General features: G+C 47.8%; 1 protein-coding gene across 4 annotated transcripts; it reads left to right on the top strand.

The window, feature by feature from the left end:
• Nucleotides 1–35,956: 35,956 nt before the first annotated feature.
• IRF2 (interferon regulatory factor 2) lies at nt 35,957–105,814 on the top strand. 4 transcript variants are annotated; one of them, XM_081131024.1, is made up of 9 exons: nt 35,957–36,289; nt 70,868–70,963; nt 77,122–77,221; nt 78,202–78,378; nt 78,662–78,708; nt 86,013–86,130; nt 97,066–97,230; nt 102,971–103,017; nt 104,511–105,814. In XM_081131024.1, exons 2-9 carry the CDS (start codon nt 70,877–70,879, stop codon nt 104,817–104,819), a joined length of 1,050 nt encoding a protein of 349 aa, XP_080987150.1. In that variant the 5' UTR covers nt 35,957–36,289; nt 70,868–70,876; the 3' UTR covers nt 104,820–105,814. The 4 variants fall into 4 exon arrangements, with proteins under 4 accessions (XP_080987150.1, XP_080987152.1, XP_080987153.1 ...); XM_081131027.1 differs by lacking the exon at nt 35,957–36,289 and adding an exon at nt 36,616–36,850; XM_081131025.1 differs by lacking the exon at nt 35,957–36,289 and adding an exon at nt 55,587–55,644.
• The last annotated feature ends 1,005 nt before the right edge of the window (nt 105,815–106,819 follow it).

Raw genomic sequence — 106,819 nt, 5'->3', positions numbered from 1 at the left:
TTCTTGGTCTTTATTTTGTTCGCAGGCACTTAGTGGGAAATGAGAAGACTCTAGTGGAGTCCGCAAGTCGGATATTTTCTGCCAGAAACCCACGCCCACGCCCCCGAGTGGTTGTCCTTGGTTACAGTGCGGCGCTTTGCTTTGGGTGGGCCGGGGTCCCTGCGGCCTGATCTCGGCTCCTAATCGTCAACGCGCTCTGAAGACGGGGAGGGGGTGGGGGGGGTGTATGAGGGGACAGGAGAGGCCGCCCCCCGCCGCCTGGCTGAGACCCTCGGTGTGTGTAATACGACGCCCTTAGGGTGGGCACCTCCCGGGGGCTGCAGCCCTCAGCCAGGGCCCAGAAAGCAGACTCCCCGGTTCAGGACTGAGGGGGACCTGGGGGCGCAATGGGCTGAAGAGTGCGTGGCGGGTGGGAGGTGGAGCAGTTAGAGGGCACCCTGAATTCCTTTTTCAAAAGATGTCCTGTTTATTGAGGAGGAACAAGGCACGGTGCCTTGAGACCTAACTCTATTTTTTTTTTTTTTTTAACTCTTTAATCTTAGACGGCTTCATTTACCTCCTTGAGTCTTAGTTTCCGCATCTGTAAAATGAGGCTGATTTTTACCTTTTCTCCCCACAAGACAGTTTTTGTGAGGGCAATTCATAATAAAGTAGTGAACATAGTTTTTTAAAAAAATTTATCTTTATTGTTGAAAGTGTTACACATGTCCCCCTTTTTCCCTGGCGTTGACCCCCTCCACCCTGCCCCCGCCCCCGCCCCCTAGCCCAGGCCTTCCCCCGAGCTATTTTCTATGTCCATGTGTGACGCATATAGGCGTATAAGTTCTTTGGTTAATCTCTGCCCCCGCCGCCCCCTCTGAAATTCGTCACTCTGTTGCATGTTTCCATGTCTCTGGACCTATTATTGTTCTTAAACTCCAAAGTCACCTGAGAGTGAGTGGGTGACGATAGCACCGTATTGTGGCAGGTGTCATGAAAGGCCAGGGCAGCTCGGCCTGCCAGCTACCAGAAGAGGTGAACTGATGGCCGCGGGGGTCAAGGCTGGGAATTCAAGCAAGTGAACAGGGGAAGGGCCTGAGAATCTGGCCCCATTCATTTGCTTCCTGTTGATACATGAGGGGACATGTGCACTCAGCTGACGAAGTTCTGCTCGCCAGGATTCTTGTTTTCTCCTGAGGTTGTTGCTTTGGACAACAAGAAAGGTTAGATTAAAAAAAACAACAACTTTATAAATACCCTGACTCAACCTTACCATAATTATTCCCACACACAACCAACAGGCATTTTTTAAAAATCCAGAGGAATATTCACTCACATTGAACCTTATACATGTCTTCTTGCTTGTATATAGGTACAAACAGAATTTCTAGTTTTGGCGCCCTTTGATAAAACAATTTTTCTGATATGTGGGGCAGGTGTTTATCAGAAAAATACTAATTTTTATAAAGGTAGTATGGACCTGGTCATTATATCATGTCATGTTTGATTTTAACTTCTTGTGAGGAAACATTAAGAGTCACGAAGCAAAATACGTTTCATGTAGAAGAAAGACGAAGGCCGAGTGTTTGAGGTTTTTTTTTTAGCCTTCCTGCTTCCTGTAGTATCCGACTACTGCTAGTTGTCCTGTTCCATGTTTATTTAAGGTGTGGGCAGATTGTGAAAAAATAGACCCTTGGCTGCAGCATTCTGAGCTCTGTTTTTGCTCCTTGATTTCTGCTTCGTTCTGTTGTTATGAGAAGTAAGTGGGGGAGAGAGTCATGTTTAAAAATGGTAGGTTCTTTTAGCAGTTCTTTTTTGTTTTTTGACCCAGGGCCATTTATTCACCTAGGGAGGAGTGTGGAATTTGGAGTAGCATTTTTCCGTGTCATCCAGTTTAGGATGGCTGGACTTTGGTGGGGAACAGTAGTCACCTCGACCTTCCTTTAAGATTACAGGATAATTTCTTATCTAAATATTAGGGTTATAAACAGTTCACTGTTCTGTGCTCTGTTTACCAAGTGTAAAAAATACTGATTTAATCAGAATTACTCTTTGCTTTCCTATGTATTTTGTTTTAGACAAGTTCATAATAGAGAAAACAGTACTTTCAAATGTATTATTTTCAAATTAAGGGTAATTGATGTCAGTTTAATTCAGTGTCAAATTGAGACTAATCGATGACCTGTCCAAAGTAGTAGTGTATCTTGATAAATCCTTTGCTAATAGAATAGCCTAAGATAAAATTGAATAAGACTCCACACGTAACTTCGTTTTGTTTTGTGGTGGGATAGCCAAATCTGTATCCTTTCTGATAATTAAAGCATCTGTCAGAGATGGAAGACTCAGCCTCTGTTATTAACCTTGTTTTATAGCCTCAGACGTTTTGTTACTGGACAGGGCCCAGCCAGGAGTGGGTCTCCCTCAGGCCCATCTGTAGTGTGTGGGTTCTTGACTTCATGCAGGAAAGATTGCATAAGATGAGTCCAGGTGACTTTGAGAGTGCATTTATTAAAGCTGGGGACAGTGAAACAAAGGAAGGACTTAGGGTAGAAGAAGCAACAGGAGAGAGCCTAGGCAGGGGCTGCTTTGGCTCCCTAGAAACGTTATAGGGAAGAAGTGAGCCAAGGTGGGACTACTGTTAGCTCACTGGAAAGTCAGAGAAAAAGGAGGCTTTAGAGACAGGATCAGGGGGTTAGCCTGGGACGAGCTGCTGCTGTCTGCTGCTCCCCTGGTTGCAAGTCTCGTGGGAACCTTAGAGTTTAGGAGGAAGTAAAAAGTTCATGCCCTGGAAGGAGCATGGGCGTGCTCTAGACTGAGTCCACAGTGGTGTTTTTTCTCTTGCGGGCTTTATCTTCTGTGGGGGAGAATCTTAGGGGAGTGTTTCGCAGAATATTCATCAGCTTTCCAGGTGCATTTTTAATATGCTGATGCATCAGAATGAATGTATAGGGGAGTTTGGGATTACTTTTTGATCTGCTTTACTGTTTTACTTTTATCTTGGGTCTGTCTGGCTCTAATCAGTATTTTGTTATTTATTCTCCTGACTTCATCCATCCTTGGGTGTAACTGGCACAAATGGCATTAACTGGGTCTCTGTTATTTATTTTCCCAACTGGGAAAGAACCTAAAATAATCTAAACAACTTTTTTTTTTAACCCTCACCTGAGGATATTTTTTCCATTGCTTTTCAGAGAGAGTGGAGGGGAGAAAAAGAGAGAGAGAAACATCGATGTGAGAGAGACACATCGATTAGTTGCCTCCCACACAAGTACATTGAACCTGAGACCCTTCAGTCTGAGGGCCGATGCTCTAACCACTGAGCAAAACCTAAACAGCTTTTAAAAGAAGAATGAAGTTGAAGGCCCAATTCTACCCAACTTTAAGATTTTTTGTAATAAAGGTACAGTAATCAGGACAGTATAATGTTGTTATAGAGATAGACAAATATATCAATGGAAGGGAATGGAGAGACCAGACGTATCTCCACATACATATAAACAATTGATTTTCAACAAAGGTGCAAAGGGAATTCTGTGGAGAAAAGATTATCTTTTCAGTCAATGGTGCTGGAGCATTATGTATCTCTGTGCCAGACAAGGCAGAACAAAACAAAGCTAAAACCCAACACAATACACAATATACAGAAGTTAACTCAAACGGGTTATAGATTTAAATATCAAACTTAAGATTGTGAAACTTTAAGAAGAAAATATCTGAGAAAGCATTTGTGACATTGAGTTTGGCAAAGATTTCTTAGCTATAACACCAAAAGCACTATGCATTTAAAATATCAATAAATTGGATTTATCAAACTAAAAACTTATTTATTTAGAATTAGCCTCAATTAAGCAGGTTGCCTTGAAAATAATATAGTCTATATTACATGACAGTTTTTCAAATGTGGGAATGAGCATACAGATGAAAGAGCAGGAAAAGCATCTGTCATTCTCATCATAGCAAATAATGTCACTGGGCATTTGTTTGTATTTTCTAACTGTCAGTCTCCTCTCCTACCCATCCTCACCCCAGAATATAAATTCTGTGACAGCAAGGGCTTTCTTTTGGTTTACTGTGCCCGACAATAACATACACTCAATTCTTGTTGATCAGGTAAATTATACTCCTCAAATCTCATCCAGGTTTAACAAGCCAGTTTCCTTAACAAGAAAATGTTCTCAACAGTTGATGCCTCAAATGGATGCCAATAGCACCTACTTGCTTAAGAGTAAATTCATCTGAATGAATGCTTACAACAAGAACTCCACCATGTTGTTCCCCCAGTGATCTCAGGATGTATTACATGCCTTGTCAAGTAAATGCCAACACGCAGGGCACCTCATGTAGTCCTGGTAAGAAAAAAATATGCCAACTTTTTGGGAAAGGAGGAGGGCTGACAAACTATGTAATTACAATAAATTGTTCAGTGACATTATTTCATTCACTTGCTTACACTCTAATCACGTCCAAGTTTTCACCTGTTTGGTAAGCTCCAAAAGGCCCTGGAGCGCTTCTGGTAGGAACCTTCTGGGGTTGCCTTCCTGTCCTGGCCGTGGGTCTCCAGTGGTACGCCATGTAGTGCGGCTGCGGCGTGGTCAGCAAGCCGCGATCGTGAAACTGACCTCCTACAACCGTGGTGCGTCTGCTGGACTGTGAGAGTTCCTCACTGCTGGGCCTGGTATCTCTGCCAGTCACGACGAAGGCATCTTGCTGCAGATCCACCTCAGCTTTCTTGCTGATGTCCAGCAACACTCTGTGCACATCTTGTTCCTTGGCATTTCCCAAACAGGTAGCATCTTCCTCCCAGGAAGGTGCCAGCATTTCACCCAAAGGATCAACCAACTTGACACCATTGCTTTCCTCAGGATTGTACGATGCTGTTATCATGACTCCTATTGCAGATTTTGTCTGTTTTGACCTCAGAACAGGTAATAATCCCATGCGAAACATGACATGATCAAGATGTTCTGCTTTCATTCAAAATCCAGCAGTCCCATACTGAAAAATGAGTCCACTGGGCGTGGCATGTAATGCTGAGTGTTTTGCAATAGCATCTAAATCCATGCCTCTGCCAGAAGACTCGCCCTCACCTGCACTGAGCTGAGAGGCTGCCTCGCGGCAGTGCCTAGTACCAGCCAAACTAAAAACTTTTGTTCTTTGAAAGACACTATTAAGGAAATACTGGGGGGAAAATATTTGTAAATCATGTCTGATGAAGGATTTGTATCTGGGATGTAAAAATTGTCAACAACAACAAAACCTTAAAAAATGGGCAAAAGATTTGAACAGCTGCTTTACCAAAAAAGGTTCGTGGATGGCACATGAAAAGATGATCACCTTCATTAGTGAGTAGGAAAATGCAAATTAAAACCACAATGAAAAACCACAACTATTGGAATGGTAAAAATATAAAGTCTGATTATATATCAAGTGTTAATTAGGATGTGGAAGAGCTGGAACTTCCATACGCTGCCAGTGGGAATGTAAAGTCATACAAACACCCTGGAAAACAGCTTTGCAGTTTCTTAACATTTTAAATGTACACCTGCCGCATGATCCAGCCATTCCATTCTAGTTATCTATCCAGGATAAATAAAAGCATATGTTTATACAAAAGACTTGTACATGAATGTGCATAGCAGCTTTATTGTGATTGTCCCAGACTGGAAATAACCCAGTGTCCATCAACAGGTGAATGGATAAACAAACTATGGTATGAATAATACTCAGCAATAAAAAGGAACGAACTATTCACGCATGCTGCAACGCGCCTGAGCCTCGGAATTATGCTGTGTGAAAGAAGCCAGACCCAAAAGAAAGAGAGTGCATATTTGATGATTTCATTTATAAAAATTCTGGAAAATGCAAATGCGTATATGAAAGTAAATTGGCGGTTGCCGGGGTAGGAGGGAGGACTTCCAAAGGGCATGAGGCAACTTTGGAGCATGGTGGAGGGTGTGTTCATTATTGAATGTGGTATGGTTGTGATGGTTTCATGGGTGTGTGCATACACTCGTGCGTATGAAATATATGCAGCTTACTGGATCAATTACTGCTCAATAAACTTTTAAAATTAAAAAAGCAGCAAGAATAATATACATATTCCCATCCCTCAGCTTTAATAATTTTTAGCATTCTGCCATTCTTTCCAGGAGCTTTGCCATAAAGGGGAGCAAAGAAAGGGGCCATACCTAGAAGGGGATATGAGATCAAGAGAGGATTTTTGTTTTTTATTAAGGTGGGATATGCCACAGCATGTTTATATGCTGATGAGGGGAGAGGACATTTAAATGGGTGCAGAAAGTAAGAGGAGCTGAGAGAGGCCTTGAGTGGGCAGCCAAGGCTGGGCTGGTAACCTGTGTGCAGGGTGGGCTGGCCTGGATAGCTCGTGCGCAGCAGGAGGGGAGACAGGACAGGGATGGGCTTGCTTAGTAAGCACAGGGCTCTGTTGGTGTGCCCGCAGCACCCGCAATGGCAGCAAGGAGAGTGCCGTGGTTAGGAGGCCTTTGTATGATCAATCAGAGGTGTCGCTCGCTCCGCAGTACTTGGTTTTCTTGGATGAAGCTTCCGGCTAGGACACCAATGAGTATCTTGTGCAGATTCCTAGGTCTCTCCAGCTGGGAAAGGAGAATGCCCGCGACTCCAACTCTCCTCTGAAGCGATGCTCACTTAGTCAGAGCTGGAGTAATCAGTTGATGGAGATGACAGAAAGTCCTCTCGCCTATGTAATCAGTGTAAAATTGTATTGCCATTCAAGGTTTTTAGTGTGAGTGGTATTTCCATAAGCAAAAACCTCTGTCCCCTGTCCCCAGCCCCCTTTCAGAACTTAGTACCATCACTCCTGCCACCATTACTTATACAGCAAAAAATAGCAGTAGTTACCATTTATTGAGTGGTAACCACTCCATCTTCACAACAGTCCAGTGAGGTAGATGGTACAATTAATTCCTGTTAATAGCTGTGGAAAAACGAGCCTTACAAAGGTTAGGTTACTGCCCAAGGTCACATTTCAGAAGTATCAGAGCCAGAATTAAAATCCAAGTCCATGTGATTCGAAACAACACGGACAAAAGAAAAAGCTTTATGTTAAGTGAAGTAACCAGATACCAAAGGTTATAAACTATGTTATTCCATTTACAGTACATTCTTTAAAAGGCAAACTAGAGAGAAAAGTCAGGATGTTATTTGCCAAGCCTGGGAACCACAGGAGGGTAATGACTGTAAAAGGTTAAGAAGAACTTTTTGGGGTGATAGAAATGTTCTGTGTCTTGATCGTGGTGGTTACAGAACCATATATGTTTGTCCAAACTCATCAAACTGTGCTTAAAAGGGGTAAATTTTATTTTTTATACATTATACCTCTATACACTTGACTTTAAAAAATACAATAAAGGTAAAAAAGGAACTGGGAAAAAGAGTGATGGCAGAAGATCATGAAGAGACAGAAGAAGGAATGGGGCTTAAACTAGGGCAGTGACTGCTATTTTAGAGGCACAGGGCTTAAGAACCCTTGCCTTTGGAATCAGATAGACTTGAGCTTGAATGTTGGCTTTGCTGTATACTAGTTGTGTGATCTTAGGCAAGTTATTTAACTTCTGTAGTCCTGTTTGTTCATCTGTAAAATGGGGTGATAATAATAGTACCCATTTGTGAATGCCTAGTACCACGTCTACAGAAGAGATCACTACTGTGTTGTTTGAGTTGGTAGTAAGAGAGTGGAAGGAGACAAGGATGATTCATAGGTTTGGATTTGGGTGATAGACTACCACCATCTGGCATATAGATTTGTATTTGACATACAGGTTTTAAACATTGTGAGATTGAAGAGCTGCTCTGCCAGACACCTTGGTGAGCCTGCCACTGAGAGTTGCAGACAGACATCCAGGGCTCAGTTTATAGTGAAAAGCTGTAGCCCATATTGGTCTAACTTTTAAAGCAAAGAAATAAAATCACAACATAGAGGATGGGGTTCTATTTTTAGTTTAGGCTCATGTTGAATATATATATCTCTCTGGGGTTCCCACTGATAGTCTAGCAGTTAATTTTATTGGGCTGATATCCAAGGCAACTGTTGTTGTAACTCCCTGTGTCTGAAACATGGTAGGCACTCAACACATATTTGTCGAATGAATCTGTTGAATAATTTCCCCTTTGCAAAGTATCAGAGGCTTCTGGAGTCCCTGGACTCTGACTGGATATAGGTGGACTTGGGATGTAAACTCGGGAATGGCTGCTTAACTGAAGACTTCTTTACATTCATGGTCTCTGGTGATAAGATGGGAGGAGTTGGTGCTACTTACTACTTGGTTTCCGTGACTTTGCACCAAACTGGTGGTTTCCTTTTGTCCTTTCTTCCAAACCATTTCTCTTCAGTCCAGCTGCAGTCCTCCCTGTGTGTTCATTGCATGTTTTATTGGACTGACAGTTGGAACCATGCAGGAGGGACCTGAACCTTCTCTGAAAATTGTTTTTCTGACTTTCCTTTTGTGACTTTGGCAACAGGTCCTGGGAGTGTCCTAGGGAGAATAAGCCTGAGCATCACTGCTTTATGGTGGAAAACCATTGTAGCTCATCTTGACCAGCTCAATCCAGTTTGGGCACCAAAGTCTTGTGTCCCTAATCGTGCAGGAGCCTGTGAATTCAATTAGAATCTGGAGTGACTTCCTGACAACCACCAGTCGGGATGACTGCATTCCCTTAATTCAATTGGGCAGGATGGCACATGTCCTAAAACTCACTGTTGTCTCTCATTAGCAGCTATTACTTACCACCCAGAGTCCAAGGAAACAAGTTTTCAGTCTGTGCTCATTTTCTTCTGTGGACCCTCGACTCTCACCGTGTGTTTTCTCAGCAGACTGTGCATGGAGCAGGTTGGGTCTGAATGTCATGGTTATTGAGCAAATTTGAAAATAAGTGGGTTTGTAGGAGTCAGAGTGAGAAGAGTAGCTGGTCTGGTGAGAGGAGGGGGAAGTTAACGGACTGCAGGAGGGATGAGTCATAGCTGCTCTGAGCTTCAGAAACAGCTCAGCCTGGCCAGCTGTGGGCACTTGCCTTGCCAGGTTAGCGTGTTAGCGAGTGAGTGATCTACGCCCCCAACCAGGGAGGGACAGGAATGAGCTGGGAAGTCCTGAATAGGAAACTCCATACTTAAAAAAACTGTATCTTCGTACCTCGGTTCCACTTGGGGATAGTCTTTGAGGACTAGTCATCCATCTGAGCTCACAGGAGCAACTTGAGGGAGGAACTGCCAAGACATCAGGGGCTGGAATACACAGAATCTCACCTTTTTTAGTAGAGTTAAGCTGAAGGATCTGCTGATAATGCATATTCAAAACTAGGACATCGCTAATGCTTCATCACTTTTCTCAATTCTGACAGACAAAGTTCTTATTTTTTAAAATTTTAAATATGTCTTTATTGATTTCAGAGAGAGGAAGGGAGAGGGAGAGAGAGAGAGAGAACCATCAATGATGAGAGTCATTGATTGGCTGCCTCCTGCACGCCCCCTACTGGGGATCGAGCCCACAACCCGGGCATGTGCCCTGATTGGGAATCGAACCACCATCGCCTGGATCATAGGTCGGTGCTCAACCGCTGAGCCATGCCGGCCGGGCTGACAAACAGAAAGTATGCACATACATTTACTTATAACACCCTTAAATGTGCTGGCGGAAAAAGTTTGCAATAAAAAGAAGCTGAAAAAGAGAGGCATAGCAATGTGGTTAGGTTCCATTTTTACCACCGTAAGACTGGTGATCTCACTGGAAAGAGGCTCAGAGATGTCAGACATGTGTAGAGAAGAAAAGGTCAGTAGTTCCAGGCTGGATCAACCATTCAGCATGTCCAGGTTGAACAACATCCTTAAGCAGGAGTTGTCTGGAGAGACTCTTGGATCTGGTAGACCCCAGGAGGATGCTGTGGCCCTTGACTTTGGTGAGGCTATGAGGTTAGGCACAAAAGTGGGGAGCAGGTGGAGGAATGTTTCCTTTTCCTCTCCATTGCCCTCCTTCTTGGCTGTGTCGTCTTAGTGTACATTACAAGGACGCTCGATTGTCACTCCCTTCATGGCTCACGACTCTACTGTAAAAGGCCCTTCAGCCAGGCTGGTGTGGCTCAATAGTTGAACATCAGTCAACCCACTGCAGCAAGAAGTCACCAGTTGGATTCCCGGTCAGGGCACATGACTGGGTTTTGGGCTCGATCCCCAGTAGGGGGCATGCAGGAGGCAGCCAATTGATGTTTCTCTCTCATTGATATTTCTATCTCTCTCTCCTTCTACCTTCCTCTCTCTCTCAAAATCAATAAAAACATTTGGGAAAAAAAAGGCCCTTCAGCTCTTGGGCAAATGTAATCAGATGAGGACACTCTACAGATGCCCATGGGTGTCCCTCCTGGAGTGGCTAAACCTCACAGCCACGTATTTTTAGAATTTTAAGGAAAAACTTGAACGCAGACTGGTGGAGTTTTGCAAAGGAAATCCCCCCTAAAGTTAAAATGTTATTAAAATTGTGGGGCGCACTAATTAATTCACTCAGCTGACATTGTCTTTCCACTGTGTGCACCGCTTATTAGTTAGGCATTCACTTCTTCTAGATGTAAACTGTGGGGACTAAAAGAAATTAGTCCCTCCTTCTCAGTTCTTCTGTCCAGGCTAGTAGTCAAATTAACAGATTAACAGGAGAAAATAAAATTCTAATACATGCATGTGGGGAATTCACATATGTAAGCGTGTTCCAAAGAGAGTGAGACAACAGTGGGTGCCGGCGTTCTGGAGGGGCAGGAAAGGGCAGCGGGGGCAGGGAGCGGTGTGAGATTTCAGAAGTGAGGCTGGGTGCTTTACAGGTGGCTGACAAGAGGGAACTCACTGGCGGGCAAATTCTTGCCAGGTAACTGAGAAACCATAGGACGGGGACTGGCTAAGAGGCCCCTGCCCGAAGCCACCTATTTACGGCATTGATTCAAATCAGGCCAAGGTGGCTTCCTAAGATCTTCCCAAAGCAGGTTTCTCTGTCTGAATCTCCTGGGCAGGAGAGGGGGCGGTTCAGAGGCTCTTTCTGAGTCTTATTTCTTAATAAACAGCTTAAAACCAATATCCCAAAGGCAGCTTCGCAGAGGCACAACTTTGGTTCCCTTCCTGACCGTTAAATAGCAGCCCTGACAAATCCACAGACTCTTCTCATTTCGCCTGGGGGGGGGGGCATGAGGGCTTTGCACGCCCCCTGCAAGCAGATGTTTCCTTTTTCAGAAAGAGGGCCGCAGGCTGCCCGAGGCAGAGCTTGGTCATCTCAGAACAGCTCTTTCTTTCTTTCTTTCTTTCTTTCTTTCTTTCTTTCTTTCTTTCTTTCTTTCTTTCTTTCTTTCTTTCTTTCTTTCTTTCTTTCTTTCTTTCTTTCTTTCTTTCTTTCTCTTTCTTTCTTTCTTTCTTCTCTCTCTCTCTCTCTCTCTCTCTCCCTCCCTCCCTCCCTCCCTCCCTCCCTCCCTCCCTCCCTCCCTCCCTCTCTTTCTCTCTTTCTCTCTTTCTTTCTTTCTTTTGTTACACTGCTAACTTGCACACATTCAAAACTGACTGTGGCCCGGCTGGAGCCTCATCGAGTGCACTGAAGGGTTGCCGGGTTGATCCCAGGTCAGGGCACGTATGTGGGTTGTGGGTTCGATCTCCAGTCGGGTTGTGTATGGAAGGCAGCCAATGCTTCACTCTCACATCGATGTTTCTCTCTCTCTCTCTCCCTTTCCCCCTCTCTCTAAAATCGATAAGCATGTCCTTGGGTAAGGATTTAAAAAGAAAAAAAAATAAACTGACTCTGTAGGTCTGGAGCTTAATTGGAGAAATATTTTAAATTCTGCTGATAGGTGGCCCTTCACCGATTCCTGGAAGTGGAAAATATTTGCTTTGGTTGAAGCAGCTCCAGGGACAACGCACAACACTCAACCTCTCCCACCGAGTGGTCAAACAGCTGCAGGTTATTACAGGAGCTGGAGAACATTCTGTATTTAAAGTGAAATCTCCACACCTCCCAGCAACTGCAGAAGCGTCTCTGGCTCCCATGAACAAGGGCCTTTGAAATGCTCCAGCCCAGGACCAATGTCTCTGCTGCAGGCAGAGGGCACAGCACTGCCTGCATCCCTCAGCCACTCCCTGGGAAATCTCCAATTGCGTTTACTGAGTCGGGTCTCCATTTTCTCTCCTCCGAGCAAGCAAGACAAACCATAACTATTAATGAAGATACTCATTAAATAAAGTAATATATATCTAGAATATCCCCGCTGAACCTTCCCCATTGTAGCATCTAAATGAATGGAAGAATAAAAAGCCATAAGAATCCCAGATAGGGCTTTAATCCTGAAGCATAGAGAGACCAAAGTCATTATATCCCCAAGGCACCGAGGGCACTTTTCTCTTGCCCAGCAAAAACATCATCCTGGCCCCTGAGAATCCGATACCTGACATTGCTTCCGATTTAATTAGATGCAAGAAAGGAACAAAAGACAGATTTCAATATAAGAATGTGAATGCCTAACCATTTTCTGTCGCAGAGTCCCTGCATGTTTTTCTTTCATTCCTGCAGCTTGCCAAGCCTTTCACTGTACTCTTACCTACATTATCTTGTTTGAATTTCACAGCCATCTTGTGAAGGAAACAGGTGACAGAAGTGATTCTCGCCACTGTGCAGGTGAGGACACTGAGGCGCCAAGAGGTCTCATGGCGGAGAACCAGCGGTAAAGCTCGGCTCCGGCACCAAGAGTGAGGGTTTAGCCTTTGCTACTGTCCAGGGGGAATTGAGGCGGTCTGTGGGTACAGCTATACCTGTGTGTGGGTGTCATGGTATCAGTATGGGGGTGGGGAAGGTAGCCAAAAGGTTTAGAAACAAGGAAAAGAAATGGAAAAATGGATTAGCGGGTGAGAATAACTTGAGAGTTATGCTAAAGTGTGGCTCAGCGCAGCGAAATCAGCCCCGTGTGCAAGAGGATGGATGTATTAAATGAGCAACTATAATACGGTGCCAAATGTCAGGATTTCTCAAAATGTGGTCCAGGAGAAGTCTTTGGTTGGCACCCAAACTAGTCACTGGGTGTTGCTATTAGCAGATACTGTGGTCAGCAGGTGGGGTACACTAAGACACTCACAGCTTTGGGATAAAGTTAACCCCTGGGAGTAAGGAGATGCAGCAAAAGATAACGCATAAAGCCAGACTAAAGAGCAGTCGGTAAGTCACTGACTAAGGAGCTGGAGAGGCCCTGAACTAATCGGTGCGTTATATCAGGACATCTGGATGAACTTATCTGAGACTGAACTTAAGTGTTGTTCATCTGGAGAAACAGCAACCACTTTCTCTAGGGGAGAATGGCAGTTAATAGGAGGGGGTGGCTAGACAGCAGGGATTCGGCAGAGAGGTGGGGGAGGGATGTGAGTGACAGTCACCGAAATCCCCTATTGTGGGCCAGGGTGCTTTCTCAGGTGTCTCGGGTCCTGGGATCCCTGTGCTCTGACTTCATGCTCATTGGGCAGCCTCCGAGGGACCTGTTACCTGGAAGGGCCTGCTGAGGATGGAGTAAATAGTCTTTGGAAAGACCGATTCCCCCTTATCAAGCAATACACTGGCATTCTGGTTTCTAGTTCAGGTCTCTGGGGACAGCTGGTATGTGTGCTCCCTTGACGCCACTGATTATGGGGTTTCTGGGTCATCAAAGCAGAGCCCTGATCTTAAATGTGAGGAGCATGCCAAGGCCCTCTGCCCAGTTTGACTGTCCCGTATGGTGGACAGCCAGTCTCCTTGGACCATAGCTCTGCTGATCTCCTTTGGTGACAGTGGACACAGTGCTTTTTTCTTTTATTTAAGTGAATAATTTACGTGTAGCAGTAGTCTGGCTCAAGAGCAAGAGGAGCCCCATACCGGGATTGGAAAGAATAGGGGTTCTCATCTTGGTGTTACCACCAGCCACACCTTTGATATTTCAAGCTATTTAACCCCAGCCTGGATTTCTTCATCCATACAGTGACGGGATTTCTTTGGGGGATCTTTGTAATTTGCCCACGGCCATTTAACTGATTGGGGCAAATGCCCTTTACCCCATGCCACTTCCCCTACCTTACTCTACTTTTCCTTATGTAAACTTGGGAGTAAAGCCAAGGAAAAAGCCAGGCAGGAACGGCATTGCCCTTTGTCATCTTGTTTGGGAGTCACATGGTATCATTTCTGCTGTAGCCTTGTTGAGGTAGTCACAAAGGTCTACCCAGGTTCAAGGGGAAGAGACAAAGACTCCCCCTCTTGATGGAAGATGACAAAATCACATTGTTAAAAGAGCACGTGGGACAGGAGATACTGTTATGGCCACCTTGGGGCTAAGAGTCAGTTACAGTCTACCCTCTGCCGCAGTGACTCACACCCCCTCCCCAAGGATGCACAGCACGCTCATCCTCTCCCCAAGACCTCCAAGTCTCAGTGCCTTATGGCATTAGGACAGTTCAGGAGGGAACAAACACAGGATTTTCCTCATGACTCTCTCCGTCCTGCTGGGGCTCCCACCCCTATTCCTTTGATTATAAAGAGCAGGTTTCTCTTGGGTCTTTGCGCAACTTCAGGAGTTCTGAGTTTCAAGTTGTCCTGAGTCTATGTTAACAGATGTGGAAGGAAAAATACCCAAGACACTCTCCTACCATCTTATCGATCTTTCTTAAAGTGTTTGATTTTCCTCCCCAACCGACTTTCCTGTTATTTCCTTCCAGAGTCCTCATGAGTCACAGTGTGGATTCTGAACAGTGTTTTTAGATGTAAACAGTGGGAGAGAGACCGTGGAATCTGCTTACTCCATCTTTGCTGGAACCAGACCCAGGGGCCATTTCTTACTTTGCTGGCCATCTGAGAATGAGAAACCACTATATTTTTAATCTCTGCAGGCCCTGTCACCTTTATAGTTAACTGCTTGCTCTTCAGCTTATCTTTACACTCTCTCGTTTTATTGCAGGCAGCTGGATGAGGCCAGGTGGCACTTACATTGTGCCTGGAAGTGTCCTGAGCTAGATCACACAGTTCATTAGTCCATTTTCTGTTTTCCAAGTTACTATGGGTGTCAATGTTGCTAAACTTCCCACCACTACATAAAAGTGTCTCCTTTCTCCCAGATTCCAGTAATATTTTCCTCATATTTACGTAAGCCTCCAGGGACAGACATTCAAAGCCAGTCCCAGAGCCAGTGCACATGGTCAGGTTTTTATTACAGCAGCACCTGCTCTGCTTCCAAAATCTGCATCAGTGAGAGTGTGATCAGAGGAGCAGAACCATCTCCAGAGAAACAAGGAATTTATAGTGGGGATTAGAGCAAACATGATTATGGGAGCTGGGTAAGGGGCCTGTGCAACCTGTTGTCCCTGTGTCAAGACTCGGGTCTGTCGTCAGCAGGACGGGCTGGCTTCAGGAGGGGGCGGTATATGTGAAGAGGAGACGTGAGGAGAGCGAACACCAACTGGAACCTGTGCGGATGAGGTGGGACCCGTGAACTGGAACCCGCGTGTCCCACCTTGGTCTCTCATCCCTGGTGTCCCCCCTTCCAAGATGAAGGCAGCCTGCAGAAGAGCTGGGCAGTTCATCATGGAGTTACAGACCTAACCCGGGTCCAGAGAAGCTGAAGAAGCCGCTGGAGGAACCGTCGGCAGAGCTGCTGCCCCACGTCAGTGAGAGGAGCCAGCAGGCTCACGTGCACCGGCCTCTGACTGCAAACACGGCTGCGGCCCCACCTCTGCCTTCCAGACACTGCTCAGGTTCTCTGGGACACATCGTTCCGGCAAAGCCACCACAGTCCCAGAGGCCCTGGCCAGGCATTGGGAGCACAGCCTGAGGGTGCACAGTGGTTGTCTGTCTGCAACGGCAGAGACTGGCCGCTTAAGGATTTGTGTGAATCTAGTGCAGAGAACTCACACAGAGGCAGGGAAAGCGAGTGCTTATAAATCAGTGACAGTAGGTAACTAACAAATACAAATGAAGACATGTCCAGAGTAAATTTTAACAAAACGGCATTGAAATGATTATTAACGCTGCCCAAAGTGGTCATTAAGATATTAGTAGGTTTTCTAGGGTTGCCATCATGAGTACCACAGTCCAGGCGGCTTAATCAGCAGACATTCATTTCCTCACAGTTCTGGAGGCTGGGAGTCTGAGACCTTGGGTGTTGGCAGAGTTGGTTTCTTCTGAGCCCTCTCTCCTTGGCTTGCAAGTGGATGCTTTCTTGCTGTGTTCAAATGGTCATCTCTCTGTGCTTGCACAGGTTTGGCATTTCTGTCTGTGTCCCAACTCCTATAAAGAAATTAGTCATTGGATTGGAGCCCATCCTTGAGACTCCAGGGTAACGTAATTAGCTCTTAAAGGTCCTGTTAGGACTTTAACAAAAGAATCTGGAGGGGGCGCAATTCAGCACATAGCATTTTCTGTGGCACAATATTTTCTTCTTGGAAATTTTCGAACTACAACTGTATACGGAAGATTAGGCCCGGCCCAGTGGCTCAGTTGGTTGGAGTGTCGCTCTGATATGCCAAGGTTGTGAGTTTGATCCCTGGTCAGGGTACTACTAGCATTGACCAATGATGCATACATAAGTGGAACAACAAATCTCTCTCTCTCTCTCTAAAAATCAATCAAAAACTTAAAAGAAAGATTACCCAAAGCCTTGAAAAATAGTCAGTATTCATCTTCCACACACCCACTGTTTTATACATTACTGATAATCCTAGATTGTCATCTCTTAGACACCTGATGCTACTATTGAGCTATAGCGTGGTGACTCTCTGCCGCTGGTGGTGGTCAGGAAGGAAAGATGGACGTGATGTGGAGGGGAGCGAGTACAGTCCGGAACCGGGCCTGCCTCTCATCGGAACTGGTGTCAGTCTCACCACCTCCAAGCCTTGAGCTTTGAAGGTTCCTGGTGCGTTGCTTTAGAGATCTGTGCTGAGAGAATTGGGTTGGAAGGTGAGCTAGAGGGTTGGCCCTTGCCGCATGGAGTTGCCCCTTCCCTCTGTGCTGGGGGCCTGGAGTCTCCTTGCTCACCTGTGGCTACTGGCCATGGCGAGTGGCCTCTCATCTGTCCCAAACTCTGCTCCCCTCTTCGCTCTCTAGTTCTTTGCAGGGGGGGAAAGAGCAGAGCTGTGGATGCCACTGGGGCGTGATAGGCAGCAGGCCAGGATCCATCCAGGACGGTGTGGGCAGGTGCAAGTGGGTGGGGGTGGATGGTAGGGTCACTGGCCTCACATAGTCAGCTAGTTCTGCGGCGGCAGCGGGAGGAAGAGTCCCCGCCACACCCTGGCTCCAGCTATCCCACCCCGCCATTTATGTACCCTACCTGCTCGGGCCTCTCCTGGCTCATGGCCTACATTCTGCTTCTGACTCCTACCTTTCCAACCCAGCGCTCATGTCCGCTGTCCTAGCTCAAGGTATGGCTTCCCTAGGGTTCTTTCCCTGGGCTCTGGGATCCATTCTGGTGGCTCTGGCCTTGCGGGAATCTTCTGAGTCAGACCCTACATTCCCACCCGCTCTTCAGACAAGGGAAGAGTCTCCTTGCTACCTTGGCTCCTGCGGAAGCAGATGGTCTGTCTATTCTTGTAGAGCTCCTATCACGAGTCATCTCCAGGTACCCAGATGGGATTTGTCCGCTCCGGTATCTGTAATGGCACCTGGTATCTTGACAGCCTGGTGAAGATGGCGTTATTTTAACACAGTAACTGGCCCAGCACGTTAGAATAGTGACAACGGGGCACAGCGCATGATGCTTTACCTCCACCATCTCTACTTCTCACAACAACCCTGAGACAGAGCCTATACTCCCCACTATGGGGAGAGAACTGGCTCCCAGAGAGCAACTTCACATAGTAGGACGTGAACGTGTCAGAGCAGGGACTTGGGCCCACGTCTCTGGACTCCAGGGCCACACGGGCCTTCACAGAGATACGGGTCTCTATGAAAACCGGCCTCACCCCAGCATTATCGTCATTCTCTACAGATTTACTGCATTTTCCTCAAATCCCAGGTCGGAAGTTGGCTCAGAGGCCTCTGTCGGGATGCTCCCCTGGGTACCCGGTGCACTCAGTTACACTAAAACAACTCCCAGGAGAGCCTCATTCGCTGAGTTGCTCTGAGTGACACATTATCTAAATTAAAACTGCCACGTAAATGCAAGAGGAGGTATTACTGCCCTTCTCTCCCGGGTGGCCTTGACCTGTGACCTCTCCCTTTGGCATCTCTGCCTCAGACAGGTCGCCCCCTGCACCTCACAGAGCGTGTTTGCATTCTAAGCCAACACCCCTTAAAATCTTACGTGTATGTTTTCTTTATATATTTTAAGAACAAAATAATACATTTAAGAACGTACCAATGTAAGTCTTAGTCTTGAAACACGTGCAGCACTGTGGGGCTGGCACGGGGTTTATCAGCAGAACTGGCATTCTTGTTCCGTGGGTTGAGAAAGGGCACGTGAGATCCTTTGTTTGCTTAAGACGCAGCTGGCAAAGCAGCTCCGCAAACCAGGATTCCTCCCGGTCCTTGGGAATCTCTGGGAGGACCAGGCAAGTTGGTGTTTTACGGAAGAGGGACCTGGGCAGAGTGGGCGAATGACGTGGCTGCTTGACACAAGAACGGAGGCCTTCGGAGCGAAGACCTGTGCACTTTGTGCCACGTACTAAATTGATTTTCCTTTTATCGAGACGGCTGCTGCCTCCTCCTGGCTCGTGTGCTGTGACGAAAGGAAACCTCATCTTCATGTGGTTCCCGTCCACGGATCACGCCGAGAATTCCGGGCTGTGCCCAGCGCTCTGCTGGCTGTGCGGGGGCAGAGATGTGGCCGGAGTGACCGCGAGGAGTCCCCAAGCCGCCTCTGTTCCCGCGAGGCCGAGCCATGCAACACGCTGGCTGGTCCTCCAGCTCCCTAGTCTCCTGGTGCAGCAGGTGAGGGACATCTGTCCATGCCAGCTGCGGAAGGAGCCACCAGGGCAGCGGAGTGCAGGGCCGGCCCGGCCTCCAGAAAGCTCCTCATTTCCTCCCGGCTGCCAGAGAGGACAGAAGGGTCTCAACCCCACCCTCCCATCCAGGACCGGAGGCTGAGCTCGTAGGTACTGCATCCAGTCTGATAGCATATGACCTTCTGCCGTCCTTGTCCAGGTTAAGTGAGACCTTATGCGAGCAAACCAGCCATGCAAAGGGCTGGAGAACATTCCAGGAAGAGGGAACAGGAAGCAGAAAGCCCGCGGAGAGAATGGAGAGGGTGAGTGTTAGAGGCAGAAAGGAGACCGGGGTGACTAACGCGGGCTCCGGCAAACTTCTGCAGGGGGCCAGCCAGTAAATGTTTGAACTTTTATGGGCCATTGGGCCTTGGTTGCAGCTAGTCAGCTATCGTAGCACAAAAGCCACCCTGAACAATTCACACGCGAATGAATGTGGCTGTGTTCCAGTACAATTTTATTTATGGACACTGACATTTGAATTGCATATCATTTTCACATGTCACAAAATATTGCTCTTCCTTTGATTCTTTCCATCTGTTTAAAAATGTAAAAACCATTCTTAGCTCAGGGGCTGTGCAAAAACAGTTGGCTGGGTTTTGCCTGGGGGCTGTAATTTGCTGACCCCTGGGCCAAAGCATAGCGAGTGAGTGGGAAAGACAGTAGTCCCAAATGCAATGACAGAGAGTTAGGTAGGCGGCCAGACCATGTGCAGAGGTGTCGTAGGCCATTGAAGGGAGTGCGGATTTTATTCTAGTCGCTATGGGGGATGCTTGAAGGGCCTTAGGCAGGAAAGTGACACAATATGTTTTAACACTATTGCCTCCGAGCCCAGAATGCACTGCCAGGAAACAAAAGTAGAAGCAGATACGTTAGAAGAAGGAGCCTGCTCCTGCAGACCAGGCAGAGGTGATAAAATCCTAAAATGGGAATTAGATCCTCAGCCTCAAAAGGAGTAACCTCGGGGTGATAAGGTGTCTAAGCGCCCGGCAGAGTGCCAGGTACGTAGTATGTTCTCAGTAAATGTTAGCTCTGTATGCTTTTCTTCCTTCTTTCGTGGTAAAAGGCTGGGCATATTGGTTTGGTTCAAATGTCTCACCGCTCTCAGAAAACTGGGTCATTTTGCTAAAAATAGGTCAGATAATGTCATGAAAAGCAAGCAGACATATCCTGACGTTTTGTTAATGACCCTGTGATAGGATGTGTACGTATATTCAAATTTTTATTGAACCACATGAAATAGCTAAATTTTTTTCTACTGTATAAGGTTTATCAAGGTTACTGGCCTTATTATTGCTCTGAAAACACATTTAGTTTTAAGCTATTCAGTTTTTCTCATTTAAAAGTATTAATATATCAAAAAGGGTTGGAAAAATTATCGTTGGGCAAAGAGAGAAAAAACAAAATTACCTGATCCCTGTGCCGGAATTAACAAACAAAACACTAGTCTTTATGTGCCATTCCATTTTCCCCAATCTCTTGATCTCTCCGGGCATTGACTAGGAATAAAAATGTGAGAAACACCAAAATCAAGAACTTGCCTGATATTGGAAAATCATCTACTTGGAAAGGGGGATAAATTACCAAGGGTCCCCTGTGGGACCACACAGGACCATGAAGTTGAGGAGAGGTTATGATTAAAATCAAACCAACGGAGAATCTGGGCACTAAATGAAATAATGTAGTTATAGGGACAAAGATTTTACACCTATTTGATCTTGTGTACTTGGAAAGGTAGAGGTGGTTAGCCAGGAGTTATTAATATTATATATACAGCATGAGCATAACTGTGCGTGTAGTTCTTGCCTCTGGAGGCTCTGAGGGAGGGTCCTTCCTTGCCTCTTCTGGCTCTGGTGGCTCCAGCGTTCCTTGACTTAAGGCACCATCACCGCCGTCTCTGCTGCTGTCTTCACGTTGCCTTCTCCTCTGTGGGCGCATCTTCTCCTCTCTGTCTCTTGTAAGGACATTTGTCTTTGCATTTAGGGCCCACCAGGACAATCCAGAATATCATTTCCAGACCCTTAACTTAATTATGTAAGCAAAGACCCAATCTAGGTTCCGGGTGTTTGGATATAGAGATATCTTGGGGAGGGGGGGAATCATTCAACCCACTACAGCAGTGAACTCTGTCCTTCTCAAAAGGTTACCTGAGGGAACTGGCAGCATAATTTGCCTACATACATCCTGTAACTTGATACACTGCTCTCGGGTTATTTCCTCATTGTTTCCAGTATGCAAATCTTACCTCCTTAACTAAGTTCTAGTTTTGTGTTTAGTACAGGGCTTTTAAAATTGAATTTACCAACCTGATTATCAACTAGTCTGATGTTTTTCTTATGGTCAGGCTGAATGTCTTAGTGTTTTATTGCTGCAGTAGCAAATTACGACAAATTTAGTGGCAGGCACAACACAAATGTACAAATGTATTACTTACAACTCTGTAGGTAGAAGCCCGACATGAGTCTGACTGGGCCAGAATCAAGGTATCAGCAGGGCTGTGTCTCCCTCTGGAAGCACTGGGGAGATTCGCTTTCCTTGCCTTTTCCAGCTGCTACAGTTCCTTGCCTGGTGGTCACTTCCTCCATCTACAAACCCGGCAACTCCCTGTCCTCTCTCTCTCTCTCCTTCTGTCGTCAAATCTCTCTCTCTCTCTGACCGTAGAGCCAGTGAAGGCTCTCCTCTTAAGAACTCATGTGATTAGGTTGGATCTACCCAGATAATCCAGAATAATTTCCCCATCTCAAAGTCTGTGTCCTTAATCTCGTCTGCAGAATCCCTTTTGCCATAAGGTAATAGATTCACAGGTTCTCAAGTTTAGAAAGTAGACAGTTTGGGGACCATTATTCTGCCTATCACATTGGAGTTGCGGGTTTTGGGGAGGAAGACCGCAGAGGTAAAGTGTCATTCTCATCACATCATATCAAGGGTCCATGCTGTCAACATGATTCATCACTGCTGATGGTAACTTTGACCACCTGTCTGAGGTCATGCTTGTCAGGTTTCTCCACTGTAAAGTTACCTTCCCTCCTATTTCCATACTGTGCTCTTTGGAATGAAGACACTATGTGCACCCCACACTTAATTGGGAACAGTTATGTTCCACCTCCTTGAGGGAGGAATGCCTACATAAAATTATTTAAATTCTTCTCTATGGGTTGTCTTTCTCTCTTTATTATCATTGATTTATATCAGTGTGGACTCATAGATATCTATACTTTGAGTTATAACCTAATACTTGTTTACTTTTTTGTTCAAATTGTTTCAGCACAGGCCTTTTGGCTCCCGTGTCCCTGTGACATACCTCCTTCATTTTGTTTTTTGAGGACTTCCTTACTTTCTGGCACCAGGCTCATCTTGTATATTCCCCACCCCAGCCCCAGGCTCCATCAGTTCTCCAAGGAACCCTGGTTTCTTTTACTGGAGAGGAGATTTAGGAATCAAGATCTGGGTCTAGGTTCATCTAGTAAAACGTTCCTTTCAGATGTTGTGCTTTTTATCTTAGAAATTTTATTTGGTTCTTTTCAATATCTTCCATTTATTTCCTCATTACTGCAAGTGCAGTAGGAAAACTGCCTCCAACAGGAAGCATACATAGTCATAGGCTCATGTCACTTGTCGCTCTTTTCTCAAGGATCAGGGTCTGTGCTGCCTATTGCTCAGTGCCTGAGAACAGTTGTTTCCTATGCTTTGTGCAGTGTTCTAGGTGTTTACTGCAGGAGGTCAAGTCCGGTCCTTGCTACTCTTTCATGGCCAGACTGTCCTTCTAGCTCTTAGCGGTGATGATAGTCTTGATATAGGTCTTCATACCTTTATTCACAGGTGCTAGACCTTGGGGTGCTTTTTAAATCTGGAACATCATGTTCCTTAAAATTTTCCGAGGAATTTTCTTACGTCTTTACTAATTTCCTGTCTACTGTTATCTCAGTTCTCATTTCCTAGAATTTCTATTAGATATTGGATCTTTTGGATTGAGGATCCATTTTTCTTATTTTTTTCTATTGTCCATTTTAAAAATTATACTTTATGTGAGATTTATTTGTTTATCTTCCAATTATTCTATAAAACTAACAAAAAAATCTGTCGTATTTTTAATTTCTAGGAGCCTTTTCTTGTTCTCTAATTGTTTCTTTTTTATCATTTTGTTTTTATTTTATAAATACAATCAATATCTTCTCTCGCATCTTTAATGATATTAAAGTTTCTTTTGAAGGTTTCTTTTTGGCATCATCTTTGTTTCCTCTGAGGTTTTTTGTGTGTGTGGGTGTGTGGGTGTTTTTTTTTAAATATATCTTTATTGATTTCAGAGAGAGGAAGGGAGAGGGAGAAAGAGAAACATCAATGATGAGAGTCATTGATCGGCTGCCTCCTGCACGCCCCCGACTGGGGATCGAGCCCCCAACCCGGGCATGTGCCCTGACCGGGAGTTGAACCTTGATCTCCTGGATCCAAGGTCAATGCTCAATGGCTGAGCCATGCCAGCTGGGCACACCTCTTTTTAAAAATTTATTATTATTATATTTTTTTAAATCCTCAGCCAAGGATATTTTTCCAGTTGCTTTTTCAGAGAGAGTGGAGGGTGGGGGAGAGAGAGAGAGAAACAGAGAAACATTGATGTGAGAGAGACACAACCTGCAACTGAGGTATGTGCCCGTGGCTGAAGGGTCACTCCAGGGACCCTTCAGTCTGGGGGCTGACGCTCTAACCACTGAGCAACCAAGCCAGGGCTCCTCTGAGTTCTTTATTTTTTGTTTTCATCGTGGTTGTTAGAGCATCTCTTAACACCTCTGGTGTTTACTCTTAAGAGTTAAGGCACCAAAGCGCTGACCCGACTGGAAGCTCTATGTCCGTGTTTTGGGCTTACGCGCGTGGTTTTCCCTGAGACAGACTGGGGAACCAGTTGGTGTTTTCACTGAGGCCTTCAAGTATCACTGTTTGCAAGTATTTTCACTGGGGTAGCGCCCTCCTATCTCCTCTCTGGCAAATTTATTCCGGATATTGGTGATTCCGGGTATTGGGATGGAGATCTCACTGTGCAGCACTCAGACTCCCTCAACACTCCCGCTTTGGGAGGAACTCTGCCTCTGCCCACCTTAGCATGGGGGAGAAGAGAGGTCAACAGACTGCTTGGCACCTGGGTGGGGTGGAGAACTGGAGGCTATAGTTTCTCCATAGATAGACTTTTAATTTAATCCTGCTGCCTCCTGCCCAGTTTTTTCTGTCCCTGTGCCCATTTTGGGTTCTGTACGGAGAATTTGCTTGCTTCTCATAGATATCCCTCCAACTCCCTTTGCAGGCCCTAAAGCTTGACCTTCCTTTTCTCTGCTCAGCCTTTTGTACCCCTCTTTTGAAATTCTGTCTCCAGATATGGTGTGTGCAGACATCTACTGATTTCCTAATGATGTATATGCATTTCACTACCTGTTCTCTTTAATGTTTCTTGGTGAATTTTGAGAGAAGGTAGTTGGGTGGGTATGTCTTTACTCTGCTTTTCTGAAAACAAAGTCTCACTTTAAAAAAAAAGTTTTTATTGACTTTAGAGCAAGAGGAAGGGAGAGGGAGAGAGAGAAAAACATGAATGGGAGAGAGAAGCACTAATCAGTTGCCTCCTGAACGCACCCCAAATGCACCCCAATTGGGGACTGAACCCACATCTGGGCATGTGCCCTGACAGGAAATTGAACTGGTAGCCTTTCTGTGCACAGGATGAGCCACACCAGCCAGGGCTCTCTCACATTTTTATAGCAGAAAACATGATTCACCATATTATGAATTCTTATGATCCCTTTTTTAAATTTAATTAAAGCCTAAATTTGGAGATAAAGCAAATTTTAATCTACTTTGGGCTTCATAGTGGCTAACCGGAAGAAATAAACTGTATAGCAAAAGGGTTGAAGGCACACACCACCGAACACCTGGATACAATACGAGTTTAGTGCACAGGTGTTCTGCCTACATGGCCACAAGTTAAACATCTGGACATGAGATATTTTCTTCTGTAGTTCTCACCAGATGTTTTACATCGGAACAGACATAGCCACGTAATTAAAGTAACTTGTGAGTGGAATGCTGAGTTCACCAATAAACTTGAGGCCACTCTCCTGTGCATCCTGAATGTGACCATACATAGGTGCTCGGCCATCACGATCTCAGCTGGTCCTCTGAGGCGTCCCCTCAGAGGGTCCGAGGAAGTCACACCTGCAGGCACTGATCTGGCCACTCGAACTGCCCTCCCTCTCTTCTCAGGAATCAGTTCAAGTATCACAGGGAAAAAGTTTTCAGTCTGTAGTTTTAGAGGCTGAAGAGCTGCCTTAGGATCTTATTAAATGCACATATTTCTTCCACATGTTGGATCTACAAGTCTCTCTCCCCCAACCCCCACCTCCAATTTTTAATTGAAAAAACTTTTCCTAATACAACCAATATATTTAATTTACGATTCGACAAACTCTCTTTGGCTTAAACACAGAACTGACTTGGACTAAAGGACCAGATGAGTTTGTTAGATGGGTGTTCTCTGTGGGATGAGAGGACCTTTGAAAGTCTTAAAGCCTCTGACAAGGCTTTTGAAAGCTGGCTGTTACACACACACACACACCCTTTTTTTTTTTTAATCCTTACCCAAGGATATTTTTCCCATTGCTTTTCGGGGGGGAGAGAGAAAGAGAGAGAGAGAGAGAGGGAAACATTGATGTGAAAGAGACACATCCAATGGTTGCCTCCTGCACACGTCGGACCTGGGCTGGGGATTGAGCCTGCAACTGAGGTACATGCCCTTGGCCGGAGTTGAACCCTGGACACTAGAGGCCACGGGCCAACGCTCAAACTATTGAGCCAAACTGGCTAGGGCCAGGAATCTATTTTTAATTACTCTTTATTTTTAACCTGTTTGTTAAGGTAGAGCTCCAGTCCCACCACCTCGGGGGAGTCTGCTGAGCCCCTTCCTTTGGTTGGCCTTGCTGCGCTTCATTGTTTTCTACCTGGAATTGTTTTCTTCGGGGCTTGACTCATGAAAGCCTCATGGTGATATAATGGACATCTATTTCCTGCTAAATACTTCTTCAGAAGAGGTACAAAGAAAACCACTAAGACACGCAGGTGTCCCGAGGCCACTGGGCCGGTGGCAGGGACGTACCCGTCGCGCTGAGCAGGAACACGCACAGCGCTGTGGTAAGTGTACTCCGTGGGCCGGGCTCCACGGCTGCCTTCCTGTGAGCGCGTCCCGCCGGCCTGGAAGGAAGCCGCGCCGGTTCTTTAAGATGATGCAGATTTTATCAGTGAGGAGCAGAGAACTCTTAATGAGAGCAGGGCTCACGCTGGCCTGAGAGCAAGGTCCTTTCTTCTCAGTTGTACGCTGTAGGGAACTCTCCCTTACCACCCAGGAGGCCGAGGTAACACAGGAAGGGCTGAGTGGGCCCTCCGCGGGCGGAATAGGATCTGAAATGCCTGCCCGCTTAAAAATGCCTACATCGTGGGCCCACTGGGCGGCTTTGGGCTAAAGCACTCTTGCAAGAAGGCCCCTAAAGTGACATAAACATGGTGGATAGTCAAGGAAAATCTAGTTATAATTAATTATCCAGGGCAAGTCACATATACACACACACTAACAAAATAGAAAGCAGGTGTCATGTGCTTTTACTCTCTTTAATATGCTCTATATTTCCAAATTTTCATTTTGTTTTAAAATGATCATTTTTCCTTGATACAAAGATAAAGAAATTAGTAAACCCCCTGTCCTCAAGGTGACCAACATTAGCAGCTTTGTATATACACCTGTATCCTTTTAATTCAAACTTTTTTGGGGGAGGGGGGTGGTCACCGTGTCTTTGCAAAAAGGAGACCATAATATGAGCATTTCTTGCACCTTGACTTTCATTCTTTATAATACATCCCAATCCCCTCTCCAGATCAACAGATATTCTTAATTTGCTCTTTTTTATTGGTGCATAACATCCCATAGAATGGATCAACCACAGTTTATTCAATCGTTCAGTTCTGAAAGACATTCAAGTTCTTTCCGATTTCATCACTACAAGTAAGTCTCTATTGCTCTACTATCCAACTACATTATTTATAGTAGAAAATATCATTTAAAATATGGAAAAGGGAGATAATTAGTAGAAAATAAATAGGTGCTGAATGATCAGATAAATGTATTAACATGTTACCTGGGAGTGGGGCCACGTACTATTTGTCTTACAATAATCATCTTTTCATTGTGGGCCTCTCTCCCACTGTAGACGGCAAATGCCTTGAAATCAGGAACCAGGCCTCTTTCCTGTCTCCTCCAAACTGCTGAGCACAGCCCCGCAGAGGGCGAGCATGCCAGGCCCCCACCACCCACATGCTCTCATAGTTTCTTTCAAAAGCAGCTGTTTAGATTTCAGAATGAAATTTCCCCATGTGTACAGTGTTGTAAAATGGTGTATTCCCAGGCCACCCCACAGACTCTTACTTTAACCCATAATGAATGTAAAGTCTATACTTACACTGCTTTAGCTTCTTGCTACTTCTGTGGTAAAGAATGTTCTGAATTCCAAATGAGCATCTGCACGCAGAGAGCCCTCCGCTACTGTGCGTGTGTGTGAGAGAGAGAAAGACCCATTTTTCCTTCATCGCCCTCAAATGAGAAGTTTTCTCTCCCCTTCTGCTAATCTGGTTGTATGGGGAAATTAAGTAATCAAAATAGGAAATGTGATGACTAAATATGAAAGTGCCAGAAGGAAGAAAGGCGAAAAGAACAAATTTGACATAAACGTTTATTATTTTTCTTAGAGTTCTCATTCATGTTTGAGATCTAAGAATTTGAATTTATTGCTAAGAGCATAGCAACTAAAATTTGCATATAAGTGAAATGAAAATTTACAATTAGAAAAGATCCATTAGTTGTTATAGATTTCTCTTAATTCTTAATCTTTTTCAAATGGCCTATTTAAAACATGATGTGAATCAAAGCAAAAGGTTATTTAAATATTAATAATGATCATGGGATGTATCAGTTATTAATACTGATTGATGTTGACACAGGTTAATTTATAAATATCTTCTTATCTTTTCCTTTGGAGAGTCAATATTTGAACTGCTAAGCTTAAAAACAGAAATGCATTTTAAAAATAAATATAGGAGAAACTATATAGCATTTGTAGGAAAAATTATCTTCTATGTAATTTAAAAAGACATTTAAAAATTCTTAAAAGACTGTGGTATAAGCTATAAGATGTATTAATTATTACTGTACTTTCTTTTTTGAAGTACTATGGAAGAAACTAGCTAAAACTTACAAGTAATTTATATAAAAATCATAAGCATTTCAAGAAATAATTTTCTGAAATTACCTATAAAATATTATTTAAAATTTTACATGAATAAAACTAAAATCTATTCTTAAAAATGTTAACTTTTCAATAGGAAAACATCATCCATAGTTCCATCACTCAAACACATGCACTATTAATGTGTTGATGTAGTTCCTTTTGGTTTTAATTATATGAACATCTTTGGGGTGCTCATACTATAAATACAAAATTTTTTCTTTTACTTCAATGTAGTATAAACATTTCCTACTATCATACTTATCTTAAGTTCATCATAAGCAAAAACACCAACAAGGAAAAATATATACGTGGTAAAATACTTATAAGTATTTTGAAAGATAACAGATTTAGGGATAATGTTCCTCTAATTTTTCAACGAGGGAAAAAGATTTGTCCAAAAAGTGTTATAGAAGCATTGCCATCACCCATGGACGCTGTGAAACGAGGTCATAATTCTCTTGGTTCTGCGTCACTGAAAAGCTGGGAAGTTCTCATTACGATAGGAAATAAAGCCGGGCTGGTGTGGCTCAGCGGTTGAGCGTCGCCCCATGAACCAGGAGGTGACAGTTTGACTCCCGGTCGGGGCACGCGCTGGGGCTGGGGCTCGACCCCCAGCAGGGACTGCGCAGGAGGCAGCCCAGCTGTGTGTCTCTCTCATTGATGTTTCTCTCTCTCTCCCTTCCTCTCTCTGAAATCAATAAAAACATATTTGAAAAAAAGATAGGAAATAAAAGTGAGGATAAATGGAGACAGTCTGAGCAACTCCCGTGCTGATGAACCTTAATGCTGGCCCCTTACCGGGGCTGGCGCGGCCGTGTCCAGGCTCTCGCAGCCTCTGTTGCTTGCTGCCCATGTTCCGTCGTCTCCTTCAGTCTTAGTTTTTCATTCGTGGTTGGTCATGTTTTCTTTCTTATCTGCAATTATTGGAAAATGAAGTAAAACTAATAGCCAGTTTTCATGGCCTTGATCTTTTTTTTCTTTAATGCAACAGAATATTTTCCTTTCATGAAATCTTACTCAAGACCTCAACATGTAAAACAGAAAAAAGCAGACCTTTTCAGGTCGTCAAGAGAGGAGTGGCGTCAAAACCCAGGGCCCACAGCTTGAGGTTGAGGCTGTTTCAACCAATATTTGCTTTCAGATTACAAAACGTTCAAGGCAAATTGTGAAGTTTCACTCGAGCTCACTGTTCTGCTAACACAAAATCAGTTAAGTGAAAACGATTACATAAAGAGTTTCTGATAGGAAAAAAATCTAAAACATTTTGGATCAAAAAATAAGTACATTTGAAGCCATTAAATTTTGGAACAAATATTGATTTTGTGGTGACAGAATCTCTGAAAATAATCACTGTTCCCTTGAGACAGTCTGAGGAAAATAGCATGTGCCTGGGACCCACAGCTGAATAGATCTTTCATGTATGTTTTTTTTTTTAAGTTATTTTGCGGGGGGGGGGGCGCATGTAAAAAGAATGAAGCAAAATTTTGCTTTATTTGTGGAGACGAAAGTTAGAAAGTTAAAGGAAAAGAAATATTTTAACTTAGGAATTCAAAATGAAATATAAATAGACTAAATGGTTTCAGAATATCAGAAGTGCGTTGTATTTCCTCTGCAGATTCACCATGCAATGGACTGAGAAGGCCGTGGAAGAGCTGGCAAATTCCTCTAGCACATCCTTGCCTTTCATTGATGTCGGGGAGACAACTGGGACGTTTATAGACTGAGCTTTTAAAATCACAGAACCCTTCAAAATCTTCCCATTGATCTTAGGGTAACATGCAAAGTCTTTGATCTGACCTCTGCCAGTGTCCTTTCTCATTCACAACTGAAGTCACACTCGCCTTCCTCTGGTTCCCCGAGTATGCCAGCCCTTTTGTTTCTTAGGACCCTGGTCCCACTCTTCCCTCTGCCCAGGGGCTCCAATCGCACAATTGGTATCTGTTATGGATTCAATTGTGGCCCCTCCTACCTCAAATACATATGTTGAGGTCCTAACCCCCTAGTACCTCAGAATGTGATCTTAGGTAGAAATAGGTCTTCCCAGATGTAATTAGTTCAGATGAGATCACAGTAGAGTATTGTGGGCCCCTCATCCAATATGACTAGTGTCCTTGTGAAAAGGGAAGGTTTGGACACAGACCCACACCCAGGGTGAACACCGTGTGCAGATGAAGGCAGAGATCGAGGGGATGCTTCTGCAAGTCCAAGGTTGCTGGCAAACCTCCAGAAGCTCGGAGGCCTGGAACAGGTCCCTCCCTCACCAGCCTCAGAAGGAACCAACCCTGTGGACACCCTGGTTTTGAACTCCCAGCCTCCGTGACTGTCAGACAATAATTTAATGTTACTGAAGCCACCTGATCTGAGGCACTTTGTTACTGCTGCCCTAGGAAACTAATGCAGCATCCTCTCATTCGTCAAGTCTCGGCTTAAATGTCACTTTCTCAGAGGAACCTTGACCATCCAGATCCCCCAGGACTTTCTATCAAAGCTCTTGTTTACTTCCTTCAGAGCACAAAAACAAACCTGTAACTATCTGTTGGTCTGCCTGTGTGTTTGTCTGGTGACATTACCGCCTCTAGAATGTGGGCTCCAGGAGAGCAGGGGCCTGTCTCGCCCTGACCGGCAGCCCTGGCAGCGGCTCCCGGGGTGTCTGTGGCTCCACAGGCGAGGCGGGGAGTGTCTGCGAGTTGCCCCCAAGGAGGTGGCGACAGCGCCCAGAGCGTACATCACTCGTCGCGTGCATTTGGGACTCAGCGGAGAAAAAGTGTTGGCAGGAAGTGAGGGGATTTAAAAATACTCTCAATTTTTTGTTTTATGACACTCTCCTGTCTTTCTGGTTGGCAAATTTCCAAACGTTAGGAAGTTTAAGGAAAAGGGACAGACGCGTGTCATCAACAGCCTCCGCATGCTGTGCGTGAGGCGCTCACGGAAACGCTGTGAAAGCCGCAGCAACCAAGTCTTCCGACGCTCAGATCCGGGAACCGTGTGGTTTGCCGAATGTGTGTGACATGCTGGGAATTTGTTTCTTATTTAACATATTTTTTATCCTTGCTCAAGGGTATTTTATCCATTGCTTTTCAGAGAGTGGGAGGGAGAGAGAGAGAGAAACATCGATGTGAGAGACACATCAGTCGGTTGCCTCCCGCACGCACCCCGACTGGGGCCAGCCTGCCACCTGGGCACGTGCCCGACTGGAATCGAACCCGGGACCCTTCAGTCCGACACTCTGAACACTGAGCCAAACTGGCTAGGGCTGTTGAACGCATTTTTAATACTCGTAACTATTATATTAATTCTTTCTAAAGAACTTCAAGGCAAAGCTATAGACACTTCTTCCTTCTGACTTTAAAAGTAATAAAAGCACTACTTTATAGTTTATCACCATTCGGATGCAACAGAGAAATCACAGCAAAACACAGCTCAGAGGGTATTTCTCCCTTATTTCATCAGAAGAACGGGACAAAACTTACGTTTATTACTGAGGACTGGGTCATATATTACTCCGTTCAAATTCATGGTTTTCAGAGAATAACCGCGAAATGAACCTCATCTCAGAGTTTCTACACAGATGGCAGACACCGTCCCACGAGGTAACCGGCAAGGTCTCCAGCCTGATGCCTGCGACCCTGAACTTCGAAGGCTTTTCTCGACGTCGGCAGAGTTCCGCTGCCTCAGCTGAGCTCTGACTTGGCTGTTTGTTCGACGTGGGCTCCACAGCGGCCGTCCCTGCAAGGCCGAGCCACAGTCTGCTCTGCCGAGTGTGCGACACTCACGCTCCTCATACACAGCAGCCCCTGCGTCACCGCACCGCCGAGGAGAGCCTCCGGGGTCTCGGGGACACTGGAGAAAATCCTACACCCTCCGCTTTAACCTACAGCTGTGACTGCAGATGGGGGCGACGTCGGTGCCATTACCGGGCCGATACAATGGCAGTTACCATGCCAATCCCCCGGACTGTAAGAAAGCCGGGAAGGCAGAGATTTTCACTTCTCTTGTTCACTGCTGTATCCCCAGAGCCGGGGAAAGTTCTTGGGCACTAAAGAAATGTTTGTTATACTTGATTATTTTATGAATCTATTCTGATTTATTGGAAAAAGAAATTCAAAACCCATTCGAAAGGGGTTCACCTTGAATGTATCTTTCAATGTCTTCCTTAGCTGAGACCCATTCATGGAGAGATCGGTCATTACCTGTCCAAGCAATCACTGTCCTGACTCCACTCCCCTTCAAGGAAATGGGTCCGAATGTGTCCAGGTAGCTCTTCCTTTCGGGGGCTTCATTCCACAGCTGGACATAAACATGCCTTGCTCAGGAGGTGACTCTAGTGTCATCAGATGGCTCAAACAATGGTTTTTGTATTAGACCAAGGGGTTTGGTCAGATTTCCTTGATATGGCACAAGTTACTTTTTCCAGAGACTTTCAAAATGGTTAGATTTTGGTATATTGATCCCCGCCCCCCCCAGAGATTTATGACTATATGCATCTCATCAAAGGGCTAAGAAATATTTCTTGATTGTGTATTTCAATACCATGTGGATTTTGGGGTCGTATTTACATTTTTGGTCTGCAGTGACATGTCATCGAGGGCATGCGACCAGAGTGAAATTTATTCTGTGATTTATGAGCTTAGGGGCCTGGAAAATGAGAACCAATTCCCATGCCTCAGGGAGCTCCGGGGGCTCAAGAAAGGCTGAAGCTGGTGATGCCTCCCAGTCCCCTGGCTGGTAAGGAAGTGACAAGTACAAGGCTGTAGGGAAAGATGTGATGAGGTTAGTTTTAGATACGTTTAATTCGCTGCACCTGAGGAGCATCTAGGACCTATCCGGGAGTAGCATCCAGAGCTCAGAAGTCACAGATTTTGGAGTTATCACTAAATAGTGATATCTGAAACTCTGGGCATGGCTCAGAGCACTCAAAGGGGAGGAATGTGGAATGAGAAAATAGGAGGGTTGAGTACAGAATGTCTGGAAACACCATAATTTAGGGGCTGGCAACAGAAGAGGAGCCAGCCAAGAAACAGAACGGGACAGAGGGATGTGACAAAGGCACCATGGAAAACGGGCAGCACGATTGGCAGTCTTAAATGTTACATAGAAGACTGAGCAGCCGAGGAGTGGAAGCGGCCCTGCAGAAAAATTACTAGAAGGACATACATAAAAATATCAACATGTCTGTTCTTGACTGGGGAGATTTCAGGTAGCGGATTTTCTTCTTTCAGCTTTTCTGTATTTTCTGCATTCTGTACAATAAACATGGATTGCATTCATATATAAAAAATACTCTAATAAAGTCTACACTATTTTATGAGCACTAAGGGCAAGTCATTATTAATTTACAAGTATTTGAGTGCCCATGTGCTGGGCACCGTGCTAAGGATAAAACAATGAACACGGGGATGGCTCTGTTTTTCACAAAAAGGAACGGCAGCTGGTTTGACAAGGGAAGCGGTGAGGGCTCGTGGGGTCCAATAGTAGGAGATGCCGCTGGAAAAGCAGTTTGGTGCCAGATTATAATGGAGTTTATTTGGGGGCGAAGCTAGGATTGGAACTGAGCCTTCTGAAGTTAATTTTTTATTTAATTTGGACAGCAGTGTGGCTGCTCGCCTGGAGAGGTCGGAGTTGGAAGACAGGGAGCAGGGCCACTGCAATAGCTGAATGAAGCCAGGCGGTGGGGATGGAAAAAGGTCCAGGTCCAGAGATATCTGAGGGCAGCATCAACAGGTCGATGGGGTCCTACTAATTGGAAGTGCAGCAGGTCCCTGAATAACATCGTTTGTTTCAATGTTTTGTTCTAACATTGATGAGATGCCGCAGCAACTTAACCCGTTTCTATCAATCAGCCTATGATAAAAGTGGTTTTACACAGTTTGTTTTCTTTTTAAAATGTTTTTATTGATTTGAGGCGCGTGCGAGGGTGGGGGGAGGAAGGAGGGTAAAAGAGAGAAACATCGATTTGTTGTTCTGCTTATTTATGCTTTTCATTGGTTGCTTCTTGTATGTGCCCTGACCAAGGACGGAACCGGCAACCCTGGCGAATCGAGAGGATGCTCTGACCCACTGAGCACCCAGCCAGGGCCTTACAAGTAGTTTCACTGAAACTCTCAGAACCCGTCCACGATGCCGTTACTGAGGAATTCTTGTATGTTGGGGGGAGGGAGACCTCAAGATTGACTACTGGGTTTTAAACATGGGTGCATGGGTGGGTAGCATGACAACTATCCTACAGAGTTGGTATATAGTGCCTCCCATTGCCTGCAGTGGCCAGTGCTACAGGACAAAACAAGGGAGTGGCTGTGTCAGATTGGATTATATAAAAGGGGAGGAGCCGTGTGCATGTGATATCTGTCTGAGCCGCCCACAAAACCGAATCCTAACCCCCATCCGTCTCCTCCCTGCATCTGCATATTTGGGCACTTTACTTTTCCCAGGCCATGGGAGTCAGTTCTTCTGTGACAAAGAGGGGTGCGGGGAGTGACTATTTCAGAAAAGTGTTTACATCTAAATAGCTGTGGCCTCCCGGGAAAGGACCTGCTCTGGGTGGAGAAGCTTGGGAGAAGCCCGATGAAACTTCCAGTGGGGAAGAAACAGATATAATTAGATGAGCATCATTTGTAAAGCAAGAGGCCAAACCCCTGCAGGTCCCACGTGCGCTGTGTAAGTGTGAGCTATGCAGGCACCTCAAGGTGAGGGCGCCTCCCCTGTCCTGGCACTCTCATGACCACCATTTCACAGTACTGAAGACTGAGGCCTGGGGCAGCGATGTCCAGCACTAAGTTATGGGGGGGCCTCACTGGACACTGGCTGGAAGTACCACCGTATAAAGCCTCTTTTCTGGGCCTGCCACGACCAAGACATTTTTGCACAAAATCAACTCACACCCTTGCCCATGTCCTCCTGAAATAAGGTAACTCCTGTGGCACAGGCGACAGCTGGGTCTGGGAGAGTGCCACCGCCCCCTGACCAGGGGCAGGCTTTCCTTATCGCTCTGGGTGGGGCACTGGGCTCCAGGTGGTGTCGCAGATGGCGGCAGCCCCTCCAATGGTTACACCCCTCCACCGCTATCGATAAGGCTTCAGAGGCGGTTCAGGACGCCAGCCGCCTGGCCCAGAACTCGCGCGAACACCTAAGGATCGCTGCCTCGTCAGTGCATTGTCCCTTCGAGGGGGCAGTGCCACCGAGTGACCGTCGCTCGGAGGAGCGCGCCTCTGAACGCCAGGTCCCCTTGCCCCCTGACCGCACGGCCGGCGAGAGCCCCTCTGGCGCCCCGGGACGCGCTCCTGCCCCCTCCCGGCCCAGCGGCGGGCGCCCCGAGGCTGGCGAGGCAGGTGCCCGCCTTCGTCTCCCACGGCGCCCCGGCGCCACCCCGCGCAGCGCCCCCGCGGGTCCGCGCGGCGAGTGTTCGCGCCCCGGGGCGCCGACAGCAGACTCCCGAGCGGCCGCTTGTTGCTCGCGCCGCCGCCGCCGCGACGTGGGGAAGTGAAAATGAAATAGACTTTTCGAGAAATGATGAAAGCGGCGCGCCCGCCAATGAGCGGCGGCGGCGAACTTCCGCACCTCCCGGCGCGCCCCCGCCTCCGGGCCGCGCCGCGCGAAACAAACACTGGGGAGGAAGGGCGGGGGGAGGAAGGGCGGGGGAGGGGGGCGGGGGAGGGGGGCGGGGCGGGGGGAGGGGCGGGGGGAGGGGCGGGGCGGGGGGAGGGGAGGCGGAGGGCAGGGAGAAGAGGGAGGGGGAAGGAAGGAGGAGGGCGGAGGGAGGGGGGAGGAGGGAGGAGGGAGGGAGGGGGCGGAGGGCGGAGGGCGGAGGCACGAGCGCGGGGCGGGGGGATTTCCAGCCTCGGCTCCTCGCAGTTTCCTCTCCTTGTTTTGCTTTCGATCTGGACCGTTCCGAGGCGAGCCGGGGACTAACTTTTAGTTTTGCTCCTGCGATTGTTCAGCTGACGGGCTTTCATTTCCATTTCTCACGCCCTAGCCACCCCTAAACCTTGCGGAGTCGCACTGGTAGCGTGAACAAGCACCCCGAGAGGTAACATTTTTCAAGTACTCGTCGTGACTGTCGCGGGTGCGCTTCTCTCGAGGGCATGTTCAGGGGGACCGGAGGGGCTGTGCGGGTGCCCGCGCGTCCAGGCGGCCTGACGCGGCGTGTGGCGGACGGGGACCGCTGGGCTTCACAAATACGGACGCCGACTTTTGGAGGAACAGTCGGCGCTGCTGTGGGTCGTCTGTTTTTAGGGGAAGCAGGTCCTGCCTGCTGCCGTGGCTGCCGCTGAGGCTGCGGGGAGGAGGAGGGAGAGGGAGGAGGAGGAGGCGGAGGGCGGCGGAGGTTTAATTTCACTTTTGGATTTGCAGATGCGGGGAGGTGGCTCCATGGACGCGGAGCTGCTCTGTGTGGCTCCGCGCCCCAGGTGTGGTGCGTGGGGCTGCAGGTCCCTGGAGTCGGGCCTCCTTTTACAGCAACATCATCGTGTGCAAGCGTGTGCGTGTGCAAGCGTGTGCAAGCGTGTGCACAGACGCGCCGCCCCCGGGTCGCCGGCGGGGCGCGGGTCCTCGGCGCCCGGCGCCCGCGCCTCTGCGGGCAGCCTCCAGGGTAAATAAGCGGGAGCCCGCGGCCCGCCGGGGCCCGGGAGGCAGAGGCGCCGCCCGCCGGGGCCGGAGGAAACTTGGTGGGGCGCCCGCCCACCCGCCGGGCTCGGGGAAGGGGCGCGGGCGCGCGGGCTCGGAGCGGGGCTGGGCGCCGGGCCTGGCCGCGGGGCGCCCGGCTTCCGCGGGGCTGGGCCGCCTCTCGGGAGGGACGTCGCGTCCCCCTTCCCGTCGGCCAGCGCCCGGCCTGGCCCTGGGGCTTTGTCACTGCGCTCGCCCCGGCGCGCGGGGGGCTCTGGCGCCGCGCCTGGGGGTCATCTGCCCTGGCTGCGGCCTAGCGCCCGGCGCCTCCGGCCCCGGCAGGCGCGCCCCGGGCCGGCCTCCTGCGCTGGGCCTGACCCGCCTCGGCTACGGAGCGGGCGAGGTGGGGGCGGGGAGCCTCCGGGGACCCGGCGGTGCCCAGCTGGCGCGCTCGGGCGCCCGCGTCCCCTTGGGGACGTGAGTGCCCGCCCCGCGCCCTCCGACCCCGCTCTGGGCACGGAGCGGCTCTGGCCCGCCGGCCGACATGGTTGGTGCAGAGCCGCGGCCGCCACTTCCTTTGCGCCGGGTCGGCCGGGCTCGTCCCCGAGCGCCGCGCGCCCTCGGCCGCTCGCGGCGCCACGGCCTGGGGTGGGCTCCGGCGCCTTCCCAAGCGCGAAGGGCTTCAGGGCGCAGCTCGCCCTCCTGCCCGGGGACGCTGGCACCCCTCTTTGGCCCCTGGTCCCGGCGCATTTGCCGCCCTCTCCCCCTTGCCCCTTTAGGAGGCGGCTGGCAGCCCGAGCCGGGCGCAAGGACTGTCTTCCGGGCACCAGTGGCGCGGCCCTGGCTCGTCAGCTGGGAGTGTGACTCCTGGGACGGGCAGCAGAGGCTGCCGCGTCTTAGCCGCTTGGCTTTTTCACTCGTTCTCTAACCCCGCAGTAGAGAGTGGGGAACTTGGGGACGCTGCGCCCGCCGCCTGCCCCTCGGCCGCCTCCCTCCAGCGTGGGCGGTGCGCGCCGCCGGGGGCTGGGGACCGAGGAGACGCGGCACCGTCCGCGCGAGCGGCCTCCTGCCCGCTTTTGATGAATGGCTGGGGAGGGTGGGAGATAGTTACGCTTCCTGTTGTGGGTTTTCAGGAATCACCAAGTTTGCTGTGGGGCCTGCAGTCAGTTATTCGTTTTCAGGCCGATTGCAAATCACGTTGGAATTCAGCAGCCTGCAGGCTTGGGTGCTGCTCAAGGGCAGGTGCGGACGGGGGTCCGGAGGCGGGGGCCAGGGTGGACGGCCTTGACGTTGGGCAGATGCGCGCGCCCTCGCCTCCCAGACCGGAGGGCGGTCCCCGTGGAACCCCGTTAGGCCCAGGCTTCCCTGCTGATCTCAGCCCCCCCTAGTTTCTTGTCTTTTTCTTTTTTGAGGGAGGGAAGGGGAGAGGTGGGGAGAAGCCTTAAAAATCCAGGAAAAAAACTCTCTATTTTTTAGGAAACTTCAGGGGATGGGCTATTTCGAGCTAAAACTGGCATTTCTAAGGGGTAACCTTGGGACATCTATTGACTGATGCGGGCAAAGGCCGGAATTTCACTGTAATTAGTGAGTGATTATAATTTATAACTTAGCCTGTTGTGTAAGAAGTTAGCTTTTGGCCTCTCAGATCAAAGAGTTCTTGTCTGTTATGATTTGTGACTGCTTCTTAATATTAAACATTTATATATTTCATTCTCAATGAGTTGTCTTTTTTTCCTGTTGGCCTTGAAAAGTTAAGAGATAATGCCACATCTGTCAGACTGAATTACCTGTAAAAGTGTCATCGTAATCAAAAGTAAGGGTTTGTAGTTCAGTTGGAAGCATATTATGCCCACGGAATGGTTGTCTCTGAACTGTGGCCCCACTTTCTCTTTACTCCGATTTCTGAAATACTGTATTAGGCAAATACTCAGTATACCAAAGCTAGTTAAAGATGTTTAAGCTTCTTAGTGGAAACTTTGAAACTATGGGAGTTTTACATTTGATGTGCATTAATATTCTCATGTTTCCAAGGACACTGCACTTTTATTCTTAGTATTATCGAGTGTAAGCTCTGTTGCTTTTAGAGAATTTTCATACAATCTCCTTTTGACAGAGACCAGACCACTGAACTCTAAATGGGGTATCTGGGACATGGTTCCATTATGTGCTTTATACCAAAAAGGGCTTAAAGCAGACAAGGGCCTTTATTCATTTAGTAAATTTCCCTAGAACATTCACTATGCCCCAGACACAATGCTAGGCTCTGGATTCAACTGGGAACAGGAAGACAACTCCTTTACCCTCTAGGGAGATTGCATTCTAGTTAGTGAGCTGCCAGTGCACAACTAAAAAACAAACAATGTAATTATCATTTGGGGTTAGTTCTATGGACGGTAATAATATTACTTAACTATATATCTGATAGGGCTGCTTTGGGGAGCAGATGAGATACTGTGTATGAAAGAAGGTTGTAAGTTACAGCATTCTACCAAGGTGTGAGGCATTAATTTAAAGAGTTCTATCAGATTGTTGTTAATTTTAAAACGCCAGGAAATCCTGACTGTGGATTAAACACTGACTTTCATAGAATTTTCAGCAAGAGGGGATTTTACTTATTCTGAGACTATATAAATAATGGCAAGGAGTTAAACACGGAATGACTTTTATGTAAAGCATCATAGTGTTTAACAATGAAGTATGATATTATCAGTGAATTTTTTTGCCGGGAGAAAGGTTAGAGGGTTTTCATGGAGACCAAGTGATATGCAAATAACAATGGCTGGACCAGTGTATTTTCCCTTTTTATACCAGAACAAGATCTTCCCAAACTCACTGTGCTTTAGTGTGAATCTTCATCATTTCTCAGACTCAGTTCATTATCTGTTATTATGGGTACGCCTTGACTGATTTTAGTATTTTGCCAAAATGTCTTTAAAGGGACTCCGTTAACTTGTATTTTATGAATGCTTACTATGTTCCAGCACTGTATATGTGAAAATAATGTAACAACATGTGTGCAAATAGAATAGATAGTATATATTTATAATATATAACATAAAAATATGTAAAGTAGTATGTAAAAATAATATAAATTGCTATGAAATATGTTATTATTGACAACAAAGTCAGTTCTTTCGCCTGTATAGGACACCATGTTCCTGCCCACGCAGGGGTCAGAGGTCAGGGCTTTCTGCCCGTTTGTTCCCTATGTTTGGCCTGAGTGTGTGTGATCAATATTTGCCCAGGGCGGGGTTGGGGAGTGGTCCTTGTGGTGGGAATGGGAGTGGGGAGGTTTGGTTACATCTTGATTTTCAGCAAAGAACAATACATTATCCAAGGGTCCAGATTCATGCCTGAGGCCAGTATCATATATAAAATACCCAGGGAAACGCACAGGCAGGAAGTGAGGGCCACAGGCTCCTGGTGCTGAGTTGTAACCGTCCCCAGGACTGGGCCTGGCCTCGTGGACTCATGCAGGAGGCCCTAGCTGCTAGCATTTTTACCTTCAGAGATCCCTTTAAAATTTTCTCCCCCTGCCCACCAGCTTCCATCTTTTGACAAACTGCCTCTGAAACAAATTGCATTACATTGGGAAGACTTCATGTGCCCATTTTTATTACTCAGAAACACTTCGAGCTTCTGATTGACTTGCGAGAACTAGAATCGTTAAATCTAGTTGATCTAATTCTAGCCAAAAAGTGATGTATTGGACCGCCTGGGCAGCCGTTTTCTACGGAAGCTCATAGTCCTTTTAGGCTTCCTGAGGTTTTGAAACTAGCCCAGGCCCCTCCCACTGCCATCAGTAACTTTGAGTTCTGTTGAGGATTCATTCAGGGAGACCCCAGGATATGAACTATTATTAAATGAGCACAAGTATTGTCCCCTTACTGCATTTATTTACTAAATATTTGTGACAACCAGTCATGTCCAAGGCTCTGTGTAGTGGGGGTCACAAGATGTCAGGAGTCCAGAAGCCTGGAGTTGATTTTCAGCTCTCTTATTCACTCGCCAATGACTTCTTCTTTCTGGACCTTCGTTTTCACATCTGTAAAATGGGCCTGCATAGTTCTGTCATCTCTGAACCAGACTTACGTGTGCTTCAAAATCACCTAGGGGGAGGGGCCTTTTAGAAACCACACAGGAGCCTTCAGATTTGAGCCTATATACAGCCCCATCCTCTCCTTGCCTCTCCCGCCCTAAGGACCCCCCCTTCCCTCCAGTTAGCCTCTGATTCTCACCAGTGTGTCCTGGATCCCTGTCCCTCAGGTGTCTGAGCCAAGTGCTGAATCAAGGATCTCTCCCCAGAGCCAAATCTTTTTATTTTTTCATTGCCTCGGAGGCGGCGTTAGGTAAGAAGGTAAGCAAATGGAGCCTGTTACCCACATTTTCGACTGTGTTTCCAGTGGGGAATCTGTGGTCGCTCCCTGTTGGTTCTGCCCATGTTGACCTTGCTTGTCATGGAAAAATGGTCGTAGTGTCATGGTTGCGCAAGTTTAAATTTCCCGTCCTGCAGGGGCCAGAAGGACTTTGCGTTATGGGTATGTCTCTCTGTCTAGGAAGGTAATAAAGAGTTAGGTGTTGTTTCTGTTTTGGCGTACATTCCCCCTTTCTACCTAGGATTTAGCTTCGATAAGCAAGAAACTAGAGTTGAACGAAAATGTCCCCATTGCCTCGTGCCCTGTGCGCGTGCCTGTCGTCCCCGTTTTTATGAGAAACAGAAGGCTGTGTAGTTCTTTCTGATGATGGATTCTCAGCATTTTTATCTCAAGGGCAGGACCAATTTAATCCAATAAAATACCTTTACTTAGGAGTTTGCGTGATAAAGGCCTGTCCAGTTTTCGTTAAACAAACGTTTATGAGAGTTAACTGCTTGCCGTGTAATTTTCATAAATAATTTCTTTTCAGGTGTACTTAGCAGTCTGTTGCTATCTGTGTAATAGCATTTGATGCTCACACACTAATACCATCAAGGGAAAGATGAGCTTCCAGTTTAATTTGTTCTTATTGAGCTTACGAATGTTGGGTTTTTGGTAGGATCCAAGGAAATACTTTATAGGCAGAATATGCGGTCCTGGCCCCATAAGCTTAGAATCCTAATTTCACGAGGTTGACATTTTGAGTGAGAAGGAACTGCATACAAACTACTTGATTTCAGGTGGTATCTAACTTGCTAATTTTAAAGAGAGCTTTTTGTTGTTGTTACCCTGGAATGGTTGAAGATGATTAGGAAAATTACCATGGTTCAGTGGTTAGAGCGTTGTTCTGCCCACCAAAGGGTCTCGGGTTCAGTGCCCGGTCAAGGGCACGTACCTGGGCTTCAGGCTTGCTCCCCACCCCTGGCTGGGGCAGGTGCGGGAGGCAGCCAGTCCATGCGTCTCCCTCACATCGATGTTTCTCTCTCTGTCTCCCCACCTCCCTCCCTTCCACTCTTTCTGAATAAAAGCAATGGAAAAAATATCGTCGGGTGAGGGTTACCAACAACAACAGCAAAATTAGTGGGGAAGAGTGTCCTAACACCTAGGGAGGGTGTTGGTGGGCTGTGGGGCGGTGGGCTGACAGCAGGAGGGCATTGAACGGCGACAGCTGGGGGTGAGGTGATGCAACAGACCGAGGCCGGGAGTGGAGTAGCGCCCCCCGAAGTCTTGGGGGGAGAGAGGGAAGAAGGAATCAGGCAGGTAGATTTTATTGTCTTGCCACAAATGTCATTGAAAGCATTTCGGAGGCCGTGGGAGCAAATTGGTAGTTAATTGATGATAACCGAAGGGCAAGTTGAAATGCTGGAATTACCCTCCCCACTTCTGACTTTGGAGTTAGGCTTCGTATCCGTGGGATGATGACATCTGATGACATCTGATGACATCTGATGACATCTGGGCATCAGCCAGCTTTGCACAAGTAGACAGGAGGCTCCGGGTGGTTGTCACTGGGATGTGGGTGAAGGCACCCTAGAGGTCGTGTGAGAGCTGCAGAGGGTGGAGGACTTGATCGCCCCAACCTGAGGCCTCAGACTGAACCCAGGATCGCCCTCGGGGGCAGCCTGGGCCCTGAGAGGAAGGTACGTGTGGGTAAAGGAGATGAGAGATGCCGCCCTGGCTCTCTCTGCCCTCCTCTCTTCCCCCGTGCTGGTCTTGCTGCTGCTGTTTTATTTTTGTCAGGTTGTAAGAGGTGACTAGGGGACCAGGAAAACAGAACAGAAGGGCCAATGCTGTGTTTCCCTGCCCAAGTTAGCATCGAACCCTGAACGCCGTGACTGGGTGCTGCAGGCCACTGATTTGGGAACTGAGCGCTCCATGCTGTGCGCGGAAATTAACTTACGGGGATTCAGTTTAGTGTTGTATACTTAAAGTCTTAATGTTAAACTCCCTGTTCCAGTAGCTCCCGTTCTAGGAACGTCCTCACATGAAGTAACCAGAGATGGGGCGAAGATTTATGTACAAGGGTGTTTATTCTACTAGCTTTTGTTATAGTGTAAGTTTGGAAACAACCTAAATACCCAACAACAGGAACACATTTAAATGAAATATGGTACTTCCAGACCATGAGTGTAGATAGCTTATCAGATGCGTGTTTTGGCATTTAGTGATAGGAAAATGTCTGTGTTACATGTTGAGTGGAGAAAAAGAGGATATTCAGTTGGGACCTTAATTTTGTTTTTTAAATGTGTGTATATTTCTATGTACATCATTTAAAAAAACACCTGGAAGAAAACATTTGGGTGGTGGGACTGTGGGTGTTTGGCTTTCGTTCCTCCTTAAACCACTTGTACTTTCTTTCTTTTTTAAAAAAATATAGGTTTATTGATTTCAGAGAGAGGAAAGGAGAGGGAGAGAGAGAGAGAAACATCAATGATGAGAGAGTCATTGATCGGCTGCCTAGCCCACAACTCGGGCATGTGCCCTGACCGGGAATCGAACCCCGATCGCCTGGATCCTGGGTCGACGCTCAACGGCTGAGCCACGCCCGGCCAGGCAAACACTCGTATTTTCCACATTTAATAAAACAGCACAATTACTTTTATAAGCAGAAAAAAGTATTCTCCAGACAACTCTGAAGTCTCCCGTCTGACCTCACCTCTGGTAAATGGGAGGTTGGGGCGAGTGAGTTGGTCGTGGCCGTTGGAGGGGTCCCTCTGCTTTGATGTAGGAAGCCGGGCTCTCGATCAGGGCTTTCCCAGCCAGGGGCAAGGGAAGGCCCCCCACAGCTCCTGCTGTTTCATGACCCTCAGATTGATGGCTCTGTGGTGAGGCTGTGAGAGGTCTGAGGTGGTGTGATACGTCCTTTCTATATGTGAATTCTGCAGACACACAAGGCGCTGGCGGAGGAGAGAAAAGTTCACTACTGGTCTTTCCAGCCAGGCAGCAGCCAGAGTGCGGTTGCTGCCTTGGTCCCCATGCCTGGCCCCTCCTTGAGGCTCTGCAGGCGACGGAACGTGGCCTGGGCTGCGCTCTGCAGGGCTCATCCTGATCTTTTGGAATATAAGGCTTTTACAACCTAGAGGTGTCCCTAGGTCTGGGCGGCATCTCTTTTGCAATGGACATGCTTAGAGATTTGGGTCTTCCTGGCACCTTGGGAACTTAACCTAGGGACCTAGCCCAGGCGGTACCGGTTTGGCCCTCTTGAGGAGGTAGAGAGGTCCCACCGCGTTTCTGGATCAATTAGTGTAGACAAATGGCTACAGATCCAATTCCTGTGGCACATGAAGAGCAAATGTGTCCAAAGGCAGCGAGTGCAGACATTCCCTATCTTTAATATCATTTACATTCCGGATGTGTCACAGGGGCCACGAGGAATCCAGGGAAGTTTTATACCCTCTCCCAACCTTTTCAAGTCCCCTCTTGGAGAATGACTTGGTGCGACTCAATCCAAGTGTGACTCAATCAGAGTGACCTCTGACTTTTCATAACTGAAGAAGCCTCTAAATCCATAATGCCTTTGTTTGAAAAAGTTGTTCGAATAGTTTTGATCCTTTGTAGATACTGGAGACATTTTTGGATTGTTATGAAATAAGAGTTGGTGTAGCTGTCAGGAGTTCAGAGGCTGGATGCCAAAGCACAGCCCGAAAGAAGAGAAACTATTGATTAGGACAATGCTGTCCAATGCAAATATAATGTGAGCCACAGGTACAATTTTTAGTTTTCTAGTATCAGTGTTAGAAAAACCAAGAGAAGTGGGTGAAGTGAATTTAATAATATTTTACGTTACCTGGCATATCCAAAATGCATCATTTCAACATGAAATTAATATAAAAACATTAATGAGACAGTTTATGTTCTTTTTTCCTTACTAAATCTTCAGAATCCAATGTATCTTTTATGCCTGCAGCACATCTTAACTCAGCCTGGTGACATTTCAGGTGCGCAGTGGCCACGTGGCATACGTGGCTGCCATACGTGGCTGGTGGCTGCCATAGTAGATGGTGCAGGACTGGCAAGTGAAGCCCGGTGTGAAGAGAAGTATGGGGAGAAGTTGTAAGACAGGGACTAGGCCTAGAAGGAGCGAAGGAAAGCACAGTTAGAGTGGTGGTTTTGGTTATCACTGCCTGCATCTCCCTGTGCCTCCACTGACCTTTCCTGGGCTCTTCAACCTAAAATAATAAAATGCTTCGAATTTCCTCAGAAGCAAAACCCTGTCTGTGCCATGCCTATGGCGATCCGTCGTGAACATCTCAGATCTCCCCTAGCTTCTTGAACTGTTGCGACATCATGACTCCTTGGATTTTTCCATTTATAACGCCTACATGGCAAGTTATTTGAGAGCTAGGATCGTGTCAGATTTCTTTACATTCCCACCAGTACTTGATACACAGTAAGAACTAGGTAAATATTTGTGGATTTGATTTTCAGCTGTAAGTAAAAGTTAGCTGAGAGGGCTGCATTCCACCTCGGAATGGGTGGCGCAGGCCGACTCGTTGGCAGAAACCTAATGGTACGTGTGTTGAGCACATCAGTCCCGGGGTTTGTCACTTTGCATTAGGGGTTCAATATCCGCAGGGTGAAAAATTGTTTGGTTTTTCTCTTTTGCACGTAGGCCTTTAAAAAATCTTTATCAGTTCGTTCCTTTGACATTTAAGTTCCTGAGATACTAATACCATCTTGTACATAACTCAGCTATGTTTGCTGATAAACTGGAGATAAACATTTGGGAGCTGCTGCTTTCTTGGTGGGTTGGTTAGTTATTAACGGTGACTTTGTTATTAACACACACTCAGCCTGTAGCACCTATGCAGTGAAATTCTTTTGAAATCAAATACGGTATTTCATAGTTGCCTTCATTTGTTCCCTTCGGCTGTAATTGTTGGGTTTTAAAGCAACGGACTTATCCACAGAGCCAAGGCAATTTATTTTTACTGGAGCCTACCTAAGAACTGCTTAGGTAGCATTTCTCTGCGAGATTAAATATGACCTTCACTGAATCATGCTAGCAGGGCCAGCAGCTAGAAAAATACAGACTAAACCAAACCTTCAGCAAAAAAAGTCCCAGCTGCTCGGTGGCTCGGAGCTTCCCTGATTGCTTTCTTCCAGTGAAAACACTGTAGATGAGTTTTAAGTGAAGCCTGGTAGGTTTGGGGATTTGCAACTGACAGAAGAACAGGAGAGTATAATCTCACTTTAAAATAGCGATCTTGAAGGCAAATCTTTATGAACTCTTTTCAGGGATGTTGTTTGTATGGAAAAACTTAACTCATAGGCACTATTTCCCTGACCTTTAAAGTTAAGGTCTTCAGGGTAGAATGGAAATAGAGAATTAGACATGAGGCTGTTGTCCCGAGAGGACACCCTGGGCATGTGGGGTGTTCTGGGTACCCCCAAGGACCCAACGACCCACACAGATGGGCCTGCTTCCCTTCTCCTCATTACTAGAATGATAGTGGAAACTTGGGGAGCCTGGAAGGGAGGCCCCAGTAGGGAATGTAGATGAACTGCTATTTCCACTTTTGGGTGTGGTCATACTGGTGAGTCGAGAAAGTGAGGATGAATTGAAAATATTATACAGGAGGATTTGCCTCACTGATGGTTGCTTTTAAGGCATTAAGGCTTTTGTTTTTCTTCTTCAAAGGCAGGTTGCAATTTGGGTGATGGGGTAGAGAAGGTCACTCAGCTGGGCTTTTGATCATTCATCAGTCATTTACTTAGCAGGTGTTTACTCAGTGCTGACTATATGTAGAGGGAGGTATTAAAAGGTAGAAGAGCAATCAGCTTGGCTTTGAGTTAGCTAGGTAGGGGATCTGCGTTGCTTATAGTCAGGGACCCGATTTATACAACAAGATGAAACGGAATCAGCAGTTGGGAACTGTCCCCGCAGTTCCAGAAGTGATTTAAGTATTTGTGTTCTAGGGCTCCTCTGGGGTTCTACCAGAGGCCGCGTGGGGTGTCTCAGGTTGTAGGGGAAAGAGCAGTGCTAACATGACACGTTGTTGGCCAGCTGTATACGTTTTGTTTTCTAAAAGTCAGATTCTTAATAAACCACGTCATAGGCATAAAAGAACAATTGTTTTGCTGTTGTTGCTGTTTTTCTGCAATTCTTCCACATTTAGTTGGGCAGGTAGACTTCAGCTGTGGTCTGGTGTCCCTTTGTCGTTCAGGGAAAACCTTGCGGGCAAGTGCTGTTATTGTCAGGTCCCTTCCCTCAGGGTTGACACTGTAACTAGCAGGCCAGTGGCTGATAAATACTGTAACCTGCTCTAACCCCTCCCCAGAGGCTGTGCCTGGAGGGTCCACCTGGGAGAGGCTTTGAGATAACATCACCATGAAGGGGAAATTGGCCCTTATTGAATTCTGAAAACCCGTCACTCATTCATATTCTCTCTCCCCTCTCTCTTCCTCTCCCTCTATATGTTTGGCCAGTGAATACTCCAAGGTGCCTGGAGTTAAAGGATAGATTTTATCCATAACAGGACTGAAGGAAACAGTGGCATCAAGTAGCGAATTGATAAGCACGTGTGTAGTTCTTCTTTGTTGCGGTGGTAAAGGTTACATAACATACGGTTCAGCATTATAATCGTCCTTATACAGCCCAGCGGCGCTCAGAGCCTTTACACTGTTGTGTAACCATCGCCACCGTCCATCTGCAGAGCTGTCTCATCTCAAACAGAAACTGTACATCGCGTGAAACAGCAGCCCCGCCTCCCGCAGGCCCCGCAGCCCCGCTCTGCTTCCTGTCTCTGTGAACTGGGCTGCTCTGGGTACCTCATGTGAGTGGAATTATACAGTATTTGTCCTTTTGTAACTGGTTTATTTCACTTTTCAGAATGTTTGCCAGGTTCATCCATGTTGTGGCAAGTTTCAGAGCCTCTTTAAGACAATGGTACTTCACCATTCTCTGTATCCATTCGTCTGTTGACGGGCACTGGGGCTGTCTGTCATTGCCACTTGGCTATTGTGATTCATGCTGTAATGAACGATAGTGTAAAAGTATCTGTTTGAGTGCCTGCTTGCAACTCCTTTAATCCAGCGGATCATGTGGTAAGTCTGTGTTTAACATGTTGAGGAACCAGCAGACCGTTCTTCACAGCAGCAGTGCCATTTCCATGCCCATCAGTAACGCGCCAGGGTTCCAGTTCCTCCAGATCCTCGCCAGAAGTTGTTCTTTCCTGCTACTTTCCTTTTACAATAGCCATGTTCGTTGGTGTAAGGTGGCATCTCATTATGGTTTTGATTTTTGCTTACCTAGTAGCTGGCAAGATTGAGCATCTTCTCATGTGCCCCTTGACAATGTGTATGTCTTCCGTGGAGAAATGCCTTCCTAGTTCTTCGCCCGTTTTTGAATTGAATATTTGGGCTTTTTGTTGTTGTTGCAGGACTGAGTCGTTCTTTTTGTAGGTTCCGAAGTGACACCAGTAGGGTCTGAAAAACTGACACAGATTCTCCCTCATTACAGTATATGTAGCGTGGGGCACAAAAACATTTTTAAAATTTTGAGATATTGTTAAGCTGATACAAAGGAGTAAATTATACTGAACGATGTAAGTCAGGGTGGATTGGTAAATGGGGCGTGAGAGAAACGTACTTAACCTTTGCACAGAATATTAGAATTGGAAGTTTCCTTGGAGGTTATCGTCAACGCCTTCACTTCTTTCGTGGGAGAAATCAGGCAGCCTGCCCAGGGTTGTGCGTCCAGAGTAAGTGCTCAATGTCTGTTGAGACATTGTGCTCTGTAGTAAAGAATTTTTTTGTTGCTGTATTTTGACTCCTAGAATTTCTACCAGTTGCTTGAATGTGGTAGCGAATTAATTATAGCAGCTGCTCACATGGTACCTTCAGTACCTGGGGCTCATGAAAAAGACCCAGGGCTTGATCACTTTTGCAGCATTCGGATGAAGGGAGTAGAAACAGCCTCAGAATAACAGTTGGGGTCGTGAGAATGTACACGTAATACATTCAGCAATAGATCAATACTATTACTGGAGTGGACGAAAACATTTATTGCTGTGATAACAGATCTGTTAAGTGAAATGAGTAAAAACATTTGTGTATTTATTGTGAACTAGCAACAGAACGAGAAACCACGTCTTTGTCCTGATGAGAGCGATGGTGGATGGTAGGAATTTAGAGAAATATCACACCTTTACAGTAGCGAATTTATTAATTGGTTTACTTTCGTAGTCGGCTCAACTTTTTCATTCGCTCAGCCCTTTAGGAAAGTTGGTCTTCACTGACTAATACAGCCGGGCAAGATAGCATGTGGACTGTAACTGAGAGTGAGTTATCGTTAATTGGGAAGGAGATACATAATGTCTGTTTGATACAAGGCAGGAGGGTAGGAGGAATTGGAAACATTTGTATTCCCTGCAGGCTTGGGGCCCAGGCCTTAAAAAAAGTCCTTAAAATTGGCCTCAAGTACTAGGGAAACAAATATGACAAGGTTGGAATTAAGCTGAAGACTTCTTTCTGTGAACAAATGTTTTAAATCAGACTCGGCGGAGGATGAATCCCTTCCGACATTTTCGAACTGTGCGTGCGAAGCCCTGCGCTGTGGGCATGGAAAGGTTTTCCAGGAGCTTATCACTTAGGTAGAGAAGCAGGCAGGTAAGTAATCACCTGTAGAAGGAGAAAGTATGAAATCTGTGCCTAACAGAAGCACAGCGAGGATGAGGCCGCGGGTGGGAGGTGGAAGGAGGTAGGTCTCTGACCAGAGAAATTGGGTGGCTGCACCATGACATGCCACCAGTCACAGGATGAGGGAGTGTCCATCGGTGGCAGACGGGTGAGCCGGGCATCTTCCGCTGAAAGAACAGCGAGAGCAAAGACAGAGGGTTGGAAATTCCTTCCTCTCTTGGAGCATGGAGACTTCTCTGCTGTGGTGGGAGCAGATGGAAGTGTCATTCGGTTCCTGGCGGCCCCCAGACTTCCTTCAGGGCACGTGTCCCTGAGTTTACCAGCAAGGAAGGGCTTTGTTCTGAGGATAGAGCAAGCTTTTGGGGGAGATGATTGCTGCGGATTTGGAATATTTCTCCCCTAAGGGTTGCTCATGGCTGTTAGCAGGTGGGTGTGGCAGAGCTGTGTACCTGCCACGTTTAGGAGGAGGTGTAAGGGGTGCGCCTTCGTCTCTTATAGGCACTGGCTGTCCTTTGATAGTAACCAGGCCTGCCTGTCCTCAAGGTGCTTTCACACGCTTCTAAGAGGAAGTGAGGCACAGGTACAACAATATTTTTTGTACCCCCTTTGGTTCGTTTGGATTTGGTGTATAGAGGGAAGGGATTATGAATAGGTTTGCAATACTCAAGTGAGGTGGAGATCGGGACAGTTGTCATTAATTTGGAGGAGAAACCCAAGTCAGGGAACCAAGAGAATGGCAAGGTGTCCCAAAACCACACCTCAGTGCACACACATTTGTAGGACAGGGCATCCTGGTGGCTTGGATCTTGCTGGCATTGGGGCAGTGGGAGTGGCCTGGGGCTTGGGAGGCTCCTCCCTGCCCAGGCAGGAGGGGCACTTGGTGAGGTTCTGTGAGTGACACCATAGAAGGGCTGGTCCCTTGGGGTTGAGCCTAAACTACAGGGACTCAGAGTCAGGAAGCCCAGAGGGAGCCGGTGGCATCCCCACCGCGCCACCTGGGGTGAAAATGGTGCCACCACCAGGCGCGGAGGCTGTAGCGGCTTGGCCTCTGCTGTACTCCTGGCATTTATTGGATATTTGCGGGACTCCTCACTGCACTGTAGGGAGACGGTTTGAAGGAGGCCCTGGATAGTTCTTTGCTATATTTCACTCTTTCACGTTCTACATCTGTTATCGATGACTGCCTCTTTGACCCCATTATAAATTTTGGAGTACCCATTCCTTATAGGAGGGCTCAGCAATACCCAGTACTCAATAAAAGTTGGTTGACTTAATTATAACAATTGCCCTAGGCCTCCATTTGTTATTTCCTGTCCAGATGTAGGCCCATCTGTAGCATCTTAGAGCTGATGGGAGCCCTGTGCTGTGTTTTCCAGTAAGGAACAGGGCCAGAGGGCAGGTGGAAGCTCATGGGCCACATTTGATGTGCCCTGGGCTGTTACAAACAACAAGAGCCTGCTAAGGTGCAAGGACAGATGGCTCTCTGTAGTTAGCCAGTCTTGGTCAAGCTTTTTCTCCGCCACGTGCACCCATTTTTCCAGGGGCACAGCTTGTGGTGTTACATCCGCACTCCCTCCCGCCCCATCCGCACTCCCTCCCGCGTCCTTGCTAATACTCCTAGAATGTCTTTCCTGCTTACCCACCTGAGGATCTCTTACCTTTCCAGGCCCAATTCAGATGCCCCCTCTTCTTCGAAGTCTTCCAGAGTTTTCTCTCTCTCCCTTCTGGGCTTTTATACAATATAGTAAAACTCCCCCAAAATACCTTCCAAAAAATTCAGCTGCATAAAATGCAGGGTCATGTACATTGTGAGGCCGATGAAATGGGGGGGGTGCGTCTGATGCAGAGAATGAACCAAGAACCCGTTGTGTGGGGTGCCCGTGTTCCGTTTCCGCGGGGCACGTTATACCATAAAGCGCATTGGCCAAAGTTTTACCATCCTCGGCTTGCTTCTCCCGTGTCAGCTTCAGGTCGCGACGCCGCGTTTTAGAGCAGCTGTTCGTTGCGGTGCAGACCTTTGAGGACAGAGGTCACGTCCCCATCTTTGTATCATCCTCCCCCCCCCCCCCACCGCCCCGAGTTCTCTTTAGTGCTTAGCGCGGCGCTTGGCGCAGTAAGATTTTCTGCGTAAGATATTGAGTAAGTATAATTCAGAAGTTTGTTATCACGCTTAGCTCGATTCGCCTGGACAACGGCTTGACCGTAGTAAAACGATTCTTTCGTTTGCACGTTTTTGCAGTCATTTCCCCGCTTCATTATCACTGTTCACAGTAAGTTTTGTCCATCACAACGTGTAGCTCATGCCCCCTGCCTCTCCTCCCCACACCCGCCCCCAGTGGGTTCTGCGGGAGACGCTCACCCACTTCCTTATTTCTACCTATTATGGGCGAGGGGCTGCGCTTGATATGCTGGGAAGTTTAAAGGTAAGTGAGATGGGCTCCTGCGCACAGGGACTTTGCACGGGGGTGTGTCTGTTTTCAAGAACATGAGGCTCTGAGCTTCGGTGGTTTCAGAAGGTGGAGGGGATAGTGGGATTCGATGTTGGACCGTCGGACGGGGCTGAATGAGGGTGGCGGGAGCCCAGGTTGTGTTCGGCAGGTGCTGTGGAGCCACCGGAGGGTTTTGAAAGGGCCAGGAGATGTTTGGGAAGATGAATCTGGCCAGGACTGTGCAGAGGAGCGACTACGCCGCTAATATCCCAGCAGGTGGGCCCGGGAACCTGTTTGGTCCGCTCTGTTATTAGGCGGAGGGCTGGCTCTCCTATTTGAACTTTCTTTGGGGGAGTCTTAGGGGAGACCAGAGCCGCCATCCCACATGTTCCTCTTCATATAAACGCTCCTTTAGGTCTTTCTCCCAGTAGCTCCGCCAGGTGGCCATGGAGATGTCTGTAGATGAGGAAACTAAGATTTGGAGAAGGTACAGGTTGTGAGCCGGGAGGTCCGAATCCAGGTGTGCTGGCCCCCAAGCCCGAGCGCTCTCCAGCACCTTCCGTTTCGCAGGGACGGGGGAGGGAGCCAGTGTGGCCCTGGATCGGGTGGGGGGGAGGGGGCAGGGTGGGGGGATAGCGAGCGTAAGGTGGACGCCAAATCCAGTTTCCAGGCACTGTTGGAACTTGTTTAGCAGCGGGAGGCACCTTCTAAAAATATTTGGGGGCAGCCCTGCAGTGTGCAGAGGAGAGGCGGGTTTTTATTCCGATGCTCAGTGGGCAGCAGTCTGGGCTCCTTTCTGTGGACTCCCTTGCAGAAGTTTATAGTTTGTGTGTTGGATTTCGGCCTGATTTGCATATAAGATAGAGTTGAGTTGGGTTGGCCGAGTAATGATAATAATAATAACAACAGTAATATTTGGTACCTTTTTTTTTTTTTGAGAAGTTACTGGCAGAGGGAACAACTTAGTGGAAATCCCCCCAAGAGCAAGTGGCAGCAACAGCAGGAAGGAGGCTTTGGGCACTGCCGGTGGCCGGAGGGAGGGGTCACTTCCTCTCGTCGGGGGGAGAGCTAGGCCGTCCCCTTCAAGGTCAGCCTTTCCCAGAGCACATTCTCTTCAGGCAGCTGTCTTTGGGGAAGGCACAGTGCGCCGGTAATGGATTTGAAAACAGATGGCAGCAAACAGGTTTGTCATTTTATGCAAATGGATTTTCTTGGAAGGTTCCAGTATGCCGGCCCTTCGAAGAATCCCTGTTGTTTGACTTTTCAGACTGGAGCACTGGAAGCATTGCCACCTCTCTCCCCGTCCCCTTGTCTTCTCGCTCTTCCCGGTGGGACACAGCACACCCATCGCAGGTGGGAGCGCGGAGAGGAAGGGGAAGGGAGGCAGAGACTGGGTGACAAGCAGTTCGGGCCTTCGGTTCCCGCCCATTTCCTCACCACGCTCCCCCCCCACCTGACATACGTGTGCCACTTGTCCACGTTGTCGCCCATCCTTTCCTCCCGTGCACCGTCCTAAGTCACCTTTTCCACGCTTTCCCAGTGTCCCGAGGACTAAGACGTCTTTCCCGGGCTTTCAGACTGCTGACTTGGCTGGGTGGTCCAGGGTGCCGACCTCTTCCTGGAAGGAGGGACGGTCTTAAATGGACTCTCCACCTAAGTCCCTAGAGGAGGAGCTTTGCCTTCCAGAGTTTGCTTTACCCCTGAGCGGCCAAGGACGTGCTGAGTCAGGGAACAGTCGGGCGCCCCTCTCCCCATTTTCCATATGGGAAGGGGGTTTGAACATGCAGTAGGAGCCCGAGTCCATATGCTTTGAAATCTGTGCGTGGCTCTTGCTTTGCTGAATTGCAGAATCCGATGCCATCGAGGTCCTGGGCTCCCAGCATGACTTCAAATTCATGAAAATATTTTTAAAAGTCAGTCTACCCTTTAGGTCCTTATTACCTACTCCGAAGTCTTTAGAATATACTCTTTAAACAGGCGATGGAGTTAAAAAATGCTGTTAGATTCTCATAACTGAGGTGCATCCGGAGAGTAATTTCTCTGTGCAACTTCATAAGGCTTTCTCATCTTATTTTTTTTTTTTTATAAGGCAGAATCTTAATTTGTATCTGCGACAGATTTAGTGATCATTGAATAATTTTTTTTGTTTTTAAGAAAACATGCATCGCACATGATTAAACTGCTTGGGAAACATTCCCGGAAGGGATATGGCTGGGTCAAGGGATGCCATTGAAAATCTCTAATTCTTGTCGCCAGGCTGCTGTCTGGAACTGCTGTGCCTGTGTATACCCCAACCCACGGTGCCCGTGAGATAGAAAGCGCTGTGCTCACGGGTTTACCTGTTTCCTCACCAGTCCTCGCAGAGCCGCACGGGAACAGGTGGTCGGCAGCCTGCCCGAGGTCACACCACAGCCGCCCTTTCCCCTTTCTGCTCCGCTACTTCCAGGACTGCAGGTCGGAGATTACCACGGGCCTGCCGCGATGAGACCCTGCCTTCCCCGGGTGCGGGTTCCATCTCCTTTTCAATTCCCATTCTTGATTCATCAGATGGGTCGGCCTGGTTTTCTTGAGGCAAAACCTTTGCTCTCTGCCTTCTTCACGAAACTGGGAAAATTTCTCTTAAGAAGCAGCAGCCGCTGGAGATCAGCCCCTCTCCCCAGTTCTCCCTTGGTCTCCTTCTGCTGGCTGCAGGCTAAGAAAGGCAGGAGACAGGTTCAACCTTTTATCTTTATGCCTGTGACCCTGCCTCATTCACCGAGGTGTTGGTGGGACCCTGCCTGGTCAAGGATGCCTGTTGGGGGTCTCACTGGTCACCTACATCTCCGGCCGGAGGTGGTGGTGGTGGTGGTGGGGTCAAATAGAAGTGTGGAAGTTTTACAAAGTTTAGCTTAGGGACTTCAGGTTTTAAATCCAGGCTTATCTTTGCTGCTGGTGAGATAAATCACTAAAAAAATGTGTTTTCCTCAGTGCAACCTTGGCGACACACAGGGTCAGGGGACTTCCTCTTTTAGGAAAAGCCCCAGACAGCTCTGATCTCCTACTTCCATCCTTCATTGTGGCCGCTGTGGATTTGTGTTGCTAACCGCCCCTCCCCCAGAACAAAGACCCAGCCAAACAGAAGGTGTTGGGAAAGGCCACATCTCGATCCGCGGGCCTGGGGGACTTTGACACTCACGATCCCGAAATGTTCCGAACATGAGGAAGCGACAGTCCGAGCCCGCGCGCTGTCCGGGTAAAGCTGGGGAAACACACGGGTTTTCTGGCGTTCATGTTGGAGGACCCAGAGGGCACAGGCGGTGAGTACGGTCCCCTCGAGGTGCAGGCCCACATCCTTGGACACTTGTTCTCGTGATAGCGGAGCTCCCGGCAGAGAATCAGCGTTGGCACGGACCCGGCCACCGCTTCCTGGTCTCCAAACAGGACAGATCGTACCTACCCGGCAGGGTTATTGGGAGGGTTGAGTGAGATCCTGTATATGAAGCCGAGAGCTTAATACCAGGGCATCGCAGCTGCTCTGTAAACGGTCACTGCCGTCGCCCCCCCCTCCATCTCCTGAGGAGTCAGGAGGCCGTTTGCTTTGGAGGCAAGTTTTGACTTCTTTATGCATCTTTTTATAAACAGTTCAGTTCAGTGCCTGTGGAATGTAAATGCTGGTTTAAATGCCTTGGCCCCTGTGGTAGGAAGGCAGAGTCTTCGGGCTCCTTCACCTCGACCCTCGTTAGCCTTGGCATGTTTTCTGTCTTCACGCTGCCAGGTATTCGACCAAGGGCTTCTGAACCGGGTTTCTACCCAAGGGCCCCAGAACCTAGGCAGTTCAGTGTACACTCTGCCTCTCCCGTCACAGCGACACATTGCCCTTCCATGCAAAGCTATTTTAAGTGATAAGAAAACGGAGGAGGCAAACTTTCCAGACCATTCCTTGAGTACATCTGCATTTGGGTCACCCAAAGTCGCCTTTGTATTTCATGTCATGGTTTCCACAGGCAGTTGGGCTTACCTTAACCGGGAGAGTGGCTCACGTACCCACCTCAGCGGATGGCATAGCTCTCACTCATGCTGTGTAAACAGCAATAAACTGTCTCAATTTAACTGACATCCATAAAAGTAATAAATTGTAATAAATTGTAGTAAATTTAATTTTTTAAATCCTCACTTGAGGATATGTTTATTGATTTGAGAGAGAGAGAAACATCGATGGGTTGACTCCTGTATGTGTCCGGACTCAAACCCGAAACCTAGGTATGTACCCTGACCGGGAATTGAACTCGTAACCTTTTTAGTATACAGGACGGTGCTCCAGCCAACTGAGCCACCTGTCTGGGGTTACCTTTAATTTTTGAAATAAGTATTTCCCCACTTTCTAATATGCAAATGCAGTTTGCATTAAACCTTTCCATCTCAGGACTAAGAACATGCGTTATTCACGAATTTAAGCATAGTGCGTGCCAGATTCATTTATAACGTGAGTACAGTTTAAGGAGGAAGATGATGATTTTCTCATATAAGATGGGAGCAGTAATATTTTCTAAGGCTAGAAATAACCTGACATCAATTACAGATCCAAAGTCCCTCATTTGCAACCCAAGTAGCTCTGAAAACTGAAAGTTTCTGCCGTGACTCACTGGGCAGTGTAGCCGGCCCTGAATTGTCGTAAAGCTATTCATAGAGTTTGCTCATTCTAATCAGTGTGAATGGTCACGTTTTACTGCAGAAATGTTACTGTATTGGGTTAAGTGGTTCTGACTGCTGGGGGTGTCATGTTCTAGATGGTAGATGCACCATATTTTCTCTCTGTGGTCCACAAAGTTCTGAATTCTGAAACACATCTGGTCCAAGCCTTTTCAATAAAAGATACCGAACCTGTTCCCAGAGCAACTGTCTGCTGTAACCAGAGGACCCTCACTTTCTGGTTTTCCCAGGGACAGTCCCTTTTTACATCCACTTAGAGGCAAGATATAATTATTAATAAGGCCCTGTCCACACTCGAAGGTGGTCCGTTTAGATGTGGTCACCATACGGAGCACCATGTTGGTAAGCGAGCATAAGTACTTTTCTAGGGAATTCTCACATATAAAGCTTTGAGGTACACAAGATCCAGACGATGTCTTGAAAACCTCAAATAATATAAAGCATTGTTTATGAGAAACAATTAAAAAAAACCCCTTTATTGATTTTCAGAGAGAGGAAGGGAGAGAGAGAGAGAATAAAAACATCGATGATGAGTCATCGATCGGCTGCCTCCTGCATGCCCCCCACTGGGGACTGAACCCGAAACCCAGGCATGTGCCCCGACTGGGAATTGAACCGAGATCGCCTGGATGCTCAACCTCTGAGCCACTCTGGCTGGGCGAGAAACATTTTTTTAAATGTATACCCCACTGCTTTCTTAGGCAGAATTCTCTGTGGTATATGTACACATCTTTTCTGTTTTATGGCAGATCATCGTTTTCCTCACTGTGACTGCTTTTACTAGGCCTTGGGGCCCCCTCTGTGCGCCCCCTTTGATTATCAGGTGCCAGCATGCATAGTAAGTTCACAGTTTCTTACGTAAGCATCGGCCTTTGCCACACTCCAGGCCCCGGGAGCAGAGGGTGAGCAGACAGGATTGGTCTTGGGCCTCAGGGAGGTCTAGCTGAGGCCTGGCCTGGCCTGGGGAGATGAAGGAGCCTGCTGAGGGGGTGACTCTGAAGCTAAGACCTGAGGAAGAACGTAATTGGCCAGTAAAAGGGGACATTCTTGAGGCTATGGGGATAATAGATGCACAGGCCCTGGGGCAGACCCAAGGCGGGAGGCTCGCCAGTAAGGCTGGGGGAGGGAGACAGCAGTGGGCTTTAAACAGGTCATATTTGTGCCTTTTACACAGTGCTGTGGTCGCAGGGCAGATGACAGATGGGGCTTGGGGTGGGCAGGGCCCTCAGAATGGCTGTGTCGAGGAAGGGATTGCTCGGGACCCGCTGGTTTCACTTTCTATTCTTACAGTGTCTGGGACAGCTGTAAATATGTGCTCGGGTGGCTCCCAGGCCAGAGTGGCACTGAAACCTTCAGCCAGGTTAGAGCAAGGAGAACTGACGGTTATTCAGGCGCCGGATCCTGCCAGGGGAGGAAAAGCTGTACATGAGAAACAAAAAGCGAAGCCTTTACTCACAGTGGGCCCTTTCTGAGCCAAGCCCTTGAAAGGCTGAGGCAGTGGGAATGTTGTCATGAAAGAAAATGAAACTATGCTGGGAATGCCAGCTTCGGGAGCTCTGGGGACAACTTGGAGCTGGCCCGAAGCGCCCTGCCCAGGACACAGTGGTGGGTGCCTCCGCAGGCTCAGGATCCAATCAGTGCGGTCAGTGGCAGCCCTCCTAACTTTTTTTTTTTTTTATTGTGGTAAAACACACGTGACCTAAAATTTACCATCTTAATCTTTTGTGCTTCCCTTTTTAAATTAAATTTACTGGGGCGACACTGATTGATAAGATTATCCAGGTTTCAAGTGTGCAGTTCTGTGACACGTCACCTCTATATTGCACTGTGTGCCCACCACCCAAAGGCAGATCTTCCGCCACCATATCTGTGACCCCCTGTCCCCTTTCCTGCCCCCCCCCCTCCCCGTGGCAGCCACCACATTGTTGTCTGTGTCTGTGGGTTTTGTTTATTTGTCTTGTTTGTGACAGCATGGACGCGTCTTGGGAACATCTCGCTGACTTCTTTCCTTTGCTCTAACGTAACCTGTGAGGGGAGGCAGTTCGCTTGGAAACCAGCCTTGGGTTTCAATATTTAAATAACTTCAATGAAACATGAGTACAGAAGCCTGACTGGAGGTGATCTCTGGTGCTTAAATCTGAGAGCCTTCCCCCAAGCACGCGGGCGAGCCTTCTGGGCACCTCACTTTCAGTTTCCTTCACCACCTGCGACGGGAACGAGGTGTGGGCCCCAAGGACCGTCGCTCCCGTCTCCCCCGGGCTCCTGGTTCGGCGACCTGGTGCCCGGCCGCACTGCCCCTCATGGGTGACCGGACGGAGTGATCGATGCCTGTCTTTAGTACAGTCGTGGTGCCTGGGTTAAGAAAAAACCGCCCGCGGTGTAATTTGAGTGCCACGGGAGGGAATTTTCTCAAGTTTGTTGTATTTACAGAAATGCTGTGATTTCCCCTCTGGACTCTGTGCACTTTGCTAATGTCTTTCTCTCCGAGTCTCTTTCTTTGCAGCTACTTTCAGACTTACACGAAAGCTGCAAAAATAGGACAAATAATCGTTTTTCTGAACCTCCAGGGAGTAACTTGCCGAAATGACGTCCCCATCGCTCCTGAATACTTGAGTGTGTCTTTCCTGCACACAGGGACCCTCTCCAGCGTGACCACAGTGCGGCCGTCACAATCAGGCAGTTGACATTCGTGCCGCTCAGGGTTGCCGGTTGTCTCAGTGATGTCCCTCGTAGCCAAAGAATCCGCTAGGGGCCCAGGCGCCATGCCTCGTCCGCCTCTCCTTACCTCCCACGGCTTGGACGCTTTCAACAGTGACAAGCCAGTCACCTAGTGCGCCCACCGGTTTGGGTTTGTTGGTGGCTTTCTCGTGCTTGGAGTCAGGCTATTTAATGTCTGTGAGGGTATCACAGAGTGATGCCCTGTTCTTTCCCTGTCCTCTCGGGCGGAGGACTTTGGCTGGTTCCTCTATTGGTGACGTTCTTTCCGTCATTGACTAAGGAGGTGTCTTCAGGCTTCTCCGTTATAAAGTTACTCTCCTTCCCTTTGTAATAAACAGTATCTTGTGGGAGGCGCTTGCAGACGATGTAGGTGGCCCATCTCCTGTCCACCCTTCACCCGCTGGCTTTGGCATCCACGATGTCTCCTGGCTGAGTAATTTACTCTCCGACGGCTGCCGAAGGGCCGTCTTCTAGCTCAGTCGCTTCCCACATTTATCAGTTGGCATCCTGCTATGGAAAAGCTTTCTCTTCTCCCTGCTCACTTTTTCATATGTCTCTATTTTATTCAGTGGGCTAGAGCACATTTTTATCATTATTTGGAAGCTCAGATGGTCTCAGACCTGGCCAGTGGGAGCCCTTTACTGTGGCTGCCATGTCCCCTGTGTTCCTTGAGCAATTCCTATCTTTCTTGCCCCCCCCAAATGGTTCAGGCTCACCTTTTGCTTCCCCTGCCCTAGCCCTGGAACCGGCCGTTTTCCCAAGAAGCTCTGGTGCCTTGTAGTGGAGAACAGTGTTTAGAAACTAATGTGCTCATAACCATTGGTGAATTGCCGCCCCAGCCCCTCTGAGTGGACAGGGTCAGGGAGTACATGTACTGTTTATACATATACATACACAAACACGTACATTTTTGCATCTATATTTATTTCTGTGCTTATCCAGATGTGGGAAAAACCATGAATTTAATCTTATTCTGATCCAACACCGGTGGGGTTCAGGCCCCCCCTGCAGAGGGTTCTTAAGTTCTAGCTGGTCAGGTTCCCCACAAAGTGTCACTGGACTTGCTAAGTTTACACAGTAAAATCTACTGCAAACCGAACCCCCTTCCCCACGGGGCCCCAGACCTTGACAGCCTGCCCGCTGTTTCAGGGGTTCAGTGGCCACATGCGGCTAGCGTCTACCTGGTTGGACTGGAGGGATGCAGAACATGCCCAGTATTGCCGGATAGGGCTGGTCTGTGTTTATAGGGTGCCTGCTGCGGGCAAAGTACAAGGCTACGTAGTTAACACATGTAGCAATATTAACTTAGGTTTCCAGTAGGTTTCCAGCCAGGAGCTACTGTCTCAGTGGAGTGAGGCACGTGGAAAAGAAAGGGAGAGAGCCTAAGATACATGCTAGAGGCATATACGAATTGGAGAGAAGTCTTGCGTTGGCCACAATGGCGGTGGAGAAGGCATTTGAACAATACGTGAAGGGTCGCTTGGCTATTTCTAGGCTAAGCCTTTTCCCTGAGCCTCGCGTATCTAATTGTCCACCCCACACCTCTTCGGATATCCCAGAGATATTTCTTTTGAGTAGACCTGAAACGAAACTCAGTATTATCCTCTTAAACCTTCCATGTGCCCTGCTGCGGAGAGATTGCTACCCACCTGGTCAGGGGAAGGGAAAAAGGCCACAGGAGTCCTGATACGCCTGAAGAGGGGAGGGCAGGGCGTCAGAAATTCACAGAGGGCCTGGTGGCCTCTGTTTTTCTCTCTGAAGTTGGAGGTGAGACCGTTTGCGGGACCGATGAGTGTGGGAGTGAATGAGGGAGTGTGAGGATGGGAGGACCTGAACCCGCTCCTGTGGGGCCCAGGAATAGGAACTGAGGAGGGAGAAGCAGGAAAGGTCTGTGGAGCCCGGCAGCTCAGGGGGGTGAGACACCGCGAAGCTCTCATGGTTTTGGTGCCCTGATGTCCTCATAGATGTCACAGGCTCCATGTATCTTCAAGGCCTGCTCCCTGGAGGGAGAGGTGTTTCTGGAATGCCCGCTGGGTCTCCGCAGCACTGAGAACCAGGGATATTTTGGTGTCTTTCGAGCACACACGTGGGGGCCATGTGTCAGTTCCCCTGTGGCTCTGGGTTGCTATGCAGCAGCCACTTTCAGAGGCTGCCTCACTGCTGCAGGTACCAGTGACATTTGTGGTCAGAGTCGGTGATTTTGGTAGAGTAGCTATGGTGATATCTTCGAAAAGGATATAGAAAACACGCCTAGTAAGAAAATTGTGGGTAGAATGACAAATATGCAAAACTATCTTTTGGGTGATTCTCGGTATGGGAAACTTGTTCTGTGGTATTTAAGGTCATTTTAGAATTTTAATTTCATGTGCATTTATATCCATTCCTAATGAAATCTATTCACCATTGGCCTCCCCGTTTCCCATGACTCAATAGGAGATGTTTATTGAATGTGGAATCTGGAAGGCCCTTGGGCCAACAGGCACTGAATAGCAGTGATATCCCAGGAACATCAAAATTAGCCTGGATGAAAAAGCAGCCCAGGTCTCAAAGCCCTGGAGATGCTTGTGCAGTAGGTGTGGGATGGGGCCAGGAATTTCTGTTTTAATTCCCCAGGTAATAACATTGCACAGACTATTTTGTGATGCCGATCTAGGCGAATAGTGAAGTATAACTGTGATTATGATATATTTAGGGTAACCATTTGCAGCAGTCCTACCACATCATTCAAGGCCGAGTTTCTAAAAAAACCCCACATAGTAGGAGAATTCCTGCTCAAATTGCTAAAACCTTGAGAAAAACTGGGTTAGAGACTTAAGACTCTTGAATGAATCTATGACATGCATCTTTTTAAAAGCTCAGTAAAATAGAATACATGCATGAAATAAGAATCACGTCAGTGATACAATGGACATCACACATTTGCTTTCCATTGCTTACTAACTCTGAAGTGTAATTAAACTTTTGTAATCGGTTTTGCATTTGTGCGGATAGTATGTTCACCAAGAGGCGCAGTTTATTCTGCGTCCAGCACTCCGTCCAAATGGTAAATGTCTTTCTCTTTTCGTGACTTACGCTGCGTGTTGACTTCATTCTCGAGGGCCCCACGAGAGTGCGTAGTGATTGGAGTACTGTAGGCAGAGAAGTTTTAAGTAGACCAGAGCCCTCCCCTAATACACAAAGTCCTATTATCTTAGCTCCGAACATGCTATTAAACTGCTCCTACATGTCACGTCTGTCTGCCAGGAGTCAGTACAGCTCTGAGGGTTTGCCTCTCTTCTGCTTTCCGCTTTCCACCCGCCACCCACATGCTCACACACATCTGTTTACACATCTGGGAAGCAGCTCAGCCCAGCCCAGAGCAGTGCTTTTTATACTTCTTTTGACCACAGTGCCGGTATAATATAAAATTGAAACAAATGTTTAATAAAACAATGCTCACTCTTACTTGGGGGGCTCTCGTAGTTTCCATTCTGTATTCTCGTACACTAGCATTAGACTGTTGACCTTAATCCAATAAATTGATTTCATGACCCCCCGGTGGGTTGTAACTTGAGGTTTGAAAAACACTGGTCTGGAGGTTTTTGGCGTGTTCTCCGGAGGCAGGCGGGTCTGGATTTGAATCCTGGCTTTACCTCTTAATTATAGCTCAGCAGCTTGGTAGGTAGCTTCGTGTCCTCTGTAAGAGGGAGATAAGATACTGTACCTCAGAGCGCTGGTTTGAACATTAAATGAAATGCAGGGAAAACACTTGGCCTAATGTCTGATTCCTAGGAATCACCTGAACAAATGTGATGGGGGTGATGGTGATGATGATGGTTTTTCAATTTTCATCTCCGGTTTCCTCTCTGTCCACATACTTCTGTGCTGAAATTCTTGCTTTTGCTAAAAGGATATGCAAAAGTCAGTGTGAGGAGTGTAGAATGTCACTTAAGAGGAACTTGTGTTTTGGGAAGAATTATATATATATCCTGGAGAAATTACTACGTAAAATTGCTGCTATAATCCTACAAGTGTACTTGCCACTTGTGTTTTGTTTTCGGTTTGGTTTGGTTTTTCTGTGCATTCCCGTAGCCACGACCCTGGACCCGAGCAGTAGCTTCCAGCTGTCTCCCTGCCTCTGTTTGCCCCTGTATACGGTGCCGCTTGGTTTATGATAGTGACACATGGCTGTTCAGAAGGTTTTAGTAGCCTCTGCAAACAAACTCAGTCTCCAGCTGAGCATTTGAGATCTTCTGTAAAGACCTGGGTTCAAACCTTGCTTCCTCATCTGGGGGCTTGGACACATTGCCCTTTTTTCATTTTTTTTTTTTTTTTAATCTTTTCAAGCTGTACTTTCCCTCATCTCTAAAGTGGGGATGGTACTATCTAACTGATTCAGGCTGTTGGAGGGTGAGAGGCGATTTGTGTAAAATATCCAGTGTGTGCCTCTCACGCCCCCAGCTCACTTAGGAAACTCCACCCGCGTTGGTCCAAGTCACTTGATCTGCTCACGTCAGCGAGCACATCTCCCTCCGTCCCACTTTGGCCACGTACCAACCTTTACCTGCCTGGCTTGCTTGCTGCCTCCTCTCTGCCTAAGCAATTCCTCCCCATCCCATAAGCTCTTACCACAAGCTCTCCCTTACAAACCCATCTAAGGATGATTTATGCATTCTTTATGAACTAGTTCACTTAGTCGGCAATTAATCATACACTGCCTTCTGATTTCTAGTGCAGTCTTTTATTATTATAATTACAGTATTATTAGTTACCTTTATATGATTTATGTCTCATATCCCCAGTTAACTTATGAATTCCTTGAGGGTAGTGATCATGTCATACACATCTTTGAGTCCTCCGTTGCACTTAGCAGAGTTTTTGTTTTTCTTTGTAATAACACGTATTTAGTAAATATTTGTTAGTACACTGGATGACTGGCTACTGCTGACAGTGGTTAGAGTTGTGAGAGAAGTTGTCATGGTTGAAAATAGATCTGAGCCAGCTTTTGTTGGGAGGGTAACATTTCTGTAGGTTGGTAAGAGGTGTGGGCACATGGCTATGTTAGGGAGGCCTATTATGTGACAAGAACCCTCACGGTTTATTTAAAACAAATGATGCAATTTTAAGAGATGGGGCCCGGCACTGCTGTGGTCAGCTTCTGTGACACAGACTCAAGCTTTAGCCCTGTTCTTAGCATCCTAGTGCCCATACTTTTGCCTTTACTCTTGCCCAGTTTTGACCTATCTCCTGTGACCCTGGGAGCGTGATCTGTCTCCTGTAACTGATGAGCTGTGGGGCTGCTGGTGGAAAATTCTCTAAGTTTTTCTCTGCTGCCTTTATTTTGTCTTCATTCTTGAAGGAAATATTTGCTGTATATAAAATTTTTGAATAGTAGTTGTTTTTTTTCAATACTTCAGAATCATCTTTCCATTGTCTCCTGTCTTCCATTGTTTCTGTTGAGTAGTCACTGTAAGGCCCCTGGGTTTTACCAGAAGCATCCCTCTCTCAGCCAAGGATTTTATTATCTTTAATCCAGCAGGGACATGCAGAAGTCTCTTGAACAGAACATTGACATGATTTAAGTGACATTTTAGGAAGATTAATATGTCAGTGGTATGCAAAACAGAGAGGAGTTCGACAAGCTCCATAAGGAGAACAGTTACAAGCCCATCTTAACTGCTTCCTAAGGCAAGAAGAAAGCAGAGGTTAGGATTTCTGAGCTGGGCGTTTCAGACGGACCTGAATGAGAGTCAGGGCTCCCCTACTTATGAGCTGGTTGCCTTTGAGCATTTTCCTAACTATCCCTCATCTGTAATATGAGGTAGTCAAGTTCCTACCTTCTAGGGTTGTAAGAGTTAAATGAGAAACTCATAGAAAACCCTGGTTTTAATGCCTGGCATATAGTTAAAGCTGAATAAATAGGAGCCATTGCTATTACTATACCAAGATCCAAACCTCAGATTTTTAGGTTAAAATTCAAGATCACTATTAATGCCACTGATTGGGATCATAGCATTGTCAACTTTATGGGGGACATGATTCTTGCCCGGTGAATCACAATGACCAGTAGTAGTCAAAATACCTGCCACATACTAAATTGATTTATAGCACTATGCCATGGTTTTGAAGATGATCCCAACCCCTGTAGTGGTAGTTGATTTTAGAAAGTGCCTTTTGTCAGGCTCGAGGGTAGATACTTCATATTTTAGATTTGTAGAATCATGAAATTTTAGCATTTCACTTTTAAAAACCACACAGTGCACAAGGTTAGAAGCTCACAAAAAAGATAAATCAGATAATGAGCCTTCATGTTACAAAAGGTTTCCTAGAATCTTAGATAACCCCGGAAGTTATCTCTTTGAAACCTCATTTTTCTAGACGATGAATGTGTGGGCTAGAACGAGGGAGCGACTAGCCCAGGGACACCCCGTAGTAACGGCAAAGTCAGGACCAGCACACAGGTGTCCTGGTTTCTGGCGTATTTTGGTTCTCTGTGTCTTTTCTACCCAGTTCCATACCTTCTTTAACTTTGTACAAGTTTCATGTGGCCTGGGTATTGGTGCCCATGGGAAACTCGCCTTATAGAAAGAAGACTGATCTATCGTTTTCAATTTCATTGGTGGGAGCTAGAAAATACACGCCGAGGAAGCCTCTTTACCCAGTACTCTCAGTACTCAGTCCCCTGACCCTCTGTGACTGTCATCCCAGCCTTTTAGTCTCTGGAAATAGAATGTATTTTTAGTGCCAGACTAAATGTTGAGTTTCTGGTGCTCAGCTCAATATAGAACTCCACCTTTGCTTTCTTTCACAGCATTAAGCATGCACACTCGACTTCTGATAGTCATGACCAATCTGTGTCAAACTGCGCCCTTTCTCATTTGTGTCATGTGCCAAGACCACAGTAACTCATTACCCGTTCAGTGTGGGAGGTGGGACCTGGCTATGAAATCGAGTGAAAAAGAGGAAGTGCCCTCATGTAAAAGGGTTGGTTTTTCATTGTGTTTCAGCAGGGCTGTCCCGGCTATTAAAAAAAGGAGCCACATGGACACATATAAATCATTTGGTTAGTTGGTGTTAATAATTCACATTCGTGTGACTCACAGCCCCAGATTAATAGTCTCTTGAAATTGCTTTATTAATCACTATATTTATGAAGACTTGGAGAAGATATCAGTGGTGATATTCTGAGAGGCTTCTATATGTTCATTCAAAGTTACCCTGTAATAAAAGATGGCTTACAGTAGGAAAGTAAAAGCAATAATGATTCTCTGAAAATAAACAAAAAAAGAACTTTAAATAAGTGAGCCCTTTATACCAGTTTCCCTTCTGAGATAAGATACTTGCTATATTTGCTTTTTCTAAAAAACAGCTTATAATTAATGATGGTCCTGATTAAAGATGTAGGAAAAATTTTACATATGTGATTTCCATCATATTTGGGTGGTAAGTGATAGATTTCGAGGTGTGGCTGAGCTGCGTCCTGGTTAGAAAGGCTAAGTATGTACATGAGGGGGAGACGATGCCACCGAGTCTGATACGGACACTGATGAGGTCTGTCTGCCAGAATGACCAGACTTCGCAGGATGTCACAGAACAGCCAAGTGACTTGTAAAAGTACAGGTTAATCTATAGCCTTGGTGTGAGCCAAGGACCTAGGAGCTCGTTTATCATAGGGCTTCCCTAGACTCACCAAATTGGGATTTGTCTGCACATTAAGGTGGGTAAAGCACTGGTGTGGATTTACCTTCACTATTAATAAAACTGATCCTGTCTTTCATTCGCCTAAGTCTCCAGTTTTCTCTGCAGCCGTGGGACAGTGGGCAGCACCCTAGGTGCGGTCCAGCCCTGCACGGTCAGCTTGTCTCTGGCATCCTCCCCGTTCCTGATGTCTTCTGGCAGCTGGTCCTCCCACCCTGGGGTGTTTGCAGTGTCTCCCCTGCCTTCTCACCACCTTGGGGCTCCTTCACCTGTAGTCTAGTTGGGGCCCTGTCACCTGACTCAGAGCACCTTCCGTATTAGTTTCCTAGGGCTGCCACAACAAAGTACCACAAACTGTGTGGCTTAAAGCAACAAGTTGATTCTCTTCGCAGTTTTGGAGGCCAGAAGTCCAAAATCAACGTGCGTGTAGGGCTGTTCTCTCTCTGAAGCCTCGAGGGGGGATCCTTCCTTTCCTCTTCAACACCACTCCAGTCTCTGCCTCTGTCCTCACGTGGCCACCTTCCCTCCGTGTCCGTGTCTGCATGTGGCACTCTCTCTGTGCGTCTCTGTCCAACTGCCCCTCTCCTTAGGTTCCTGTGAGCCTCTGATCACAGCATTTTCATGCACCAATCAGTCACCGTGTTTTAGATGTGTTTCTGTTTAAAGGCTTCTTATTTAATAATGGCCGACTCATTAGCACTGAGCTCCGGCCAACAACACTGCAGCTCACGCCCGAAATGCACGGATTTTCTCCGTGAGGCACGTGACAGCCTTCTTGAGCTTAGCAGCCCGGGGCGCACTTCGTGCTGGCCACTGTCAACAGTAGAATCACCAACACAGCAGAAAAATGAGGGAAATGTTGCATGAAATGGGCAGCGAAACAAGTGGAGAGGACACTTGTTTACAGAGGAGCTGAGATCAGGCAGAGGGCCGTCTTGTCGGACCTCAGCGGGGAGCGTGTGCTGCAGGACCCCCAGTTTCCACCTCGCCGTGCGTGCCCGCTAACGACCGCGCAGGCCTCCCGAGAAGGGCCCTGGGCGTTACAGATAAATCTCAGGCAGTCGGCGGCCTTGCAGGTGCGCCATCCGCAAGTAACAAGGCGGACGGTGCCTGCCCATGTAAGCTTTCGTTTTACAGACAAGCTTTCTGAAATATTTTAGGTGACCATTTTTCCCCCGCTAAATGAGTCGTTTGTGAAAAGAATATAGGAGGAAATATATTCTGATTATAACGACAGGGATGTGAAAATGGCCCTACCTTAGCTCCTCCCCCCTGCTTGCTTTCCTGCTCTGGACCTAGCTGCCCTCTCTCTGGGTCCTGAGATCTTGAGACCAGGTTGGCGGCCGTCACCCTGTTGGGAAGGGCCCTCCCAGTGGTCAGCCATCCGTCTTCTGTGGACAGCTTTCCCCAGCGCTCCCAGATCTCTCCCGTAGCTCCTTGTTCTGTACACAAGGCCCTCTGTGTGGTATGACAGTTCTCTCCTTTCCTGTCTTCTCTTAGGCTAGGAGTTAGGAACGTCTCTCCTTTTCCTGCTCCTGGAATATCATTCTCAGTAAATGATCTTTGAATGGGTGATGTCTGAGTGAGTGGGACGACTGGGGAACTACCAAGAGCAGCTGTATTTGGGGCTCCTCGTGGCCATTTTGTGTCCCTTGGGGCTGTCTGTGAAGTTTTCTCATGCGTCTCAAAGAATGATGACCGGGCGAGTGGATGGAGCGAATCTTCAGCGGCCGCTGGTCTTCAGAACTGGCCCTTGTATTGAACGCCTCCTGGGTGGAAGGCAGCGTTTGGGCTTCGTAGGATTCCTAGAAGACCTGTAAGAGGTGGGGTCCCACTCTCAGGGAGCTTACAGTGTGGTTGGGGAGGGAGAGTGTACGCAGCTGAAAGCTTACAGTTCAGGGAAGAGTTAGGTAAGAGTATAGAGCCTGCAGTTGCTTCCCTGGAGCCCTGTTTGATTTTCGAACAAGCGTGCAAGGTCGGGGAGTATTGTGGGAGTTGGAGGAGGGGTTCCTTCTGGCTGGCATGGCCTGGCAAGCCCTGTGGGGAAGGAGAGTGGGTGCTAGGTCTTGGAGGATGGGTGAGGATAGCCAAGGCCCACGGAACGAGGGGAGAGGGCACGGTGTGAGCAGGGAGCCGGAGGCACCCGCATCAGTGAGTGCATCCGAACTGGGGGCGACATACGAGGGAAAGGCAAGTTCTAGAATTTAGTTCTAAAATTGAATTAGGCTCTGTAGGTAAGGGCACGGCCCCACCCAGGTCGCGTAATGATGCTTGCACTGTGGCATGAGCTGGGAGCAGGGCGTAGAGGAGGGCGGAGGTCCTTTGCAAGCTGGAAGAGAGAGTTAATGAGACTTCTGTGATCTCGGCCCAAGTTCATGTCAATAGCATCTCCAGAGCTCACTTTTTTTTTTTTAGAAGAAATGAGTAAAAGAAAGTAGAGACACTTAAGGGTGGAAAGAGAAGTATGTTACTCCATCCATGAATCCCTAGAGAATGGGGCTTGAGTTGGCGTGGTCTTGGCTTTTGAATCCACATTAGATTGAAATTTTTTGTGTAAATAGGGTGCGGATGAGGGGTGGACAGTACCTTGTTAGCGACTCTCCTCTGGACATGTGTTGATGGACAAGGGAAAGGCTGGGAGGAGCAGGCGGAAGGCAGGGAGGAGCACTCTGTGAGCTGGTGGAGGAAAGGTGTTCAGCCCATGAAACGCTTTGCAGAGGGAAAGTAAGTTGCAGGACAAGGTAGGATGGAATCAGGTGGGGGGACAGTGAAGAGGGTCCTTGCGGGTAAACGGGAGCAGGTGCTGGTGAGCGCTGGGGGGAGAGGGAACACGTCCGGAGGAAATGACTGGTGTTTGGTGCAGGACCTTGGACCCAGGTGACCTGATCCTTTTAGAGCTTAAAGTGGCAGTGTGGGGTCAGAGCATTTCTGTAACCCAGATATCCCAAAGGCACGAATTGGTCATACTAGGTCTTTCCCACAACAGCTGCTTTGCACGGTCCCCCTCGGTCCTCGGGAAGATAACACCCACAGCCTTGTACAACCTGATGCTGTGAGTGCTGGACACTGAACGCGTGTGCTGTCGGCACTGACTGCTTGGGGGGGGTAAGACCCAGCTCTAGGGAAGGTCGCTCAGAGGCGGCTGGGCCCTCTGGGTAGCCGAGTGTCTGCCAGTCCGGCCTCTGTCCGTGGGACCCTCCCAGCTGAGAGCGGACTTGGCCCGCAGCACTGCCCACGGGACAGCCCCTCTGGCATGACCCGCCACCTCGAGCAGGGGCGGTGGCTCTGGGGCGGAGCCCCTCGGTATGCCCCCTCCCCCGTCACAGACACATAGGCTGTGGGACAGTGGGGAGGGTCAGGCTGGGGTGTAGGACTTTACAGTGTGGGCGCCACAGTCGGTAGCAGAAGTGCCTGATGTCGGTTTCCTCTCCGCAGACGGGCACCATGCCGGTGGAGAGGATGCGCATGCGCCCCTGGCTGGAGGAGCAGATAAACTCCAACACGATACCCGGGCTCAAGTGGCTGAACAAGGTGAGCCCATGGCGCGGGGGTGTGTGTGGGGGGTGAGTGTGTGTCTGTGTGTGTGAGTGTGTGTGTCTGTGTGTGTGAGTGTATGCATGTGTGTGTGTGTGTATGTGGGTATATGTCTCTGTGTGTGTATGTATGTGTGTGAGTGTGTGTGTATGTATACATGTGTGGATGCGTGTGGATGTGTGCATGTATGCGTGTGTGTAGACCTGTGTGTACATGTGCGTGTGTGTGTGTGTGTACGTGTGTGTGATCCTTACTAAAGCATGTGCATATGGATCTCTGAAAGTAAAATTGTTCTTTGTGTTCAAAATCTTATGCTTGTTAATTGCAAAAAATCAACCAAGCAAAACTGATAATAAAAACATCAAGTTATTCTATAATATTTTTACCACCGTCTCAGACTGTAGCCTCCCCCTTGGCTTACAGTTTCAGCTCGCCGCTGGTAGTTTGGATGACTGCTTACGGGGAGCCTCTTGTTGTATTTTCTTACCTTCTTCCTTCTAAATTCCTTGCCTGCTTCCCCTGGCTCTCTAGGATTAGAGGACATGAGGCTCCAGGTTTCATATTGGGAATGGAGCATATTGATTACTTTCCAACATTCTCCATATGAAGAAAACTTTTGTTTTTGTCTTTCAAAAAAGTCTTCTCTTTAAAAAGTTATTTTCATTTCTCTTTTTTATTTATCAATTACAGCTGACATACAATATTATGTTGGCTTCAGTTGTGCAGCATCTTGGTTAAAACTGTCTTTTCTGTTTTGAAACCCTCTTTGTGTGCCTGCTTGTCACAAAAAGAAGCATTCAGTCATTTGTCCCCTCTCCCATATACATAAAGACTCCTTATTTGTCCCCTGCCCCCATGTGCATGAACTCTCCTTATCTATCCATCTCAATTTAATTGATCCTACCTGGTAGGGGTGACTCAGGGAGACAGTGTCTGTAAAAATAAAGAACACCTGAGGTTATGTAGGTATAATTTAGAAAAGCAACTACATGTAACAGATCATGCCTTTAAGAGGCGAGGGAGGTTTCTCTCCCACTACCAGGAATATTGCAGTTCTTCTGAGAAAGTTCCTTTGTCTTCTTCTGCCCCCCCTCCGCCCCCGTTTTTGATCTTAAGGACACGATTTCGCTGCTCAGGCTTTATCTCTGTATCATGTGCCGAGAGCTTAGAGCCAGATTGTGGCCACTTACAAGTGTACAGGATATGCAGCGTCTTTTTTTTTTTTTTTAACTAATACCACTCCTGGCCTCATTTGATGGTTCAGGTATCTCTCAGATCTTGCTTTTGTTGTTCCCTTTCCCTCGCCCACTACTTTTTCACTTATTTTTAATTGAACGGTACTGTATTTGAATGTGTCTGTTTAAGTGAGTCCTTCTGGAAACGAGGTGGGGTACGAAGTAAATAGGAATGACCTAAAGAAACCGTGTGGTCATCTCATGGGACCTGTCATGGATCGTAAGGTCTGATGGCAAACAGTCGATTTTTCTGGGCTTGCTGCATCTCTCGGGTTTTGGATTTGTATTTGGGAGGGGCTTCTTAATTAGCCTCTTCTAAGAAGTAAACAAGAAGCAAACAAGAAATGAGGTCGTGCCTCAGCCTGCTCAGTTGTAAGGGGTGCACGGGAGGTCTCAGGAAAGGGGAGATGGTCGCGGAGAGTTGAAGGGGCACAGATACTCAGTACCATTGACAATGGTCGTACTAATAATGAAAACTAACACTGAGTACGTGCCAGGCGCCCCTCTAAGCGACATGCGTGCCTCAGTTCACATAGCCCCACTGTGGGCAGGATAACTGCTATTTTTTTCTAGTTTACAGGCAAGGAAATGAAAGCATAGGGAGGTTAAGTAGGATTATATTTTGTAGAACAAGGTAGCATTGCCTGTATTGATTTAGAGTGTGAAATTAAAGCAGAAATTCCTGATTTCTGAAGAGAACACGTTTCTTTCTACTTTTTTTTTTTTTTAACACGTCCGCCGATTTGGGCTGGCTTGACTTACCATGTTGTCAAGTCTCCTGTACCCAGGAGGCACTTGTTATACTGCAGTTAGCTGTCCTCGCAGAAGGTTCAGTTGTGCCTCGCCCCCCAAATTGGGAGGAGAGTGGTAATGAAATGGGTCCTTTGGGTTCCTCGGAAGGAGCCGCGAGGAGGTTTGGCAAAGCAGTCTTGTAACTAGCTCATAAATGGGGCCTTGGCTTGGGCCAGCTACTTTTTATTATGAGTATTTGCAAATACGCTTAGTGTGTTTGAATAGCCTAACGACTAGAAAGCGTAGCCTAGCAAATTCCCATCTAAATTTAGTAATGTGCATCTAGGTTTAACAATTGTCAACATTTTGTTTTATCTTTGTGTGTGTGTGTGTGTGTGTGTGTGTGTGTGTGTGTGTGTGGTATTTTAAAGCAACTCCCTGGCAGTGTACCTCTATGAGACAACATTTTCTCATTTATTCATAATACCGTTGTCAATCAGAAAAATTAACCGTATGTTTTTAGTGTCATCACTGCCCCATTCATGTTCAGGATGCCTTGAGTCGTCCCAGAATATCTTTTTAGTACTGGTTCCTTCAATCGGAATCCAGAGAAGGCCCACGCGTTGTGCTTGGTTCTTGTGACTGGAAGTCTCTCCTGATTGTGGAAAGTTTGCCTCCTTTGTTGCTCTCTTGCCATGGGCTTGTTGAAGGGACCGGGTTGGTTCTGGATTTGTCCAGATGCTCGCATGTGGTCTCCCTGGGCCACTTCTAGAGGAAGGGAGGGAGGCAGCCAAGCCCAGCTCCACTGTTTCTCTAGCAGCTCCGATCAATCCCCACTCTGGTTACCGAGGTTCTCATTTCATATTGGAGATCTGTCTGGACCCAGGCGAGGCTCTCCCTAGGCACAGGAGGTCGGCAGGGAGGTCCAGACCTTCCTCTTCCCTTCACTGAAAGCGGGCTTGTGCCTGTGTAAATATCAGGCCCCCTCGGAACAAAAATAGCATATGAAATTGGGACATCTGACAAATATTGGGGGAGAGGAGAGGCAGAGGGAGATAAGAGAACTGGCTTCCACTTGGGGCCAAGGTGTGTTTGTTCTGCATTGCTCAAGGTCATCTGAAATGTTCTTCTCAGCTCAGGCCATGCTTCTCTCTCCTGCCCTTAGATGTAGACGTGAGTGGACCCTGGGGCACGCAGTCCTTCCGTACATGGTGTGTATACACAGCCACCACCTGTGTGGGCTGGGCACGCAGGGCTCCCGATGGCGCATCCTGATGTCACATACCAATGTCACAGCCTACGCCGACTCAGAGCAACGCCATCACCGTCCCAGGGAGCGCAGGGATCTATGACCAGAATACTTACTTGTCAGATTCTCTTTCACTTTTAAAATGAATTTCACCTTTACCTTTCAACCTGATCTTTAAAAAAAATTATGTGTGATGTATTTATTAGTGGTTTCTTTTCCCCGCCGTAGTACAAAAAACTAGTTACAAGTTCCGTGTAGTTTTTTTTAATTTTTCATTTTAAAGTGTACAATTTAGTGGCACTAAGGACATTCACAGTATTACACAGCCATCACCACTATCTAATTCCAAACTTTGTCATCGCCCTAAAAGGAAACACTGTACTTACTCATCGAGTGGTCACTCCCCATGCCCTTCCTCTGCTTCATGGCCACCGCGAACCTGCTTCCTGTGGGCGGATTTGCCGAGGCTGCGTATTTCACATCCATGGAGGCCTGTAATACTGGCACTTTGTGTCTGGCTTCCTGCACTCAGCACAAGGATAACATGGATGTATCAGTGCCTCATTCCTTTTGTGGCTGAATAATACTCCGTTTTATGCCTAAAGAGCACTTCCTTTAACCATTCGTCCGTTGATGGACATTTGGGTGGTTTCTACCTTTCGGCTGCTCTGAGTAGTGCTGCTCGGAGCTTTCAGGGATAAGTATTTGTCTGAACACGTGTTTATAATTCTTTGGGTGTATATCCAGGAGTGAAATCACCGGGTCCTGTGGTGACTCTGTGTTTAGCTTTTTGGGGATCAGCCAAATTGTGTTCCACAGCAGCTGCCCCATTTTATATCCCACCGGCGGTGCATGGCAGTGCCAGATTGTCCACATTGTCACCAACACTTAGGGTTTTGTTTCTGTGATTCTAGCCACCCTCGTGGGTGTGAAATCCTATCTCATTATGGTTTTCATTGGCTTTTCCCTGATGATTGGTCTTGCTGAGTGGCTCTTTCCGGGCTTATTGGCCATTTATGCGGCTCCCTTGGGTCCTTTGCCCATTTCAAGGGGATCCGTGGTGGATAATTACTAAGTTTAGTCATTACTTTTTAGCTTCGTGATTTGGGCACAGTGTCTGCGAGTCTGGGTTAGGCTGTGCGTGTGCGCCGCGTCCGCCTGCCTGCACGCAGGTGCTTGGGAAGATCTGCTTATCAGAACCAACTTGGTCTTATGAGATCAGTTTGTGATTGTGTCACCCCAGAGCTCCTCTGACCTAGAAAAAAAGCACAACAGCAAATTCTTTAAGGGTTTCTATCTTGAACTATAAGCCTTTAGGTTCTGCTTCAAAAACATTCTTTCACTGAAATACGTTCATTTTCAAACGAACATCAAAAAGTGCACTAAGTGATCTCCTTTCTGATTTTCCTCTATATTAAACAATACAGTTTCCCTCGGCCCTTTTCTGACACCTGCCCTTTTGGAAACGGCCAACCAGAAACACTGCTGTCTCAGTGGATGACACGAAACGAACAGGAGGGTTTATGAAAAGTCTCTCACTTTCGGTTCTTCTTTATGTACTGAGTTGTAAACACAGCAGAATTTCCCCTTTTACCAGATTTTGGGGAACTCTCAGATGTCCTGAAACACTCTGAGTTCAGGCTCTGTAATTGGTTCTGTGCAGAGGCACCAAGCCCCTTAGGTCGGCGGGGACCCTTCCTACTCTCACTCAGACCAGAGTGGTGGAAGATCCCTCCTGACATTTTCTCTCCTTCCCTGTGCATCTGCTGGGATCCAGACCTGGGAATGATCAGAACTGGCTTGAAAGCTTAAAAAATACATTTCCCTGGGCTTTAATCTCCACAGAATCCAAGTCAGATCTGTTGTAAAACTGAACATCTTGTAAATTTGAGCACGGGGAGACAAGCTGGGCTGAGATGAACCGTTGTAGATGGGTCGCCTGGCCTTGGTCTGGAATTTAGACACTTAGTCTCATAAGTTCCTTGGCTAAATAATTTAATTATGTCCCTCAACTCCTTCGGTTGCAAAGCGGAAATTACAACATGTATGTAGCTCATTAGGTTGTTGCAGAAAGCAAAACTGAGACCACGTGAGCATGTGTCGTCATGTGTAAGGTGCCTTGTGACTGCCGGTGCTGCTGGTTGAACCAGGTTTCCCATGGGTAGTTTTTCCCATGAGTGTGATTTTGTTTCCAAGGCACTATTTTCTAGAAACTTTGAATTGTGTCTTGGGCTGGAAGAGAGATGGAAAGGTCTGATATGAGAAGAATCTTAGGGAGGGACTTTGCTCCAACAATGAGCGTCATCTCCTTGTTCCCGATGCATCTCTGTAGCTCTGACTCAGACGGTTCACACAGGGCGGTGGACACACGAGGCTGGACAGTAGGCCGAGCCTCTGTTCCCGCTGCTGCCCCAGCCCATCGAGATGCTCGGGCTCCGTGACAGTGGCTTCGTACGCCTGACTCCCTTTCACGGCACCAGTGGATATTACTCTGGAGAGATGCCTAATTTTAATTTACTGGGGCTGCTGGAGTTCTTTACCAAATGATGGAAATAAATGATAATAAGACGTTTGTCTTATTAATAAATGAGTTTGTCTCATAAATGAGACGTTTGTCAGAGGCCCGTTGTCTGAGGGTCTTTAAAGAAAAACACAGGATAACGGAGCGCATTGGTATCTCTTAGATTGTCACCCGTGACCTTGGGACTCATTCCTGTTCTGCCAGATACTGCATGGCTCTGAATCTCACCCGGGCACACTGTTAAGGTGTGGGGCCCCGTGGGGAAGGGGGTTTGCTTTGCAGTAGATTTTACTGTGGAAACTCAACGAGTCCAGTGACACCTCAAGGGGAACTTGACCAGCTAGAACTTAAGAACCCTCCGCAGGGGTGCCCAGAACCCCATGGGTGCAGCTCTTATTTACATTTTTTTTTTTCCCAGGAGAAGAAGATCTTCCAGATCCCCTGGATGCATGCAGCTAGACACGGGTGGGATGTGGAGAAAGATGCCCCACTCTTTAGGAACTGGGCAATCCACACAGGTATTCATGCCCAGGCATCGCTGACGGCGGCGGGCACTATTGCGTTGTTTTCATGCCTTCTTTTTTCTTTTAATGGTGGTGTAATTGACAAACAAAATTGTAAGATATTTAAAGTTATGATTTATGTAATCCTTGGGAAAGGGTGCCCCCATTGAGTTTACGAACGCATTTATTGCTGCCCGTATTTACTTTTTAATTATTTGGTTTTTCACTGGGAACATTTAAGTTCCACTCTCTTAGCAAATTTCAGTTACATACTGCAGTGTTTATTTTTGTTTTTACTGCACATATAAAATCTCCTGCATTACAGTCTCATAAAGACAGCTCTGAAAAACCTGTGACTTGTCCTCAGGCATATCCAGGACACATGGGCACAAACTTCATCATTCAGAGGTGATGCTCCACCCATCATTCCACAGAAACTCAGTCCTTAAATTTCCTGTAGAGTTCTCCTTGCGTTCCCCAGGTGTGTACCAGGGCCATAAAGAACTTGTTTGTTCTGCGGCTATAAACTTGGGTCAAAAGGTAGTCAAGAATATATTTACTTACAACAAAATTTAAGTAAGGAGCTACTGAGAGGAATGGTCTTTTAACTTAATATTTGAGAGTCAGGTGAAAAAAGAGACACTCCAGTTACCTGTGCTTATGGGCCTGCCAGCCTGCCGGCCTTCTGTATTGCTGACATCGATTCCTATTTTTCTACCATTATTAATTTTTTCTCAAGCTGTTTGGTAAAGTCAGGGTGACCAGCTTGTACCAGCTTTCCCAGGACTGTCCAGATTTTAAAACCAAAAATCCTGCATCCCAAGAACATTCTCAGTCCCAGGCAAGCCAGGATGGTGGTCGCTGTAGGCGTAGCCTGGGGTGCACAGGGTTGCTTCTCTGTACTACTTGCAAGCAATCCCGTGTTTCCAGAAATCTTTACTCTGTGTCTACCTCCCTTTTTTCCTTAACCTTAATTCTTCCTGCTGTTTTGTTAGGAAAGCATCAACCAGGCGTAGATAAACCTGATCCGAAAACATGGAAGGCGAATTTTCGATGTGCCATGAACTCCCTGCCTGACATCGAGGAAGTAAAGGACAGGAGTATAAAGAAAGGAAACAACGCCTTCAGGGTGTACCGGATGTTGCCCTTATCGGAGCGGCCTTCTAAAAAAGGTAGATAAAGGTCCACGATGCAGTGCCCTTGGCACACATTGTAGCGCCTTTATGATTTCCTTATTTCCACGCCTGGGGTTTGCACCGTGGAGGCTCATTCTGGCCTTACCTGGCTGGGGGAATGAGTCTCAGGTCCCCAAAGGCAGTAAGACATTGGGACTTGCGGCCGTGTACAGAGTAACGCTTGCACGGGTTGGTGGAGAGTTTAGAAAGCACTACACTTAGGGGAGATGTTTCTCTGTTCTTCATGCATTAATCCCGGACTGTCTTCTGTTGCCCACAGGAAAGAAACCAAAGACAGAGAAAGAAGACAGAGTTAAGCACATCAAGGTAATCTTTGGTTGTTCAGGGAGGAAGCCAGAGTTGTGACCATGTTCATGATTGTGTCTTATGAAAACAAGTAATGGGGCCTCGGGGAAGTGGTCGATCTTCGTTCTTTGGCTCTTGTGTTTTATGTGCTTTCCACGTCTCCTCCTTGGCATGTGCCCGCTCGCAGGCTCAGGTGCACATCTCCCCCCCGCTTCATCCGGTTTCATGGAGAAATTTATGAATGGAGTCACAGATTCTCACGGAGCTGGACAGTCTGCAGCCTCCCTCTGGTCCCCACGCTGTCGCCAGCTGGTCACTTAGTACCAGCTAAGCCCCAGCAACCAGCTACTATCTAATCATGTTAAGGACATTTTCAGGCTACTAAATATATTTTAAAGTATGTTAAATATTATATGCTTGTATTAAGATATGCTACCTATATTTTTATAGGTGTATCCCACGGCAGGCCATTAAGTCAGGGACTCAGGGATGAGATCAAATGCCGTGTTAGTGTGGATCTCAATAGACCTTTTCTGCTCCACTGTGAAGCCAGCTGTCATAATCCCCAAAGGCTTTCCACAGGGATGTGTTTGTGTGTGGGCTTTTCAGTGGGCCGTGCAGCCTGAAATCCCTTCGGGAGGATCTTTGTGTGTAGACTGTGTGTAGATCCTTGTTAGCTAGCCAGAGGGTAGTGAGGTGTCCCACGCGGAGCTGAGGACCAGCTTCAGTCGCTGGGCAGAGAGCAGACACTGCAGTGCCTGACCCCTAGACCGGCAGAGGGAAGACTGTCTGGTGCACTGTGCTCTGTTTGCAAACGAGGAAGCTGAGGCTCCAGAGAGCTGAGTGACATGGACCCAGAGGCTGGGACGTGTGGCCAAGGTCACACCGCTATTTAGAACTGAACTTAAAGAGGAGATGCCAAGTATCCTGATTTCTACTCTAGAATAACTATTGAAAGAAAATACCAAACTGTCCAGACAGTGCAATGTTTAAAAATAAGCCAGTTAGTCAAACTAGGAAGAAAAATTATTTAAAAATCTACGCCAGATATAAAGTTAGACTTGTGAAGGTAGGTAGAGTTGGAGGGAAAACTGAGATCAAGAGTTAGCATTTCAGACCTAATTTACCTCTACAACTGAAAAGAAGTATTTTAGGCAGAGTATTTTAATAGCCATACTTCCAGTTTCATTTTCAGTATTTTTAGCTTTTGACTTATTTAAATATAGCACAGTATTAAGGACCAATTTTGTTTTAACTTTTTATTATGGAAAAATTTTATACACACAGGAAGGAAACAAATGAGTAAAATTTACTCTGTACACCATCCCCGCAATTTCAACATTAATCAGCTCGTGGCCATTTGATTTCATTGGTTCCTCCACCCACTTTCCTATGCCTGATATAAAATTGCAGATACTCAATTATTTTTGGCCTACAAAAACAATTTCATGTGGTTTAGCTCAATATTTTGAAACAAATTCCAGATATGTCATTTTTTCCATGAATACTTAAGTATATATCTTTAAAAGACAGGCAGTCTTTAAAGATGGCTCAGTGTCATGACTACATCTGAAAAATAACAGCAGTTCCCCAGCCAGTGTTCAGATTCCCAGTTGTCCCCTGAATGTTATCATTTTTTAAAAAGGTTTTTAAATTGATTTTTAGAGAGAGAGGAGAGAGAAACATTGATGTGAGAGAGAAACATGAGAAACAACGATCAGCTGCCTCCCGAAAGCGCCACCCCCACCGGGGATGAGCCCGCAACCCTGGGCATGTGCCCTGACCAGGAATTGAACTGGCAACCTTTGGGTGCACGGGGTGACTGCTCAACTGGCCAGGGCATACATGTTATAGTTTTTGTACAGTCTGTTTACATGAATCAAGATTCACATAGGGTCCACACATTGTGATTTTGGGATGTGTCTCTTAAGTGTTTTTAAATTTACAGGTTACCCCTACATCGTCTTTTAAAACAACTTAATTTTTCCTTGCAATTGAAAAAAACCTAGTTAGTAGTTGTATCAAGTGTCCCATAGTTTGGAGACTTTTGGGGCCTACATTTTGATGATTACTGTTGTTTAGTCAGAAAAGTATAGCTTCCCCACAAATACGTGAGTTTGAAGAATTTGCTCTAACCTTCACAGCATCTAGCAGGACAGGTAATCAGTGCACACTTGATCACTGCGTGCATGCATGAGTGTTCGCTGACCAAGTGGATGCATAAATAAACTGAACATGTGGGTTAGGAATGGGGGTTTTACATTAGAATGCAGATTTCATTTCATATTCTCAGTGAATGGAGAAATAATCATGGAATAACAGATGCTCACTTTTCAACAAACTGCTGAAACTTGTCCGCATACTCCATCGACTACCCGATGCCAATGATTATAAGATGCATCATTATTTATGTATCTCTAAGCAAGAAAAATAGCTTGCGATGAAACCATGACACGTGATTAGGGATGTGGAAGTGTGTCTCTCAGAGTTGAGGACACATGGTGTTCTCATAAGAAAAGGACACCTGCAGTCACATCAGCAGTGGCAGTGTCTTCCACAGGGCCACTCAGAGGAGGGAGCTGTGGAAGGCACAGCCCTGGGTGGGGCTTGGCCCTATCTGCCCAGGAAAGCAAGTGAGAGGCCTCCTCTCAGGCACAGCCGTGCGGGCCAAGTTCCAACCCAGCCAGTTGCACATTGTGAAATGAAATCTCCCTGGGCTGAAGATATGGTTAATACTGGAAACTCGCCCCTCAAAGGGACATTGTTGCTTCAGCAGAAGGCAGGTGACCCACCTTTGAATTTAGATCTTCGTGCATCTGCCCTGCAGTGTAGCCGTGGATAAGACCACCCAAGTTCGTGGCCCATGACTACGAAGGCCATAGCGTTCGCTTGCTGTTTCTGTACAATATTTCCAAAGTCCACTCTCCAGCTTCTCTGGAGTTGTATCATTAAAGGACCTTATCCTCAGGGAGCTAGTAATACATTACTTCCTGTTGTATGTGAAACACCTAAGCTCGGAGTTCGTGTGTCCCATGCAAACATGCCCCTGGACAGACTGGATAGGTTTCTTCTACTGAGAAAACTCGGCTTATGTGTCCTAACTAGGAATGAACATTTGTAGTCGAAGCAAGCTCTTCACAGTCTTCGTTCAGTTCAGGTTGGATTGAGGTTTTAACTAGCTGAGGATGTTCGGAACATGCGGGCTGACTGTGAGAACTTTTCCTGGGTCACTCAGGTGGTTTATCTCCATGCCACCTGTTCTCTCAGCAAACAGCCCCCCGAGACTGGCATCCCCGGGGTCCCTTGGCCGTGAGTAGGTGCAGGGGTGCGGCCTCCTTATGCCTTGCCGTTCTCTTAGTATACCCTGCTGCTCAGTGAGCCCTTCTCTCCTGAACTAAGATCCACCTGCAGGAGGTAACTGGCTACTTAAGGAAGTGAAAATAAGGAACACAGTAATCAGTAATACTAGATTGTACATTATCAGTGCACATATATGTTTCTAAAATGTCACAGGGTCAAGATCAATAAGGACAGAAGTGAGTAAAACAGAGGCATGGTAGCAGACGTTTTGGGGCCTCTACCAAGAGCTAGGCTTCGATCATCTCATTTAGAGCCCCTGTGATGGGCAGGTTATCTCCTCTTCACACACAAGGAAATGGAGGCTCAGAGAGGTTGAGTAATTATCCTGAGGTTGCACTGCTCCGTGGAGCTGGAATTTCAGTCCATGTTAGTCCAGCCCCAGAACCTGTGGTCTCTCACCGCACTCTGGGCCTCTGCACTGTTCGAGGCTCTGGGATCTGAGCCAGGCTCTGGGGGGATGGATGGAATTAAAACACAGGCCATTCTTCATCACCCAGGAGCATCATACACAAGGGCCTGGAGGTTAGAGCTGCTGTTTGGTCTCCAGTGGATGAGCCAGGAAACTGGTGTAATTAGAGCAGGAGTTTGTGTGAGGGAGCAGTGGGAAGCAAAGACAGGTAGGTGGGCAGGATCAGAAATGAAGGCTTCCTGCCTCAAAGGATCGTTTGCAGATGAAAGATTTGTGCTTTGAAACTATAAAGTGCTTTTGGATCAAAGAATTGGTGTTGGGGTGGACAATAGCATCTAGGAGGACCTCTGACGTCACCGGGTGAGGAGGAGGCCTGGTCTGTGTTAGTTCTGAATGCAGACCTCTGGGTAGAAGTTCAGAAAGCAGGTCATGGTTTAGCAGAACTTTCTAATCAAGCTGCTGTCTCTAACAGTGACTTGAGCTGGATTAAAAAACAGTATGCTCCCTGTCACTGTCCCGAGACAGGCCAGATGATCACCTGTCAGGGCTGATACTAGAGCGATCCCTTCATTGGTGGTCACAAGGGGTCTCAGTTTTTAAACCTTAATCATATGGGGGCACTGCTCAGAGCACAGTGTGAAAACTGGGTGGCCAAATAACCTCTGTGGCTGACTTCGTGAAATAGGGCAGAGCTGAGCCCCTGGGGAGGGGTGGAGCATGATGGAATTGGTATCGAAGGGAGGTGTTTCCCATGGCGATAGGAGGGAATGGGGGGAGGAGAGACTGCCGTGGGAAGTTTAGGTGAAGCTGGGTGGCAGCTGGCCCGAGAGGAGGAGGCATTTCTCTGGAGAAGGGAAGACAAGACAGAGGGTGAAGCCAGGAGTGGGTCCCAGGGGAGGCCTCGGGTCTTCAGCCCTCACAGAGGGGATCGTTGGGAATGGCGTGTGTTTTATGGAGAAGGGTGAGTTTAACGTTGGACGTGTGGAGTTCGAAGTGACAACCACTTTGTCCGTCCAGAGTGACTGTGCCAATGAGATGGTAGCACCGAAGACTTTGACAGGGACAGGCTGTTTTTGAAGCGGGGGTGGGAGGAGTAAAAATGCTCAGAGTAGTGGGACTCGGTCTCCCCTGGCAGACTCTCCTGCCCCATCAGGAGCAGAGCAGAGTACCAGGCGGGTGGGCGAGCGAGTGAGGCCGAACGCGGTTCCGTCTCAGTCTCCGTTGGAATCAGTGCGGGACGCAGTGTTGATTAAGGTGGGAAGCTCCTGGACTGGGACCATGTCGCATGATCAGGGACCAAGTCCAGTTCCTGTGTCTCCACAGGATCTCGGAAAATTAATTTAGTCTCCGAGTCATAGTTTTCTCAAGTGTAAAGTGATGAAATGTCACTTGTCTCTAATTAAACTGTAGATCATGTGAAACACTGAGAGGTCTTCAGTTGAGAAATCGGAATAATTTAGGTTGTTAAATATGTGCACGTCTGACTGCCCCGTTACTTTTATGAGAAATCTAGAAGTTGAATGAGTAAAAAATAGCTTAAGACAACAAAAGAAACGTGTGACCGTGAGCCGTTCTCTCCATAACTCCTTCAGGTGCTCTGTAGTTGCCTTTGAGAGAACTGAGAAAATGGAAGTGACTGGGGAGGGGACATGCAGAGGGGCCACTGAGGAACAGCGAGAAGGAAGGTGCCATCAGAAAGGTGAATTACAGCAGCGTCAGGTGTCGTCTCGTCCAGAGATGACATGTAGGCCTCCTGTAGGGGGTCAGAGTGTGGTGTCGAGGGAGAGGGACTTGAGGAAAGAAGGTCATTGGGTTGGGGTGAGCAGAGTTGTACTGGTGACGAGATATGAGCGAGCATTTTTTTAAAACAAGTGCCAGGTGCACATTCCTCTCACATAGCCATCACCTCTTCTTCATGACGTGGGTCCTGTTGTCCTGAGCTTACAGCCGTCCACCATGCCCTGAGAGAGGCTTAAAGACTTTCAATAAAGTCCTGCAACTGGTGAGAGGTGGAGGGGCTGGGCCTGGACCCCAGGCCCGTGTGGCTGCAGAGCCAGGCCTGTCTTTCCCGGCACCCCAGCCCCAGGGAGCCAGAAGCTCATTCCCCAGTTGGAGTGGTGGGAGACCCAGGCTCTAACAGGCCGGAGGCAAGTCTGGGGAAGGCAGGTGCTTGTCCAGAAGCTTGGCCATAAATCAAGAGAAAAGATGGTGATGCTAGTCATTGGCAAGTGAGGTTTCCCAGGAAGGACAGACTTCTTGTTTGGAACTTGTGAAAGAGGGGAAGATGCATGAGGGAGGAGAGGGGTGACAGTTCTGCCCAGTCAGGCTGTCCTGGGCCCTTCCTTATGGCCCCCTCCTTTGGTACATCTGGTCAACCATGCACTACATGATTTTTATTTTATTTTTTTAGAACTGAACTGTACAGTGAAGTGATGTCTTCGAAGTTATAGTTATTGTGGGAGGAGTTTGCCAGGTGGGATCACGAAAGAGGCCATTTCCCCCCCTTGCCTATGTGTCTTCCCTGAGTCACTGTGTGTGTGTGTGTATGTGTTTGGGGGGGGGTGTCATCATTAATTCCAAGTAGCTCAGAAATAAATGGATAGAAATGGCCCACATGCCATAGAGATGACAGCATCTGGACTTCCTAAAGCACAGCCATACCGACCTCACCTGATCTGCTCCCATCCTGTGTTCGTTCCCCTCCTCTCTCCTCTCTGTTTTGGTTTCCTGAAGGTGTTGTCCTGAGTTGCTTTTTTGTCCGGCTCAGTTGCTCTCACAGATGCCAGTGCGTCTCACTCTGAGGAGATGCTCTCTCATCGCCATGCTGATAGTCCCTATGTTGCTCGGACGGGCTCTCCAGGGTGGGTGGCACTCTCAGAGGCTGGGAGTTGTGATGCCCATGAAGGAAGGGGCCTGGGGCTGTCCCGAGGAAAAGGAGAAAGGCCGCGTTGCCTCACCCGCATGGACATGTAGCCTCTCAGGCTGCACGGGACACTCAGGCACTTAAACAGCGTTTCCATGAAGCTGTGGGTGTGGGGTTGCTGGACTGGGCTGTGTTATCAGCTCCCCACCCCCGGGCAGGGTGTTCTGTGGCCAGAGTCCAGGGCAAACATCTGGGAAGAATTCACCCACAGTGTCCTCCGGGTGCCTGCGCTCGGGCCAGTGGCCCAGGCATTTTCCGCAGTAGTGGAGAGAGCTTTTCCCTAGAAATAGCTGTAAAAGAGATGACATGACCCCTCCCTCTACGCACGCCTCCCTCAGGGCAGGAGGACCTGGGATCTAGGCACATGGTACTTTCCATGCACATAGACATCACGCAGCCCCGTGTAACGTGGAGCGTTGTCGCAGGTGAAGCGTGTCAGAAAGGCGGGTGGGTGCGCGGGGCCCTTCCTCCGAGGAGGAGCCTGCGCAGGACCTATGTGCTTCTTAGCTCCAGGCCGACTGGGGACAGGGGGACGGCCCAGCAGGAAAGAAAGCAGACAGAGGGGCGAGCTTAAGCTGAGAAAAGGGGGGAACAGGAAGTGTTCTCAATTCTCTTTTCTTTTCTTCTTCCTAGCAAGAACCAGTTGAGTCATCTTTGGGGCTTAGTAATGGAGTAAGTGATCTTTCTCCCGAGTTCGCGGTCCTGACTTCAGCTATAAAACATGAAGTGGATAGTACGGTGAACATCATAGGTAAACCGTTTTTGACATCTCACCTTTTACACACATGAGCAGCCCTCTGGGGTCTAAAATTTGTAAAACATGATCTGAAACAACACAGTGGGAGGGGGTCTTGGAACTGTCTGAAAATGCAAGTTCCTGCCCCCAGACTTCAGGGCTGAAAAATAAAGGTCTTTGAGGAGCAGATAAAGGGACTCCCATCGCTCAGCCTCAAGAAAATAGGGTGCGGGTGACTTCACAGGAGAGTCCAAGGAGATGAAATGGTTTTATTTCCCCAGTGGCTAATGATTAGCAGCTCTTAATCTTTCAATAATTGCTCACATGGACAGTTATTTATTTAACTTGGGGGAAGGCCAGCTGTCCTCCCCTCAGCACCTGTGCATGGCAGGTCTGCCACAGTGGTGGCGCTCCTCTTACAGATGCAGAAACTGAGGCACAGAGATGTGTTGCCAGAGGGCACACTTGGGTTCCACAAGGAGCTTTGAGCACCTTCGATATGCCAGACTCGGTACTATGAGCAGGAAGGAGGTTGGGGAGCAGGGCAGCCCGGTTCCTAGTTTCACAGAGGGAGACAGTAAACAAAGCCACAGATAACTGAGGCTGCAAAGGGGAAGAATGGACGAGAGAGCACCAGGGGCTGGGTGTAGACCGGGGGCTTCTTCTCCAAGGAGTGGTGCTTCCCCTGCAGCCGGTGGGGGAGGAGGGGCAGTGTGGGGCGCCATGGAGGGCCGGGGAAGGCCGGTGTGACGCAGAATAGTGAGCAACCTGGGGGTCCCTCGGAGAGGGAGGCAGGGCAGGTGTGGGGGGCCCTTTGCAGGCCATGGGAAGGAGGTTGGGGTTTATTTCCAACACGCTGGAGGGTGTGTTTCAAAAAAATTCTTTTAATTCAAGTATAACAATGAAGTGCACAAAAGTTTGACATGCAAACACAATGTAAACACCGTTTAGAAGTGTTTAGGCAGGAGGGTGAGAGTGTGAGTTATATCTGAATAAAGTCCTGCTGAGATGCTGCTGTGAGTGGTGGGTGGGGGCTCTGGCCATGGCAGAAGCTCAGCTCCAGCCCCAGAATCCAGTAGTGGGGCTCTGCCCACAGGTACCTTTTGGTCCGTGAAACTTTGCTCCGTGTTGTAAGCAGTGTGATGCTGGTAAGAACCAGAGAGATCAGAGGGGGTACAAGACCAAGCCTCCCGCCTGGGCTCCTTCCTTTCTGCTTCTTAGTTGGGTACAGATGGGAGGGCACAGCCACTACAATCGTCAGCCACCTCGTTCCCCATCCCCCTGGGTTTGGGGGGTACTGAAAGTGGGACCATGCATCCGGGAGTCCCCTGAGTATGGAGGTTTTCGGGAGAACTCAGAGGGAGCTGCGTGTGTTAAATGCAGGCTGTGTCTCGGGGCAGGCCTGGCCTGGCTGCCTCCTGGTGCTCACACTCCACGGGGCACTTTTTCATGGAGCCAGGTTGTCCCACAGAGAGCTCTGAGGTTAGGGGAGTCATCAGGATCAACTGTCCTTGTCACCTCCCCTCTGGAGGGAGGTGTCCTGCCAGCCCAGCAGCCCAGCTGTCCCCGCTCCTGGGCCCTTTTTCTGAGGCCCCCAGCTGCTTCACCTCCCCTACCCCCCCATCCCCCTCATCAGGGCAGCGGTGGGCTTTTACACATTTTTGTTGAGTCTCAGTGTGTAACATCTCAGGGCGATTGCTCTTTGCCCCACTATGATGGTGCCACACACACTTGGTACCAACCTAATGAGTCGTTACTCTGGGGCCAGGATGGAGGCAGGTGTGGTTAGGGATCACCTGTTGGGTTAAGTGATTCTGTCCCTTGGCTTAATAATAAAATAACAACGATGGCAGTGAGATGAGTTTGAATATCTTTCTTTGTAGTTGGTGGCCGTTCCAAAGGTACGTAATTATATGTGAAGTGGGTCGATACAAGTATTTGGAAGGTTGGGTGATGTGTGGTCTCTGCCAACAGTAGCTCTGCCTTGATTGTAAACCCTTCACGGAGCGTTTGTCTCCAGGCTCCCCTGTGACCACTAATCAGCCACCCCTGTCTTTGGGATTTGTGGAGAGAGGGGAAACACAGGGATCCCCATTCCAAGGCCGCTGGAGTTTGCGTCTCCTTAAAACGCTTTATTTAACACAACACCATTTCTTGCCTCCAGTTCATTCGTTTCTAAACCCAGAGTTCATTTCGGTTTTGTGTTTAGGCAGCAAGATGAGAGCATCGAGGTGCCTTCATTCTGCTTCATGAGCATTTTATAAGGTTAGAGTTGGGAGTGGAAATGAGTAGCAAATATGCTAGTATTTCTTCACGGTGTGTGTAGGGCTCTCGGCTAGGGCAGTGGATTGAAAATCATTAACTTAAACCAGCGGAGACCAACCACCCAGCACATTTTTTCTGGACAGGGTGGCTGTTTCGTAAGCAAATCCAGTAAGTGTGCAAAATGTGAAGTGTGCTGTTGCCCTGACAGTTGAACTCTTGCTTGATTGCTAAGTTTTACTTTTAAGCCTTGCCACAAATCATAGCAGGAAAACACGTGTGCACACACATGCACACACATGGCTGTCAGCAGGCTGTATCCTGGCCTTGCCTTGCCTTCTAGACCACAGCAGCCGAATTTCCTTTCCCATCTGCCTGGCTGGGCCCACCAAAAAGGAGTGCGACGTCCCCATGTTTAAAACATGCCTTTTAATGTCCCTCTCTCCTGTGTGGTTAAATGCACAGGTTCGCACCCTGAAGGCCTGTCCCTGCTCTCCCCTCAACGGGAGGGAGAAAGGGCACCCTGCTTTTCTTTTCACTTTTCTCCAGCACTGTATTATCTGGCATGTGCAGTAACTCCTGTTTTTAGGAAGCGGGAGACGTCAGCAGCACGGTGAATGGTTCTGACTGCCCCGTGGCATGGTGCCTGGGCGAGCGGCTTTTGCTGAGCTGTTCTGAGATGGGCCCCCGGGGTAGGAAGTGTGCAGGTGCGGGCATCTGTTGGACTCCCTGGCCCTGCTTTACAACCCATTGTGTTCCTCCATAAAAGGTACCCCCGCCCTTCAATAAAGCAGAGATTGCGACCAACAGGGAGGCTATTCATTGCGCTCAGAAGTGAGTCAGGCAACCCGAAGGGACTAGACAGACAAATCAGGAAACAGTGTAATTTGGATTTTGTCTTGATTTTGTCTGCCCATAATTGCTTCCAAATTTGACTAACTTTAAAGTAACCTTTGAGTAGCTTTTTTTTTAAATTCTCACCCGAGGACATACTTTCACTGATTTTTAGAGAGGGGGGGAGAGAGGAAGAAAGAGAAAGAAACATTGATGTGAGAGGGAACCACACATTGGCTGCTTCTCATAGGCGCTGAACATGCCATACGCACAGCCCCTGGGGACTGAACGGACAACCCAGGCTTGTGCTCTGACCGGAAATCAAACCACTACCTTGGTCCATGGCATGAGGCCCATCCAACTGAGCCACAGCCGCCAGGGCTTGAGTAGCTTTTTCAAGCCAACTTAGATACTCAGGTGTCCACAGGGAGGACTGAAGAAGCAGAACAGACTCACAGCATGGGCCCCCCCCCTTCCCCCGAGGGCCCCTGGCACCGTAATTCACAGTGACTTGGGGGTGGCTGAAAGTGACCCTAGGCTGTGGAACTGTCTTCATCTTTTCCAGCTCCTTTGGTCCCTGTTGTTTTTGCCATTTTTCCTGGTGCTTAAGATACGAAAAATTCCACCTGCAAGATAAATAGTAGCTTTGGGTGCATCTTTAGGTGGAAGGCACCACCTCTTAGGAGGGGGCAAGAGGAGGTCTCCCGTGCTTGTTTCCCGGGGCTGTGCCCCATGCCTTCTTCTGGGTGGACTGAGCTGGTTACCCCCCAGGAGCAGGGGCGAGAGAGACAAGGCATCCAAGTTTACCAGGACCCCTAGAGAACTCAGGACAACGTGAAGCTCCAGGTGAGATGTGAAGCAGGATGTGACAGTGTACCCAGACTCAGGACCGCTAGATAACACACCTGGTATTTGCCTCCGCGGACTGGGCCTTGGGAAGCCTGGTCGCAGAGGGGAGACTGCCTGGGACGTGCTCTCGGTCATCGCATGCAGCCGGGAGCCCCAGGCAGTGGAGTTTCACCATCATCTTTTCAACCTTAAGAGGTTTTTATTTACCCAAGAGACCTGCCCTCTTGTTAGGCTGCATAATAATCTCTCCTTCCCCCTTGCCCGTCACCCCCTCATGTGTAATTAACTACGAAGTCCTCCTGTCCTCCCACATCCTGCTTCTCAAGTCAGTCCCCGTCTTTCTAGCTCCGATGCTGCTCCCGGGCACCTCTGCTCCCGTCTGAGCGCTGCTATCATTCTGGCCCCTCCCCATTCATTCTCCACACAGTGATTAAAAAAATGCCCGTCCCACTGTGTCACCAGCGCCCGCAGGACAAAGACCCGGAGTGTCCCTCGTGGCCCCAGGGTCCTGGCCCCAGCCCACCCCTTTTACCCTTGTTCTGGAATCTGATTTATTCCGAACAGTGTGACTTCCACGTGCCGGGCAGAGAGAAGGCGAGGTTGGTTATGAGTTTGCTATTGGGAGCGGCCGCTAAGGCTCTGTGGACACAGCACGCGCAGTCCCGCTGGTGAGTTCAAGCGGCGAGCCCGGGAGGCTTGCCCGGGTTTCTGCTCCCACACGGTCCACCCTTGAGACATATGGATGAACTGAGTTTTGCTGGGGCAGCTTGTTTGCTCCCCTGTATGTGAAGCTGTTTTTCCCGGGGGTGGGAAGAGTAGACACTGTGCCAGGCACCCTGCTGCCTCACCCAGCACCTGCATCGGCCTGCTGCTGTCAGGGGCAGTCTGCCCTGCTAGGACAGGGCTCCCTTCTCTGAATGACCGGCCCACAGACACTGTCTCTCCACCATTGCTCCTGGGCTCCTAGACCAAACCATGGCCATGTTTTGTTGTATTATTGGTTTTTTTAAAAAGGACACTAGAATAGAAGTTAAAACACTTGGCTTCTGCAGTTTTTTATTTACCACGTACGTGATCTCGAGCAAGCTCCCTAACCTCCCTGGGACTCTGTTTCCTCATCTATAAAACAAATAATAATACCGATCCTGCCCTCCTCACAGGTACAAGGGTCAGTGAGTATAATGGTGCAAGGTGGTAAAATACCTTGATAATGGCTGTGATGTCATCGAAATATATTCAAATATATCTGAGTTGGAAAAGTAGGCTCCGTCTGTGCTGTGATCAGGGCTGATGTTTACAGTTTTAAATCTCAGACTTCATACTGGGCCAAGAAGGACTCTCTCCACAGCACCATGCGGACTGTCTCATTTTATATACCCCGCAATGAGCTTTATCTTTGACCCTGCAGCCACTTGGTGACTTTGACGATGTTCCCTGCTTGTCTGGGTTTCAGCTGTAGAGCAGTGGGGACCTACCCACCTTCAAAGGCCTTTTAGCCTCTGACAGTCCCTGCTTTTAGTAAGAGCTCCCTCTCAGGCGTGGGGACAACTGCTTTCTCCGGTGGAGCCCTACGTTGAGTCAACAATTGTTAATAAAGCCAGAATGACCTTTTAAGGCATCAGACTGGTTCATCAGTAACCAGCCATGAATAATATTGTTGTAATTCTCAGCAGCCAGGTCCAGATAGAGCTGCATTCCTGTGGGCAGCTCTTTTCCTCACGTGCTGATCTTAATAAGCTGGGGATGCTGAGTGGGTTTCTAGCCCCCCCAACCTCTGGAGACCCAATATAGGACTGTTGAAAAGCAATTTCATTATTGGTTATGAGCCTGGAGTTTCATTAAGGTGAGAATTGAATGTCTTTTTCCAAAGAGGGGCTTAGAAAGCCAAGAGCCGCTCAGCATGAACTTGCTGATTAACTCTTTCTTTTAGGGAAACCGCGCCGTGAAGTACCCGAGTTGAGCTTTGGAGTCAGGGAACGCTGAGTTTGAATCCTGGTTCTGCCCCTTGACTGACTGTCTTACCTTGAACTAGTTATTTAACTCTCCCTGATGTCTGTCCTCGTGTCTGAAATGAGGACAATGACTGTACCTTCCTCATGGGGTGTGGGGTCCTGTGGGTTGCGGGGGGTGGGGTGGGCAAAGGTAAGTGCTCAGGAAATGTTAGGTTGTGCTGTTATTAGTTATCAGTTTGGGATGCCTGAGCACCTAGAGGGGTGCCACCGTTGCCCTGTAGTAGGTTACTGAAAAGTTTGCTGTTCTTGTGACTTTTCAGTTATCATGAGTCAAGTGTTACAGTATGTTTTGTCACTTGGAGCAAAGCTTGGTGGTGCAGGGAAGTGTGAGTTCCCATGGAGAGGGAGAGAGACAGAGGCAGAGAGAGATTGATGGGCGTGGTGCCTACAGCACAGCCAGAGAGCATCTCAGATGCTGCAAGTTCCCTGCTTCTCCCTTGGGCTTGCGACTCTGAGTTTCTAGAGTCTACAGCATTGTCCAGGTGGAGAGAAGTGGTCGGCCCTGCCCAAGGCATAAAGCAGCACACTAGTAGGGGACCGTTAGCCTTACAGATAGTGTCATTATGTTAACTGGGAGTCCGGATTGTAGCCTGGAAACAAGACTTGCTTTGGAATCCTGGTCACCAGCATTCAGAGGAGAGGGTGAAGGGAGTCAGATACATGTGACGGAAGGAGACGGGGCTTCGGGTGGTGAGCACACCATCGAGTGGGCAGAGGCAGTGTTAGCAGGCCGAACGCCTGAAATTTACATAATGTTGTTAACCAGTGTTACCCAGTGCATTTCATTTTAAAAGTTGAGTAGAGGTGCTTATCTACTGTTTTTGTCTTAAGTCGCATAGATTAAGGGAAACCCAGGAAAACGAACCCCTTTTAGGCGGACAGTGCTGTGAATTTTGACAGAAGCGTGCTGTTGTGTGACTACCACTATAGTTAAGACGTAGGACATCTCCATCACCCCAAACATTTCCTCCCCCTGCCTGCAGCTTCTGGAACTCTGCCTTCCTGTGTCTTTATCACTTCCCCGAGGTCTAAAGAAGCCCACTTGCTAGATGTCTTGAAATTTTGTAGAAAACGGGTTGTTAAATCCGGTGTTTGCAGGTGGCCACGGGCTCCTGCAGGACTCTGGCTGCAGCCGGTGAGCCCGGTCTTTTCCCCGGAGATTCGCTGAGCTGCTGTCTGGTGCCAGGCAGGGGCGTCTGCTGTGACTTGGTGGGAAAAGGTCTCCTGCAGGTCCTCAGCTCTCTCAGCCACCCTGATTGGTGGGGCGATGACACTCAACAGCAACTTAAATGAAGATATATGGAATCAACTCGCAGCACGAGACAGAAAGTCAGGAACTGTCACAAGGTCGTGTCACATTGTAGTTTTGGCTGAACAGTGGGGACAGTGAATAAGAGGCGCTCAGGGAAGAGAGGTCAGTCTGTTCTGGGGTGGTCAGGGAAAGGCTCCAACGAAACAGAGGCATTGTGAAAAGCCTGCCTGTCGCCCGCCCTCCCCGCCCTCTCCTGCCCCCTCCAAGTCACCGCCTCATGGAAGCCTTTGATTCCTCGAACTGGCAAAAAGTTCCACTTCCTCAGCGCTCATCACGTGGCCTCTCCTGCTTCCCTCTTTGTTGCTGCTGCTGTGCCAGACTTGCTCTCTCAGGGCCGTGCGCTGGCCGGTAGCCCCGCTGGGCCCTTACACGCCAGGTCCTTGACCCCATTGGTCTTTCTCTGCCCCCCCCAGACTTGACAACAATGTCTTGTACACAGTGGGTGCTCAACAAACCTGCGTTAGTTGAATCACAGAGTTGAGCAGTGTGGGAAAAATAGGGAGAGGCCTGGCTGGGTGGCTCAGTTGTCTGGAACGTCATTCCGTACACCAAAGGTTGCGGGTTCAACCCCCCGTCGGGGTGCATACGGGAGGCAGCTCATTGATGTCTCTCTCCCTCCCTCCCTTCCTCTCTCTCTAAAACCAATATATCAGTATCCTAGGGTGGGAATTAAGAAAAAAAAATTGAGGGAGGGAATTCTTGGTCAGAACAAAGGGATATAATTAGAAAGATGCTTGAACTGCTGCTGTTTATACTCCCAGTTAGCTGCTGTCTCTGTGTTTGAAATGACAGTGCACAAGAGAGATGAACTTTGTGGAACTGGAAGTTACAGTGGCTTTGATATAAACCAAATTTATGTAAGATCTTAATTGCCTGAGAGTGGGCATTGCTTATCCCTACCCAGTCCTCTCACACACACGCACACACACACACACTCTCTCTCTCCCTCTCTCTCTCACACACACAAACACACACTCAGTCTCCACCCACTAAATGCTTCTTAGGACTTGGGAAATCTTGTTTTCCTGCTGCCTTATTTTATTTGGGAGAAGAGGCGGAAGAAATTTGAGAGAGGTCAGTGTCGGCGCTCAGCCTGTGTCTGGTGAGCTGCATAATTGATGTTCTCGTGCTCAAATAGATAGCCCAAAGGATAAAATGAGAGTTTGGGAGTCTGCCTGCCAGATTTAGCCTGCTTTCCTTTTCTTTAATTTTATCCCCTCCAGGAAAACCTAAGCAACATCCAATTTCCCTTCCATTCTGTGCGCCGCGGCTCCGTGGACTCTTAGCACCCCCGCCTCTCCTCTGCCAGCCTCTGCGGTGCCTTTCCTGTCTCCACTAGGGAACCGCGAATGCTCGCTCCTCCTAAAACCTGCCCCGAGTAGAGATCAGGTGATGTTCTCCCTGCCTTACGTGAGTCATTTCATCACCCCCCCCCCCAAAGCAATCAAAACAGGAACCCATTTATAAGCAAAAATACTTGAGCAATTAAAATACTCTGAGCTGTGAAAACAGGAACTGGCCCGTGAAGGCTGACGTCTCGAGGAGCTGGCATGGGGCCGCCTTCCTCCTGGCCTGGACGTTTTGCAGACGGCCGAGAGAATGCCCGGGGCAGAGCGCTGCGCAGAGTCCCAGCTGTGAGGCCTTGGACGAGTCATTCTGCTTCTCTGCGCTCGAGTTTCTGTATTTGTAACAGGATAGCGATGCTTTCCCCGTCATTTTCAGGGCAGAAAAAAGTTAAAATAACTTACACGTGAAGTGTGTGAGTAAAGCATTGATTTTGACCACGGAGCGCTGAGGCCCTCAGGGAAACAGTGTTATTCCCGTTTGTTTATTGGTGCCGGTTTTCGGGTATGTTCCGTCTGATTAAATGCCAGCCGAAGTTGAAGGTCAGCTCTGTTTAAAAGTAGGGCAGGGCATTAGGGGCACAGAAATGAAAGGCACGATGAGATTTACTCTATGCCTCTCAGTCACAGTGGCTAAAGTAAAAAAAAAATAGTGACCACACCAAAAGCTGGCGAGAATGTGCATAAGTCAGATTATCAAGCCTGGCTAGAGTGGTTTGGTTTGTTGGAATCGTCCTGTGCACTGAAGTGTTTCCAGTTCAGTTCCCGGTCAGGGCACATATCGGGGTTGTGGGTTTGGTCCCTAGCCAGGGAGCAAATGGAAGGCAAGAGATCCATCTCTTTCTCTCTCCCCCCCCCCCCCCTTCCCCTCTCTCAGCCTCTCTAAGCATGTCCTCAGGTGAGGATTTAAAAAAAGATTATCCATGCACTGCTGGTAGGAGTGTAAAATGGTACAAGCCACTCTGGACAGCAGTTTGGCAGTTTCTTGTAAAACTAGACACGTAGTGGCGCATTAATTCCAGAGAAATGGGAACATGTTGATACGAAACCTGTGCACAAATGTTCTTAGCAGCCTTATTTGTAATAGCCAAAGAATGGACATGACCCAGAAGTCCTTCAGAGGCTGAACAGTTAGACCGTGGGCCATCCAAACCATGGAATGTTACTCAGCAGTGAAAAGGAACTGGCTATTAATACACACACTTGAATGAGTAAGTCTCCAGGGCATTATGCCGAGTGAAAAAAGCCATTCTCAGAAGGTTACTGTGTGAGTCTGTTTATGACACATTCTTGAAATGACAAAAAATTAGAAAAATGGGAAACAGATCGGTGGATGTCTGGGATCAGAGACAAGGGGAGGAGTCGGAAGGAAGGTGGATGTGGTTACAGAAGAGTAACATGGGAGATGTTGTGATAATGACGGTGGTGGCGGGTATGTGAAGCTCTCTCTATATGTGATAAAGTTGCATAGGACTAAGTACATACACACACACAAGAATACAAGTGAAAAAAAACGGAGGAAATCTGAACAAGATGCGTAGATGCTGTCCATTTCCTGACATTGTACTGTTTTTGCAAGGTGTTACCATTGGAGGAAACTTGGGTAAAGGACAGTCAGGATCTCTCTATTATTTCTTACAACTGTTTGTGAATCTATAATAATCTCAAACTAAAAGTTTAATTTAAAAAAATGAGGCAGGAATCTGAACCAGGTGGTCAGAATGCATCTTGTCCACGTTCTGGGAGTCGATGCTACTAAAGTGTGTTAGAAGTGGGAAACCGTCCTGTTCCATCCTTCTGATAGTTTATCCAGTGCTCACATTGCCTGCAGAGCAGAAAGAGGGCTGGGAGTGTGAACAGAGCACCCCACAGCTAGAAATGGCACAGTGGGGTGGATCTGGGTGGTCCTTCCTTCTTCCTAAGATTTGATAATGTGTCTCTGAACCCCAGGATCCAGAACATAGCACAGCAGAAGAATTGTTCAAAGAGAGAGCAGAGAACAGAAACGGGTTAGGTTCAAAGCACTGCCTGTCTGGGCCCGGGGCTATATTTGGAGGCTGGGTTGAGTTTGGGACATTGCCACATGTAAGGACCATTGTCAGGCCTGCTGGAAACAGGCCTGGGAGCCAGGTTATGGGCAAGCTGCTTCCCTGGTGACACTAACTCAGAGCTAGGGCTTGTTCTTCAGTCTCGTGGCAGGTGACATGTGGGGACTAAGACTGACTCCTGGCTGTTTGGTTCTTTGGGGGAAGGTTTTCTATCCTGAGTGTGTGCTGGAATTTGCTGGAATTGTGGAATCAGGAGGTGTTGGTGCATGATGGCTTTCCTCTCTTTGAAGTTGTAGGACAATCACATCTGGACAGCAACATCGAGGATCAAGAGATTGTCACCAATCCGCCAGATATTTGCCAAGTGGTAGAGGTGACCACCGAGAGTGATGAGCAGCCAGTCAGCATGAGCGAGCTATACCCTCTGCAGATTTCCCCCGTGTCTTCCTACGCAGGTAAGGGGGTGGGAGGGGAGCTCTGGCACTGAGCGAGGAGCAGGGGAGGGAGTCCTTTAGTCCAGGGCTAAGTCTCTACGCAGCAAAGAGCCTCCCCTCTCTCCCGGGAATTGTTGTTGGGTTCACTTTCTCGACCAGCATGTCTTGGACACTTTTGCTCTCAGAAGACATGGTCACAGGGTGTCTCTGCTTGATCACCCACAACATTTCCATGCATGACTAACACATAATAAGATTTCTTTGGAAAAATAGTTCATCTGAGTCTATTTTATTTGCACAAATTCTCAGAAATTCAGGCGGCTATTTGCAGTGGAATCTGAGTTTGACCAAGCTGATAGGACCTTAGGGATCATTTTCTCCAGTTCCTTCATCTTTGGCAGTGAAGATACTTGTTCCTGGTCACAGGGTCAGTCAGTGTTTGGGTCAGGACTTGACCCCAACCTTCAGACCTTCAGCCCCATTGCATCCCCCCAGGTTTGGAACCTGTGACTCCCACATACATTCCTCTTCTTTTTCTGTTGAGTGCAGCTTCTGATGGGGCCAGGTAACAGCCCACTTCTGATTCCCCAGGGAATGAATGGCCGCGTCGATGCAGGAACTGGCCCAGACAGCCATGGGATTAGAGCCCGACCCAGTTGGTTCTTCCATTTTTACAAAATAGCAATGGGTCCTTTTCCTGACCACCATTACATCAGCTTATACTCTTTTCCCAATGATCTCCATTTAATTTGGGGGGGACTTGATTATAATTAGGAAATTTAAATTCTGAGTCAATGTTATTGCTTGTGAACATTAAAAATATGAAGCAAAGGCCCTGTTATGGGTAACTATAGTCGGCTCTAGTAAATGGTCAGGAATTCTTCCCAGTGTCCTTTCATAGGCTGCCAAACTGAGTGTCCTTCCATTAGGGGGCCGCCCCAGTGACAGGTTGTTTGTGAGTTATCAGTCACTACATAACCTGAACCCCAACTTTCTTTTTAACTGACTTTTAAAAAGTTGTGGTAAAATATACATAAAATAAAATTGACCCATTTTGCTGTTTCAGCGGCATTAAGTGCGTCCACCACCACCCACCTCCAGAACTTTTCATCTCGCAAAACTGAGACCCCATTAAACTCTAATTATCTCTTCCCCCCACCCCCAGTGTCTGTCAGCCTCCATTGTGCTTTCTGTGAATTTGGCTACTCTAGGCACCTCAGCTAAGTAGAATCAGCCAGTATTTGTCCTTTTGTGCCTGGCTTATTTCAGGTGGCGCAGTGTCCTCAAGGTCCTATCTTTTGTGCCAGGAACACTAAAGCAGTGCGAGTGCCACCTTGGCCACAGGAAGCTTATAATCTGTCAAGCAGGATGAGCTTGTCATAGTTACTTAATCATCAAGCATATTTTGATCTCCTACGTGTAAGTCCCTCGTTGGGGTTTGCCAGTCCCAGTATTAACAGCCATGATTTCTTGTATATTTATTGTGCCCTGGGAACTGTGTGGATGCTTGGCACCCATCGACTTAGTGATCATGAGAGTAATCCGTCTGCCTGGGTACCATCACGATTCCCTCTTTGAAATCAGGAATCCAGGGCCCATATGGGAAAGCAGTGTGGCCAGGGGTGAATAACAGGTGGCACATGGAGCTTATGCCAGAGGCTTGCTCTTAGCCCTTCCACCCAAATGCTGCCTGGAACAGCCATGAGGGGCTTCACCCTTAGGACACACCTGCATCTTGTGATCTCAGAGACCCAGCGAAGGAGGCCGAGCTGAAAGTTCCTGCCTCAGTTTCACAGTAGAGATAACTGAAGCCTGAAACACGGAAGGGCTCTGCTCACGTTTACATGGCTGTGGCTAAAGTGTGCAGCTGCTAGATCGTGCTGCATTATTACTCCCCATGCGGTTTTTTTTTTTAAAGGGTTGGCACTTTAGAATAGACTTCTCTGTTTATGTGCCGAGTAAGGCTTTTCCGAGGTCTTCTCGGGGATTCTGGAAAGACCTCTTCCTGCTGATCTGCGGGCTGTGGCATCTTGCGTTAGCAGGAGAATCCTGAGAACAGCAGGGAGAAATGGAGATTGCATTCCCTGTCTCAGGACATTTGCATAGACTTGAATAGGAGGACTTCAGTGCCAGGCGGGCAGCGAGGGGGTTTTGTGGGAGTCTGGCCTTTAGTTCTTGCCATTGTTTTCATTGTTTGGATTCTCCAAAGTCCTTTGGAGGGAGGCTTATTGGTTGGAGCCAAAATGTTCCATCATTGCTACTTTTCTAGAGCTACAGACACCTAAGAAACGTACTCGTTACTGACCATGGCTGGTTAAAGTCTTATTTAGTCCGGGACTTAGAGCGTGCTGCTGGGAAAGGCAGTTTCTTTGGCTGTATTCACCTCTCTACCTTTATGTTCCCCGGTGGGATTGGCTGTTTGCCTGTTTCCACGACAGGGTGTTTGTGTTGGTTTCAATTATTCAACTGAATTTCAACCTCCTCTAACCACTTCCATTCATTTGTTCAGGAAACTGGTATTTGGAGGCTGTTGCCAGCTGTTTTCCCCCCTCCCTATCACTGAAATATAATCCCAGCACGATCATAAAGACCACATTCGGTTTTGCAGGTCTGTCTTCTCTCTGGTCTAAATAGGTTGGTAAGCAAGAAAAGAGACGGTTTCTTTGAGCGGAAGTACTTGTGTTGGGTGTTTTAAGGCAGCAGAAAGTTGGTGTTGGATTCGTAAAACTTCCATCCTGGGGAATGATGTCCCAAAGCCAGACCTTGGGAACCATAGCAAGATGCTATTAGGTTGTTGATAGTGTCATAAAAGAAAGCCACAAGGGTGTTTTGGAGCAGGTGGGATGTAAGGGTGGAGACCAGCTGGAGAAGAAGGCATGATACGAAGGACTTAACTGGTTATAGGCATGATACGAAGGACTTAACCAGTTATAGGCATGATACGAAGGACTAACTGTTTATACCAAGAGAACAGAGGTTGCCCACTGGCCAACACCTGCGGTAGAGATTTGGGTCTTAATGGAAACCACTGCATTCTGTTGGGAGGGACAGAGATAAAGATTCTTTGAGATGAAGACAATTCCAAATCGAACAAAGCCTTTTAATGGAGCCTTCTAGTGAAAGTTAATTGAGCAAATGATAGAGGGAAAGAAATCCTCGTCAACCTTCATAAAACTTGTTGAAAAAGAACCTTCCAGAAAATGTCCCAGGATGTCAGAGCGTGGAAAGGTTTTATTGTAAAACATATTGTGCCCCATGACCCCCAATAATGTTCCTGAGATGGCTAGTGAAAACTGGGCTGAAGTGTAGTGGGAACCTAAGAGGAGTGCCTTCCTTGAACTGCGGCTCTGGAGGAAGGATCTTTGGGATTATCTAACCCAAACCTCCCCTTCCCTCTCACCGAAGTAGCTTTCAGGGAAACTGGGACCAGAAAAATGAAATGAATTACCTGTGTACCTGTTATTACTCTCAGAACTTATTCAGACCATGCTGGGGAAGCAACTCTCAATTTTTTTCCTATTGTATTCATAGTAAATAAAAAACCAAATCTAAAGTAATCGAAAGAGAAAATGAAATAACTCGTGTTGATGTTTTGGTGGTAACACTGATCTGGAAGCAGCAGCTGCAGGGAGCTCGTTTGTGGGATAAGAGTGGATCTTGAAAGTGGCAATAATGGTGGAGTAAAACCAAGAACATGGCATGAGCACCCCCAGCAAAGCACTTTCTGCCAGTGGTTCAAAGGTGGCCTTGAGAACCACTGTTACCTAGAGAGAAGGGTCCTGGGTCCTCAGGCTGGCGCTTTAAGCAGCTCCTGCTCTTAGGCTGAAGGCACTCCAGGCCATTCTTTTAAGCAGTCACATCGGAAATCTCCGTTTGCCAACATGGAGAGTCTTCATACTACTCCAGGAGCATTGATCTCAATTTAGAAACATGCTCTCAGCTCACATTTGGGTCAGCGAAAACAGGAGTTCAGAACATGTGTGTCTCTTCTGGTCTCCATCTGTTTCCCTGAAGTTGAAAACTGGGTACCTAGAGGCAGTTGACGTTCTGATCATGTTCGTGGTCTGCTTAATGGGAGGGTGGTAGGCGCTGCTCCTAATGTAGAATCCGAGTGAAGGCTGAAGGAGTCCTCCGTGCACGGCACCGGCCCGGCCCTGGCTCGGGCACTCTGTGAGTGTTCACTGTCGCTCTACAGGCCTTGTCTACAGAATGAATGACCCAGCCTTCGGCGTCTCTAAGGGTCTGTGTCGTTCAGAAGTTCTACCCTTTGTACTTTGATTTCTGACAGCTGTGAACACTGAACAACTGCACACAATTTTTTTACTTATAATTTAAAAAATTTTTTTACTTAAAAAGTAAAATTTTTTACTTAAAAAAATGAAAACCTTTTTACTTTAAAAAATCTTGTATTCTAAGTACAGGTGACTTATAATCACTAGCTGTTGACTTTGACTGTTAACCTAGCATGTGCAAATCAAGTGCTGACTGAGGCTGAGAGCTCAGTTCAAGGGCGCAGTCACCTTGACCGAGTCCGAGTGCGTGCCCCGTGCCAGGCCCCGCCCGGGCCTGGTCTTGCACCCCCCTCGCTCATCACACAACCGTCTTTGTAAGGAGCTACCTCCTGTTTGGCAGACAAGGAAATGGCAGCTCAGTGCAGTGGCTCGCAGCTGGCAGCTGAATCAAGATGGGAGCAGAATTCGTTATCTATGGCTGCGTAACAGTCTAACCACACACTCCGTGGCTTCAAACAGCACATGGTATTATCCGCCGCTTCTGAGGATCAGGGGCGCAGGCCTGGCTGAGCTCAGGGTATCTCAGCACAGACCTGCAGTCCAGGTGGGTCCAGGGCTGCTGTCCCATCTGAGCATCGAGAGGGGGGGGGTCTGCGTCCCAGCTCACACAGTGTGGGGTACAGTAAACATAGCTCCTTGCAGGTGTCACTCTAGGGCCTCAGTTTCTGGCTGCCTGTTGGAGGGAAGCAGTCCTTAGTTCTTTGTCATATGAACCTTCCCAGCATGGCTGCTCGCTTCCTCGAAGCCAGTGACGGAAGGAATCTCCTCAAAACCAAGGTCTCAGTCTCCCGTTACCTAATCACACACAACCATCACCTTCGCTGTTGTCTGTTGGTTTAAAGCAAGTCACAGGTGTCCCCACACTCCCAAGGAGGGAATCCCACATGAAGGTCAACACCAGGATAAGGGTCGTCGCAGCTACCCTGGAATCTGCTCCCCTCCACACAGTGACCTGCGTGGAAGATACAACGTACAAACCTAAGATATCAGTACCAAGGGGGAGTGATGTCAAGGAGGGATCTGAGTGAATGGGGTGATGTAGGAAGGCCCTGAGTTGGGACATAGTGAACGAATTGATGTGAACCAGAGGAGTGGACCAGTGTGGGCCATTGTGGAGAGAGCAGTGGTGAGGACCAGGCCTGGTGGGGAGGCTGGAGCAGCTGGGGGCATGGGGAGCAGAAAGCAGTGACCAGCACCCCATCCTGGGAAGTGGTGGCTGTGAACAAACAGCCTGGTCCATGGAGTGTGAGCCACTCCTCGGCTCTTAGACCCATCTCTGAAGGGCCGCCATCACTCTCGCATCCCCCAGGTATAAGTGTTTGACCTTAGGAAGGGGTCTAAGATTGTGAGGTCAGTTACCCATTTCTCTTCTGGAAAAAGATGTGCTGGTACATTTTCTAAACACTATCTGAGCCTCGAAACTGTGTATGTGGCAGGAATGACACCCTGTGTTTTTCTCTCGTGAACAGAAAGCGAAACCACGGACAGCGTGCCCAGTGATGAGGAGGGCACCGAGGTAAGTAAGCGGGCCCCGCCCCACGCTCCTACCTACCTTTCTTTTCTTCTGATCATGAGTTTTACTTTTGGATCTTTTTTTTTTGTGGTTAGGTATATGGAACATAAAATTTGCCGTACTTTGGGGTTTTGAATTATAAAATCAAGCTTTGGGAACTGACATTACCATTAGAGAGAGAGGCTGTGAGGGCAGGAAAAGGAAACTGAAGTCCAGGCCAGGAAACTCTGATGTTTTTACCACTGTAAACAGCCTAATTCACAGGCAGAAATAGAATGTCCCAGTGACCAAAAGCAATGGCCAGAGGTCGAGGTCAGAAAGTGCTAAGCAGAAGCAACTCCAGGGGCACCTGAGTCCCCTCCCCCTGCGAGCTCTGCGCAGGGGCCAGGTGTGTGTTCAGTCTGGATTCTGAGTCACCTGCTTCCCTTTGTTTCCGTGCTCGAGGCTGGGCTCACACAATGGCAGGAAGTGGCTGTAATGGGGATGGAAAACATTCCTGCTTAAGCCTGCTTTGTGTCTGCAGAGAGAGGGAGAGGGAGAGAGGGAGACTGACTAATGCCTGTTTGAATTACTGGGTTCCCAGTGCACTAAATACTTCCAAGTATAGTCCAGGAATTCTGAAAAGGCAGTGTGAGGTGTGGGTGCTCATAGACATTTGACCCTGTTTCTTCAAGGTCAGAATTCCAGCTCCTTCTCTGAAGGAAGCTACCCTTGAGGTCAGCTATTTGCTTTGCACCCTGGAGCTCTGAGGGGCACCCATTTGAAAGCAATCAAGGGGTGTTCACTGTTGGGTACTGAGTCCCTCACTTCCCTTCCTCTGAAAATGCTAGTTGACTCAGAGATTGGATTGGGCCGTCAGTGAGGAACCAGTTCTCCATGACGACCAGCCACCGAGGCCCAGCACCTCCCTAATGACCAGGCTGGGCAGTGGGAGGAGAGGGGAACCAGAAACCAAGTTGCTGCCTTGTTTTCCTGCCATCGCAGAGCAGCCTTGGCTGTACTTCTGGGAGGTGGCAACTGGGAATTGATAAAAAGGGAAGAGAAACCTCTGCTCGGGGCATGAATAGCTGGGCATGGGTTTCAGCTGAGGGATGCAGAGTTGCTAAACTTCTGTTCCTCCCACAATTCAGTTAAACACCAACACGTGGGGACGGTGGTACATATTTTACTTCTTAATCCTCGAGTGAGGAGTGAGGGTATTTTTTTTTCATTGATTTTTAGAGACTGGAGGGGTTGGGGAGGGAGAGAGAGAGAAACATCTATGTGAGAGGGACACATCGACTGGTTGCCTCCCACATGCACCCCCACCGGGGGCAGGGATGGAACCTGCAACCCTGGTACGTGCCCTTGACTGGGAACCGAACCTGAGACCCTCCGGTGCGCAGGCCGACGCTCTAGCCACTGAGCCACACCGGCCAGGGCAGTGATGCATTTTTTAAAAAGCCATCTAGTGGAAGGCAGAGAAAAATATATAGTTTAATTCTTTTCTTTGGAAGGGACGGCCACCCTGGCGGAAGAGGAACATCGAAGGCAAACAGTACCTCAGCAACATGGGCACAAGGAGCACCTACCTGCTGCCCAGCATGGCGACCTTCGTGACCTCCAACAAGCCCGACCTCCAGGTCACCATCAAGGAAGAGAACTATCCGATGCCTTTCAGCAGCTCCTGGCCCCCGTACCCCGACCACTCCCTGTCGTCCCCCGTGAGCCCCGCGCCCAGCAGCAGCCGGCCCGACCGGGAGACCCGGGCCAGCGTCATCAAGAAGACGTCGGATCTCGCCCAGGCCCGCGTCAAGAGCTGTTAAAGCCTCCGACTTCCCCTGGTGGTTGGGATTTCTTGGCTTTGTGTCGCTGTTTGTTTGTATTTTATTTTCCTCTCTGACACCTATTCTAGACAAATCTAAGGGAAAAAGCCTTGACCATAGAACATTGATTGCTGTGTCCAACTCCAGTACTGGAGCTTCTCTTTAACTCAGGACTCCGGCCCATCGGTAGACACGTGTCTCTAGAGCCTGCTGGATCTCCCAGGGCTGCTCCCTCAAGTTCAAGGACGTCATAGGACCAACACCCACACGAGCAGCAAGGTGCTGCTGTGTTGCCTGCGGTCAAGGCCAGCGGTGGAGCGGGTGCCTCGGAACAGAGGAGAAAATGTGAACTAGCTGGAATTTTTTATTCTTGTGAATATGTACATAGGGCAGTAATAGCGACGTGGCCGTCGGCTTCTGCACCTTACGTAAAGCACTTACAGGTAGACCTTCTCATGCCCTTGCCTCCTTCCCAGCACAGCCCCTTCCCCGCCCGCCCGCTCCTTCCCTCCGGCGCCCCCTCCGAGGCTGTGCTCCACACCCCCAGGAGGAGAGGAAAATGAATTTCTACACAGATGCCCCGTGTTAAGACTGCTTTAAAAAGAGAGAGAGAGTCTTTCTAATCTGCTATGCTTGAATGCCACGCGGTACAAAGGAAAACCATCTTGGAGACCTTATGCAAATCCCCAGATTTGAAGACAAAAAAAAAAAAAATACTCTAATTCTAACCAGAGCAAGCTTTTTTATTTTTTATACAGGGGAGTATTTTATTCAAGGTAAAATTCTAAATGAAATGAAATTGTTTTTTATCTTTTCTACAGCAAATTTATAATTTTAAGATTCCTTTTCTTGTTTATCAGCAGTTGTTATTACATCCTTGTGGCACATTGTTTTTTAATTTTGTAAAGGTGAAAAAGCTTTTATGAGCTCATGTAGCAATCAAATTATCCTGTGGACTGATAATAAATGAATATGATATATGGTTAAATTTTTAATGGGCATCACGCCTGGCTTTGTCTGTATGTGCTTTCGAGCCCCGTCGCGGGACGGGACTGGCAAAGGATTGTTTCTTCTTAGGAACCAAAACATTGTCCCTTTTCCAACCCAACAAACCCCGGAGGTTCCTCCTGTGAGGATACAAATGGCCTCTGCTGAGGGCTCGCTGGGCTGGGTATTTTATAGGAGTTACCTTCCACAGTCATCAAATGCTTTTACTCAAGGTGAGATAGTGAGAGTCAAGGGCATGAGTTAAGCCCAAATCTGGTGTCACGATGGGGGGAGTCTTCTCACCACTCCACTGTTCTCTGCTGTGAGCATGTGCCACCCACCCCTGTGTTTTTCCTGTTCTCATCCAGAGGCTTTTACCTATAACTAAAATTCTGTATTTATGTCACATAACAGGCCCACGGGCAAGACATCTTCAAGAACAGGAAATGGCCCTGGCAGGAAATGGCTTTCAGTGGTTAGAGTGTCAGCCTGCAGACCAAAGGGTTGCAGGTTCGATTCCCTGTCAAGGGCACATACCTGGGCTGCAGGTGGGATCCCCAGCCCCGGTTGGGGTGTGTGTGGAAGGCAACCAGTCGATGTGTCCGTCTCACATAGATATTTCTCTCTCTCCCTCTCTTTCTCCCTCTCCCTCCCTCCCACTCTCTCTAAAAATCAATGAAAAAAGTATCCTAGGGTGAAGATTAAAAAAAAAAAAAAAAAAAAGAACAGGAAAGGTTTGCTGGGTTTCTACCCTAAGTCCATCTTCTTTCTGGGACCCGGGGCCTTTGACACCAGTCTCCGAACTTAGGGCACGTCTTCTCAAGAGGGAAATGGGAATTGAAGGAGCCCAGGCTCCACCACCTGTTCGGCGTGTCAGGGTGTAGCCCTGGCCGTGGGGAAGCCGCTGCACGGCCTCTCATGCTCCCACGATGCCTGTGGAGCCCGGGTGCTGACACTGAGCTGCTACCCACCACCCCAGGGGTGCGGAGGAGATTGCTAGGTTAATATTTGAA

The sequence above is a fragment of the Miniopterus schreibersii genome (assembly GCF_964146895.1).
Source record: "Miniopterus schreibersii genome assembly, chromosome: 2".
NCBI lineage: Eukaryota > Metazoa > Chordata > Mammalia > Chiroptera > Miniopteridae > Miniopterus > Miniopterus schreibersii.
Note: the sequence above shows the minus strand (reverse complement) of the source record. Positions and strands in the feature narration are given on the sequence as shown.

Bases quoted from the DNA above. Each gene is read 5' to 3' on its own strand.
- IRF2 (XM_081131024.1), top strand. From the start codon at position 70,877: ATGCCGGTGGAGAGGATGCGCATGCGCCCCTGGCTGGAGGAGCAGATA. The intron at 78,379-78,661 runs GTAGATAAAGGT...TGTTGCCCACAG, and splicing joins GGAGCGGCCTTCTAAAAAAG to GAAAGAAACCAAAGACAGAG. The intron at 86,131-97,065 runs GTAAACCGTTTT...CTCTCTTTGAAG, and splicing joins TAGTACGGTGAACATCATAG to TTGTAGGACAATCACATCTG.